The 126,453-nt window shown below is 32.2% G+C and overlaps 8 protein-coding genes and 1 pseudogene across 10 annotated transcripts; 5 read left to right on the top strand and 4 right to left on the bottom strand.

The window, feature by feature from the left end:
- Window positions 1–11,245: 11,245 nt before the first annotated feature.
- On the top strand, window positions 11,246–17,598 carry LOC118047837 (E3 ubiquitin-protein ligase MBR1-like). 2 transcript variants are annotated; one of them, XM_073410633.1, is made up of 7 exons: window positions 11,246–11,704; window positions 13,689–13,750; window positions 13,861–15,385; window positions 16,031–16,081; window positions 16,266–16,367; window positions 16,504–16,647; window positions 17,039–17,598. In XM_073410633.1, the coding sequence occupies exons 3-7, from the start codon at window positions 13,916–13,918 to the stop codon at window positions 17,168–17,170; spliced, it is 1,899 nt and encodes a 632-aa protein (XP_073266734.1). In that variant the 5' UTR covers window positions 11,246–11,704; window positions 13,689–13,750; window positions 13,861–13,915; the 3' UTR covers window positions 17,171–17,598. The 2 variants fall into 2 exon arrangements, with proteins under 2 accessions (XP_073266734.1, XP_034913132.2); XM_035057241.2 differs by lacking the exon at window positions 11,246–11,704 and having other exon boundaries at window positions 12,538–13,750.
- A 20,700-nt stretch (window positions 17,599–38,298) lies between these two features.
- On the top strand, window positions 38,299–47,312 carry LOC118047869 (nicotinate phosphoribosyltransferase 2). The gene is made up of 15 exons (XM_035057281.2): window positions 38,299–38,760; window positions 39,040–39,187; window positions 39,294–39,413; window positions 39,517–39,651; window positions 39,736–39,797; window positions 40,769–40,844; window positions 41,380–41,481; window positions 42,581–42,697; window positions 43,684–43,742; window positions 44,461–44,635; window positions 45,547–45,681; window positions 45,758–45,856; window positions 46,469–46,577; window positions 46,847–46,959; window positions 47,046–47,312. The coding sequence occupies exons 1-15, from the start codon at window positions 38,609–38,611 to the stop codon at window positions 47,121–47,123; spliced, it is 1,680 nt and encodes a 559-aa protein (XP_034913172.1). The 5' UTR covers window positions 38,299–38,608; the 3' UTR covers window positions 47,124–47,312.
- A 1,888-nt stretch (window positions 47,313–49,200) lies between these two features.
- On the bottom strand, window positions 49,201–59,851 carry LOC118047867 (DNA polymerase alpha catalytic subunit). Of its 2 annotated transcripts, none has more exons than XM_035057280.2 (30): window positions 58,592–59,851; window positions 57,890–58,060; window positions 57,667–57,750; window positions 57,475–57,549; window positions 57,233–57,297; window positions 56,542–56,632; window positions 56,255–56,443; window positions 55,463–55,626; window positions 55,245–55,359; window positions 54,984–55,163; window positions 54,782–54,895; window positions 54,128–54,247; window positions 53,697–54,020; window positions 53,511–53,603; window positions 53,179–53,297; window positions 52,984–53,056; window positions 52,838–52,894; window positions 52,622–52,714; window positions 52,119–52,241; window positions 51,934–52,031; window positions 51,765–51,810; window positions 51,378–51,491; window positions 51,188–51,271; window positions 50,874–51,083; window positions 50,724–50,791; window positions 50,277–50,496; window positions 50,002–50,055; window positions 49,796–49,915; window positions 49,631–49,705; window positions 49,201–49,535 (listed from the first exon to the last, which is right to left on the bottom strand). In XM_035057280.2, the coding sequence occupies exons 1-30, from the start codon at window positions 59,708–59,710 to the stop codon at window positions 49,389–49,391; spliced, it is 4,605 nt and encodes a 1,534-aa protein (XP_034913171.1). In that variant the 5' UTR covers window positions 59,711–59,851; the 3' UTR covers window positions 49,201–49,388. The 2 variants fall into 2 exon arrangements, with proteins under 2 accessions (XP_034913171.1, XP_034913168.1); XM_035057277.2 differs by having other exon boundaries at window positions 49,201–49,541; window positions 58,592–59,850.
- A 4,395-nt stretch (window positions 59,852–64,246) lies between these two features.
- On the bottom strand, window positions 64,247–67,179 carry LOC118047862 (PI-PLC X domain-containing protein At5g67130). The gene is made up of 9 exons (XM_035057271.2): window positions 67,063–67,179; window positions 66,863–66,949; window positions 66,620–66,742; window positions 66,381–66,518; window positions 65,802–65,900; window positions 65,387–65,690; window positions 65,060–65,283; window positions 64,837–64,923; window positions 64,247–64,596 (listed from the first exon to the last, which is right to left on the bottom strand). Exons 1-9 carry the CDS (start codon window positions 67,066–67,068, stop codon window positions 64,414–64,416), a joined length of 1,251 nt encoding a protein of 416 aa, XP_034913162.1. The 5' UTR covers window positions 67,069–67,179; the 3' UTR covers window positions 64,247–64,413.
- Window positions 67,180–67,367: 188 nt separating this feature from the next.
- Window positions 67,368–72,264, top strand: LOC118047865 (uncharacterized). The gene is made up of 3 exons (XM_035057275.2): window positions 67,368–67,513; window positions 71,152–71,486; window positions 71,588–72,264. Exons 2-3 carry the CDS (start codon window positions 71,154–71,156, stop codon window positions 72,062–72,064), a joined length of 810 nt encoding a protein of 269 aa, XP_034913166.1. The 5' UTR covers window positions 67,368–67,513; window positions 71,152–71,153; the 3' UTR covers window positions 72,065–72,264.
- A 23,960-nt stretch (window positions 72,265–96,224) lies between these two features.
- Window positions 96,225–98,606, top strand: LOC118047861 (subtilisin-like protease SBT3). Its single transcript, XM_035057269.2, has one exon. The coding sequence runs from the start codon at window positions 96,233–96,235 to the stop codon at window positions 98,504–98,506; it is 2,274 nt and encodes a 757-aa protein (XP_034913160.1). The 5' UTR covers window positions 96,225–96,232; the 3' UTR covers window positions 98,507–98,606.
- Window positions 98,607–101,091: 2,485 nt separating this feature from the next.
- On the top strand, window positions 101,092–102,818 carry LOC118047864 (uncharacterized). Its single transcript, XM_035057274.2, has 3 exons — window positions 101,092–101,826; window positions 101,936–102,121; window positions 102,267–102,818. The coding sequence occupies exons 1-3, from the start codon at window positions 101,332–101,334 to the stop codon at window positions 102,549–102,551; spliced, it is 966 nt and encodes a 321-aa protein (XP_034913165.1). The 5' UTR covers window positions 101,092–101,331; the 3' UTR covers window positions 102,552–102,818.
- A 2,741-nt stretch (window positions 102,819–105,559) lies between these two features.
- On the bottom strand, window positions 105,560–106,273 carry LOC118047835 (mitogen-activated protein kinase kinase kinase 20-like; annotated as a pseudogene).
- Window positions 106,274–106,607: 334 nt separating this feature from the next.
- LOC118047863 (mitogen-activated protein kinase kinase kinase 20) lies at window positions 106,608–108,026 on the bottom strand. Its single transcript, XM_035057273.2, has one exon. The coding sequence runs from the start codon at window positions 107,963–107,965 to the stop codon at window positions 106,901–106,903; it is 1,065 nt and encodes a 354-aa protein (XP_034913164.1). The 5' UTR covers window positions 107,966–108,026; the 3' UTR covers window positions 106,608–106,900.
- Window positions 108,027–126,453: the final 18,427 nt, after the last annotated feature.

Here is a 126,453-nt window from a genome sequence, read left to right as displayed (position 1 = left end):
GATATGTAAAAATATTTTGTCTTCATTAATGTCGCCAAAAAAGATGACTTTTCAGTCCTTATTTTATATGAAAAAGACAAGATTCAGGAGATATAAACTAGCCCTAAACCATTAAGGTAAAAAGTCAGAACTTTTTATCTCTTAAGATAAAGATATATAGATTTTAGAGCATTAACCAACTTAAAATTCAAGATTAAACATACTTGTTCCTTGAATTTTAGCTCATGTGTAAGTCATTTATTGTCTCAAGTCAATTAATACATTCTAATAAATATATTGATTTTATCATCAGAGAATTTTGAAGTCCCCATGATTGTGATTGTTTTTGCAGATATTGAAGTTTTTATCATAAGTCTGGAGTTCTTTAGATTAAGAAGAAGAAATCCAAGCACTTGAACATATTGATTAACCATTATCTCAAACATTAAATAACCTTTTATTTACATATCTTGGGTTTTAAGACATCATTAGTGGCGTCATTTATGGGAACTACTTACAAAAAGTCATATATAGCTTTAATGTTTAATTGTTTTCACTCATTATTGTTATTAATTACAGATAACCAGGATACTCCTGGAATAGGACGGGTTACTGATCTCCTTACAATAACAAATTACTCGAAACCCCTGTACAACCAACCTTCAGCAACTTATGGAACAAATACAACTCCTACCTAGACAATCGTTGGGAAATTAACAGAGAAAGAAAATCCACCTCCATGAATTTCTAGACCGTTGTCCTATGGAGTTGCCGCTATGTAACAGAAACTTAATCTAGTAAATAAATGCCAGAAACTTGAATCAATCAACGTATAGGGAACTGAAATTCCTGTAGATTTCTTTATTGATTTGCCTAACATTAGTCCTACCCTTCAAATTAAACCCCTAGAAACACTATTAAACAGTGGAAGTGCTACAATATTGCTTGTTACCGAATCTTCTCATCAGATCAGAGATTATTCTCTATCCAGACGTTTAATGGCACGAGCCAATAGTCTTTATTTCTGGAGATAAAGAATGAGTGAATTTTCCATATAAGAGCGCTCTCCTCATTTCCATTGTTATTTCTAATTATAAAGTATATTGAGTGCTAGTAGATAATGACAATGCAATTAACATTCTCTTCTAAAAAAATTATGGTTCAAATAGGAATCCTCTTTTCAAAACTAACGTTGATAAAAACTCCCCTCATTAGTATTAAAGGTTCAAGCGTGTCAGTTAAGGTGCCTTAGAATTACCTATTATAATAGGCATCCCTCCAAAATGTGTTTCACTCCAGCAAAGCTTCATGGTGATTGATATGGCATTGACTTATAATGTCATTGACTTATATCGTCATCAATACTCGATACTTGGCTTTAAAGTTCCCAACTCAGAAGGGAGTAGCCATATCTTAGAGAGATCAAACAACATGAAGACAATATGCCATTACTTGCTTGAAGGGCAAGAAAGTGCTAATATTGAACTAAAAAGGGTTCTTGAAGGAAAGAATGAGAATCAAAACTAAAGCTGTTGGGAAATTAAAGGATATTGTTTTTGGGGGGATGAACAAGCAATTACTAAAGTGGACTCATCTTAACACCAACATAATATCAATTATTGATGGAGTTCTCGTATACTCAAAAGTTAAATTTTACAATAGATACATCAAAGATGACATGCATCAGTTCAAAAATAGCTACCCATCAGGTGAGGTAGATCCCAGCTGCATATTTTAGTTTTGCCAAAAGAAGAAGAAGAAATTTTAGGGGAGAAAGATAAAAGGTTATAACTTAAGAAGTAGATAAGCTTTTGGCCACTAGCTTTATCAAGGAGATGTTGTACCTGACCTGGTTAGCAAATGTCGTTATGGTAAAGTTAATCAGATATTCAAGAATCACTAGGCAGGGATTATAGAGGGATATAATTGATGATATGTTAGTAAAGAGCATGACTTTTGAGCAATCTCCTAAGACCTTAAAACGTTTTTGCTGTATTGAGTCAAATCAAATCAAAACTTAACCCTACCAAATGTGTTTCGCCATCGAAAAAGGAAAATTTCTTAATTTTTCTAGTAAGCTCCAACGAAATCGAGCTTAATCTAGAAACTAATTTCAAGCCACACTAGACATGATGCCCCCATAGAATGTGAAGGAAGTACAACACCTTATAGGGAGATTGATCTGGCTTTTACATATTCATCTATCGTTTTGGAGGGGAGAGCGCACTTTGTTGTTCTCAAAACTATTGAGAAATATTAGCACTTTGAATAACACATAGGATTGGTTCATCATAAGGGCCATATCTTGGACAAGAGGCTTAAGTATTTTTTACTTCTTCATCCTTTAAGATTTTATAATCAACCGATAGAAAATTGCGAATGATGCTATTTTCTCTTACTCAATGGTGTTTGGCAGATTCAGTAGTGAGTTCAGTTCTAGTAAGACGAAAAAGACTAAGAATTTTATGAAGGCATAAACACCTTTGTAATTTACACACAATGTCCAAAACTCTTTAGATGACATGAAGCATAAATATAAACACTCTCTAAAAAGTGCAAGAAGTACGCTAGTCTCAAAAGCATGGTATATAAATTGGGGCTCTTAAAGTTGAAGCTTAAACCTTAATGTTCATAAATAACATTGGTAATAAGACCATCACGAATGAGGTGAAAATTCTTCACAAGCCTAAGATTATGGATGTCTAGGTGTCTCAAGTTAAATAGGTCTAAGTTGAAATGGATGGACTAGTCCTGTATAGAAATTCTTAGGGTAATAATCTACTTGTTTATCGGCTAGCGAAGGACTATTACATTAATTTACACACTTAGCACTCTTTTTACCTTAAGAATAATAGCATTTGTTAGGGTTCTAGAATGAAGGGCTTAGTGTATCCGATAGGTTTCCTTAAACGCATGCGTCCGAATAATATTAAAAGAAGATTTATACACACTCATTAATAAATTCTACACTATTTTCAAATTTATTATGAGCTCATCTACCCAAATAAATCTTTATGGAAAAAAAATCCATGTAGTGATACAAAAATCCCAATTATTTTTCCCTGAAAGAGGTTCACTTCTACTTGAAGGCGCACACAAATAGAGTTGTCCAATGAACTCGTAAATATCGTGTTGGTAAAATACCTTTCGCTAGTTGGGAAATAGTTGTATCATCAACACACTCATATGGAGAATTTTTTAATTCAAGCATGCCTGTGGTATTTAAAATAAATATGTGCACGCCTCTTGCCCACATTGAAGGTCACATTATAGTTACATATCAGAATGTCTCGCACTATAAATTCTCAAAAATATAAGGATTTTTTAGTGTTTTTCACAATATTTTGTTACGTGAGGTTTGTCTTCGAGGATGTACTCGTGAATTTGTTACTGTATCATATATAATTTAAAAATTGCTATATCTCATACTATATATATATAGATCATATATTATAATAGTTATATTAATAAGTCTTATTTTTATTTTTTTTAAGAGCTTGAAACTCTAATGGAACACACTTAAAATAAACCGGCATTATTGGTTTTTTATATATAAAAATGGTGGTGGGTTTATGAAAAATTTTATAGGAAATTTTTTGAATTCTCTGATGAAAAGTTTGATATATTTTAGTTAAAGTATCGAGGCCATCTTTACAGTATAAAGTCTACAAGCATACGATATCTCTCTAGTAGGATTGCTAGAAAAACATGTGGAAAGGATCTTATAATAATTTTAAATTGATGCTTTTGACATTTTTTTTATAGTTTATTTTGGCAAAAACCTCATTTTATTCAACAAAAATTGTCCAAAACAAGCTTAAAAGCGTGTTTTGCCAAACATGTCCCTTGAACCTAAATTCCCTTTAATAAAAACAATAGGCAAACCAACAAAGCTTTTAGTCATTGACACCGATGGATTGACTGAAAATTTTGATCGACCACAGACAAGAAAAAATCTGATACTCTCTCGACTTTGAAACGGTTAAACGACAAAATAATAATATATACAATACGAAAAAAAAGAAAGAAGATTAAAACACACATGAAAAACAAGTTAAATTAGAAAAACGATTTCGAACAAAACTATGCAAAGTTCCAAAACCGGGACAAAAAAAAATAAATAATTAATTATGGTAGACAAGAACATTACAACAAAATCTTCAGCCCACATGAACTTTCAAGATCAAACCAATATGGACAAATCTAGGGACATAACAGTTGGAAATCGGGGAGCAAAGGATCAATAACTTTGAGCATCCATCATCATTTCAGAATTATTTCATCAAATCAAAATTTTGTTAGAGATGGGGTTTAGTCTCAACCACAATACTCTATGATTAAAACCCTTAAAAACATGTTATTTGATTGTAAACAAACCCTAGATTATTAACTAATCAAGTATAAAGACAAGGTTTTGTGTGCAAAATAATTGACCAAAATTGGATTTCCAAATCCAGAGGCTGGCAAATATTCTCATAAGAAAACAAAAAACATTGGCCTCTCAAACCTATCAAAAAACCTGGCCATTGCCTAGGAATCCCTAAAATAGGCATTCTAAGCCTCTAAACACACTACTCTTAATCCTCAAAACACATATTGTTAGTACCAAGCATGGTTGAATAAAAAGAACTAACCAAAAATATCAAATCATCACAAACATGATTAAATTCCAACTTCATATTGCAACCCCAGTGACAAACCAACATAAACATTAAGTTTTGATTAAAAATAACTCTTTGAAACACTTAGAATGTAAAACACATAATACAAGAACCAAAACATACACTAACAAAACAGAAGACATCAAACACCCACCCATTACCATAACCTTTTACAGAATCCAAAACTACCCAAATTTCTATCAAACCAGTCACAAACATATTGTCTTGACACTGTATTAACATCAACGACAACTCTAAACAAGATTTAAACAATAAAAACAATATTTTCAAGTATTAATACAAAACAAACTAGAAAAACATCATAACACTACAACAGTTCAAAAAACATCAAAAAGGTTTAAACATTAAGAAAGCATGGATGAGCATGTTATAGGACTCCACCCTTGAGTTATACATGGTTATACCTTCTATAAGCTTGTTGACTTATAGACTCTTGTTTCTTTCCTTCTCTTTTCCTTTTCTTCTTTCCCTTTCACTCCTTTTCTTTTCAAAGCTTATTGAACACTCTATGTTAGGCTCTTAAACCTTCACAATAAGGTCTATTAACATAGTATTTCCTTGATGTTTTCCTTTCTTTTTTTTTATCCACTAAATTTAATAGGGTTTTTCTAGTGCTCTTTTTTTATGATATTCCCTCAAAGATTGATCAAAGCTCACCCTTGATCAAAAGTGAGGATTCTAGATTAAAGCTACAACTGGAAGCTCTTATACTATACTAGTTTTGGCGCAATGATGATTTTGGTTTTAAGGGGTGTTTTGGTGGCTTTATTAGACTTGAAGGACAATACGCTATTTTTGACCTTTTGATCTTGAAAGGGAGATTTTAAAGCCATTGATATGAACCCTTTGAGAATATGCAATTAAGTTCTTAAATGGCCTCTAAACTTTAATTATTTTCATAATTAAGCCTCAAATTTAACTATTAAACCTTTCAAGTTTAATCTCAATCCCCAACTTTAATTTTTTTTTCTAATAACTCCAAATTAACTCTAAAAATTATTTTCCTTGTAATTTAGTCCCCAATGAAATTATATTAAGCCTTTACTTAAAATTATTCATTGAGTTATTACCCCCGCATCACAAATTTGTGTTCCTTTACCTAGATAAAAGTTTTCTCAGTCAAAATTGGGTTGTCAATTTTTGCCAATCTTATATATTTTTAGTCCTCTTAATTTTTTTCAACTTGTCATTTTGGTCCTCCACCACCAATCTTGAACAATCTTTTTAGGCTTCTCTTCATGTATGTTTCTTTTTTTATTTTTTATTTGTTTTATATATATATGTGTGTTGGGGGGGTCAAAATGGGTGATAACACTCAGAAACTAGAGGTTACAAGCAACATAGAGAGTATGGGGGTAAACTAGCTCCAAAATAGGAGTCCTGTCAAAGTTATAAGAGTTATCAAAGTCAATACTTGCCATTTACAAGATATAGAAGGAAATAATCTCCTTATGCTTGACATTTAAACCATCTAAAAATGTATTATAGTGATTAGGAATATATATTTTCATATATGAGTATTTTGATTTTTTTTTTAATCACTGTGTATACCCTCCAAAGTCCTAAGAGATGGTATTTGTTCTCACTATGGGTAATCTTCAAGTGATGGATGTGGTCTCCCCATTTCTATATCCATTAATCTTCAAGGGATGAACTTGGTCTCCCTAAAGATAGTAGCCCCTATAAAGTCCTAAGGGATGACATGTGTTCTCCCTATGGGCAATTTCCAAGGGATGAATGTGGTCTCTCAAGTGCTATATGCACTACTTTTCAAAGGATGAACTTAGTCTCGTTAAGGGCAGTAGCCCCTATAAAGTCCAGGGGATGGTATGCATTCTCTCTATAGGTAATCTTTAAATGATAGATGTGGTCTCCTAAGTGCTATATGCATCACTCTTCAAAGGATGAATATGGATAATAATCTCAATTATCTTTCTAAGGATAATAATCTCAACTACCTTCCTAGGGATAATACTCCCAACTACAATGAACCCTCTGTTATTTAACGTCTTAGGTCTTAACAACATGTAAATTACCACCAAACACAGAGAACCCATCTCCACCCATACTGAACTTAGATATTTAGGTGTTAGTTATTTCAATATAGCCTTTATTAGATGTTGGTTTTTTATTTCTAAACTTTCCTTGTCAGTGTTAACATTTTCATAATGATTTTTCTAAATATTGGAGATCTATGTTAAAGATAGGCGTTAGACCTATTTAGACATTTAACACAACATGTTAACATACTTAAATACAATAATGATGTAAGTATTATATCATATGCAAGTGATATATCATATATTTCAAAATCCAAAATTTAAATAATAAGCATTACGACTAAATTCAAGGCTTGAAAAGCCCTAATATTCAATACATTGTAATAATAAAAAAAAAAACAAACAACCCCAAAAAAACCTACATCTCTAGTCCAGGTTCCTAGGATAGATAAACTCCACTCCTGGCTGAGACAACTTTAACTAAGAAGACATCATCAAAGTCTAGGACTTGGCCATTTGGAAAACTCTCATTAAAGTCAACTTGAATCCCTCTAGATAGGTGGAAGAAATCCAAGTTTGACATGGCTAAGAAGAGCATGTCCCCTAATGTCTTTGTTAGAGACATAAATTCCCCATATTCAGACCAAAAGCTTGGGAGGAATCATTTAGGTTTTCCATTATTGCACGAGAGTTCTAAACCTCCTCCCTAGTTATCTTCAGCTTTTCTCTTAGGGTGTCATTTTCCCCCTTAAGCTTAGTTACCTCTTTCTCCAAGTTAGTCATTTATTTTTCTAGGAGATTAATACAGTTGTAAGCCTCCGCCAACTGTTGTTCAGTTGACTCCAAGAAATAGGTATAAGCTTTCATTTGCCATTGTATCTTGAAATACACAGTTGTAAGAGAGTAAATTTAAATATCTTGAGCAAAAGTTTCTTCTTTAAGTCTGCATACTTTAGACTTATTAGCATGATACTAATCAATGGCCTCCGTCATGACCCTTCTCTCCTCAGCCCATTTACTCTTGAAGTGGGCACATATCATGAAGGTCTAAACAACAAAATAGATAATATAAGTTAGCTTTCAAAATAACATATAAAAATTAAATTAATTTACTATCTTACCTGAAAAACCATATATCCAATAATGGCCAAATGATGCTTAAAGCTTAGGTTGGTTAGTCCTTCCATATCAGAAGAAAAAGTGATGAGTTTTTCCAATGTCTTCATCATGTTCAAACCACCAAGTCCTATTATGGACCTTCCCTGAAGAATAGTCTCAATTATCCTCTTTTTTTTTTTTTTTTTTTTTTTTTCTCTTTCTCACTTAGAGTAGGGAAACGAAAGGGGACATGGTCCAACTTAAGAATGAAGAAGATGTTCTCCACCCTGAAGGGTAGAGGAGCTTGATTGGAAAACCCAAGAAATAAATAAATTGGACTTATAGAAGCATGAATGCTATGTGGAGAGGGAATGATCTCCACATCAAAATAAAAAAGGATAAAGACTCATTATTTTCCACTAGGAAACGGCCTCCAGAATGAATAGTGTTGGCTTTAGCACCCCAGGACGCCTGATAGGGGAGAGTAAGATCCTCTTGTTGTCTCTTGACAAACCTTATCAGCAGGAAGGTTAGTTATAAAGATGTTTTCAGGAACATCCCAAGCTTGTACTTGGACTTTGACTGTAGAAATCTCCTTAATGTTAATTTGAATGGAAGACTTAACCTTCATCTTCGCTCCAATTGTTGATTTTCTTCAAAAGATGAGTCACCATTAGGAGAAGGCGTAGACACGTGACTAGGTATATATGAGATAGCCCACTGAATTCGGATCTAGCGGTTCTAGGTAAAAACCCTACACAAAGAAACAATCAAGAAATGAAAGGTATTGAAATTAAAAAAAAAAAACATATGAAAGCGAAATTACTTGAAAAGTTGTATAGACCTTTAACAATTAATGTCATATTCAGTGTAAAGGTTGTGTAACCTAGCACAAACCCTCTCCTTCTCTAGGCCCAAGAAAGACTTTTCATTTACACCCACTAGGGGTGTCCTCTAATAGTGGCTACAACCCTAGATTGGACTACACTCATTTTGAGGTCTGGTTAAGCCAATAAACCTTATTATTACTCACTACTCCCTCCGTTTTTTTAATTGAAAGGACTTTCCCCTCATGGTATTTTTTATTAGTCCATTTCACCAATTGAAGAAAGTAAAAAAACCAAGGGATTGAAGACCTCCTTTAAGTGGTACTGGTCAAGGTATAACAGTGCCTAAATACCTTGATTGTAGGTTCCTTATTTAAAATCCTCAATAATTTTTCAAATGAAGATAAAATATTCCATCCATTAGGATGAATCTGAGAAGGACTGGGGTTGTAATTTAGAACATCCCTTACAAATCCTTGTAAAGAAAATGAGCATCCAAACTCATATAAACATACGAGGGCTGTAATGATAATATTACCCCCATCATATTTAATGGTTACCTGAAAGATACATTCATCAGCTTCAGGAACAACCACTATATAATCTCTTGGATGACTAACATTTGCTAGGAATACTTGGTCCTAAGTCATTGAACTCTTTGTGTTGTCTACAGGAGTTTGGGTAGTTTTAGTTGTCCTCTCAGGTTTGAAACCTTATGGGGAAAATCCCCACCCATTTTTCTAGTATAAGAAGGTTGGACATCATCCATATCAGATTTAGAGCTAATTTTTATGGTCAGAGATCTATGACGAGTGGTTTTAGTTTCAAGCCTGAAACTAAAATCACCTTCAGGAAATATGTTTCCTTTTCTATAAGTTATGATGGTAGAAAAAAGGAGATTGAAGAAGATTTTATGAAAGCACAAGGAAAGAAGATCTAGTCTACCTAGCTAATGACATCCTCTTTACTATCAAATTACCCTTTTCTTGTAAAATATTAGAAATTTCTAAATAATAAAATATTGGAAAAAAGGTTTAAGAAAAGTATAAAAGGGAAAGAAATGAATGTAAGACAAATGACACTTCATCTATAACCCTAGGAAGGTCAAAAGCTTATAATATTTATTGTGGGTCGTCGAGTGGTCTTTCCTAAAACCTTTTCCTTTTATGTAGAAATATTTTAAGATCAACAACGTCTTATCGTCTCTTCCTAAAGGACAATGAGATGTCTACTAACCAATTGTCTCCCTTAAAATCTCTTAAACCTCTAATGCAAGATTATACATTAAAGGTTTAGGGGAAACTGATGAGTTAAATTTTTTGTTAAGATTTTTATAAATAAAAATCTTCTTAAATAAAATAGGTCTAGCAAATATGCTAACCCAAAGAACTTAGACTTAACAATCAGTTAAGCTCAAGATAACATGGGTCTGATGAACATATCAGACCTATAGTAATTGCACAAAAATGAAAGAACTCCATATGCTTTTAAGAAGTTTTAATAAAAGAGAAAAGGAATTGAATCAAGTGATAATCCTTTTCACCAATATATTTGATAGAAAAAGCTTAAATGGTAACAAAATTGATATAATTCCACATGCTAATATATGCCTTTGGTTGTCAAGAAAACATATCTCTTTTATTCTCCCTTGCTTAAGCAAGCATATTACAAGTCTTAGTTTATAATTTTTTTTTTCAATGTCTTTGAATGTTTGAGATTTACTTTGGATTTCATTTTAGGCCACATGAGTGCAATATAGAGCTAAGATTTGGATTTTTCATACATATTAAACAATTAATTAATTTGTGGTCAAATTGCGAGTTACCTAAAACGCATAATAGTATCAGGAATACTAGTGTTATTTTTAGACCTCCATTTAGTGTGGGGTAAATATGTGATTAAGACTCTATGCACCACTACTATGTTTTCATATGAAAAATAATTGGCATGTTACTTAACGTGACAGTTGCTTAATTTTGCTTTCGCATCAAATTTACCAACCAAACACCAATCATTTTACATTTTTAATGTTCGAATGAGAGTATATTATGCTAAAATCCTTACTTTCTAAGCTATAATTTCCAGTGTATTTCACAATATAAGAAAAATATTATGATGTGAGAGTAATATTAGTTATTTTTTATTATTTCTCAAAAAGTAAAAATATCAGGCTATTAAATCAACAATATCACAAAATTTATTACCATAACTAGTAAGATTAACAAAAATAATAAAGAGCGATACAAGATCAACAAGTTAAAGTAATAAAAGTTATTAATTGGTATAAAACACGAACATTTATCACATTGAAAGATTAAAATAATTCGACTACGATGATAAATTTAAATATATCAATAAAAGGTGGAAAATACCCTAAATAAAAAACATACAAAGACTTGATTAAAATAGGTGATAAAAACTATATTCTTAGCTTAAAATTTAAAGTGACTATTATAGCTTAAAACTATATTCTTAGATAATAAAAACTATAGTCTTAGCTTTAAAAAATAATCAAAAAAGAAGAAAAGAAACCAAGAGAGCACAAAAGGTAAAAAAGCAAAGAGGTAAACAAACAGGATGGTAAGTAATAACTAAAAATTAAATGAGTTGGTCCCTCGTAAGGCAAGTTTGAAAGGAGAGCAAGAGACACGAGCATAGGAGGGAAAAACAAAAACCCACGCCAAGAAAACAACACAACCCCACAGAAGAAAAGAGAAAAATAACGGCACCCTGGAGAGTTTTGTTTCCATAAAATCTCAGATATAGAGAGAGAGAGAGAGAGAGAGAGAGAGAGAGAGAGAGAGAGAGAGAGAGAGAGAGAGAGAGAGAGAGAGAGAGAGAGGACAGACTAATGCTTGACACGGGTCCATCAGTCTTGGAGCAGAATCTCTCATTTGCCAGCAGCCAACCATGACACCTTACTATCATACTTGTCTTCGTAATTATGATCCTTATCTGTCGTTAGAAATCTTCGCTCTTGCTACATTTCTATCCTTACAAACTAGAGTGAGAGATTAAATAAGAGTTACTGTGTGTGTTCTTTTTTATACCTAGCTAGGTTTTCTTGTCTCATCGGATTCTTGAGAGACTAGCTTTTGTTTTTTTGTTTTTTTTCCAGGTATGTATATTGCTTCCTGCTATTAATTAGTTTTGTTTGTCTGAATAAGATTTGTGTGGATTGGTTAAAATCACAGTGCTTCCAAGTGATTGGTTTTTTTTACGTTGTTAGTATTTGTGCATATATGTGTGAGATTTAATTGGGAGTTTGATTTACTTCTTTTAGATGTTTGATTTTGAATTCATTTGTCATGATCACTTCCTTAATTTTTTGTTTCTTTGATTTACTTGTGTAGTACTGGTTTTTAGCTTCTTTTTTTTTTTTTTTGAATAAATCCGATGTATTATGCTGTTATTTTAGGGAAGAGTCATGTTCTAAAGATTTTTTTTTTTAATCATACTAGTTATTTTGATTGATGGTATAATTTGATTTTATTTTGAAATATATCTGAACTTTTTTTTATCTTTTATAGTACAATTAAGTGATTTTCTTTGTTTTTACTATTTGTTTGGCTTCAAAACTGTTAAACAAAAACGAGAATCAAATTAAATAATAAGTTTTAAATCAAAATTATTTCACTAATGAGGGAGTTAAACCAAATTACACGGGTATCTTATGGTTTAAGGTATGCGTTAACATTTATTTATTTTTTCAGAGATCTTTAATTTGTTTTTTTAAACCATCTTTTTACATAAATATTGTTTTTTTGGTTTTTTTTTTTTAATGTGTTTGGGAGCGTGGTTGAAACCGCATTCCCTAAAAATTTGATTTTTTTTAATATATTTTTTGATCATTTTATATATCATTGTAAAAAATAAATTTTAAAAAATAAAAAATATATATTATTTGATATATTTTTTTTAAAAAATATATTTTGAAAATTAACCGTTATCACCCTCACAAATACCCTCATAATTTTCGGTGATTCACTCTCTCTCCTCTCTCTTGGTAAAAAGAGAACATGATCATTTGGCCGGTGTGGAGGTTGAGGGTCATTCATCATCCTACAATTTGGTTCATGAATCATTAAATTGGAATGAATAGATATGTTCATGAACCAATATACATGCCTCCAAAAATAGCACATTTTTCGTAATAAGAGAAATGATTCCCTATAATTCCAGAAAAATTTATAAAAACATTACTTTTTCGTTATATTAAAAAATCTATGTATTAGTTTTCAAAGATTTGGAATGAAAAATAGAGATCTATCGTAAGATCCTGCTTGTTTATGCTGTTATACATACATACATACATACATATATGCACTGTGGTTTTACATTATAAATTGGTTTGATTGAAGTAATAAACGAAGATCTAATGATTCAAACTTAGATTTGCAGAAAATTTAAGTATGGAAATTCCTTGCAGAAACTATTAAAATCACAGAGTCAATTAATATGGAGAAGAGAACAAATGTACACAAAGTTTGGAAATACTCACTCATTATTAAAATATTAGAATTGAAAAATTTTTATTCTTAATGAAATTTAAATACTATTTGTATGGGAGTTCAAAGAAGTTTTTACTCTGCTTCAAATTCTGTATTTTAGTTTGAGATCTTTCTGCTGCGTATAAAAAGGGCAATTTGTTGAATGTTATATATCGGGAAAAATGCTTGGGTTTTCCAATTTAGAGTAGAATTCCTTGTTTGATAGGATTTCTTTTTTAATACAATTCTTTGTGCAATAAACACTAGGGTTTGGTGTTAAAGAAAATATGGCTTTGACATAAGAGTGATAGAAGACTTTTGTTCTGAGGGTTTTCTAGAAATATTTTTCCATCCTGAATTTTTTTATATAGATTTTTTATTTGTATTACCATGCTTCTTGGTGATCTATGATTTCGATACAGAAAAGCCTTTCACGTGTGTGTTAATCTGCTTTGAGTCATGATAAGAGTGAATAAGGGATGCTGATATCTTTTTCCTTGTTCCTTTTATCTGAATCTGTACTGTTTTTTCCCATGAAATTGTTTTAATCTTTAAGACTTCAACGTTTCTATCTCATAAATATCAATTTGTTTGTGTTTCTATCTCATATAGAAAAAAGTGAGATGAAGTTTGAAATAAATGCATGCGGAAAACCCTGAAAGCTTGTAGAACAGGTAATAGAAAGTTTTATATTTATCTTTGAGTAAACATTTGTAAATCAATTATGTTCTTGTTTCTGTGTATTACGTATCGATGATATATGCATGGTTTTGTGTATTCTCAGGTTTGGGGGGGAGTCTTGCTTTGGTTGCATAGTAACTTAAGAGCAGAATTTATACATGGCAGGTCAAGGTAGCAAGTCCAATGCCTTCCCAGGAAAGTTCTATTTGGGTTATGGCCCCAATGGCATCAATTTACTCTGCAATCAGAATGTAGATTCGGACAATTCTTCTTCGGAAGAAACACATTCTGAGCTGAACATTGCTCCTTCAGACAATAATTGTCAGCTCACTGATAGTGATGGACCATCAGCAACAATGGCGGCTGGTCCTAGTGTTCTCCCTCGCAACATAGACTTGAATGCTGCGTATGAAGGCAATGGCATGGGTGACAGTCAAGAACTAGGAGGAGGATCGGACACGAACAAATATTTGTTCGTTAGTGATTCATCTAATTCTAATGCAGTTATGATCTCTTCTGGAATTGCCGGGTATGTGTTGGAAGAAAACGAGGGTGGACAAGATTCTTCATCGGGTGGTAGGCGTCTGTCCTGTAAAAGAAGAGCTCCTGAAGATGCTTCTAGACAATTTTCTTTGGGTGAAAGCTCGAGATCAGTTAAGCTAGGTGATATTCCTGAAGAAAATGCTCCTAAAAGCTTCAATTTACCATCCTCCTTGAATAGTAACCCAAATTCTGCTAGACTTTCGGTTGGTGTGAGAATAGCTCCTTCCCCGTATCAACCTTCGAGTGCTGCAGCGAGTGAATTTGTAACTGGAACTGGGACAAGTTCTGAAGTGCATCAAAATCCAAGAGTGGTTGGACAAGCTGAGAACATCCAGAGATATACCCGTTTGAGAAGATCTTCAAGTCGATTAAATTCTGCACCTGGCCCTAACTCGTCTTTTTGTACCACAAGGAATCCTCGTGTGCAATCATCTGTTCAACAGCCTGTGCTTTATCAATTCAATCACCTTCCAAGTTCAAACACAGCTGCAACAACGGGAATGGTTAATGTAGCTTCTCCAACGCAGCCTTTTATGCATACTCCCAATCCTTCACAGCCTCTACAACCTTTCCAGTGGAATGGGGTCACCACGGAAAGAACCAGTGGGCCATCTACTCATGCTATGAATGGAGGAAATTCCTTGCATCAGGACCGGAGCTTAAGGAATGATCCGAGGAATGGCATGTTCTTTTCTGAATTTCAAAGGACAGATATGCCGCACTTGCCAACAAACCTTCACTTCGCCAATGGGAGATATTTTCCAGGAAGTATGTCTCCCATTTCCCAACCACATGTTCCTATTTGGTATGTCCAAGGTAACATGGAAGAGCAGTATCATGGGAGAATGCCAAACCTTGTCAATCGCACTGAGCCTGAGGGGCAAGTTTGTTATCGTCCGTTTAATCTGGTTGCCTCTTCTGATACAATAGAGAGGGGATTACAAGAGGGAAGCGGCAATACAAGGCCTTCTCAGATGCCTCTTGTACCAGGCTTGGAGATGAGGTCCGAGAGACAAACTGCCACTCGTGAAATGGCACGCCGGGCTTTGACTTCTGCTCAGAGGAGAAACAGACTAGCAACTGAGGTATTCTTAATAGATCATTTCCTTCTTAAACTTCACTACCTTTACCAGAAATTAAAGGGCAGGCAAATCATCTCTGCCACCATTATTTACCATTTGTTTTAGCCTCATTGAGAAATATAAAACAAGAAGATAGGGTAAAGCTTTTAGCTGCTGGTATTCATCCTGGCCCATATGAATTCTTGGTATATTCACCCTTTTATTTTATCAGTATATAGTTATGACCTCCTCATTAATTCCATTCTCTATTAAAAGTGTGCTCAAATATGCATGTTTTTCTATATGAATCCTTGATGAAGAATCGAGGTGCTTCTGAGCATTGAAACTTTCGTGCAGTCCTGACAGTAATTTTTCAAATTATATGTACTTACATTATCAGTCTAGAGTGAGTATTGATGGCTTAAGGGAATTAAAACAAAATCCATTTATGATATTCCCTAACCTGTTATACAGGTTAGATTATCTACACCATAATAGAAAGCTTGAAACTCATTTTTTCCTTGAACATGTCAGCAACAATTTTTGCTAATTCCTTATAACCTATATAAGTGTAATTTTCTCCATCGGTTTTATTTCTTCATAAATCAATATTAGTCAACCATTATCTTAGTCAGATGCTCTTAAGTTCACTTGTTTTTGGCTTGACAGGTCCGCAATGCTCTGACGCTTGTGCGTAGGAGGGGTTCGTTACAGTTTGGGGTACGGATTCTAGCTGAGCTTAATGCTGCATTTAGATCATATATATCACTTTGCTAAGCTGAAGTCTTTACAGTAAATTGAAGTTTTGATTCAAATGGAAAGAATAACTTTGTTCAGCTTATCCTTTTCTTTTTGACTTGATGGGGAATCTGCTCATGATTTTGATCCATTGATGGTCTGTCAGAATGTGATGCTAATTGACCGTTCGGCTTTGTTTGGTGATTCTGATGAGGAGGCTGATGAACTTGAAGATATGCGTCTTGATGTGGACAACATGTCTTATGAGGTAAGAATTTAAGAAATTAAGGCATTCATGAACGCCTTTTTGAAGTTTTTTCTTGCTTGTAGATGATAACTTTGCATTCATTCTTTATCGACCACTGTTTTTTTTTTTTTTTTTTAATAATGATTCTGTGCTTTAGCAACTGTTGGCTCTGGAGGAGCAAATGGGAAACGTTTCCACTGGATTAAGTGAGGATGCTATTGTGGCAACTCTAAAGCATTGGAAGTATCAAGCAGTTGTAGATGAGTCTGACAGTGAAGATGAACCATGCTGCATCTGTCAGGTAAGACCTGCTCAATTCTTCTACCTTCTACCACAGGAATAATTTGAAAGACAAACACATAAGCCAGTGTGATAATGAACAGTTTACAAAATCAATAATTTCACTTTTCCACTGTAATTTACTGCACTTTGGTGATTCTCAAGAGATGCTTAAGGAGAATTGGTTATCTTAAATGGAAAGTACAACTGTGTTTGTAGTTTTTCAGTAGAAATTTTTTAAAATAAAAACAAATTCAGTTTTCAGGAAAAGAGAAATAGTTTTCATTTTTACTAATGAACACATTTCTGTGGTCTTGATATTTGCTCATTTTTATTTATCAGTGCACTGTATCTTAGGTTTTTTTGGTTGGTAAAATCCTGCATGCACTATGTCTTTGCACATGATTTTGCAGGAGGCATATGCTGATGAAGATGATCTTGGGAAGCTGAAATGTGGGCATGATTTTCACTTCAACTGCATTAAGAGGTGGCTCGTAGAGAAGAACAATTGCCCCATCTGCAAAAAAGCAGCCGTGGATGTTTGAGATCACTAGTTTTGGCTCTGGACAATCGTCCTTGCCCCATGGACCATTGTTCTTAGCCATTTGCGGACATTATCTTCCTTAATTATAGAACTGTTATCAATAACTATAATAAGCAAGTTCATGAGATGCCTCGGTGTTTCATGCTTCAGTTTTGTTTTATGGCCTGGACCTCAAACAGGGTAGAACACACTTCCCTGTTACAAGATTCTGCAGTATAGCATCCAATGTTCGAGAATCTCATCTCCAATTCCATGAGCCTAATGTTAATGGATGCTGGAAGCAGCATTTTGAGACTCTTGTCGCTTATCAGGTTATAGATAGACATATGGAACACAGCCATGGAGGATTGAACATTGACTGATGTGACTCCATTTTAAACAATATTAAAGTTTACAGTTACAAATATTGGAATGAAAACATAATGAAATAAAAACCTCTTTATACTTGATTTCTTGTGTTGTTATCTTTGGTTCTTTGCTCGTATCATTTGGTGTTGCTTTACTGCATCCCTTTTTTTGGCAAATTCATCTATAAATTGCTCGGTTATATGTATACTTTGGTGCTTCTATTCTCTTTTTTCTTTGGAATACCCATGCCTGACATTAGATACTTTGACATGGGCATGGATAATTGAACGCTACGATTACATGAAATAAATTTTTTTTTTGACAAAATAGCCAAATCGGACATGCGTCCCTATATTTGATCCCAAGTTCGAGCATCATAGGTTTGTACATTAGATATATAATGCATTAGTTCTATTGAATGATATTAGAAAATTAGAAAATATTGATGAAATATTTCATTTGTGTTTGGACAAAATTCCGTTGGTAATTATATTGTTGATAGAATTATTAATGAAAAATCATAGTTGAAAAGTAACTTCTCGAAGCTTTCTATTACATTGGTATTTTTTAATGCCTATAGAATTACCAGCAAAATTTTTCATTAGAGATTGCAATTATTTTAAAATTTTTATATTTTATGATTCCCAATCTCAACAATCACACTACCCATAATTCTAAATAATAATGAAACCAATTATGTTTACATTCACAAACTGAACTGAAATATAAAAAAATTAATAATAGCATGTTAAAAACAAGATTATGCATTAATTTTATTCATTCTCAACTAAAATTCAAATAACACCTCTTAGTAGAATTCATTTACAAATTTATAATCTTCATCAAACATACATGTTCAAGATTTCAAGTACAAATACATGATTGAACAATGCTAAATAGAGGGAGATAAACATGCTTGAACAATGCTATAAATATAGCTACGCAAAAGACAAGGAAAAGTTTTGACAAAAAATAAAAGCATACCCATGCAGCAAGCTGTATTTAAGGATTAGATGTGTCTTCTTCATGAGCTCCAAATATTAACAAAGTTATTAAACCCCAAATTTTTTTTTTCATAGAAGTAATATATCAAGCAGTTGATTCCAAAAACAAAATTACAAAAAAAAAAGGTGTAAAGTGATTGATACCTTAATCATGTAGGATATATTCAGTTTTCTTATTGAGTTAATCAGTCCTGCTATATTGGTCACAATGAGAGTGGTGAGTTTTGAATTGCTTATTGGGTTTGTTAAAAAGCATGATACCTTTAGAAGAAATGAATAACCTATTATGTTTATCAACCATAAAATTCATTAGAAATAATCTAAATGCAACTTTGCACTAATTTGTCTAATAATCAAACAAAAAATAATATTTATCCTCTAAATTATTTTAAACTGGTATACACGAAATCCTTATATAACTTGGGAAATCCAAAGAACCTAATTTTTCAACTTAACCATAAAATTGACAAAAACTAATTGGTACCCATTAAATTACTTATTATTTCTTAAATCCTAACATACTTAAGTTACAAAATCACACCCAATTTTATTAAGTCACAAATTAAATTAATTTTCCTCAAATACCAAACAAATTCTAAAATACAAATCATACATTGATACAACAAAATTATTATTATAAAATAAGTAAGATGTTTGAATGTACATGTAAACTACAAATTCAACAAACAAATTTTGAATAAATTAACTTTAAACATAAATGGTTGTTACAAAAAAATAACGAGTTTACTTAATGGAGTGAAGCTTGATAAGAAATGAAATCAAGAGAAGGAGGTAGCATCGAGGCTGATGTATCTAGTTGGATTTTTAGAGGGGGGTCTATAAAAAATATAAAGAAATTAGAGTTAGGTTTTAAATTGAAGAAGAAGAAGAAGATGGGGGGGGGGGGGTATAGGTTTTAATTTTCTTTTAAGATTACTTATAAAAATCCGGTTGGTAATTTGACATATAAAAAATATTGATGGAATTGCTGAGTTTTTTTTTTTGGTTGCTATTTTTGTTGTAATTTTTATTGGTAAATAATTTTGAAATATTTTTTGCCTTTCGGAAATTCCGTTGCTTCTTTTTTTTTATTCAATTTTTTTGTTATGGCATGGAAGTCCATAATATTTATTTTCAATTATAAAATATATTTGCACTTTATATGAGTCTTACTTAATATTTTATACAAAAGAAGAAGAATAAATCCATGGTGTCATCCTTTCATTGCAGTTGAACTTTTTACTGTCATTGATGGTGTAATGCTTTTTGGGTTTATTGTAAAGCCATTAAGCAACTTGTCATGTTTGAATCGAGCTAGACTATCAAGTTTAGTTCGTTTTATTCAGGTTAGTTTGTTATAAGTTATGTTTGAGATTATAGTAGTAATGATGATTTAAAGTGATTTTTGTTTAGAAATATATCAAAATAGAGTTTTTTTATTTTTAAAAAATTATTTTTGACATCGGCACATCAAAATGATCCAAAAACATAAAAAAAAATTTAAATTTAAAGAAAACATGGTTTGCGCGTTCGCAAACACTTAGTGGTTGTTATTTGGTACTTTAAATCATGATCTTCGTCTTCATAACAAGAATTATGATGATTTTCATGATTATTAAATAGCTATTAAAAGTTAATATGTTTTATCTAATAATAAAATATAATGTGTAATTGTATTGTTTGTTAAAAACCTTTTTAATATATATATATATATATAACATCAACAAGAAATCAAAATAGGTCGGTAATCTACTATATGATTCATATTCATCCACTCGTATTTTACTATTTATAACATTATTTATTATGTACATTTTCATCTTTAGTCCCTCAACTTTTTTATTCCTTTTGATTTTGTCATTGAACTTTTTTCTTTCAATTTAATCTTCAGAAAGTATGTCATTTTTTGACTTATATTTCTTTTTTTGTTTTCTTCAGGCTATGTGTTATCATGCATTCAAGCTATCTGAAATTGTTTAGGAGTTAAATGACATGTCAAATTTGCATGCAAGATTTTTAGTTATTGTAAAAAACAAATTAAAAGAACAAGGATTAATATTGACATTAACAAAATTAACAAATTTTTTCCATGTGTATTGTTCAAAAGGTGTGTAAATTGACACTTTAATCCCTTAATTTTAAATTATTCTAACATTTGATCCTTTTGGTGTTTTATTTTTCATTTAAATCTCAAACTTTATTTTTTATATTTTAGTCCATCAATTATAAAAGAGAAGAGATAAAGTTACCAAAAAATTTAAGAGAGAAAACTCTTAATTTTTCAATCATCAAAGTCACCTTGACACATCATCCACCTTCTAAAAAAAAAAATTGATGACATGTTGTTCACCCATTAAAAAAAACCTAAGCATGTGAATTGTCCAGGAAAAAAAAACCAAATGCACATGCATGTATTTAAATATGATTCAAGCACACATGTCCATTTTTTCTAGTTCGCTTTGACTTTTAATTTTTTTTAATTTCATTATTTTTTTTTTTTTATAATTATATTCTTCTTAAATAAATTTATTTAAAAGATTTTTAAAGTCATTAAATTATGTAATTATTTTTAAATAATGTTAGCATATTTTATGGTAATATTAACTATTGCAATTTGAATAATTATATATGAACTTAGGATGCATATTTTTTAACTATGATGAAATATTTATTTTTTTATTGTACATATTTTATATATTTTTTAAGGTTGTTATTGTTATACTTTTTTTAATATATTTGTGTTAAAATTATCAATTCATTATTTTTTTTTATTAAAACTTTCTTTTAATATTATAAAAACTTTTTATTTTAAAAAATACATTTGATAAAAAATTATAAGAAAAAATATTAATAAGGAAAAGGGGGTTTTCGATTAACAAGACACCTTTTTTTATACTTACTTCAAATAGTTAATTTTTATTTTTAGATATTGATTTTTATTGTTTTCAACTTTAATGCAATATTTAATATCTTCGTATACATACATACATACATATTTTATTTTATATATATATAAGGAAAAAATATAAATAACAAAAAATAATTTATAGCAACTAAAATTTAAATTATTACTCTTCCCACAAAAATTCATTTTCGAATAGCATCTTGTGTTACAAGTTTAAATATTTTCATATACATCTATTTTTTAACTTTTCATTTTAATAATTAGTTAATATTAATAATTTTTTATTTATAATTTATATTTATATAATTTATAATTTATTTTATTAAATGTAAATATTAACTTTTTAATTTTCAATTAAATTTTTTTAACGATGCAGAAAATATATTTACAATGCCTGTACATTCTTCTCTTGCACTAAAAGTTATTTTGAATCCTACCCGTAATGTATTACGGTTACTTGACCAGTATATAGAAATATTATATTTCTAAAAAAACGATTTGCTCTTATAGTATATAATTCTTGCATCTCATATTTAGCTGTATTAATTAGTAAAAGTATGATTTTCTTTGATTTTATTGCTCTCATTATTATTTATAATATATTTTTTTTCTAATTTAGTCTTTCTTGTGAAAATAAACCAATTGTTCGAAATTGAATTTCCAGTGGTAAAATAAATCATTTTTTTTTTTTGTATTTGCAGTAGTCATATTTATTTCGACAGAATCTCACTATATTTGGGAAATTTCTCTTTACCGAATTCAGTATAATAAAAATGTGAATAATTATTTTTGAAAATCTCTTTTTTTCAAATACAGTAAATTATCGAATAAAATTTCTTACATGCTATGCCCAGCGGAGTATTGTCCAGTTGGTGAACAAATACAAAATATTTTTCCATCAATGTATTATTTATCACTATGTAAGTTAATAGGGTTTCAGAAACTATAAAGTGATTCATCGTTTCTCCATTTTCTTGGTCATTTCGTGACAAGAGCACTAGACAATTAATATGTATACCATTTTAGTTTGCTACTTAATTTACTTTACGAATATATCCTTTTCACCTAACCCTATCTGTTTTTTTTTATATATACATAAAAAAAAAGGAAAATAAATAAACAAATTTTATATTAAAATTTATATTTTCTATAAATAAAATTATAATTATTTATACGATAAGAAAATATATTTATTTATTTATTAGCACTAGCCTTCTAGTTTGGTGTGCCCTCTAGTTAAATAACTACATTTGTGGCATTTGCACTGCACGCGGGCTAGAATAATTTATCTTATCGTTAAAAAATGATGTCGGGCTAATAAAATACTTTGGGTATAGCCCAACCGAGCAAAAACATTTTGGTATAATTAATTACATAATACAAGAACATATAACAAAAGTAAAAGGGCCAACTAAAAAAAGAGCTTGGTAACTTGCCAAAAGAAAAATGGTTAAAGAAAACGAAAGAGAGTACGAAGGTAAGATTATGGTATATCAAATGTGGAAGAACAAAAAAAAAGTCAACTTTAACCAGAAAGTCATGTATACAAGTCAGATAATGAGATTGAGATAAACCAATAAAAAAAACAAACAAAGTCTAATTTCAAACAAATCCAACACAAAATAATGAAATTTTTAAAATAAAAAAAAAACAAAAAAAAACACAAAGCAACCCAACCAAACTCTGCGACCTGGATCATATAAATGAAATAACCTAAATAGAAGGAAAACCATGAAACATTATGAAACTCAATTCTTAAAGGAAAGGATGTAAAAGATATTAAATGTTTTTTTTTTAAAAAGAACAAGATTAAAGAAATAAAATTAAAAAAAAATCATGAAATTCAATTCCAAAAAACCTCAACTTTGAGGGATGGAACTAAAAAAAACTATTTCTCAACCGATATAATCAAAAAAAAATATCAATGTGTCAAAGTAAGTTTAACAAAACATGACAAATAAAAATACCCGAGATAATCCAAGTAGGTTTAAAAATTTAAAACAAAATCCTATAAAAAAATAAATAAAAAAATAACAAAGTCTAATAGCTAATAATATAAATATTGAAGGATAAAATTAAAATAAAAAAAACATGAGTTTTTTTTTTATAAAAAAACAAAAAAAATGAAGCAAACCTAAACGAACTTTTTAAACTTGGGCTAAAATCACAAACTCACAATCCATGAAATTTTTGACCCAGACTGAATCAAAAAGTTTAATTCCCAACCAATTAATATTGAAGAATGAAATTGAAAAACAAATATCAATTTAAAAGATTGGATAAAGAAAATTTAACAAAGAATAAAAATAAAAAGACTTGAGATAACTCGGATCATTTTAAAAATTAGTGAGAAATTCTACATAAAGAAAATAAATAAAAATAATGAACAACAATCTTCAAAATAAAAATTATCCAATGTTAAAGGATGAAACTAAAAAGAAAATGATCTTAAAGAAAGAAAGAAAAAGCAAATTAGGTAGAACATGATAAACTTAGGTTAATCTCTAAAACTCAAAACCCGTAAATTCTAGATCATGACTTAATCAAAAGGTTGAATTCTCAACTGATGCAATCTTGAATTTGATCAAAGTAGTGTAAAAGATTATCTTTTGAAGTTGATTGTTTATGTACTACTCTTAGCCTATGTCTTTTAATCGAATAACATAATTATTGGCATCTTAATCTTTTATATGATAGCGCATGGTTTTGGAATCCAAATGATGTGCGTTTTAAATTAGAGCTTACTTAATTAAGTTAAACTTCTTTTGCAGGCTAACTAACTCTTCACAATGCCTTTTTTTTTTTTTCCTTTGTTTCAAAACCTTTTAAATTTTCATCTAATTATGCGATCAATTATACTTGCTACTGACATTATTCTTGAATCATTTCTTTTATTTGTTTCAATCCATTCATCTCAATTTAGACATCCCTGAGCTTGATTTCTATTTGTTCCTTTTCCATAATTTTCTCCTTACACCTACCAATATTGTTTGCACCATTTCTACCACCCTATGGTCTTGCTCCTTTTTGGCTTGTGACATCATTCCAAACCTTGCTCCTTGAACATGTGTTTATGTTGCTACTATTGAGTCACCAGGGTATTTTTTTTGGTTTTACGATGACAAGCACATGCTCTCAAGTTGCAACACTGGCCTCTAATTTTATTGTTTCGCCACCCCAACTCCTTCAATTTTGAATTTAGGCTTGAATTGTAAAACTCTTGTTATGTTTAGATATTCTTATCAACATCTTTTGAGATCTAGGGTATCAATCTCTATGGTCTCTCGAAAGATGAAACTCAATATCTTTTTTTCCTCTAGTCTTCTACCACATCAACTACCTAAGAGTAATTTTCCCATCAACACTTCTAGCAGTTGTAACTATACAAAGGCACTTCCAAACTTGTTTTACTAATTCAAGTAAGTTCCCTAGGATTCTGAACTCTTTATAAAAATAAGCCAAACTTGTGGTTCTCGAAATGAATTACTCCAATCATAAATGTTGTATGACTATATTAAAGCAAAAACTAAGGCAATATTAAATTCCCATCAATAAGACTCGTGAGGAATCACCATAGTTCGCAAAATAGGATAAAAAATAGGCATATTATGTTTTTTTGATAAAGTAGAGGTTTGTTCAAACTTAAAAACATTAGCTCTCAAGTTGTCTTTGCTAACTCTTTTAGTGGATGTAAGCATTTTTTTTTCCTCTCATTTTGAGTATAATAACCATGGTGCTCCAAATAAACCCAATATCTTACCTTCTACTATATGGATTATTATCCAAAAAAAAGGACAACATCTCGAATGACCATTTTTATTTTTCTACAATGATTTAAAAATGAAAAAGTCTCAACTAATACTGCTACTTATAGATTAATCTTAAGAGCAACCACACTCTTAAACACATCGATAACCTCAAAGTCAATCATTCATTCTACTTAAAGGTAAAATAAGATTAAATTGTAAATGCTCAAATCCAAAATCCTCAAAGGAATTTTATTTTCTTCATTATGCAATCTCCTTCTGAATATGGGTTCAATGTGTTTCGCAACTAACAATTATTGAAACCTTTCTTGATCATCTTTCATCCACTATCTTATAATCTACCTTGGTTAACAAAACATAATTTGACAGACCTTCTTCTTTTGGCATATAAAAGTATACCAAGTTTCATTTATTTATTTTGGGCAACTTAAAAGAGAATCATATTCCTTGAGAGTAAGGGTCATATATACAATATTAAATGTGAACTATCTATATTCTAGGTCTTAAAAATCTATCATAGCTTGGAAACATAAGGGTTGTACTTGGATTTTTTAGTAGTTGAGTTATGTCTTTATGCTACTTTTAGAAGTCAATTTGATCTTGTAAGGATAATATCTCATAACAACCTAATAATTGGCTAAAATTAGGTATTTTGTCTTCAGGCTTTACTGCTCTGGTAATTTAGACTCAAATTTATCGATAGGTAATCTCATTTATCATATTAACCTTTCTTTGATTTGATTCTCATGTCCTTAATGATAATCTCAATATGTCTTGACATCTCACACTTTATGTAATGATTGATAGAGAAAAAGCAAGGTCATCATAGACACTAATGAATATAATTTGTCATGATATGATTCATGTCTTATCGATGGTCGACCCTAATAGATAAGATCTAAATCATGTAAAGTTTGGCCCAACTAATTTATCCCTAAATACTTTATAGGTTCCTAGATTGTCTGAATTACTAGTAGGGTAACTTGACCTCTTAATCTTATGCATTATGCGTAAGTAAGTAACTCCAAAATACAATATGTATAGGGTAAGTTCCAATTTGAGTGAAGTTCAAATGTACATAAGTGGATATAAGTCACACTCACCACTTAAATCTCCCTATCTAATTTTAAAACGATACGAGCTCTAGTCTAGAGCTTTTATTGGTTTTTATGAATGAGGGAAAAAATGAAAAATAATATGAATGCACATTTAATATAGCATACTAGAATAAAAGGCAATAAAAAATTATAAATTATAAATAAAATAAATGACAATTATCTTAGTGTGATGTTTTTAAGCTAATCATTTAGTACATATGTAAAGGAGGGAAGTGATGTATTGTTTGGTGTTTGTTGAAGGCATGAAAAACATAAAAGTGAGGCAGAAGTATGATCAATAACCATGAAAAAAAAAATAAGAAATAAGTTACACAAACTATGTATGTAAGAAAGATGACTATTTTAAATTTATGCACAAAACAATGATGTTGTGTGCTCTTTTTTTGAAAAGCAAAATGCTTCATTTCACGTAGGGCTTGTGCAAGTTCACTTAAGGCTAAAATTCATTGTTTTACTTAAATAAATTGAATTTTTTTTTTCATGAAAGAAATTTCTTTTTCCAAAGAGGTCCCTCAATTCCTCCATTTTTTTAGTTCAGTCATTGGCTTTTCATTTCTTTTTTTGGCCAATTTCAATTTTTTTTCTCAATATGTTTTTCAATTTTATCCATGATTGTATTAAGATGGTCCCTCGAGTTCTTGGCTTCTTTTAATTAAGTCCTAGGCTTTTGAATTTTCAATTATTAAGCTAATTTATCAATATTTCTTCTCAATTTCATTCCTAATTGTATTTTTTTTCAATTCTTTTTTTTTCATTTTCATCATTTTTTACTTGAAATATTGTTTTTTTCATTAATTATTGTTTGCTTTTTTTATATTTAAATACCTTTTGCATATTTTAGGGATACTTAGGAAGGGTCAAAAACTAGTTTTTGACAATATGTGTGAACTGTTATATTAAACTTAAAATTTTTAAAAATCCAATTATACTAATATAAAAAATTAAGTCATTTCAAATCTTTTAATTTTTCTTCCCTTTCTAGTTATTATTGGTAACACAAAACTAGCCCATATAAAAACTATCTTAAACTATTATCTATTTTGATTTACACCCTTTAAAAGTGTTCTTTTAATTTCAGTAACACAATAATTTCTTATTTAGATTTACACCTCTTCTACTATGGCATGTTAATAAATTTGTTAGAAAGCAAGTGAAAAATCATGTGTAAAGCATTGACAAAAAAAAGTTAAAATAATTGATAAGTGCCAGGAAAAAAAACATTAGACAATAGTAAAAGTAAAAGGTAGAAAGAAATAATAATAATTATAAAAATCCTAAAGAGGAGTAATATAAGAGGAGAAGTGATATTTCTTTGTTTGTTTTTTGTGTTTTAAAAACGTTTTTGAAAAAAAAGTAAATTTTTATTTATTTTTTTTCTTTGCTTTAAATTAAATGTTTTATGTTTTTAAATTATTTTGATGTGCTGATATCAAAAATTATTTTAAAAAATTATTTTTATACATTTATAGGTGAAAAGCATTTTGAAAAGCAATCGCTACCATACTCTCATACATCCTTTCGAGTATTTTATATATATTTTGCAGCTAAAAGCTTTGTGATGACTTGCATTTGATTTGATTCCTTCTTTTATTGTTAAGATAATTGATGGTTGTAGCGTTGTTTAAGGAATTATATATATTTTGATGCGATTTCATAAATTTTGAAGAACGTAACCAATAAGAACAGGAAATTATAATTACTTATCCAATTTCAAAACTCAGGAGAGGTGGTTCTTTTCTCCTGTTCTATACTTCTAATTAGGGTTTATATTCCGATTTTTTCTTCCTTTATTTGTCTTTAATATTGTCTAATGTTTTATTTTTTAATTACAAATTATTTTGACCTTTTCTTTTAGTATACACGTGATTTTTCATGTGCTTTTCGACGAATTCTTAGCAGAAAAGAGCTTGTTGTTTATCCTGACTTGTTATCCCATTTCTTGTGGTCTTCTTTACTGTTATCCCATTTTTTCTTCCTTTGTTTGTCTTTAATACTTGTTGAATGTCAATGGTCAAAAGGCGTTGTCTATACTTTGTGAGTGTCAAAGACTCTAGTAAGAATTCATTATTATTATTATTATTATTATTATTATTCCTTCCATTTTTTCATCTTTCAGACCATGAATGTTAATGGTTCTCTCAGTTGACTGGGAAGTTATTTTGCGTATTGGACAGTTTTATTTTCCCTTGATGACTTTGGAACGTTCATGCATGCTTGAGTCACGTGCCTTGAACATTGACTGCTCTTTAACATATTGATTCTTGGCTACTGTTTGGAATTACAGTTTAAACGGAGGTTTGTAAACTTTTATTTTTTTAATTATTATTTTATATTTTCGAATTTTTTTGACATGATTATGATATTAAAAATAAAATTTAAAAATAAAAAAATATTTTAAAAAACAAGATATTTTCCTAAACAATTATAATTAGACAACAAGCTTTTCTGGCCATAAGGTGCTGCTTCGAGGACAAAGACGAGTCAATAAATTTTGTACGCTTCCCAAGTTTCAAAAGCCACGTGGAAAATTTATAAGCCCACTTTGCTTGTTAGCTTGTAAAGATTGGGAAGTTTGAAGTTTTTATTGTTTTTTTTTTGTTATATTAAAAAAAATAAGTATAAGAAAAATTATCATTTTTTTTATTTTACACTCATCAATAATATTATTAAAAAAAGTGTATTATAATTCTTTAAATAAATAATTAATACACTATAAGAATAGAAAAAAATATAAAATAAAGTATTAAAATAATTGATGATTTTCTAATAAATCATTTACAGTGATAAATTTTAGAAATTCTTAGCAATATAGTATAAATAATTATGAAAAAAAAACTCTAAATTAATGTCACGTCAATGGTGACTACAAAACAACCATGATGAACTAATTGATGAACTATAATTATAATTTTAATTGTATTAACTTAATCCTTGATTAAAAGATTTTTCTCTAATATATAATTTAGGCTAATTTTATTTATCCAAACTAACAAGCACATGATGTATTTTAATATTAAAGAAAGTCATTTTTTCAAAATAGGATAAGTAGTTTCTTTGTCCTTAAATTTATATTTTCAAGTTTGTTTCTAATAAATCCATATATGAATAATTGTATTCACTATACTTATGATATATAGTTTAGGTATTGAAGGAACAATAATTTATTATATAAAAAAGATAAACTTATAAGTCATCACTTGCAAAATTTCAATTAATTTACATGGCATTTTACAATTTCAATTAATTTATTAAATAATTATTGAAAACATTTGCTTGTCAAATATTAAACATTGAAAAAAGAACAAATTGTACAGTACAGTCTTGCATTTTCAATATATTAAAGTTTTTAGGTTGTTTCTCTTACTTCATAAATTATTAGATGTATTCTTGAAGATCAGTATTTTTATCTTCTTTTTTAGCATCATGATCATAATTATAAAGAAAATGACAGAACTTGTTAAGATTTCTTGTGTTTGTGCTACACATTATATAAGTGTGGATATCATATGAAATCCTTTCTCTGAATAGAAGTCAACACCTCAACACATATAGTGGTAAGAGGTGTAGCCAATAATTCAAACAATGTAAGGCGATCATAAATGGATCTTTTAGTGTTGATCTTGGATGTTGTTGTAAGAGGTTGATGGCGATGGGGAGATTTTGTTCTTTGGAAATGAGAGTGTCTTTATCTAGTCATGTTTTCTTTTTCTACTTGAATATGGTTCTCTATTATCTATTTCATGTTAATGAGAGTTATGTCAAAAAGAATGTATAGTTGTTCTTATAAAGAGTAGTTATAAACTTCGTCGATCATATTTTTAGTGGCAATAAGTTTGAGTAGATTCTTCTTGTTTAGCATTTTCTTATTAAATCTATAAAGATCTATCATGGTGCTTTTATATTTTCATTAGGTGATGATGAAAAGCTTAGTTGTGATTTTTTTTTAGCTAGTATTCAAATGAGAGATGGGTTTAATGCAAAGATTGTGAAGGTCAGCAATAGAGTCAGGCTCAAAGCCGTGATACCACACCCGAGTAGATCCATGGAATATTGTTGAGAGGATTTTGCACATAGCATCACACTTTTGTGTTTCAAGCTTTATGCTATTTTTGACATTTATATGTGCTTTCTAGGATCTGTAAAATTGTCATAGTTATCCAAGTTGGTCTTCACATGCACATGATCTTTGGAGAGATGGGTATGTACTATTCGATGACAAAAGGGAGTCTTTAATTTGGTAGGGATGATGTTTATTCTTAGGAGCTCATGTAATTTATCTCGTCTCGTGTCCAAGCCTTTTTTATAGGGATCATACAATCAATAATCAGAAAAAGATTGATGGTGATAGCCTACTTTACATTATTTTGTCATGTTTCTTCAAGAAGTATATGGTATGATGGACAAAGATGGACTATACAAGACATTTTTTTATGAAATTGTTTGGTGCAACTTTATATAATATAAAAATTAATTTTTATCTTGTCCAATTATATTCTAGAGGATAAATTTATGTCCTACTAAAATAGGTAGGACAAGCTTATCCAATTCTCTACACAAGAGTTATTATTTATAAAATAAATATATTGTCCTTCATATAAAATATAACACTTCATAGAATCATATACTCTCTAACTCTATTCATGAAGACCTTTTCTTGATTTTTTTTGGCACCAATATTATCCTTTTCCTTCTCAACTTTCGTATCTTAAGCAAATGCTCATCTCTGTTATTGGAGAACCCAAATGATATTTTAACTTCACTAAATGATCTTTTTTTTCACTAGATTCATTAAGTTGGATATAATGCTCATTGCTTCATAATTTGGTTTAGTAAACCTTTATGTGATGGAAACAACACTACAGTTTCGATGGAAAATCGTAACCAGCATGTCAACAAAAAACAATCAAGTTTGTCTTTGTTGAAATATGGTAATCTTATCCTAAACGATGTTAGTCAATTCATTGTTTGGCCTTCAAACACTTTCTCATAATCTTTAGTTAAATTACAACTCTATGACAAAGAAAATCTCAACTTATTTGACTTCAAGACTAGTGTAATACTTTGGCAAAACTTTGATTTTCCCACTGATACTCTCTTTCTTGAATAACCACTCATAAAGGACAAAAACCTTATGACATCAAGAAGTCAAAGAAAAAATAGGGATGTGAATTGGGAATTAGAAGTAAATGAAGCAAAGAATTCAATAAAAAAAGGATGGAGAAAGAGAATTTGTTGGGAATGCATAATGTTTTTGGAAATTTGAATTGTGAGTCTTGATAAATGGGTCAAATTTGGTATCAAGAAATGTTGAGTTTGGTTATGGAGATAAGGTTGACGAGGAAAAAGAATATATGTTATTCATTAAATTAAAAATAAATTAAATTAATTTTCTTGGTTAAACATACATGTTATAATTTACACTTCGAACATTAAACAAGATAAGGGTATCAGTATCATTACAATATGTTGTTCTACCTTGTCCAATGCCTACCAAATATAAAATAAGACAAATTGTTCAATTTAATCCAATCCAATGCACACCAAACACAAGATATGATAGTTATTTGTCCAATCAAGTCCAACCCTTTTTAGTCTAGTCCAATCAAGTCTAATTAATATTATCCAGCATACCAAACACTACCTCAAGAAATTGAAGTTGTCTTTGTGCACCTGATGTATATAACAGAGCTATGTGTTATATTACGTATTACATGTTAATGGAATATGAGAGTGGAAAACTATTATTATATAATTATAACAATATTGTTAAGCACTTACACTTGATAGAAGAGATTAGAGATCTGGATGATATATAGTTTCTATGGTAGATTAGTTACTCTTTCATGTCCTAAAGTGTCTAAGTTGTCATCCATGGAAACTGTTTTTGGTGAAAGGTGTGAAATGGGAATGGAGTAGATTTTTCTTTGGGTCCCTACAAACGACTCCACTAATGTAATCATAAAAACTTCAGACCATATTAGGCTTTCCATGGCTACATTTTAAGCTAAAATATGATGGGCTTAAATATAGGTTTTGTCTTTGGTCTTAGTTATTCATGAAAAAGAAGGCCTTTATTAAAACATGGGCCTTTTGATGCTTAAATTAGTAAATGTAGGATGAGAAAATAGTTTGTAGGAAAGAGAATTAGAATGAATTGATTCGAAGCAATAAGTTTGAATGGCTTAAATCTCCCTAGCTTGAGTAGACTTGAATTATATGGGAGTTTCTTAGTTTGGCTTGAACTGTCTGGCTGGGAAGTAATTGCCTGACTTAGATTTAATTGCTTGAGTTAGCCTTATTTTAGCTTGAAATTTGGTTCTCTTTTCTTACTTGGTTACCAAGATATTTATAGACCATGGTCACTTCAGTTTACCTCAAGAAGCGTATCTTGATGTGTAGGGAGGAGTTGCACCATTGGTGGAGAGGTTAGGGTTGTTATTGGTTGTTATGCTTATGTATGACATTGATGAACAAGTATGAGCAGAAAATAACCATTTGCGAGAAAAGTAGTGTTTTTTTTTTTTATATATATAGAAAAATTGCATGCAAGACTCCTAAAAACTAGAAAAAATATATTTAGGTGTGCACCTGACATGTATTGTTGTAATGGTGCCTGTTATGCACTAAGGCCTGGCCTAAACGCTGGAGACAGAGGACCTCTTGTGCTTGTGTTGTACAAGCAATGCAGTATGAAGGGACCAGACATAGGGAAATTTAAAACAAAATTATGTATCATTACAATAATACTCAAATGCCTAGGCATTTTACTCCAACAATCCAAAGTAACCTTTAAAAAAAAAAAAAAACTTCATCCTCAATTTTTTTTTTTAATTCCAGCTTTCTGTGATAAATTTGTTAAAATTTACTAAAGAAAAATAAGATTCAACAAAAGAGGATCAAAGTGTAAAATAAGAACAAGTCTCATTACTAATCTCAAATTCAAACGAGAAAGTACTTTTTTGTCCATCTATTTTTCTTTGTCTTCTTTCTCAATCTCTATAGTTTTTAGAATTTTTGTTCTAGTCTAAAAGTTCAGTTTGTTAAATTTTCAGTCCTTGAGTGTAAGAAATAAAAAACAAAGTCATTGGATTACTAGGAATGAGAGGGGGGGAAAATCATCGTTTAGCCATATTTTGATGATAAAAAAGATGATATTTATGTCAACATATTCAATTCAACAAGAGAAGTTCCATTAAGGGGTTTTTAGACTTTCAACTAGCTTAGAAAAGTAAATCAAGGTCGAGGGAGAAAATTTTTTTGTTTGTTTTTGTGTTTTAGAAAAATTTAGAGATATTTTAAGTTGAAAGATTGAGTTATTTAGGTACTAAAGAAGTTCATTTTGTGTTTTTTGGTCAAAATTGATGGGGCAAAAATGGATTTTTCAAACCAAAACACCCTATCCCCACCTTTTTAGTGGCCAAAATTTGGACAAGTAAACGACATCATCCACTTCTTTAAAACAACAAATAAGGGAAAAGAAAAAATTAAATGGCCCAAGCGCACGAGCTTGGGCTAACAAACCTACACTTAAGAGCTTTGTTGTAAAGGCCTAAGTGTTAGGCCACCTAGGCCCGCATGCCTAGAATGTTTTTATTTTTTATTTTTAAAAAATTTTATTCTTTAATTTTTTTTGATTGATTTTTTTTTTAATTTCATCATTCATGTTGAATCGGTCTTCATGATTTAGTTTGGTTTTTTTTATATGGAGTTATCACGATCTCAAACAAATGTTCTAACATTGATTGATACTTGATTTTGCAAGCATCTATTTTTATTATTGTATAATTAAAAAAAATTAAAAAAATATTAAGCTTAGCAGAATCTATGACCTAGATAGCAATTTAAGTTTGTTAGGTAATGAAACCTAAGTCGATCCAGTATGTCATTGTTTCAATATATTAAAAAAAATGTTATCTTGATTTTTTAAAAAATAAAAAAGTCAAACCATGTTTTTATTGGTCATTTAGATTACCTTTGAACTTGCCAAGTCGGTTAGGTCACGTCAAGACAACTCTCGCATGATTTAATTTAAAACCCAAATTATGTAAGGATTTGGGTCGAAAGGTTACAAAGTTGACCTACTTGGCTGAGTTTGGTAATATTATCAAAGATTTTCCCATAACCTAAAATTGTTTTTACGTTTAAAATTTTTTTAGTCCGAGGATGGTCATCTAGTTAGATACTATGACTTAAGATTTATTTTTGAAAAATAATGCATGAACTTAGTCAATGTGATTCAAAATTAATCAGAGTGTTTTTCTCCTTTCCTTTTGAGTGGTTATTCGCATTGTCTAAACCTACCAATTTTAGATATAAGATCTACTATAACAATTTATCAAATTGTTGTAGTTCAAATTTTGATTATTTTGGTACCTAAAATTCAAATAACAAGCATCTTAAGATATTATTTATATTATTGTTTTCAATTCAATCAATCAAAACCCTATTTCTCTAATCAATAATTACCAACTAACATAGATACACACATATGGGTAAACCGTTACTTTAGACTCATTTTATTATCATCACAGTCTTTAGCAACAACAATTGATATTCAAATTAATATCATGTAAACATTTTTTTTTTTAAGAACTATAAGATGATAATTTGTGAAAAGAATAAAAAAAAATTAGAAAATTATCCTATTTTTTATTCAAGAACTTAACTAATTTTTGGTGGAATAAAAAGGCTTATGAATTAAAAATGATGTGCATCTCATAAACCTTTATTTCATAATGATGATATTTTAAACAAATCATAGTTTAGAAGTACGGCTTATATGTTGGATAAGTGGTCAATTCTAGCAATCTAATCCATTCTCATTGGCTAAGGTGACTAGAGATACCTAATGCCTAGTAGGTCAAAATGGTTGGTGACTGGTAATTGTTAAAGGTCCTTTTAGGTATGTTTGGATACTCTCATATGCTTAAGTAAATATGTTTTTAGAGGGAAAAGACAATAATATCTTAGAGAGCAATGCTCTGAAAATATATATGCAGTAAAGAATAAAAATTATGAACCTGGAGCTTGAAGGATTCCTAGGGTATTTTTAGCCCATAAGTCTTGTCCTTTTATTGAGAGGATGTGTTATAGCGTATTTTTACCATAATAGTATTAATAAGGAATAAATATACCTTAAACAAGCATTAATGAGAGAAAATATCCTTAACATATGCATTAATAATGGATAAATATCACTTGCACAAATATTAATGCGATGAAAATATGATAAACTCTTGGGAGATTTTTTATATGCTTAGAAGTGTAGGGAAAGTAGAATCCAAAATGTACCTGAGCTCATAGAGGCTGAACTTTTCTTCTAGGCTGAGCCCATTAGGGCTGGGCTCTTTTCCTATGCTAAGACCATGGCATTGGGCTATATTTGTCCCTATGTTGATCCCATAACATTAGGTTATTCCCCTAGGCTGAGCCTATGTATGATGGGCTTTTTCCCTTAATAAAGCCCATGATATTGGGTTTTTCCTCAAGGATAAGCCCATGAGGACTGAACTATTCATTTAGACTAAACCCATGAAGGTTTGGCCCTTCCCTAACTCTAAGTCCATGGGTGGTTTTGCTCAAGCATGTTACTTGAGACCGTGAGTTTTTAGCTTTTAGGGTTTTCTAGGCCTATTAAATTTAAGTTTATAAATAACCCCCAAAGTTTTTATGATATTTATATGCAAAGACTTCTTAAAAATACCTGGTACGATGAGTTTGTTGAATTTTTTATATGAAAAAATGGGTGGAAACCTCAGGTAATATACCAAAGAGCCCGTGTATAGGGGCATATACCATGGTTGAAAAATAATTTCTAAGCATGTAGAGGGGAACCAAGAAGAAACCTATATTGAAAAAGGTTTTTCAACTAGTGGATAAATTCATGGAGAATGAGTCTATACCTAGAAAAATTTCTAAGAAGTATAGGGAACGGATCCATGTCGATACCCATACTTAGAAAAATTGATAAAGGATAGAAGGAAACCCAATAAGGGTCAGTCTATACATAAAAAGTTTTTTAAAAGGCTGAGGGGAATTCAATGAGGGTAAGCCTTATACTTAGAATATTTTTTAAAAGGCTAAGGGGAACCCGAGTTGGGAGGGTGAGCCTTATACTTAGAAATTTTCTAAGTAGCTGAGGAGAACCCATGTCGATGCCCATACTTAAAAAAAAAAAAAAAAAAAAAGGACGAAGGGAACAGACTCATGTCCACATTCATACTTAGAAAAATTTCTAAAAGACAGGAAAAAATAATGAGGGTGGTGTTATTATATTAGAGAGACTTTCGGTACATCCCTAGGATAGTGGATATGGGGAACCCATGGTGATGCCCATATTTAGAAAAAAAATTATAAAGAGTGGAAGAGACAGACTCATGTCTACATCCATTGTTAGAAAAATTTATAAGGGGTGGAGGGTATAAACCTATGTCTACACCATACTTGGAAAACTTTTTAAAGGACGGAGGGAAACCCAAGAAGGGTGGTGTTATTGCATTAGAAAGGCTTCAGATCCATCCCTTTCAAGGAGAGTTATGTTATCGTATTAGGGAGGCTTCAAATCTATCATTTCCAAGAAAAGTTATGCAATTGCACTAGGAAGGCTTCAAATTCACCCCTTACAAGAAGAGTTGTGTTATCGTAATAGGGAAGCTTCAGATCCATCCTTTTCAATGAGAGTTTTGTTATCGTACTAGGGAGACTTCAAATCCATCATTTCTAAAAAGAGTTGTGCAATCGTACTAAGGAGGCTTCAGATTCATCATTTTCAAGAAAACTTGTACAATCACACTAGGGAGGCTTCAGATCCATACCTTTCAAAAAGAGTTGTGTTATCGCACTAGGGAGGTGTTAATGATGATGTCCCAAAAAATCTAAATAGCTTAGGAGCAAGGCATATATGTTGGATAATCAGTTAATCTCTTGATTCTAATAATTTAATTCATTCTTTCTAGACATGGTGGCTGGTAGCCAATACCTAGTACTTGATAGGCCAAAGTGACTCATGACTAGTAATTGTCAAAGATCTTTTTTGGTAGATTTTGGGACTCTTAGTAAATATTTTTTTAGAGAGAAGACAATAATATTTTAGAAAGAGATGCTCTAAAAATATATATGCAGTAGAGAATGAAGATTATGAACCTAAAGCTTGAAAGATTCATGGGGTATTCATAGCTCGTGAGTCTTTTTTTTTTTTTTTTTTATGGAGATGAGAGGTTAGAGTGTAATTTTACCATGATAGTATTAATGAGGGATAAATATTTCTTAAACAAGCATTAATGAGAGAAATTATCCCTAATATATGCATTAATAAGGGATAAACATCATTTACACAAACATTAATGTGATGAAAATATGATAAGTTATTGAAAGATTTTTTATACACCTAGTAAAACAGAGAAAGTAAGATTTAAAATATAACTGAGCTCATGAGATCTGAGCTCTTCCCTAAGTCTAAGTCCATGGGCATCATATTGCCTAAAATTATGAGTTTTGGGCCTTTAGAGATTTTTAGGCATGTTGAATTTGGGTTTCTCATATAACATTAAGGGAATTATAAGAAAAAAAAAAATTTGACCTATTATAATTGATTTGATAAAATATGAAAAAAATAAAATAAAAATAGAGAGCTCTTGATGTTTTTTATTATGATTATTATCCATCATCAATGTAGTTCTAGATTTTGGCAATAAAAGAAAATAGTTATATGATATTGTGATAGCAATTATTTTTTAAAATATTTTTTATTTGAAAATAAATTAAAATAATATATTTTATTTTTAAAATTTATTTTTAACATCAACACATTAAAATAATTTAAAAATATTAAAAAAAATTAATTTGAAGATTTTTTCTTAATTTTCAAAAACACTTTTACTTGTTTCCCGAGAATTACTAACCAATATTATTATTATTATTATTGAACAAAATGAGGACCAAGTACATAAGACTGCATGTTGGAATTACCAAGTAGTGTTTATCTTTTTCGTAGCTGCCTAGTGCCTATTTTATTTTTTGAACGATTTTCCATTTCCACAAGGCGCAACAACAAACACCACCGCTACCACCACCCTTCGTTTTTAACGGTCTCTCTCTCTCCCTTCCTGTTCACGGTCAAGTTCCCACTTGGACGCCTCTTCTTTTCCTTCACTCTCACGTCGTACCCTCTCTTTCTCTATCTCTTCCTCCCCCCCCCTCTCTCTCTCTCTATATATATATATATATCTCATATCTGTCTTCGTAACTGAATATATAAGCAGCAGAGCAGAAAGAAAGAAAGAAGGAAAGAAAGAAAAAATGGTTGAGAAGGTGAAAGCGAACTGTAATTATTCTGGTCGGGTCGTGGAGGGACCGACGAACCCGATCGTAACGCCTCTTTTAACGGATCTTTATCAGTTTACAATGGCTTATGCTTATTGGAAAGCCAATAAACATCAAGAGCGAGCTGTGTGAGTAGTTTGCCTTTTTCTTTTTTCTAAGGATTCTGTTTTTATTTATTTGGTTGTTGAGGGAACTGAAATGTTTTTGTTTTCCTGATAAAATAATAATATTGCATCTGTTAGATGATTCCATGCTCAATATTACATTATTTATAGTACTACTGAATTTGACAGGGGAATTAATACTTTGAATTACATTGCAATAGGAGTTTTGTTTTAAACATTAAAAAGCTTGTCTTAATTTCTTTCGATTTTTGATCTGAGGCTCTTTAATGTTTTTGTTATCAGGTTTGATTTATATTTTCGGAAGAATCCGTTTGGTGGGGAGTACACAGTGTTTGCTGGTTTAGAAGAATGCATCAGGTTAATTGCTAATTTCAAGTTCACCGAGGATGATATCTCTTTCATCCGGGAGAGTCTTCCTGGTTCATGCGAGGTAAATGAGGCTTAGTGGTTTATTGTTTTCTTATTTATAGTTCAGTCACTGCTTCTCATGGCTTTTAAATCTGAGGAGAACTACTACTTAATACATGATATTGCAGGATGGTTTCTTTGATTATCTTAGAGGATTGGACTGCTCAGAAGTCGAAGTGTATGCCATTGCAGAGGGTTCAGTAGTCTTCCCAAAGGTTCCTCTGCTAAGAATAGAAGGACCAATTGCTGTGAGTACACCTTCCAACTGGTTTTCCCTCTATTTTCTTGTTTACCGTTTACCATGTACATTTTGTCTCTCGAGTGGATCTTACTCGATTAATGTTTTTGCAGGTGGCTCAATTGCTGGAAACCCCATTAGTGAATCTTATCAATTTTGCATCTTTAGTGGCAACAAATGCAGCTAGGCATCGATTTGTTGCTGGAAAATCAAAAAGTCTTCTTGAGTTTGGGCTTCGACGGGCTCAGGTTGCTGACTGTATTTTGATTCTTTTTATTTCTTAATGCTGGCTTGAGTTATCTTTATGAGAAAACTCATTATTTTATGCTTAGGGGCCTGATGGTGGGATATCGGCGTCAAAATATTGCTACCTTGGAGGGTTTGATGCAACAAGGTAATTTCTAAACATTTCAGTTGCCGCATTTTATATCGTGCAACAATTCATCTCTTATAGTTGAATTCTCAGAATGGTTTGTACTTTTTCTAATATGCCTTCCAATCATTTAACAATGATTCAGTTTAAGCATCAACTTTCCATGTTAAGAGTCTCTTTAACATTAATCCAAATAAAATCTTAAAGTAGCAAGGACTAGTGAGCAGATAACTCAGACATGATTGTCTACTGCACAAGATTTTTTAGTTTATAGTTCAAATTCAGCTTTTGAATTTCTTCGAAATCAGTTGACCTGGCCATTGGCTAAGGTGATTCAAGATTGGTTTGGGTGGACATAGGTCAATGGTTCTGATCCTGCCTTCAGGAAAGGGACCTAAAACTGAGACAGGGAGCTTCTTCAAAGCTGTGGAAACTATCTTGGTTTACAAGATCAGTGTATCTAGTTGTTCTTTCAGGAAAAGGAACAAAAATTGAGACAAGGACCTTCTTCAAAGCTGAGAAAAACATCTTGGTTACTAGGTACATGAATTTGATCTGGAAAGAGAATATACACCTCCTCTCCAAAAGAAATGTTTTATTTTCACCTATGCTTACTGGCACATGGTTCCCAAACTGGCTAAAGGGAGGTCTAAACTGTGCTTGTTCCTAAATTAGGGTAGGATGGCTTTTATAGCATTCTGGTGCTGGAACAATTATGTTTCTGAATTTTGAGTGAATGAGATATGGTAGGGTATATTTTAAGTATTCATTCTTACCCCATGCCACCCCCAGCCATAACTGATTTGACAGCATCAAATTTCTAAGAATTCAGTAGACCTTTGTAATGAGCAACCAAATGAGATTTTGGTTTTCTTTTATGAAACGTGGATAAAAAAAAAAATTAATGCCAAAATCACTTTTCATTCTGTGTTACTGGCTGTTGTTCAACATATTAACTGGTATTTGCCTATTTCTGCCTTCTGTTTTGACAGCAATGTTGCAGCCGGACGGTTATTTGGGATACCTCTACGTGGGACTCATTCCCATGCATTTGTCAGCTCATATATGGTTGGTAATCTCGAAAAGCATTATATGACATTCAGGCTAGGCTTTCCCTTTTTATTTGAGAAGTTACAGATCCTTCATTTCATCTCCCTAGGCTAGTAACCTGACCCTAAAGTAACTAACCTCTCTGGAGGTCCTTTCTTCGGTAGTTATTTCCAAGTTGAGAAGTGCCTTTTGAAAGCTCTTTGTTGTTGCAATGGGAAATTTCAGAGCACAATAATGAAGATGATGCATGTTTCTTCATATATGCTTCAGAGTAGCATTTCAATTTTGCAAATTGTTTTTTAAGTGCATTATTAACTGATATAGTGGTCGTTTTTGTGTTGTTGTGAATGTTAATTCATATGATATGTTTTCTCCTTTTGGCATTGCTCTCTCTCTCAATTAAAGGCCTGTTTCTTTTTCTGTGATATTTAATAATTTTGTCATCACATGTTTGTGCCAACGTTTACACATTCATGCAATGTACGTTAAACAATAGTATTTCATTGCTTTAGGTTTAGTTAGTCCTTCATCTAAATTATCCAGTGGTTTGCAGAGCCCTGATGAGATCATAGACAAGTCGCTTCAAAGTGCTGATGGATCAAGTAGTTGCGAGGACTTTGTCAGTTCAGTTCAGACATGGATAAATAAAATTCAGGTTCTCTTCATTGGCCCTCTGCATTCATTTTGATTATTCATCAAAAGTTGTCCATCCTCTGTTCATCTTTAGCTAGAGATGACAAAATTAACCTACTGCCTATCTTGAATGTTTAATAACATAAATTAGGCGGTTAAATTTTCATATTCTTTCATCTTATTGGAGATAACTAGTTGTGAAGCTTATGGATCTATCTGTTGTCAGCATGGGTTAGAAAAACAGGGGAAGTAAATATTAAAGTTTTATTTGTTGCTGAAAATTCCATAGGTGTGGGATATGTAATCAATAATGCCTAGTTGGTGTGCTTAAGATCCTAGTTTGATTTCTCTATGAAAGCACCAGAGAACTATCGATGACAATGCACAGCATATGGAATTCCTTGAAATATAATTTAGCTGGTGGCCATGGCATGAGACTTTTATGTAGTTTTGAAGATTTTACAAAGCGGAAAATATCATGCTCTTCTTGCAAAAAAAACAAAAAGGGACAAGGCTCTAATCTTAGTTCCAAAAAATAAAAATTCCTATGGTTGCTTATTCAAGCAGTTATGTTTGTGCATTGCATGCTAGCTCTTTCATGTTAAACAATTTTGATATTATCATTAAAGTTCGATCTCTCTCTTTCTCTCCATTCCTTTCTGCTATAATTGTATCGGGGTTTTTAAATGTAAGAGTTAAAAGTAATTTTCCTGAAGTCCTAACTCTGAATCCTGGAAAGATTTTTCTTTTCTGTACACAGATTTTAGGTCCAGAAAGGGGGATGTTTGTTTGGGCCTTGTGAAATTAATAGTTTCTTTGAAAACATTGTTGATTGCTTCCAGAGAAACCATGTAGGGCCTTTTTGATATCTAATATAGAAGATTCAATATTTTAGGAACTTGATGGTTAATAACAGGTACTATCTCACAGAGAATGTCTAATTCTGCAAGCCATTTTGATATCTAATATTGATTAAGATGTTTTCATACTTCCATGACAGCTAATTGGTGTGAACAGTGTCTCGATCCTACAATTCATACTTCATTTGTTTCCTCTGCTCCCCTTTCAGTTTTTGTTTTTCTTTACTTTTTGATTTGATTAATATGGTTTATGCTATGCAGTGCTCAAATTCCTTACGTGGTATTTTTGGTGAGACCAATCAAAGTGAGCTAGCAGCTTTTACCTCCTATGCCTTGGCATTCCCTAGAAGCTTTTTAGCTCTTGTGGACACATATGACGTGAGTGTAGTTTTTGCTTCCAGGTTGATATGTTTCAATTCTTTGGAATAAAACTAATATCTGTTTCCTGGAAAAGATTTTTTTTTTTTATTATTATTTGTCAAGATATGACATTTAGCTAGTTGATATTGTGCTTTTCTTTAGATTATCACTATGAAAAGTAAGTTTTTACATACAATCTTGGGTGCTTAGGGTAATCCCTCACTGAAAACCTGTGTCTGCATGTTTAGCACCAAACATTGTAAAGAACAAGCCAAAGTCAACAATTGTTTGATCAAATTTCAGTAACCTCATAACTCTATTGTAATTTGCAAGCGCAGTTTATGAAGTTGATCTTCTCAAAATGCTTGTGTCATCCAGGCCACTCAATACCTTGAAATTTTCAAAAACCATATTCTTTTGAATGAATTGAGACATTAACTTCTCATGCAGAGATGCAACTACTGGTATCATGAAGCTCTAATCACACTAAACGTTTAGGCCAATATCTGCAAAATTTAATTGTATGCTGTCTTTACTTTCAGCTGCATGCTGCACTTTGCCTTGTTCATAAGCTAGGTGGTTATTTAAAAAAAAACATACATTCAGTAAACAGTAAATGTGACCAAGAATTTGTAGGTTAAGATAAGGGAAAACTTATTAGGGTCTATAACCTTGGAAATTTCTTCCAATTTACCACATCTTTTTAATGTATACAACTGATCTTCTCAAAATGCTGATGTTTATATCTTGCATCATCAAGCATGTGGCATTTCATACAAGTAGACATTAACTTTTCCATTATGAAATGGTGCAAGTGCTCATTAACGTTTCCATGACCATACTTTAGTATTAATGGATTATATTTGCAAAGGTTAACTATATGTTGCATCTTCTGTTTGCTGCATGCCAAACTTTGTCTTGTTAATTAAGCCAGGTGGCTACTTCAATCACTTATCACTTTAGTGCAGTTAACATTGCAATTATCTGCTCCGTCTCTTTAACAGGTAATGAGGAGTGGAATCCCGAACTTTTGTGCGGTTGCTCTAGCACTTAATGATCTTGGGTAAGCCTGAAAGATTTACCAGTGTGATGGCATTTTTACTGAGCAAAATTCCTTTTTTAATTGTCATGGGAACTGAAACATACGATATTATATTTTTTTTAACTTCTCCTTGTCCTCCTGTTTGGGTAACAGTATCTCTCTCAAAGGCTTAATGCCAACATTACACAATTCAAATTATTGGTAGGCATGCCAGCACCAAGATTGCGTATTCTGAAACTGTGACATTGCCTCTACCTTGGCCAATGCTTTCATTTTCACCTTTCCAACATTTAAATCACGTCTTTACATCTAACAGATGACTTCTGACATCCCTTTGGCTTACACCAATGGCCTGGTATCTTTCCCTGGTGGCCTATTTTTTTCTTCAACTGGGGCTTCAACCGAATATTCTTGTAGTTCAGGTTTCAACCAGATATTTGCAGCATCCAGTTGAACAATTTGCTACGATTTAGAAGCCATATGCAACATTTTCCAAAGCCTGTTGCGATGGTTTCTTACAGCCATTTGTCATGATTGGCATCCAACAGCAATGTCTTTATTTTAAATCAAAGCCATTGATATCCTTCACCTTTAACCACTGTCACATTAGTTTGTGATTCAATTGTCTGTCTTTTATTTGCATAGCTTCCTGAAGACTTGTCCTCTTTCTTATTTTTCCACATTGACTTTTTAATAGTTCTCGATTTCCATAAGTGATTTTAGATGGTTTACTTTGCAGATATAAAGCGGCAGGCATTAGATTAGATTCTGGTGATCTAGCATATTTGTCCTGTGAGGCGCGGAAGTTCTTTGGCGCCATTGAGAAAGAATTTGGAGTGCCTGGTTTTGGAAAGATGGGCATCACTGCTAGTAATGACCTCAATGAGGAAACTTTAGATGCTCTAAATAAACAGGTATTCATTCTGTAACAAAACTGCTCTTGTTCTATGTGCAAATTACTTACATTTCCCATTTTGGAGCTTTCTGAAGGCATCGGTCATCTATTAGTTATTCTATGAGAGCATGTTTTAGAATGGTTTCATATGAAAATTCTCTGGCTTTGTGTGTTTGCTCCTTGGACGATCAGATAAGTGTAACACACGCTGCTGAGAAATGAGGAAAATTTCTGACAAATATCTGGCATCTGATTTGTCTCACTTAGCTGCACGCTGTGAAAAGATGCCATCTCTGAATTTCACCAATTTTACTTCAAGCCTGCGTCTATTTATACATTTAATGGAGATAATTCAGTAAGTGGAGCAATAGAGTTAAGAAATACAGAAAGGGAAACAAAAGATCTGTGCTTCAGCTGTTAGCCCATAAATTCAGATCTTTGTTCATAATACTGTTTCTTAACTATTGAAGATAAACAAACTTTAAAAAGCTACATGATGTGTGGATAAATTTCTTCATCCTTTACCTACTTCTGCCCTGCTAAGTATTTATATGTTTTTTTCTTAATATGCCTTCCAGCATTCCTTTGGCATCCACTTCTATGCCTTTTCTCCATATGGGAAATTTTAAACACAGAAATTATGAATTGTGTATTCTGTTCTGTTTGGCAATTATTAAGTTGAAAAACATTTTGGTCAAACATTGAATGCCAAAGTTGTTGCTGATCTGCTTGTCTCAAATGGTTCCAGCAGCATGAATAACATTTCCATTGTAAAGCAACAAACAGTGGCCAAATATCATGCTCGTACTAATAATTTATGTTGCTTATCTGCCTCAATATGTTAAAGCATGTATGCCTCATTATGTAAATGCTAGACATACATTTTGTGCGAACTAAATCTAATTGATATAGCTTTTTTTGGCTGCTCAGGGTCATGAAGTAGATTCATATGGAATAGGAACCTATCTTGTAACTTGCTATGCTCAAGCTGCTTTGGGTTGTGTCTTCAAGCTTGTTGAAATAAACAATCAGCCTCGCATCAAACTTTCTGAAGATGTTTCAAAGGTTTGATCTAAGTCGAAGAAACTTTTGTTAGTTTTTATAGAATCACTGATTTTTCTCCCCCTTGTTATTTTACCAGGTTTCTATACCATGCAAAAAACGGTCTTATAGATTGTATGGAAGAGAAGGGTACCCACTGGTGGACATAATGACAGGGGAAAATGAACCATCTCCAAAGGTAGTCCATCAATTAATGATTTTATCAGTAAAGCACTCCACTTGCTCAAATCTTTGATGTTTTATGCTCTACCAAGTACCACCACCATTATCCTTTATTTTGTGCTCTTTATCAAATGTAATCTGAGAGTGCTGGCATGATCAACAAGAATGTTTTCACTAACCAAGTTGAGAGGTCAGTATTCAAAATCATGCTCAACATTTAATGGATTTATGGGTGAAGCGCTCCATGTGCTCTAATCTTTGATGTTTTACCTCTACCAAGTACCATCATAATGAAAGATTTTTTTTAACACTGAGCTGGCCGAGAGGTTGGTGTTCAAAATCTTTGATCTACTTGTTTTATATGGAGAATTAAATTTTGAGTGCAAAAAATATTCAAGATATAATGGACTTCAGAGTCTGGTGAGATCTCAGTTATTGATTTATACACTGGTTTTACGGGTTTGGTCGTAAGAGTTCACTGTCAACATCAACAGTCACTAACTTTTTATCTCATGTACATTTTTTCCCCTTTTAACCCATGATTGAGCTGCCTGCATGATGGAATCAACTCACTGTGGTGATTAGTTGAAAGGAGAAAACATAATATCTTCCTTCTCTAAACTTTCAGGTGGGAGAACGGATACTGTGTCGCCATCCTTTTAATGAATCCAAGAGAGCGTATGTGGTTCCACAGCAGGTTGAGGAGCTTCTAAAGTGTTATTGGCCTGGGAGCTCAGGTGGGGGTTTCTGTGAAGTGAAATATTTTGTATATGATATAACAGTTGAACATGATGTGTTGAGGATCTGCTTCTTCACAAATGCTTACACATGCAGGGATATAATTATTTCTACATATGGTTTCCCAAATTCTGCAATCATTTGATTTGTAGTTAAGATAAGATTTGAGGACTCAGCATTGCATCAAACCCCACATAATATTGTTTGTCCACAGGCTGAGCTTACTTCATCTATAGCAATGTCTAAAAAGTGTTTTTGTTTCTTGAAGATAAACCAAGAGAAGATTTACCTCCTCTCAAGGACATTAGAGATAGCTGTATCAAGCAGCTTGAGCGAATGCGTCCTGATCATATGAGGAAGCTTAACCCAACACCGTACAAGGTGATGTTTCCATCTGCTGTGAATATTTTCTTCTGTAATTTTAGATAGCTGCAACCATGGAAATGTGAAGCTTCAATGCTTAGCAGGTGAGTGTAAGCGCAAAACTGTATGATTTCATCCATTTCCTATGGCTCAACGAGGCACCTGTCGGGGAGTTGCAGTGAGGATGGGTCACCAAAAACGATACGTGGAGCACTGTAAAAAAATGCAGGTCAAGTAATGATTCCAATAAAGCTGGAGGAGCACTCAACATATAGATGATTCACTTTTCATGAAGATGAACCTTGGACTTGATAAACCGATTTGTTTCCCTATTTATTAATAAAGTAATTGATTGTTTTCTTTTTCTCCAAGCAGTGTGTTCACCTTACCTTTACTGAAATATTTATGCACTTGGAAGACACTTAAAATCTAGGATGGAGATTATTATTATTATTATTATTATTATTATTATTATTATTATTATTACGAGAATATTTGGTTTTAAATTGTCCTGTATACTTTCTCTATGGCATTTTAAAAAACTAGATTTTGGTTTTGATTGGGCTTCAAACCTTCACAAAAAAATAAAGAGCAAATGATATTTGAAAAGAGAAAAATTATGAAATTAATGATATGTTTTTTATTTAAGTTTTTGATATATTATATATGAGGATAGTTTGGTATTTTTTATTCAATTTAAAAAATTATGTTGACCCATAATGTTAATTATAGCTTTTCAAAACTTAGTAAATAAATGTAATTTTGATCAAAAAAATGATAAGAATAATTTTTTTTTGATATAAATAGAATATGACCTCTCATATTTTTATAAGGAGTTAAAAAGAAAAAACAAAAACAAAAAAATTTATTACTCGAGATATAGTAATCATTCTTTTTAAAAGATTTCTGATTTGTAATTGTTGCGAATTTTTATTAGAGTTCAAATAATCTTGTAGCTTATAATAATTCAGCCTTAAAAAATTTATCAAACCTAAAAATAAAAAAGTAATCTAGAGGTAATCTTATAAACATCCCCATGTTTTCTAATGGGATCCATGGAACTTTTAAACATTAACCTATCAGCGCATATTACAGTAATCACTTCTTGCGATCATAGAAAGGTCCAAAAAGCTGGCTAAGTACAATGTCCTATCAAGGCATCATGTGGCCATCATTTCTTATAAGTACCACTACCAGTGGGCACGCCATAGCTGGTTTGTGTCCCTACTAGCTATAGCCCCATGAATAGTTTGCACCATTGTAGTTGCGTGCCACCGCAAGCATGGAGTCACGAACAAAAAGTATTTTTAAGCATATGTAGGGAATATAGGAAAGGCAGTGTCATATTATGTCATAAAAGTATTTTAATAAAAAATATTTTGTTTTTAAATTAATATTTTTATATTATTTTGATGTATTGATATTAAAAATAATTTTTAAAAAATAAAAAAATATTATTTTAATATATTTTTAAACAAAAATTATTTAAAAAAATAATTGTTCTAAACAAAAATTCTTCAAACACAAGAAGCATATCTATATGGAATTTAAGCATGGAAATAATGATAATCTCATTAGACAAAATTCTCAATATCAATGTTATATGTGGGTTAGTCTCAAAGTTGTTAGCGTCTTGTTTGGACGTCCGTTTTGAAATGTACAAATCAATAGTGCATGAGCACTCCCTGATTTTTTGAGCTTGTACTATCTAACACAGTTATGCCATAGCAGCTTGGCCAAATGAGAAAGATACGCGGAAAAGAGACCAACCCCTCAAGAAAAGAATGACTGGGCATGAAAAGTCATTTCAATTAAAATAGATGACATCAATATAATGTGAATGTTTTAAAAAATATTTGCACTCCTAAAATATTAAAGACGTGTTAAAACTAAAAAAATCGACATCCATGGATTTGGAAGGGCCTAACCCAATAAATTTATGATAAATAATTTAAAGATTATTTCTTCCATAAAATACATGAGTAATTAAAAAAGTTCATCACTAACAATCTATCAAATAGAGTGCACAATTTAGCAGAATATTTTTGTACCTGTGAAAAAAAAAAAAAAAAAAAAAAAAGCTATGGAAAAGCTCTAAAATATTTACTTTCAACATGGCCTTTGGCACAAATGAACTAGCCCCATCAAAATTGAAGTATTTTAATTACTTTTTAAGAACACAATCAATTTGATGGAAAAAATCTATATGGGTCTGTTTGCTTAGTGCTGGTTCTAAGCCCAAAACTTCTTTTGGTCAAATTGTAACCTCAAAACTAATACCTATAAAACTAGATATAAAAAATAACTAAATTTATACATAATACAAGGAATCGACAAATAAGATGGTTCGCCATTGAAGAATTGGCACATATTTCCATTTTCATACAGCAGAAAGTTAGAATGCTCTGACCAGACTTGTACCTGATATTTACATATTGCTTGGCAAATTATACTGTGACTGCAAGGCCATTCAACTGCACCCACCCATAAGCACATCTGTCCCTTATCTTTTTAACTGTTGAAAGAGCCATATCAACCACTGGCCGGATTTTCATCAGCTCCTTTTCTACCTTTATTCTAGTGCCTGCGTCCGCCTGCAACTAGATCAACCATGAAACGTCAAGCTAAAATCAGCACCAGAGCATGGCAACTTATCATGACAAATCAACAACTAAATAAAGAAACCAACCTTTTCAATGCAGCGAGCAGTGTCGAGCAAGTGACAGAAATACGACAGTTGCTTGTACAAATCTGCTTCCGTATACTGGCGAAAACACATTTAGAACCAAATTTCTCAGTAACCAAATACAATCAATGGAATAAATTTCTTTAAAGTTCAGTATGCGATGTAAACCTTTCTCACTAGACGCCCATTGCAGCGTGGATAGCTTGGACAAACTGTTCCTCTCTCGGAATCACCAACCAGCCTCAGGTTGAGACTCCTCGTGGTATGCTTACAAGTTTCATCATCACACTGAGAGCAGACTAGATTTAATTATTATCATGGTTCATGTATGTTGATCTTGTATTCCTTGTAATAATGTGCAACAAGTAGATTACCATCATGACGCCTTTATAGTAGGTGGAAACAAACCCCTCTGCTTGCCTTTTGACCTGAAATAGAAAGGATCACACTCACCGCTTTTAACTCGGAACTCAAAAGAGTTAAGTGTTTAATAAATAATTCATTCGTCGACCCAGTCCGTCTCAATAAAACACTCCAGGAAACATCTTTCAATGTCTTGACAGCGAACCATGTAATATTTCTTTCTCCAAGTGCACAACATAGAAGAAGATTAAGACGTTTAATGATATGAATGCAATTCGATAAAAACCTGATTGGCCATCATTGCAGGAGATATTCTGCCTAAGTCACCTTCCTCTGGGCATTTAGGGCAACACAATCGATGCCAGAAATTGGATATAGATTCTTCGATTTGTGGGTTTTTTGATTTCTCAAGAATTGACGTACAAATGGAACTGAAGACAGGAGGACAGTGAAAAGTACCAGAGCAGCTGGGACATGACAAGATTAGCGGCTCACAACTCTGATATCTGCAATTCAATTCAAGGAAAACAAAATGGTGTGAAAAGGATTTCACATGACAGTTTCAAATACAATTTCTTTTATACCCCACAATGTATTCCAAATTTTATTAATTAATTCTGGAAATGATGCCTTAGACACAAATAACAAAAGCTAAGCTATTGAAATTAAATTTAGGCACAGAAGATATTTGAAAGCATTGGACCATAATGGCATTGCTAGGCATAATAATTACCTTTCCTCATCATCAGCAGCAAACAGGAGTGAGCTAGAAGGGACAGATTCACTTGATTTACTTTGGAACTGTAAAAACAATTAATCATGGGTTAAGTGCTGCATACAAAATGGAAAATATCATAACTCTGAGTCTGGCTAGGAAGAATACCTTGGATGAGTCAAGCCCCAAGCAGTCAGCCAAACGCTCTGGGCTTGTACCCTGGATTGAAGCACATAAACGTGATACCACAGGATGAATTTGCTGTGACAAGTAGTACTCAATGTCAATAATCCATTTCCCATCATCACATTTCAATTCATCGGGATGTCTTGCACGCTGGGCTATCCCTGTTAAACTTACTGCAGAAGCACCCACACCCTGCTCGATTGAAAAACAAGGGCAGAAAATAAAAGAGCATTGAACAAGGTTACATTTTATATACAAGGCTTGGAATGCTATACCCAAATTACATCAATCAATACCTGCTCACAGCAAATTATATACGGTACTGTATCACCAGCAGAGCAACCAGCTGTATAACCACTTTGCTTCAACCTTAGTGCTACCTGGAAAATGGTGCACAAAAGTAAGAATGGATTTGTCAAATGGTACAAACCATGAAAATATGGTTAAAGACCCGCTAAAGAACAATTCAAAAATGTTCAGACTCACCAGAGCATGGGGTTGATTTTTGGCATCAGGATAGGCTTCAGGTGGTTTAGTCAATGTCTTTGTGATGACATATTTCTCAAGGGCTACTTGTCCACTCCTCATATCTTCCTGGACCTGTTAAATTCACAAAACTGAACAATAAGACTCCAAATGGAAAGGCAAGTTTAAAGCACGGCCATCATTCAATAGCAACTCTAGTTTTCCAAAGAAGTTGAGATGGTAACACCTTTCTCTACCAGGATCCATAACCCCTTCAACTGCCTTTTATTTGTTCAACAATAACCATATTGAAATGGCCATATCTCTTTTACCATTTTCCTGACAATTTGCCTTTTCTTTTAAAATAGAAAGGAAAGGAAAGGAATATTGACAATAATTCAACATTACCTTCATGAGGGAGTTATGTATCGATTCAATTACGTCCTCACATGACCTGTGAGCACAAGAGCCAAAGGTGTGACAAGGTAAATGGGGACTCCAATCACTTTCGCTGAATTCCAGCCAAGTTCAAAGTCAAAATTACTGTAAAAACAAAAAAAGGGACAGTATAGCATACCCTCCAGACAAAATTTGAGTCAGGCAGAAATCTCCCAATTCCTTTGATAGCAAGCTCCAGTCACGACGAACCATGTCAAGACCTTTACGTTCAATAACCTGCAGCAAAAAAGTTGTCATACTGATCTTATTCAAGACAACAGTAACTGAAATGACAAAAAAATATTTATTTTTACAAAAATTTACCTCATATGGTATCCCATCCTTGAATTGCACCTTAACAGCTGCATATTTCTTCTTCTTTAGAAGAAGCATTCTTTTGTACAATCCATCAAGATCAATTTCTAGACACCTGTACTTCTTGTTAACCTAGATACAGCTAAACGAAGTTACATCCAATGTAGAGCATGAAAGGAGAAGAGGAATCTAATAGTAGCAACATTACAAGGAAAAAACAAAGACTTCATTTGGTTTAGGTAAAGTGCATGCTGGCAAGTTGGAGTTAAAACATTAAATTTGAAACTTTATAGATGCCCAAGTCTTAAGGATTTTGGATTTGTCAAAAAGTGCAGTAACTGTATCCCACTGTTATCTATTCACTAGGAATATGACAAGGTCAGTTCATTTAGACACTTCATTGCATTTTGCATTTTTTAGAATTGGATGCTGATAGGTCTCCATAGAATTTTTGCAACACAAGGTACATAGAATTTTTCCAACAAGCACAAAGTACATGACCATAATTTTACCTCCTGGATGACTTTCCCTGCAATAGCTTTTGCTTTTGGAATATCATCTAGTCCACTATAAATCATAATTGAATCTGTATCACCATAGATCACCTGCAATTCAAAGTAAAAAGCACTCTTCAAGAGCTAACCACAGTGCTAGTCATGTGAATTTATGAACGTAAATACTAGAAGAATTTGACAACAATTTCTATACATCAATGCAGAAGGTCTTACCTCCAAGTTCAAATTATTCTGAACAAGATCAACAGTACTTTGTAAAATCTCCCTTCCCTAAATATCAGTCACTTGACTTGGTCAATACATCAGTTTTCGCTTGAGAGCAAGACATTCAGTTTCAGCAAAAGCAATGTTTATCTTACTTGTAGAGTTATTAGTTCTGCAAGTGGCTTTGCATAGAATCTTGAATTGGAAAACCCAAGGCATCCATACATACTGCATGACCAGCCATGTCAGAATGTATAAGAAAAAAAAAAGTAGGAATTATGCAATGAACAGCAGTGACATTGATTGAGAAAAAAAACCAAAATCTAGATGCCAAGAAAATAAATATAAACCTATTTGCAGTGAGCTTTAGTGCTTGTTGCTGAATGTCAAGCTGCTGGACTTTGAGACCAGATGCATTCTTCATCCATGACTTAACCATTCTTCTTCTCTCAACTAAATTTTTCAGCAACTGTCAAAGAACATGTAAAATAAATTCCTGGAAACCACTTTAGCTCAAAACAATGGAAAAATAATGGTACACATAATTCCATATTTGAAAACAGGAATCTCAGATGCAATGCATTGAAGAGATGAGGATAGATAGCATGGACTACAATTTTTAACAAGCGGTCTAACAATTATTTTTTAATGATTAAGCTAACAAGCAATGAGGTGATCATACCTCAGGCAGAACTCCAGTTGTTTTACTGGAAGGTAAACGAGGAACCAATCCATCCATAGACCTTTCAACTGTTGTGAAGCAGATATTGTATTCCTGTAAAATGAATTAAGTATTAGTGCCTTGAAAGTGGTAGATCAATGAGGTAATCAAGCAAGAGAGAGGGTGAGGAGGGAAAAAGATATTAACCTGAATAATTGAGGGGTAAAGACTATTGAAATCCAGAAGCAATACATATTTGTCATATAAACCTTTTTTAGGCTCCAAAACCAATCCACCTGCATAGGCAGGACCTTTTTTTCTTTTCCCATGATCACTCTGTTGATTGTCATTTTCGAAATTGGCAGCATCAGTGTCCAACTCATCAGCATTTCTATCCTCAATGCCATTATTAATTCTCCTCTTTGTCATTTTTGCTTCCTTTACACGAGAAGACATCTTGTCTGGGACAATATATTTCTTTGCATGGAATGCATGCAATAGAAGATACTCTACTCTTTGTGCCCTGGCACCCTGGAAAAACATATATTAGAAGTGTTTATACATTTTTAATGATGTTTTGGACACAACTTGCAGAAATAAATCATAAAAAAGGGAAAACCAATTCTGCGAGAACTCACTTGAAGAGTTTTCCCCCAGAGATTCCCACTGATATTGGTCAGCTGGCGTGTGAGAGGAAGAATGCTCAAATGAAACATGAGTTCCATAGATAACCATGCATCTGTCTCACCATATTCAACCTGAACGCATTACTGACACCATGAGAACCATAATAGGCAAGAAAAGAGGGGACCACTCATAATTTTCTTGTAGCAAGTAAAGCTGACCACAAGCATCATCAAATTACCTTTATGGGCTTAAAAGATGCCCTGATTGACAAGCGAAGACAATTTACCTAACTAAGCTAGTTTAGGCTGTCAGTTGGCTACTAAAATCACCGTAGCCCAGGTATATATGAAATACAAGGTTAAAATTATTTGTAAAATTTATTACAATGTTGCAAATTATATGCCTGAACCATCCGAGTTGTTAATGTTAGAACAAATTAGTCAAGCCACAATTTTCACAACCACAAATTGTCTGTTATCACATAGAACACTCTGAATTATCAAGAAAGATGTGCACTTGTATAGAAATACAGAAAACATACTAATTTAACCACAATAAAAATTGTTTACCAGGACAAGAAAAGTTCAAACTCTAATTTCTACAAGGAATATATTACCTAGCATGATAATTCTGGTCAGGTAACTGAAGTTAGAATCAGAACTTACTAGTTCAATAAGGGACTTTGACGTCTGGAACATTGTGGGAATATCATGTGGTGCAATCTCCTTGCGGTCTTTGTTCAGCCGAGTCTTAGCAAGTTGCGTCAAGGAATAACTAACCTGGATGAATTGAAGTTAAACTGTGAGAAACTGAATTTTTTGTCTAGCGTTAACTGCATGATGTGATGCCATCAAGTGTGCACAATACCTCTTTTAATAAATCACGGGAAGCCAAAAATGTATCGCATAAGAGCCGGCCAGCAATGCAAGACATGATCCCTGGACTTGCTCCGGAGCCAAAAATGGCATTTCCTTTTGTAAGTTTAGGCATCATAGATCGCTTCAGACGTCCTATTTTGGACCATGTGCTACTTGGCACCCGGCAAGCCTACATAAATGATCACAAATTTAACAAGAAATTGACCTTACATAATCTTTCTGTTAGAAAGCATCACAAAAACAACCCCACCTGTGTCCTATGGAGGAGAACATCCAGGTCAAAACCAGATATATTATGTCCAACAAGAAAATCACTGTCTAATTTGTGTAATGCAATCATCAGACGATTTAACAAAGCTCTTTCGCTGCAAAAAGATGAAAAAAATACTTTAACTACATGTGCCACAAATATGATTAGAAAGAACAAAGAAACAAGAAATTGAAAACAAGATAGAAAAGAAAACTCACCTGCTTTCAATAGCTAAGACATTTGATCCAGCCATTGTGTTTCTGTCTGTAACCTCTTTGGAAAATCCCATTGGGAATATTCCTCCATCAAGCTTGCGAACAACAGTAAAATGGCTCAGCATGCCAGGTTTCTTCCACTCGGAGGCCAACATGGGAGTGTCAATCTGAAAAATGAAACAGTAGAAGTAGTAGCTTATCTTAGAGATACACATAAACTTGTATGACATAAAATGGGAAAGCACTTGTGAAATCAACTTTATCCCGGATTAGAGCTAGAAGCCTACATGGTAACAATGCCAAAACTTCAATTAGAGGTCACAAAACGTAAGCCATAAAGTGGAGCATATTTATGAAAAATAATGGGCGTCAAGCTGATGTAAATATTTCCCTCCTGACCAAGTTCACATTAAAAATGAACTTCAACCCTTTTATGAATTACTTCGTAGTGCCATACCAACAAATTCAGGAAGAAAATTGTGGATAACATCCAACAAAACATAGTAACTTAAAAAGTTAGGACTCCAAGGCACAAAGTGAACAATTTTTATTTGTGTTGTATCATTACAAGAACATAACCTACATCTAACTCTACCAGTAAATAATGTGATGCCTTTTCCAAGTGCCTTTTTACTCAAATTGACATAACGGAAGCCATAAAGTGGACAGATGACATTGTCATTGCATATATGTATTCGAACCAACAACTTCAAAGGCAAAATGGATGACATCCAAATGAAAAATGCTTGAAATCAAAATGAAAGCAGAATGGCCCGTGGGAACTCTTAATCAAACCTTGGCCTTGTGACAGCAAATGACCGAAGCAGAGACTATTTCATTCACATTCTGCTTTTCATTTATGACAGTTTTCAGATTTATTGCAGCAACAACCACTGGAGGAATCTCTATTTTGCTATTTGAAGAAGATGAAACTTGTATGTCCTTTGGAGATTCGACAATGACCTCAAACTTGCACCAGCTCACCTGACCAAGATTGGTACAGAGGAAACAGAGAAGATATTATAAAGGAGTTCATGAGGGATAAGTGAACTGATAAAAGATGTGTTGATTGAAAACCTTACCTTTTGAGAAGCTGGGCAAGTTGCAAATTTTGAAACTGAAAGCCACGAAGGTCCCTTTACCTTCCTTTTAACAAGAAAAAGCTCTAAAGCACTGTAAATGATAACAATAATTATTTTCCACTTCCATAAAAGAATTTATTGTTCATTATGTATAACTGTCCACCCCTCAAAGCTGAATTGGAACTTGCCAGAACTAAAATTGCATAAAAGATAATCAAGTTGACTTCACTGGCCTCAATTCAATATTTATATCAGATTCAAACATGACTCTAAGTTAATACATTAAAGCTGTATCAGTGGACATTGAGACTTGTATAGGTGATCAATAAGTGTATTGACTAATCAACTAACTAGCTATAGCCATCTGATCCCTTTTTTACCTTAGTTATTGAGTTCTGAGAAGGCTAGGCTGTTTAGCTCATTGAGATTTGGCAAGTCTAGGACAAATCAATCAAGCAGTAGAAGAGTTATGATGACAACTTCTGAATACATGCCAAAATATTGACAGCAGTTGTAATAAAAAGAAAGAGATGGTCTGTAAGCTCATTAAAGCAAGTTTTCACATTGAATTTCTATCACACTCTTATGTAACTCGTACACATGGATTTATTTAAGAGGAAGTAATGTCTGGTTGGAATTTAAAAGTGCACCCTTTAAGCCCGGATGTTAGCAAAACCCCCAGATCTATTACCTGCAATGAGTTCCAAGCAAAGCACAGAAAGTTTCGCCTTTGAGATCTGCTGGGAGCGGAGGTTCCTGCACTCAGAGAATCCAAAATATATAATTCAAAATAGAAAGGAGTTTAACAGAGCTTGATAGTATCAAAACAGTAACTTAAGAAACTCCAAGATGTACAAATATGACATCTGAGTGTCTCAAATATAGCTCAATGATTTAAACTGCGTTACTATGTTGAACAAATTTGGTGGAAACCTTAAATGGATAGTTGATCTTGAGTGCATAATTCTCTCCGGCTGGTATATCAGAGCGCTCAAATGCATATCTCCTCTGTTAGTTGGTCAACAAAATAAATAAAAAGAATATCAGGAAATATGAACAGCACAGCAGAATATAAGTAGCTCAAAATGCACTGTTTTTGACATTAGAATGAATGAATCTGCAAACCTTAACCGGAGCCATGCTGAAACTTGAGACATTGAGACTTAACAATTGGCTTGCAACTTCATTCTTTAGTTCATATGCCATGTCCTGCAGAAGAAAATTGCATAAAAGCATTAAAAGCAGCCAGAAAATAAAACACAAAGATATTTGTCCCATAATATAAGACACTTGTTCCATAATTTAAGCACGTATATGTAGATACATTTGTATATGAGAATGTACTTACTTGCAGCTTTTTATGGAAATCTGTGGAAGAAATCCGTGACTCTTCAACCTCTTTCTCTAGCATGCTCATCTCATCAGTATGAAATATAGAACTATTTGGAATTGCATAAACACATCTGTGCATATTCTTTACAACCACACAGCAACTATGATATGTATTTCCGGCTTTCACCTAAATACCAAAGTCAGATGTCAACATCACTACTAACACCAGGATTTATACCAATAATACATAAGAAATAGATAAGTTTCGTTGCATGCCACTGCGCAAACTTGATTGTTGGACGAATTGGCTATCTATGAAATGAATGCCACCACCAGCTCAATAATGTACTAAATTTGTCAGGTTTCATGACAAAAATGGAGAAACATCCAAACTGGATAAATATAATCCTGAATGTTTTTCAATAAGTAAAGCATCATCTTTGTTCATCACTAACCTCAACTTAAAGCCTTATAGAGTTTAATTATCACAAATAACTAGCTAATTAAAAATTACCACTGGGAAATTAGTTATCTGATAGTGTCAATTAAGTGCAATAAGTCACCCTAATGCCACCTATTCTAATTTGTTAGTACAGCCCATTTTAATCACCCTTGAAGGAAAATTAATGGATCGTCCAAGTTCTTGTAACAAGCATTGTTAACATTCTACAAAAAGTGTTACAGGATCACCAAAAAATATCAAACAAGTATACATTACCTTCCCAAACAAATAGATCGTGCCCATGTTAGAACCAAAAATCTCTTCATAAGCATCAAGAATGTAAAAGGGTAATGACCCATCACCATCCAGCTCAAACTCAGATTGCTCCTCACAATTTGCTCCACTTTTAACCCCCTCCACTACCCCAGCGCCACCAACAGCCTCACCCCCATTCTTACCATTCATCACTTCTTTCCACCCGGCTGTCGCACTCAAAGCTGGATCCCTCTCCTCATCACTAATCTTCGCATTAAGTGAACGTCCATCATCCTTCTTCACAACTGCCTCGTCTGCTTTCACTTCCAAAACACTTACAACCTCCTCTTTAACCGGATTAGACAATTTATCCTCTCCCTTCTCTTTCACTTCCACAATTCCCTCCTTTTTCTCATCAACACCACTCTTATAATTAATAAAATCCCTATCCAATTCTGCTTTAACCATAAAATTAACATCATTACCGTTATCAAAAAATCGATTTTCACTCTTAATTGGTGTAGCATTCTTCACAATCAACTGTCCTCTTCTACGCCTTTCTCTATCAGCTTCATCAGGAGCAAACTCCGCGATAACATCATCAACAATATTGTCACAATCAAAACTCTTTACCTTACCAACAGAATCCCTATTTTTAAAAACATTTGATGTAAACATAGCCGATATCTTCGTTTTCCCCATAATCGCCGCCGCAGCAGCCGTCAACGAAGCATTACCTTTCTTCACTTCTTTCTCTTTTTCTTTCTCTTTCTTTTCACTTTTCTTCTTTCTAGATCTACTCTTATTCAAACCCTCGCGGTCCGATTCATCCGAAGACGGAGGTAATCCGGCCTGAGACCAGTCCTCTTCTTCACCTTCGTCGCCGTAACCCAGGCCGTTATCGTCAACGATGAAACCCTGAGCTTCCTCGCGGCGGCGAGCGACGAGACTGTTGTACTCGTCCTCGGGGACGGAATCATAGATTGGATCTTCCATTTTGATGGCGTACCCGCCGCCATTTTCAGATCTCCTGCCACCACGACGGAGCGCTTTGAGTCGCTCAAGGGCTTCGGATCTGGCCGTGGCTTCTGCTCCTCTTCTTCGCTTACCATTTAACACTGCTGGCTGCTCGTCCTCCATTGATGGATCTCTCTGTGTGTGTGGATTGGGTTGTTAGGGTTCTAGAGAGTGAGGAAGAAGGGAAATGGATGTTTTTGGAGGTTTTTTTTTATGGCGGGAAAATTTATGGCTTTTGGCGCCAAAATAGATATATAAATAAGAACGAGGGATTATTTAAATTGTGCATTGCTATTTAATGAATTAAATATTTTTGCCGCCACATCTTCACTGGATGTTTTGTCAATGCCTAATGAATGGAAGATTTTTCCTTTCCCTTTGTAACGTCTAGAAAATTTATCAAATAGTGCATAATAATAGCATTTTCCAAACATATCCTTATTGAATCGATTTGTTAATCAAATATTAAATTTCTAAAACATTTCATAAAAACAAACAAACTTACCAGAGAAAAGTGTTTAAAGAAGATTTAGAGTCTATTTGGTATTATGGTTGTAATTTAAAAAAATAGTTTAATAAAAAATGTTTTTTGTGAGATTTGTTGTTAATTTTAAAGTGTTTGGTTTAAACTACGGTTGAAAAAAAAATTATTATATTTGATTAATATGTTTTTTATACGAGATTTGATTGTAAAACTATTAAAAGGAATATATGTATATATATTCCTATCTATTTTCTCGTTCGTTCTTCCTTCAAAAACCTTATCTCATTTCAAAACTAAACCAAGACACACAAGAGAGAAACCATGTTTGCAGCTTCTACCTCTTTATTATTCCTCCCATCACTTAATCACCCAAATATCATAGACTCTTTCTACAACAAACCTAATTCACTCGATTTCTAAACAGCAGCCACAACAAAAGCAAGGCAACTTGTTTTTGCTGCTCCTATGTTTGGAACGTATATTTGTGTGAGATCCATATATCAAAAATTATGGTAAGTTGTTAACCAAACACATTGCAAATTTTTAACGCACTAAACTTGGACGTAACCACGTAACCAAATAAGGTCTTAGCCTTTAATCACCATAAGGTCTCCATGGCAGTCATGCATAAAATCTTTGAAACTCCTAGACTTTTATTGTATACTCTCTCTAATTTTATATATAGATTAGTAAAATAAAATTATTTTTTTACTTTTCATAACACAAAACTTATAACTTGCTTTTAGCGGTAAAATAATTTTTTCCACGGGATTAAATTTTCGATTCAAAATTCATAGAGATATTGAGGGCTTTTCACTTTTTAGATATATAATAGAATTATTAAACTTACCTTGAAAGCTAAATTAATTAAAATAAAAGGTGAAGGGTTTTTCAGAAATTTTAAACATTAAAATACAAAAATTATCCTTTGAATTAAATTTTTTAAAGTTAAAGTTTTTAGCGTCTTCATCATTTCATATAGGTTTATATATATATATATATATATATATATATATATATATATATATATAATTGGCAAGTTGACTTAGAAGCATTTAAATCTTTTAATTAAAATATAATTTTATTTTAAATAAAATATTGAAGGAGTATGCACGAGAGGTGTCAACACCTTTTAAGCAACACATGTGGCATCTCTTGTTGGGCTATACACCACATTTTAGGGCAGCATTTAATGTGTCTTGCCAGGAGATACAAGTAGTCATTCATTATGAAGGTTCACCAATGTTTTCCCCTTCCCTTTTTTCTCTCTAATCAACCTTGAAAAATGTGTTGCCTTTGTAAAAAATTAGAAGAGTATGTAATTTATTAATTTTATTACATTTGATCCTCATTTATTAATTTTATCAAATTTGATTTATTTATTTTTTTAATTTTATCATTTGATTTTTGACTTTTATATTAAACTTGTCCTCTTATTTTATGATGTTTCAGGTATGACATTAAATTTATTGATTTTTAATTTTGATTCTTAGCTCTTTTATTAACTTTTAATTTGTTTTTAATTTTGTTCTTGGATCCATGATCTTATTTTTAATTTTTTAAAAAATTTGATCCTCATTATCTTGATTTTTATTTTTGTTTTGAATTCTTTTGTTAAATTGATTTTTCTTTTCAAAATTTGATAATATTTTAGGCTTGACCTTCAATGTTTTGATTTCTAATTTTGATTGTTAACTCTTTTATTAAATTATAATTTGTTTTCAATTTCAACCTTAGATCCATAATCTTGATTTTTTTATTTCTATTTTTTTTTATATTTGGCCCTCGTTATCTTTATTTTAATTTTTTAATTTGGAATCTTTTGTTAATTTGATTTGTATTTATAATGCTAGGTTTCTAGTTTTTATGCTTGCTTCTAAATCCTCCCCTTTAATTTTTTCCCTTTCAAATTCCCTCCTTTATTTTGCTCATTATAAAATAAAATGATTAAATCGAATCCCAATGCTGCTAAGGGAAATATTTTACCATCTAATACTAATAAACCTATTGCTAAAGTAATTTCTTCTAAGTCTTGGAAACATCTTTTTCTGCAATGAAGGTTTGGTTATAACTAGATTAATCATTTAAGAAGTGAAGTACTTCATTTTCCGATGCTACATTAATCAATATATCATCCATTGAAATAATATATTCATCTTTTATAGTTGTAAGACTTGTATTTTTAAAATTTATGCATATCTTTAATCTGCTTTTTTTTTTCAATACTAGTACTTTCTTAAATATCCACTTAATATATCTTATTAACTTTATAAATCTAGCTCTTAAAAGCCATTTGACTTCTTCCTTCACACAATCAAAATCATATCTAGAGATATTATTCATAGAGGTTGTCTTTGTAGCATAAACCCAAGCGTGATTGGTAAATAATGTTCAACCAAAACTCTATGTAAACCAAACATTTCATCATAATTCCATGCAAAACAATATTTATAAGTGTGTTGCAATGCTATCAGTTCCTTACAAAGCTTTTCTAGTCTGCTAGCTCTTATAAAGGTTGGTCTACACTCATATTTAATTCCCAAGTTAAATTCAATTAACATGTCCTAAATCTCAGCTTATCTCCATCATCCATTTTTGGTGGTGCTGAAGAAAGATTTGTTAGATCAATTCACAACCTTCATCTATTTCAAGTGAACAATTTGCTTTTTGATATCCAATATGTCTATGAGATTCATCATGTGGTTGTTTGTATGTTAGAAGAGCGATTGGTGTGTTAGAATCTATCATATCTAGGTTGAGTTGTGTTTGTTGTTATGTATGACATATAGGAAATACACTATTGTATAAGGTATACTTATTCCCCCAAGTATGTAGGCCTATGCATTACTAAATATATTTTGTATTTGATGAAACTGATCAAATATATCCTGTATGGTTTGATTGACCACATCTATGTAATTATGATATGTCATGTTGGTTGTGTTCTCCATCTCCAGCTTTTATATTTGTAAGAAAGGTTTATAAATTGATAATAAAATACTCATTCAAGAGAAACTGTGAATGTTTAGTTAGAATTTCTTATAACTAGTTGTTACCATTGTACAATGCCAACTAACCCATAAAATGGATATGTTTATGGTTGTGTATAGGGTACTCATGCACTAATACACACATATGTTGTTTATGGTGATGGCTCCATTATAATTAATGGACATATGAGAAACTATCCGTATACAATTCTATGTTGTAATATAGAGTTAGATGATGAACATTTTTAGGCATATTTAATACCAGTTGATCCTTTAAAATTTGATGGTAGATTATTAGGCTTTGACAATAAGCTAGCCTCTTTCTATTACTTATGCTAACTGTTAATCTAGTGCAACAATGATGAATATACCTGTGTTTTTTAGGCATGTTTTAATGGCTTCTAGAATAAATGATGATTCTCGTCCTACTAAGCACACTAATCTATGTGTTTCCAATTTAATCTTATTTAGGATTGAACCTATGACGAGGCAATAACTACCTTTATCAAATGGGAAGTAGGGACTCTAGATTTTGAACCATCATAAAAGGACTAATATGTTATAAGAAGCACCATCGTGCATAAAAAGATAAGAGTTTTAAGGAGAAAAGGTTATAGAAAAGTAAAGTGTAGAAAAATAAATAAAAAAAGTTGTATATAAAATTGACAATAAAACAATAAAAACCCTTTAAAGAAAAAAAAAAAGATAGGTAAAATTATATGAATTGAATATATAGAGCTGACTATCATTTACAATATTATCGACCCAATTTATTTTGTTACATAGCTTGAATCTTTCTTACATTGGCATTTCTAATGGTATACAAAAATTAGTATAAAATAAAGAAGTTTATTAAGTCTTGATACAAGATAAACTTATCTTTTATCGATATACATGTGAATCTCAAATTAATCTCTAACTTTTGATCTATTATCTTATTGATTATTTTATTTTTGAATATGGTTGTATCTTCTAGTTATCTACTCGATAATGAACTCTTCAAGTATGATCAATTTTTTTTATTCATAATTGATTTTTGATTTTTTTTTTCTCTAATTTATGTTGAACAATCATTGTTTTTTTTTTTTTTTTAATGATTAACCTATGTATATTTATTTTAGGTATAAACTCAACTCTCTTGAAACCTGTAACTTCTCCCGAAAGGATTTGTCATGCGCTTACAAATGAAAGCACATAAATCATCAAATAATAATGTGTACGATGTATACCATTATCTTATAGACAGCAACCATCGATACGAGGACACGAGTATGGCAAAACTCATCCATAAAACAATATTTCTGAAAGGTTTTAAAAGTTACGCGTAAACGAGCAAATCAGCATAATTACGATCATAATAGAAGTGTCATCATTAAGATTGTCCCGATCAACCACCATAGTTGAACAGGTTTGCTATCCAAAGAAGCAGCGTTGGAGGGAGTGACGCTAGGAACTCGTGAGTTTCCTCCTTCAGCAGCAGCAGGTGGAGGGGGTGCAGCTGGTGGAACATCACATGTACCAAATGTAGCATTTGCCTGCACATGAATGACTCATTATTGGAGATATTGGAAGTTAATCGTGGATGCTTGAAAAATTATAAACCATGTCGTTTGTGTGTCACTACCAAACTTGTGCACCCCTGCTTGATTTGGTGAAGAACCTATTCTTAAAAATCTACATGCAAAAGCATAACACGCAGATGGGCAATTGATAAGAAATATGATGGACAAGCTAACCCTAAGTGATAATTGAAGCAAATAGGAGTGGTAACATACCCTGCAAAAAGCAATATTGTCACATCCACAAGTAAGGTGTCCATTTGCTTCATCCACAGCTTCTATAGCTCCCCCACCATCACTCCTCTGGAACAACAAATCAAACACATCAATAGGAAAACTACTTTGCAATTCTGTTTCTTATGATTAAGAATTGTTGCAAGTTCGATTAAGTATATCTGTTCTGTTGTGATAATCTATTGAATGCAAATCAACAAAATACCTGATAAAAATCTACAGCGATGAAGTTTGGCCACCGTTTGCCAGATGCTTCATAGCAAGTGTTGGTCATGCTAATTAATGGAGCTGAATTGTCCAAGCAAACTCCTGTTACGTTTGGATTAGTTGGAAAGTAATTCTGAAGAACCAAGGATGCCGTTTTTGTGTTCATTGGAGATGATTCAGCTCGATTTGGACATAGACCTGCTTTCATCCCATCATCTCCATCTGCGTTAAAGTCGCCATCAAATGATTTAACGATCTCTTACCTATCCTAACTGAATAGTTAATGATGATACATTTTGATCACAGGTAATGAACACGAGCTTACATTGATTTTCTACAACATATTTCCAATTGTAGGCAATTCCTTCAGTAGCCTCTTTATTTGATTTGGAAGTGAAGACCACTAAACGCTGATTCTGCTTGACCATATCATCAACTGTTGGCCAATCTTCACCCTTTTTAGGCATCTTAGATACAGGAAACCAATATTTTCTTAGGCCAGAAGCATTAAAAAGCTTTGTCAAGCCTTGTCGGGATGTCACATAATCCTCAATAAAAATAGTGACAACCTCTAATGGATTTGCTGCCAAAAAGGTTTCTATCTCTTTCAACACCTTGATTGCAGGTTGCTGGAGATAATCATAGTTGGTGCACAGTCAATTTAAAAATAGTGACAAACTCTTTTTAAAGCATTAAATGGATGCCAGTGAAAGTTAAGCAACATGGAAGGATTAACTTACAAATGCTGTGTAGTTGTAACATGTACCACCAATGGAGTGACATAACCAGATATCATTCATGAAATCATACATGTCTAGCATGAGTCCCCGAACCCCATTCTACAAGAAAGTACCATTCTTAGCCGAAAAATAATGCCAATTATATGAGATTTAAAAGGGGAAAAAAGAAAGAAAAAAAGAAGTGTTAAGATCACATTTAGCTTAGTTAAGCATTGGCTTGTTACTTTAGTTAGCTGGAACGCTTATTATTTTAGTCCAAGACGCCAAAACAACACCACAGCCTCGACGCTTAATTTACAAGCAAAGGACAATAATCATAGACAGGCCAACTAGGCAATGCAATGCAGCAATTGTCAATAATGCCTTCCTTTATTTTGATTCTCAGAGACCAAACCACTTTCCCTACAGACCTAACACATGCACTCTTTGCACCTAAATATGACACATATATCAATATGCGACCTCATACCCGAGTAAGAAAAAAGCAAACTGACCTAAAAAGTCAAAAGAGAAGTGTTTTTTTTCCTTTTCAGTGAATTAAAAATGTTAAAACCCAAATGCAGAGACCGAGTCTCTTACCTTAAGCTGTCTAGTAACCGTGTCTTCTTGATTTCTAGGAGATAACAGAGGTGAACCAGTATCTGATTGAGCATCCATAAGAGCATAAGAGTTGTGTGTTGTTAACCATGAATACTTATTGAATGCCAGACCCTTGACCTAACCAAATGCAATTCTTTTCTAATCAAAACATTGAAAAATCCCAAAACTATATAGTGTAGCAATCAAACACCAAAGAAAGAAAGAAAGAAAGAACCAACTTTTGATGTTGGAATCAATGGCTGGATCTTGGTGCATCTCTGTCGGGTATTTCCATTAGCAGAACAACTTTGACAACTTAATCCGGCATCACAGCTGCTGTTAGATGAACATGTCTCTCCCATCTGTTTCATTGATCATGGAATTTGAAATAAAATTAAAACATGAAGGAAACACGAGTTTCTTTTCTTGTTCAATGAAAGATGCTAATAATTGTAACTTGGGTTTGCTAAAGAAATCAAGACCTTGAGACTGGAAGAACTGGCAATGAATAGACAAAGTGCAATGAAGAGAAGCTGGATAGAGAGAACACTACAGAAACCATTTGATCCCTGCAAAAAATAAAAGTAAAGTTTTATGGGGTTTGTGGTTTAAACAAAAGAAATCTATCTTTCCACACACACACAGAGGATTTGGAATTGTGATGAAGAAGATTTGAGCTTGCCTTCATTTCCGGATTTCCCTATACTGACAGAGGCGGAGAGAGAGAGAGAGAGAGAGAGAGAGAGAGAGAGAGAGAGATGGGGGGGCTGTGATTGTTTACAAAGATTCAAAAACTTGGGGCATAGAAATAGGGCCGTTAACTTGGAAATGTACAAGAGAAAAGGAAAACATATGAGGGCCGTTTGTTTACAGGAATTCACTTTTCTAGAAATCATTTTCCTCACTTTTCAATGTTTGGCAAATACATGAAAAGTGAGTCAAAGGAAAATGAATTCTGGTCAAAGAAAAATATTAACTTTAATATGCGGAAAGTGTTTTTCCCTTTTCATTCTTGGAAAACACTTTTCTTTTTCACTTGAAACAAATCTGACGAAGCTCTTACAACTGATCTCTTCAAAAAATTTGTGTGGCTGGTGGCTGTAAATTTGCTTTTCTCATATCTTCATCTTCAGGTATTTATATTTTTCAAATATTTTTATATTATCTGTCTTTTTTTTTTCCTGTTCTTTATAATTGTGATTGTGAATCTTGTGAGCTTGTTTAATTCTCGAAAAAAAATCAGAACAATTACATGCTCTGTTTTGTATAGAATCGATCTTGCTTGGTTTTAATATGGGTGTTTGATAATCTCAGATCTTGATAATCACTTTTCATCCCATCGCCACATTTCTACTCCACACTTTTTCAATCTTTCTGTCCATAGAATTAAGGCCATTTAGGACATCATTTTTTTAGTTGAATCTGTCTGAGAAGAGAGAGCTTTCTCTCAACCGGCCTCCTAGAGTTTAGGTGTTGAATGGCCCCTTGAGTTTGTAATCCTCAAAAATATGGTTAGCTGTTCATGGGAGACCGCAGCATTCAACCGATTCTCGTCAGCTCATAAATATGGTCATAAATGGATGCAAGGTAGGGTGAGATGGTAGATATGATGCCATAAATGAAAGTGAGCGCCCCTGATTCCTGATTTTCAAGGTGCCGACAAGAGATTAAGATCTCAGCCAATTGAAACCGTGGAGCTGTTTGCTTCTCTTTCATGTGGGTCACGATTTACCTTTATGCAGGGCTAAAATCATGGAATGGATCTTAGGTGTTTCTCCTTTCTTCTTCTCCAGTGACTCTCAAAGCTTCTTTCTTGTCAAAAACTGGGTCGTGTTTTGGCTGGGTAGGGGGGAAATGATAAAGATGGTGGTAAAAACTGGGCGGCGGGGATGGGTTATTTGGTTGTTGCTCCCAAGTAAATAGTGTCAATTGGCTGTGTTGGTATCTTAAGAGAGGAAAATGAAGGGGCGGCGGGGATGGGTTTTGATAAAAGCCGAGACAACCCATTTTGCTTTCTTTTCTGTTTATTTTTCGTTTCCTGTCTGTGTTTAGCCCAAATCAAAGTGCAACTTCCATGATTTTCCTCTTTGTTCAGCTCTTTCATTCTTTATTCTTGAATAAATTAGTTATTCTACGGGTTCATTTGCCTCAAGATGATGGATGAGAAGTGATCTTTCCTATATTAATGCTTGTGCTTCCTGAATTTGAAATTATTTAAGCAGAAGATATTGGGTTCTATATTGCTAAAAGTGGAACAACAAGCTTTAGGAAATGCACATTAGAGAGCTGCCAGTGTTCCCCCCTGCTTCTGATATTTTGTTGAGTATTTTAGGAAGAATAAATAACTTGTTCTCAAATGAAGTTAGGTAAAGAAATAGAATCACTAGCACGAGGATATAGTAGAGTTTTTGAAAATCATAGGAAAGCAGCCCAAGCAATTCTTGGAAAATAATATTGCATGATGTAACATTCTGATATTCAGGTTCAAATTAATGCCCAGATAGCTATTTTTTTTCTTAGCGCTTTCTATTTTGCTGAATAATGCCCAGATAGCTACGAGATTTCATCATCACTGCATTGTATTTGAAAACTTGAGTTACCTTACAAAATAAATAAAAACATTAGGTGGCCTTCGTGATTTATTAATAATAAATGGACAATGCTGCTACTCCCCCCCCTCCATCCAACAGTGTTAAATATATAGTTAATCATTATCAGCGAAGCAGTAAGGCATTTAATTAAAAATATTATGAAGCCATTACCCACCCGAATTGCTTTATTTTGCTTTGACTTTCTCGAGCAAGGGTTAATCTTCCCTTCCCTGTTTACGGCATGACCCCAATGCACATCCACGTGATGTATGGGCTGGTGGAATGGCAAAATATTTCTTTAATTATTTCAATCAGGAATTGTTGTAGAGGCAGAATACACTTCTTTCCTCGAAATGTAATTTGTTTCTAGTGTTTCTTGTGCTTCTGGATTTTAATTTAAAAAGTTAAACAAATGATTCAAGAATTGTGGTTGTGAATTATTGTCATGCGCTCTGACTTCATGTGCTTATATTTGAGAAGCAGTTCATATGTACGAATGCATGTTTTGATGATAATTTCTTATATTGATTGTGTAAGTATTTGATATGCTTTTGAATGTTTATTTCTCTATACTTTTTAGGTTTCATTATAAGAAAACTTCACTTTCTTATCATGGATAGTAAGATTAATCATGCAACATGTATGGGAGCAGCTGTAACTGTCATAGCTGCAGGAGTAGCTATTATTAAACGAGAAAGAAGTAGAATTTATATACCAAGAGAACCACGTATAAATGCAATTGCTCAACGAGAATTCTATATTGATAGCATTTTGAATCGAGGTGATAGACATTGCGTCGAACAAATTCGTATGAAACCAATTGTGTTTTATAATTTGTGTGATGTTCTCACAAGTCGTAACCTATTACGATCAACTCAAAATGTGTCTATTAGGGAGCAAGTAATTGTGTTCTTACAAATTATAGGTCGAAACCAAAGATTTCGTTTTATTAGTGGTATATACTATAGGTCTGTTGAAACTATCCATCGTTACTTTAGAATTGTATTAAAAGCAGTTCTTAAGTTATACAAACACCTTATCAAAGACCCAGGGGATACAGTTCCCGCGGAGATAATGAATAATCGCAGATTCTATCCTTATTTTAAGGTATGATAACAATATCAATATTTTTATACATTAATTAATTACATCTAGAAGAAATGGTTATAAATTATTTTTTTCATGTTTATATAGGATTGTGTGGGAGCAATTGATGGTACCCATGTTCCTGCAAATGTTCCTGTTGACATTCAAGGAAAGTTTCGAGGTCGAAAAGAGGGAACAACACAAAATGTTTTAGCAGCTATAACTTTTGATTTGAAGTTTATATATGTTTTAGCTGGATGGGAAGGAAGTGCACATGATTCCCGAGTTTTAAGTGATGCACTATTAAGACCTAGTGTACTAAAAATTCCAGAAGGTATAAATTAAATATTTACAATATGCAATAAACATGTAAATTGTCTAATAAGATAAATATAATAATAGGTTTTATTTTTTATTTGTAGGGAAATATTATCTTGGTGATGCTGGTTATGGTATTCGAAAAGGAATCATCACTCCTTTTCATGGAGTTCGATACCACTTGAATGAGTTTACAGACCGTTCACCAGAAAATGAAAAGGAGTTATTTAATCTTCGACACTCTTCATTACGAACTGCTATTGAGCGAGGGTTTGGTATGTTGAAGAGTCGGTTTAGATCAATTGATGGAAAACCTTTTTGGTCTTATGAAACACAATTGAATGTTGTGCTTGCATGCTGTATTATTCATAATCACATAATGGGAGTTGATCCCAATGACTTTCTTATGGAAGAAATATATTCGGAAAGTCAACCAATTAGAAGAACAATCAGCTTAAACCAACGGGAGGAGAGGGAAGAGAATAGGGAGTGGATAAAAAAAAGAGAAATGATTGCATCAACCATGTGGAATGATTATAACACTCAAAGAAACTAGTAATTGAGTGTTAATTATATGTGTTTATTTTTATTATGTCTTTCTTGAGTTTGTATTGTCTTTGTTATATATTTGTATTGTTTGTTGACTTCATTATAATTTATTATGTATTTCATGTGTTCTTCTTTAAATAGTAGTTGTATTTTTTTTTGTATAAAATTAGTTCAATCTAAATATTATATAATTTTATTTTGTATAAATTTGTGAATTTTTTTTGTAGAAATGAATACGGCGAAGAATGAAAAATGCAAAGGTAAGCACTTCACATGGTCTAAGCCTATGTCTCACATGCTACTTGAGATATTAGTCGAGGAGGCACTTAAAGGAAACAAGCCTTCTTCCACCTTCAAAGCGGAATCTTTTGCAAAGGTAGCTACAGAAATTAGTCAAAAGTTCAACGTGCCATGCGAGCAGAAGCATGTGGAGAATCATCTCAAAACTGTGAAAAAAGAATGGGGAATAATAACCCAACTTAAAAATAAAAGTGGTTTTGGTTGGGATGATTGTTTGAAGATGATTACGGTTTCGAAAGATGTATATGATGAAGAAGTAAAGGTATGATAAATAGTGTATTTTATGTAATTTTTACATTTACTTTTGTTTGCAAAACTTTATACAAGGAACTGAAAATTATATATTCTAATTTTTATGAACAGGCACATCCGAATCATGACAAGTATCTCAACAAAAAACTTGATATGTATGAAGCAATGACAATTGTTGTTGGGAAAGACATGGCAACTGGAAATTATGCCAAATCATATGCTGATATCAACCTGGAAGAGAACATTGAAGTGCAATCTATTTCAATTGAAAATGAAGGAGAATATGAAGAAACTTCAAAAGGTAAAGAGACATCTTCATCTAATACCCAAAAGAGGCAACATAAGAAGAGATATCGAACGGATGAAGATGATAGTGTTGAAAAGTTGTCTAAAAAGATTGGAGATGTAGCGCTTGCAATTCAAAGCCTAAGCAAAAATCAACTTGATGTTAATGAGCTATATACAGAAGTGATGAAAGTTGAAGGCTTTGAGGAGATCGCTCTTGGTGATGCTTTTGATCACTTGGTCCAAAATGAAATGTTGGCAAAAGCATTTTTGGCAAAAAATGCTAATTTGAGGAAAATTTAGGTTCATAATTTTGTGAATCGACACTGCTACAGGCCTGATTGCTAGATGATTTCACTATGATAAGAAAGTTTATATTTGTTTTTTGGCAAGTATGTTTACTTGTTTAATTCGGTCTAGTATGTTTATGTTTGTGAATTTGAACTAATATGTATGAATTTGAACCAAAACTTAATATTTATACATGCTTTTGTTTTATGTAAGATATTTATTTTTATTTATAATTGCTTATTTGATATATATTAAGGGGATATTAAAGGGATAATTGCCTATACCTGTAAAAAAAAAAACAAAAAAAATCTTTATCCAAACAACCCATCAAAATATTTTTGTTTTTATTTATCTTTTTAAAAAATCTTCATGCCAAAAAAACCCAAATATCTAACTCTTACTTTAATACCATAAATTAATTTGGCTTTCTTCATATGAAAAAAAAAACTTATTTTAAGCTTTTAAAATTGAAAAAAATATATTAATAGGTTTTACTTAAAAAATATTTCATAAGCTTATTTCTATATAATATGATATGACATATATAGTTATATTTTATAAAATAAACTATGTATGAATATAACATATAATAATAATAACAAATTCATTATTATACTTTTTAGATTTTATTTTTTTATTGTAAGTGATTAAATATTTATATTAAATATTTTATATATATTAGATAAACCTGAAAAAAATTAATTCATTAATAAATTATTTTCCAGTTCATTTTCCTTAACACAAACAAACACTGGAAAGTGTTTTCCAGTTCATTTTTCATAACACTGCCAAACATCGAAAAATACTTTCCCGGAATTCACTTTTCAGGAATTCACTTTCCCCGGAATTCACTTTCCAAAAGGAAACAACTTTCCTGCAAACAAACGGGGCCTGGGTTTGATGACGAGAGAGGGAAACAAAACCTGCTTCGTTAGGTTCGTACTTTTTTGTCGTGTAGCGTTTTGGATGTTGTGTACATATACGATGTTTTACTAGATTATTAGAAATGCTCTTAAATAGTAATATTAATCAAAACATTCCTGGATACAATAGCATATATATATTAGGACGGAACAATCCTAGGATATTGAATCTATTGTTATTATTGTTTTATTTATTTATTTATTATTCTTTAATAGAGAATACTAAAATAGATGTGGCAGTGGAACACCAAAGTTATAAAATGGAGATGGCATACAGCTTATTTATGTGTAAATGGATCTAAATATTAACTAATAATATTTTATCGTTTATTTAAAAAATAAAATAAAAATAAAAATGGATCCCTCTTACACATGTGCATATAAAAAAAGAAAGAAATCTAAAAAAAAAAAAAATGGCTCAATGATGGTTACATTGATAACAAGGTGATTGTGGTAGTGGAGTGTATAAAGTTGGGAATGGATAATAATAAAATAATAATGTCAATGGTTGTTAAGAAATGTCTGTAATTTATTTCCTGTAATGCTGCCAAGGATGATCATAGGATAGCAGTACTATATATATATATAAACAATTTATAAATTATCTTCTTTTTTTTTAATATTCCGATTCTTTAATATATGAAAATAAAAAATTATAGGGACAACCACGAGGATAAAAAAAAGAAAATTCAAAGCAACAAATTTTAATTAAAGAAAAGTACTTGAAAATCTAATTGTTAAATTACTAAAATGTGTGAATAATTAAGTGTTTTAATTATGATTAATTTAACATTCATTGAACCTGACCCTCCACAATGCAGCCACACCTAAAAGCACCATCCTAAGGTACAGAACTTCATGCATTAGGTGCTGAGTTTATTTATAGAAATCATTGGAGAATTACAAATATATAATTAAAGGTTTATATAATTATTAATTTTAAAATTTTAAAAAATTAATTTAAATATACATAAATTATCCCAAATATCGATGATTAATAAAATAAATAATAATAAAAAAGCTACACTAGCCTCCGATTTCAAACCATATTATAGGAAATTATATCGCTTGTTATGAAGCGGGTTAAATTAATTTTTTATAAGCACAAAAAAAAAATTTAAGATTATAATAGATTTTTTATTATTGTTATTAAATTTAATTTAGCATATTAAACTTAACAAATCTTGAAGTGTTTTTTTGTTTTTTCAAATTATCTTTTATTTAATAATATAATAAAACATATATTTATAAAACTGATAATTAATTCAATGCCTGCATGTTGTGTAAATAGTTTTGTAAATAAAAACCTATTATGGTTTTAAACATAAATTTAAATAAAATATTAAAACATTAATTATTGATATATTTTGGTTTTAAACATAAAATTCCTTCTTACCTTTATATCGTTTTGTCTTTATATAATATGTTTTCATTATGAAATAATCATTAAGTTAGCGAAAGATTTTCTTATTTAGTTTTTTATGTAAATTTAGAGAAGAGATATCCTATGAAATAGAAACAAGTTACTATGGTTAATTAATTTTTTTCAATTGATTTAAATTTCAAAAAAGTATATAAAATAAACTATAATCTATTTTTATTAATTGATTTTCTTCAATATTCATATATAAAGAAGATTTCTAATAAAGTATATATGTAAAATATATTTTTAAAAAAACTATATATTTTTTTTAAAAATAGAAAGGAATAAAAAAAATGGATGGGGAGATCAGACCTCGGCCTGGAACAAATAGGGTTGATGCGTCGTTTAAATGGATAATGATTGTGCAGCTCCTTCTATAATGGGCTAGTCAATTTATGGAAAATGATTTGAACTCCAACCAAAGTTGTCAATAACCATACAAAATTATGTTTTGAGCTTGTTTTTCACTTAAAAAATAGATGAAAACACCTTCAACAATAAGTCAAAACAAAAATTCAAGATTTAAGTTTATAAATCTAAAATTTTAAATTCATAGATCTCTCAAATTTTGTGATAAAATTATATAATTATTATGACAATAGCTTTGTTTTAAAGAGTGTTTCAAAACGCGGTGCAAACTGCGTTTCACCAAAATTCATTTGTTTTTGATAAAAAATATATTTTATATGTTTTAAATCGTTTTGATATGCTAATCTCAAAAATAATTTTTTAAAATTAAAAAAATATCATTTTAATATATTTCAGTATAAAAAATATTTTAAAAAACAACCGCAACCACACTTTTAAACATACTAATAATATAATGAAATAAGATAAGATAAGATTAAAAAATTGGTGCCTGCCACATTGCTCTCACCCTTGGAATGCCGTCATCTCTATACACCCTTGATGTTCTCACTATTTTTTATCATTTCTGAAATTACATATTTGCCTAGATAATATTAATAAAATTACAAATAAATATATTTATTCAAGTTTAAATCTTTATTTTGAGAGTTTATCACGACTAACAGAAGCTTCTTTTTTTAGTTAAGTATTGTTTTCAGCCTTTGAATTAGTGCTTTCTAAAATTTATTGGGTAATTAATACTTTCACGTGATTAAATGTTACAAGAATTATAATTTCATTAGGGTGCCATAATTATCTTTATTATAAAAAATTTATTATTGATTTTCTTCTATAATAAACTTTAATACCTAATATTATTAACATGCTATAACTGATAAACATAAATCTTAAGGTTGTTTTGGTCTCCTTCCACTATTTGTTAATCTCACTCCTTATTTTGATATATAGCGAAATCCGCCCTCTTTTCATTCTTTTTATAGAAATCTTAATACCTTTATATTTCTTTGAATATCAAATAATAAAAAGAACTCTAAATTAAATATAAAACAATTGAAAAGTAAATTAAAATTTAAAAAGTTATCTTAATATTTTTCTTAAGTTATTACAGAGCAATGAATATCACAAATGAATATTGATTTTAGATTATCACATTATATTAAGGTATATTTACTGCTAATTATGTTTGTTTTATGATATATAAAATTCTACTATGTAATTATTAGTTTTTACTTGCCATGTGGCCATGCTTCATCATGCCCGCTGGATAATTTTTTTTTTCAACATTAAAAAAAAAAGCATGTGCAACTATCGACAATGCTTTTTTTGCCACAAAAGAAAACTATAATCGCAAATTGAAAATTTTATGCATGAATTTAATAAAACATTTCAAGCATAGTCTTTAACGATTTCTATATCAATGGGCCTTGGTATGCTGCAGGATGGATTAATTTTTCTTTTTTTAACTCAAAAAAATATCTAGGTATTACTAATATGTTTTCTAAAAATAAAAAAAAATATAATCATAAATTCAAAATGTAACATATATTAGATGATAGTTGTTTAAAAAATATTGGGCACAATAGCATATTAAATCAACATTGATAAACTTGAGTTAATGAACTAAATTTGTAACCTGGATCATAAGATAATCTAATAAAAAACGAACTAAGAAAAATCACAATTTCTAATTATTCAATTAACTAAATATTGAAGAATGAAATTAGAAAAAAAATAAACTCGGGTTAACTTGTCAAATCCATGATTTAGATCATGTACCCAAGGTTGTCAAAAACGTATTTTTGACACGGCACGGAAAATACAAAATAAACTCTAATTGTAAAAATAGATCATGAAATCGTAAAATCATAAGGAATTTTTTCAAGAGAAGCCTATTGTCCCTCTTGTGGGAGACTTGTTTTTCAAGAAAAAAATGATCATCTAATACTCTTAATAACCCTTTGTATGCATCTTTGAAGTGTGTTTTAATTGAGAAAAACTGGGTTTGGTTTTTTATTTAGCCTTTTTGTATTAAAAGTTTCAAAAAAACATAGACAATGTAGAAAAGTTTGTACATGAAGTGTTGCAAGGTGAGTTGAATTTTTGTATGGTGATGCAATGTAATATGTTGTTTTGTGTCTATGCTATTTAAATCATGTTCAATCACCAAATAGTTAAAAAAACATGCAAAGGAAAACAAATCGCATCAAAACCCACAAACCACACTTCTCAAGAAAATCCAAATTCACCTCAAACTCGTCTATATACTGATTTTACAGAAGAAATTACCATAAGCAAAATTGGTCTCATTTCATAAGTTTGATTTTAGTGTAATGACACCTAACCTAGCAATGATAATCTACTACAATTTGCTCCAACAAGAGCTCAAACATTCTGATAGCCTAACCGCCTAACCAATTATATAGACCGACCTCTAGTTATGAGAATATTCAAGAAATTGGTAAAAGCTAAACAAACAACTGAAATATTCTTTAGATTTGGGGTTTCAATCTATAATTAATGTTGTCTTTAGGGTTTTTGCTTTTGCTAGCAAGCTAAAGCTAAGCTTAACATACATGAGGACAAATTGATAATATTTTTGTACGGTTTCACTATTATCTTCCACAAACAAATGCACTGACAAGATAAAAAAGGAAAAAAAAAATCAAAACTTGAAAAGTGACACGACTAAAATATTGATGTCTTCTCCCAAGTGCAGGAGTGTCGAAGTAATAAATAACCCAACAAGACCGGGGTCGAACTACAGAGAGGTTAATTGTATAAATTATAAATAACAAGACAACAACAACAACAATACTAACAACAATAATAGTAATAGTAATAGTAATAATAATAATAATAATAATACTCAGTACGTGGCGTTGTTATACCTGAGAATGATCTAAAAGATCGGGTCACAGGTTTCCAGCCTATATACTAAGTTTATGAAAAGATCAAAGAGAGATATTATATAATATAAACAGAATGTAAATAGTAGTAGTAGTAGTAGTAGGAGGAGTAGTAGTAGTAGTAGTAGTAGTAATAAAAATAATAATAATAGCAGCAGTAGTAGTAGTAGTAGTAGTAGTAGTAGTAAAAATAATAATAATAGCAGCAGCAACAGCAGTAGTAGTAATAATAAAAATAATAAAAGAAGAAGATGAAGAAATTAATGAGAACTTTGAGATGAAAGATTAATGTAAGGATTAAACAATGATAAAAATAAATGTCAAGGTTAGAGGATCCACCAATGGTATTTCAAACAAGTATAGTATAAACTCTTATTACTCAATTTGGAAACCACACACGGAGGAGGTTCCAATCAGATGATTTGTCATTAATAGCTCATTATAAATTATTAACATGATCATATTAATTATTTTATTTTCATAACACCAAACTTTTAAATATTGTTAGGAATTCATGATGTTAACTGATGTTAATAACAAATCAAGTTCCTTTCATAGCCCAAGTATAGGTAATACCATACGGTTGGGTTATGAGAGTGTCAAGCATTTGTTGTACCAAGTGTTATACAACACAAATCTAGATTAATCATTTAACAAGCAAGGTATTAAGAATTAGTAATATAAAAAGATAAGACATGTTAATATTAAACATTAAGGTCCATGTTAAGTTTACACTATATTTATTCTTACACCATTAGTGTAACCTTTTCACCTTGACATAATAAACTTAGCTAAACATAATGAAAAAGAGAAACATAAATAAACAAAACAAGAACATAAAGAAAATACAAGTAAACTAAGGAAAGGAAAAGCATAAACAAGATATTAATGAAAGCAAAACTTAAAAATTACAAAAAAAAATATAAGGAGAGAAATAAAGAGCATGAACTTGATCTGAACAACCAAGCCCCCAAATGCATGGCAAATGCCTCCTTTTATAGGCCAAAATTCAAAATTATTGATTTGATAAATAATTGTTGAGTGGATAGCCAACTTTGGACTTGATGAAAATCCTTATCTTCTTGTTTGAATAAAACAAAAATGCTACCATCCGAACTGGGTCCACTGGAAAATATGAAAGTTGTAGGAAATTGACTCAGCTTTCCAAGAAAAAACAATGGAGGTCATTTGGACTTTTAGAACTCCGGATATGGGCCAAACACTGAACAGTGTTCTGGCTGCAGGACAGATTTAGACTTCTCCGTTGTTGCTATAATTTGGACTTGAAAATGGCCTTCTTAGATCTTGATGAAAACATGAAAGTTGTAGAACTATGTCTTACTGAATCTGTGTAAACATTTGAGGTCATTTGGACATCTAGAACTCGAGATATGACCCAATTACCGAACAATGTTACAGTTTGGACTACACCAACATCTTTTTATCTTCACAAATTTCAGTAGTTGAATTCATCAATCAATCCTTTGATTTATGTGATAGGCCTGAATTTAAGATGAATATTTACCATATATTAGGGCATTTTATAGTATTAGACTTGTTATTATAAAACATGCTTTAGTTAAGGAGTTATTGATACTTTAAGTGCAAAATAATGATATAAAACCTTGATAAATATGCACTTTTAAGTAGTAATAAAAAAGAACCCATCATTTTTTCAAGCATGTTAAAAAAAGGTATATACACACCTCTTTTGCCTATGCAGAGACAAGACTCGATGAGTTGTGAAGGGAGAGCATCCTTGAAGAACCCTTGACTACTACAAACAACATCAATCAATTTCAGAGAAAGAGAAAGTTGTGGAACCAGGCAACCAACTATTGGTGTTAGTCCGCTAGCCCTAGGATTGAGAACTTGAGATTTGAGAAAGGGGAAAGGTGAAAAGGGAGAGTGACGGGGTGATGGGGAGGGGAGAGTGGAGACATTTAATTATTATTTTTGCTTTTGTCAAACTTGTTAACTTGATCCATTTTTACCGAGTTGACTGCGTTTGACCGAGTTTGGTTGAGTTTGACCAAGTTTGATTTTTTTTTCTAGTTGACTAGTAAAATCATGTGATTTTATGAGTCAACTCGTGAGTTTGACGACATTGCATGTACCTAACTGAATCTAAAAACTTTTTATTTCCAAAACTAGTTTCAATTATACACCAACCAAGCACATATGATTTTTTTGAACATATAACAACAAAAAACAATATTTTTTAAAGAAGAAGAAATAAAGGTAACTTGTGGGACTACAATAAAAACAAGGCTAATTTAAAAGTTTGATAAAAAAAAGGTCTTTTTTTACACAAAATAGACTTTAAAATATTGAAAAAAAAGATGAAATGATTTTTAAAAAAAAAAAAGTTTTAGGGGTTGAAAATTCTATTGATATAAAACTCGGACCAACTCAACAGGTTGACCCGTAACCCAAGACTTAGACTATGTCAAGTTTAAACAAATAAACAGAGTAATTGATTTGGCATGACTCGCTTAAAAAGCTAGGTTAGATCTTTAATTTGGTCAAAACCTAGTTTGAAACCCATTATTTTTTTTCTTAAAAAAACACAAAATATTATCATTTTAATCTTTTATAAAAAAAATAAAGAAATTAATTTATTTTCTTGGTTAACCTAATTTAACCCGCCTGGTCTATTCATGGTCCTGTTAGGGTTAGGTTTAATAACTATAAAGAGTACACACACACATACACACACACACACACACACACACACACACACACAAAAGGTCATATGTGTGTGCCAATCCGTGAGCCTAGGCAACACAAATGATTTAACTAGCATGTAGCACATATAACATGTTGTCGATGTCAGTGGAAGACACACCTTTTACATAAACAAATGATGTGTCATTTACGTGTTCAAAATCCGATGACCATTTTGATCACCAGAAAATTGGGGTGGTGGATTTTCAATCAAAAATATTATTTTTAAAACCATTTTATTTTACTAAAAACACATAGTAAACAATCTAAAAACCTAAATAAAATTGTTTATGTCTTCAAATGATCCAAAAATCAATCTACAAATAAATAATCAGCTTGAAACCCAAAAACTTCAAGAGATTAGATATACTTTTTTCAACAATGTTAGGGTGAAATAACACCCAAGTTAAACTCCCTTTATAGAATGGAACTTGTTGATATTAAGATCAAGTTTTTTCATTGTTGGAATTGATGTTAACAATGATTTTATTTTTCTACCACTGAAATCCAACAATCTCATCCCTAATTAGGGACTAAAAAAAAGAAGTAAGTTTTGGGTCATAATTGACTTTTTGGAAAATATAGTGATTGGCAAGGTTGAAAAATGAAAGTAAAGGGATGAAAATGAATATTTTACTCCAATTCTAGATTAACCATATGTTTTCTATGTTTTTTACTTTTTGGTCTCCTATCATTTAATTTTTATTTTCTTAATAAATTATTATCAATTGGTCATCAAAATGGGGATGGAATGATGCAATTGAAAAAAAAACTCAATATACTGATACCTTTTAGTTTTAATGAAAGAATTCTTTTTCAGTTTATAAGAATATGGAGTGGGATTAACAAGTTGTTAAGTGAAAATAACACTATTAAAATTATAATTACTAATTTAATTTTTTTAAATCTAACTTGCATGATAGCAAGTGAATTTAGCACTTAATAACTTAAATGCCATCTGCATTATATTGCATCAATAGAAATCAATGTTCTCTTATATTTTTCAATCAGTAAACGTACACGGAACAAACTAGTTTCGTACATACTTGCAAATTTAATTAAATGATCCATTATTTGATTGCATATTAGTTTATTAGAACAGAGGTGTAGATTATCAACATAGTTGGAAGGAATTTCGATGAACCTAGTATCAAGGAACCTGATGAAGTTAAACTCTTGCCAAGTCAATCGCAGCTGTTACCAAGATAAATGCCAGATTGTGTGCTCTCCGTAATCATAGGATTAGTTTGAATTATTGTTATCAATTCTGATTGTAATTATCCTTCAGTTACAAATATTTGAATCCTGCAATTAAGACTCCTAGACTGTATAAATGTTAATACAAATGAATAAGAAAAGTCAAGTTGCATTACGTTAAGATTGCAGTGTAGAGTTTCTTTATGGTATCAGAGATGAAAAATCTCTAACGAGTATCTCTTCCACTGTTCTTCCACTGCTTCCTGCAAATTCTTTCACTGCTTCTGCAAATGGCAACTTCCACTACACCTTCCACTGATTCAACATTTTCACCCATTATCACCATCAATGCTGCCACAACCATCAATGAAAAACTCACTCTTTCTACCTTTCCTCAGTGGCGTGCTCAATTTGAAGCACTGCTCATTGGCTATGATATTATTGATTTTGTAACAGGTATAAACAAATGCCCTGTTATTGATGCCCAAAACCTCACTGCATCTAAAGCCGCGAATTCCCACTAGATTCGCCAAGATAAACTTATTTTACATGCTATTCTCGCCTCCACCTCTACCACTATAACCCCCCTTCTCTCTGCCTACAAAACATCAAATGAGGCCTGGACAGCACTTACCTGGTTGTATGCTGGCAAATCCAAAACGCGTGTGATGCAGCTTAAGGAAAATTTGACCCTGAGCACACGTGGGTCTCGTCCAGTTACCGAATTTCTTCAGAGTATTAAAGTAATTGCTAATGAGCTCGCCGTCATCGATCATCCTGTTGCAGACGATGACCTAACCCTCTACATACTCAATGGATTGGGTATTGAATTCAGAGAAATTGCAGCACCCATTCGTGCTCGAGAAACGTCTCTGAAGTTTGAAGAACTTCATGATCTTCTTGTTAGCCATGAAAATTATCTTCAGCGGCTGGAGCAACAATCTACGAATTCATTTGTTCCCACTGCCAATTATTCTAATCGTTGGAGCCCTCAGTCTTCTTCAAATTCCAGACAGTTTAAATGGCGTCCTTCGGTCTCTTCTGCCACTCCACGTGGGCATAATGGGGCTCACCGAAATGGGGGTTTTAATTCGGGACACAGACGGTTTAAACCAAAGTGTCAATTATGTGATCAACTGGGTCATACTACTAAACAATGCCCCCAAATGTCTGGTCCTGATTTTTCCGCAAATTGTGCAGCTTCTTCTCAATCAAAAAATCCAAAGTGGCTAGTTGACTCTGCAGCATCTCACAATATGACCACTAATCTCTCCAATTTGATGATTAATTCTAAATATAATGGTATTGATGAAGTTGTAATTGGGGATGGATCAGGTTTGCCTGTTTCTCATATTGGGTCGTTATCTCTAAAATCGTCCAATCATGTTTTTCAATTGCGTGACACTCTTTGCGTTCCAACCATTCATAAAAATCTTATATCTGTCCATCATTTTACCAAACATAACAATGTTTACATTGAATTTCATCCTACTTATTTTTTGGTGAAGGATTGGATCACGGGGGCGCTCCTACTCAAAAGCGAATGTAAAGATGGAGTGTACCCATTTCCAAAGCATCTACCGCCCAGCAAGACAAATATCATTGCCTATGTTCATGAACGTACCACATCTGATGGATGGCACAAACGTCTTGGTCATCCATCTCCTAAATTGGTTAATCATCTCATTCATGCTTTTTCATTACCCACCAATAAAATTGGCAGTTCCTCTTTGTGTACTTCATGCTCTCAAAACAAAGCTCATCGTCAATCATTTAATACTCATGGTCTTACCAGCACTACTCCTATTGAACTGATTTACACAGATGTTTGGGGCCCATCCCATGATCTTGGCATTAATGGATTTAAATATTATGTTATTTTTGTTGACCATTATACTAAATATATTTGGATTTATCCCATGACTCAGAAATCAAATGTTCAAACTATTTTTCCCCAATTTCGCAATCTTGTGGAAAATCGTTTTAACACAAAAATCAAAAGCCTTTATTCTGATAATGGCGGGGAATATATTGGTCTAAAAAATTATCTTTCCGTTCATGGCATTAGTCACTATACTACTGCCCCTCATACCCCTCAACAAAATGGTTTGTCTGAAAGGCGACATCGTCATCTCGTTGAAACTGGTCTTACCTTGCTCACTGATGCTCACATGCCCCTTAATTATTGGCCCTACGCATTTCAAACTGCTGCCTACCTTATAAATCGCATGTCAACAGCCACCTTGAATAATCAGTCTCCATTTGAAAAATTATTCAACCAAAAACCCAATTATCTAAAACTAAAACATTTTGGTTGCCTCTGTTATCCTTTAACCCGTCCATACAATAAACACAAGCTTGAACCGAAAGCCAAATCATGCGTCTTCGTGGGTTACAGCTTATCTAAAAATGCTTATTTGTGCCTTGAGCAGTCTACCAACAGAATTTACACTTCACGCCACGTCATTTTCCATGAAAGCACTTTCCCCTTTCATCAGTCTGGTCAACACAACACTTCTTCTTCTCAATCGATTGAGCAAAGCTCTTCTGTGCCCATCACCTTAACCACACTCCAGTTTAATTCACCTCGTCCCAGCACTTCTCTGGATGTGGGTACCACCGTCTTGCAATCATTTGAGCGTGGGTCATCCTATGTGCCGTCTCTTCTCCAGGTAAGTAATTCAAATTCTCCTCTGCCTTCAAATTCCAGTCCTTCCCTTGAATTATGTCATTCAATTGTTCCTGAACATCCTGCTGAGAGAATGCATAATATGACCACTAGATCCATGAATGACATTTATAGACCTAAGAAATCATTTATTGTTACCAAACACCCCATTCCATCCTTCTTAGAACCCTTGAATGTTGTTGTTGCCCTTACTGATTCTAAATGGCGTGAGGCTATGTCCTCCGAATTGACTGCATTGATGTGTCATAATACCTGGCAATTGGTGCCTCCTCCAACTGGGTGCAATATTATTGGGTGTAAATGGGTATTTCGGGTGAAGAGGCATGCTAATGGGTCTGTCGATCGGTTTAAAGCTAGACTGATAGCTAAAGGGTTCAATCAACGACCCAGACTTGATTACAAAGAAACATTTAGTCATGTTGTTAAGTCGGTCACCATACGCACTGTCTTGACCATTGTTGTTATGCAGGGCTGGAATTTGCGCCGGTTGGATGTTAATAATGCATTCCTTCATTGCCATCTCACAGAAACAGTTTATATGAAACAGCCCCCTGGCTTCAGGAATTCTGATCATCCTGATTATGTTTGCAGCCTCACCAAGGCTATCTATGGCCTAAAACAGGCCCCTCGTGCCTGGTTTGCTGCCCTTACGCAAGTATTAATAGATTTTGGTTTTCTCAATTCTAAATCAGACTCCTCTCTATTTGTGTTTCATGATGGTTCTACTCTTGCCTATTGCCTAATATATGTTGATGATCTAATTATCACAGGCAATAACACAAATTTTGTTGCAAGCATTGTTGATCATCTTGGCAGGAAATTTTCCATCAAAGACTTGGGGTCCTTACATTTCTTTCTTGGTGTCGAGGTTATCCCTACTGCAGCTGGTTTATTTCTGTCTCAACACAAGTATATCCGAGATTTGCTTGCCAAAACCAGTATGGATGGTGCTCGCGATGTTTCCACGCCTCTCTTATCCTCGGTTTCTTTACAACTGGATGATGGTTCTACATCTGTTGACTCTATAGAATATTGCAAAGTTATTGGCTCTTTGCAATACCTGTCCCTCACTCGACCTGACATCAGTTTTGCTATCAATAAACTCTCACAGTTTATGCATCATCCTAAGCAGACTCATTGGACAGCAACAAAGAGACTGTTGCGTTATCTGAAGAACACAATATTCCATGGAGTTAACATCATCAAAGCTTTTAGCAGCACACTAACTTGTTTCTCGGATGCTGATTGGGCTGGGAATCTAGATGACAGAAAATCAACTTCAGCTTATATGCTATTCCTTGGTCAAACACCAATTTCCTGGAGTTCTAAAAAGCAACGTGCTATCGCCCGATCGTCAACTGAAGCTGAATATAGGGCCTTGGCAACGACTGCTGCTGAGAGTGTGTGGGTACTCTCTCTACTTCAAGAACTTAAGTTCTCTCTATCACAATCACCTTTGCTCCTATGTGATAATCTAGGGGCAACACACTTAAGTTTCAACCCTGTCCAGCACTCTAGGATGAAACACATACAGATTGATATTCACTTTGTAAGGGATTTGGTTGCGAAAAATATTATTAATGTTCAACATGTTCACACCACTGATCAGCTAGCAGATCTGCTCACCAAGCCTCTCTCTCGGCAAAGAACATAATACTTATGTGACAAGATCGGCCTCTCCGATGGTAGCCCGTTCTTGCGGGGGCGTATTAAGGAACCTGATGAAGTTAAACTCTTGCCAAGTCAATCGCAGCTGTTACCAAGATAAATGCCAGATTGTGTGCTCTCCGTAATCATAGGATTAGTTTGAATTATTGTTATCAATTCTGATTGTAATTATCCTTCAGTTACAAATATTTGAATCCTGCAATTAAGACTCCTAGACTGTATAAATGTTAATACAAATGAATAAGAAAAGTCAAGTTGCATTACGTTAAGATTGCAGTGTAGAGTTTCTTTACCTAGTAGGTTTCGAGGGTAACATGGTAAATCACAACATATTGTTGTTCTTGTTATTATTATTATTATTATTATTAACTAACATGTCTTCATTTTCTTTTATTGTATTTATATATGTAACCAACAATTTATAGAAGAAATCAACAATTATATAAACTGGCTTCCATTCATGTTTTGCTAGATTCTTTCTCTGCAAGGATGATTTGGGACCAACTAATTTAAGCTTGAGTATATGGACATGTTTATGGCATCGGACTCCGTCATTTACAGGGCCAGAATCTTCGACGCAAAGAGGAAGTTGCTGGTGTGGAATTTGATTTCTTGAACAGCTTGTTTGCTGCTGTGGCGCTGGTGGAAGAGGGCATTACTCCATATTTCTCATCCTTCGGCAGCGGTTATTGCTTATGCTAAAGAAATCATGAGACCGCGCTCTGTTATTTCTAGCTAGCTAACTTTGAGCAACCTGCGGCTAAGAAGACATAGTTGCTTCTTGACTGGTATCCTCCATGGCGTCAAGTTAGATCTTCATGTAACAGAGCGAGCAGTAGCAAGGGGTGTTCTGTGTTCATTCGTGGTTTTTTCCGGGGCTTGGTTAGGCGGCTTTGCTTATTATACGCGGAGCTGTCGGGGGCCGGCCCTCACCGGACATAAAATGGCAAGGACGAAGGCACTGATCCTTCATTTGAGCAGACCCTGACTTGAAGCAGTATTTGGATTAACGTATGTTGCGTGTTAAACATGAGTTTATATAAAAACACCACTAAACTTCATCTTCTAATGATGTAAAAGAAGCTATTAATCTCCGAAAGGGATTTTCTCGTCAATTATTAGTCTTAATAGATAGTGATTTTTTCCGGGGCTTGGTTAGGCGGCTTTGGCTTGTGTTGTGGTGGACCTGTTTCAGACCATTGGAGTATTCTCTTGGATCCACTTCTTGCTGTCAGGACAGCACTACAGCTAGCTGAGATGTTATCCAGCTCTGATATAATTTGAAGTACTTTAGAGAATCTACAGCTGGTAGGTGAGATGGTCGTCCTTTTGTTTTCTTAAATTAAAAAAAAAAGAAAAGAAGAGGAGTTTTGTGAACTGGGAATGTTTGAAATGAAAATAAAGTTGATGAAGATAAAATAGTTAAAATATTGAAAACTAATTGCAGATACCGAAGCAAAGCTGTAAAGGTTCTGCAACTTGAGCATGAGCGCATTAAGCTTTTTGGTTATGGTGTGCAGTATTCAATAAAAATTAAAAGAAAATTGAGGGCCACGCACCGTAATAAACAGTACATAAATAAATAAATAACCATAAATAAAGTGCTCCCTTGACCAGAATACGACCATAAAATCGTGTAATTTGCGTTGCATGTTGATCATGATGAGCTGAAAAGCAAATCCAGCATAATCTTGCTCTTTGCGAGTATCATCCGGATAGGTAACTATGTAAGTGGAAGCTAAAAACAGTAATAAATAAATAAAATACATGAATTTTAATAATCAAAAGTTGCTGTTGATGGGAAATTTAAGTTTGTAGATTTTATTTTCTTTTAATAATATTTCTTAAGAGATTTATAAGGCTTTAAATATATAAATGATATCTCAACTAGAAAATAAAATAAAAATATAAAATTACAAAAAAAAAAATAACAAGTAAAATCATAAAAATTATAAAAACCAAGATCAGGAGTGAGATTTTAAAATTTTAAAGATCCGAAAGTTGAAGTAGCGATTTCATATAATTAAGTTTGACCAAGCTGTCAAATTAAAAATTATAATCATTTTGAATTACTATTTTGATTTGATTTGGCACTATCAAATCTTTTAGGTTTAGATATGTTTTACTTATTTATAAATATATCTATTAAGTTATTGATATAATTTGTTTATAATAAATTTTTATTTATTTATAACAGAATCATACATAGCTATTCAAAATCATCCATTATCACCATCACAATAAATACACCATTGATGCAAAAGATGAAGGTAGTGTTTTGCATTTGCCCCACTTCCTTTGATCAATGGAATCTAACGAACACGACAATGATTGCCATTCTTAGAACATGCAGAGAAAATAAAACGTTTTTGAAGTCCTGGATGAACAAGCATCGCGGGCCTCACACCACAAACAGATAAAAAGAGTGGCCAATCATTTCGCAACTTGTAAATATTATCTACTGATGTAAACAAAACTGAAAGGGAAAGATGGCCACGTTAAACATCAGAAACACAATGTTCCATGTACTCTCCAATAATGCAAATACAAGAAAAAAGTGGAGAGTCTATCCTAATTCAGGCGGCCACCATGTTTTGAATGTAATCAAATATTAAAAAAATAATATAAATTATATTTTAAAATTTTACTTAATAGCTTAAGCTATTAGGTTGAGATGGTTATTTAACATGATATCAGAATCTTGATAACCAAAGTGGTCACGAGTTCAAATCTCACCATTCATATTTATTTGATAAAAAAATTAAGCACGAGGTAATATGAATTTGTACAAGTTTCAAGTCCAAAATTTTTTTATTTGAGAGGATGTTTTAAAAAATAATATAAATCATATCTTGAAATCTCACCTAGCAGCTTAAGCTATTAAATTAAAAAAAATGCTTCTTTGACAACAACAAAACAAAAAAAAAAGAAAAAAAAGGGAAAGGTGGCCTCGTTCTTTCAATGTAATAAAAGTATTGAAATAGAATTAGAATTGTGAATATATACACATTTAAACATGAGATCCAAAAGATTATAAACACAATATTCCATGTACTCTCCAATAATGCAAATATAAGAGAAAAGTGGAGAGTCTATCCTTCAGTCGGCCACCATGTTTTGGAACTTTAGGAGATTATGCTGTCTGAAGATTTCTCTAATGGTAAGCATCAACAATTGAATATGAAATATAATATTCATTATCTTATTTTATATTTAAATACTTATGTAAAAAAGAAAATTCTTTTGAAAAAAAGAAATTTTGAATGTAAATTGATGAAGAAAATTGTGTTTCTCTTGTAGCCTTTGATTATTTTCACATGTGTTTGTAATGGAATCAAACTTACAGTTATTGGGTAAATAAATGATTAATTGTGTTTTAATAGACTTTTTATATATCACACATTCATCAAGTACAGTTATTACATAGAAAATTAATTCTCAAAATTGATCAATAGGATTTTAATATTAATATTTATTAAATTATTTAAAAACTTATTATTTTATTCATATGGATCAAATCTTTTCTTTCACTCGACTCACATGCATGACGTTATCTTTCTCCATGGTTTAATAAATATATAAACATAACGCTAAAACATTATATATATTAACTACATCATATATCATAATTAAAAGAACTAAAAAGAGCCATGAACATCATTAATGCGACATAGTTTTTTCCATGTCTTTATTTTTGAGACCTTTTAATAATATTTCTTGTGGTTAATTAATTCTAGGTTCTATAATAATATCTTTATTTTAGGGTGTATAATCTTTTTTTTTATTGGTAATTATTAAATTGTTCAACAATTTTAAAAGGCATGGAGAACAAATGAGCTTGTACCCTAACTTCTTCAATTTCCACATTGTTGGTGTTTTTCTCCCACTAACTTCATAATTTTCAATGAACATAGCATTTTAGTTTCAACAATTCTTGTGTTAAATTTATACCCTTTAGATTTTTATCAATAACCAATGATAACATTACTAAGTTTAGTTTCTTTTCATGTAGATTATAAATTATTAATTCTATTAGGCAACCCCAAATATATAGATTATAAACTAGATTTCTTACTAGTCTACAATTCATAAGGTGTTTTCAAAACTACCTTACTAGAAACCTTGTTTAAGAAATACATGGTAGTATGTAATAAAAACATATATAGTCATATTGGTAAAGATAAATGACTTAACATATTATAAATTGTATCTAATAAAATACGATTATGCATTTCTTCTACTCATTTTATTATGTTATACCTAACATTGCACATTGAGCACATATACCATGTTTTCCAAGAAATTTAGAAAATAAACCTGGACATTGTCTAGTTTCATAACATCTTTACCACATTTATCTAACATAACAACTTTAATTTTTTTTTTATCTATTTGTCTTTGAACTTAATTAATAAACACCTTTAAGACATATATTGCTTGAAATTTTTATACAACTATAGTCATTAATAAAGGTGATAAAATATTTTTCTATACCGAAAGAAGTAATATCAAAAGGTTTACTTATATTAGTGTGTATGATTTTAAGAAGTTGTGTACTTCTTGTAGCTTTTTACTTTGTGTGTTTAATTTGTTTTTGTTAATACAATTCACACAAATATTAAGATTAGTAAAATGCAAATCTAGAAGGATATAATTCCTTACCAATCTTTCTTTCCAATCTTTTAATACTTATAAAATAAATGGAATGAGTTCAGTGATTCTAGGCCTCAATTCCTTTTGAGTAACCATATTGTGTAGTTCATGCACATTTTGTTTATCCTTTGTAGTATTATAATTCATTTAATAAAGATCATACTCATGAGATAATGAGTTGATAAATAGTATAAGGAAATTCTCATCTATATTTATCCAAAGAACTGAAGTCTTGCCGTAATATTTGTCATTTTAATGAGGCACTCATGCATGGTATGAGAACTATCAAGCTTCATGATAGTTAAAGTATTCATTAATGCTCTAACTAGTGATTTATCAATAGTTTGGGAACACTCTTCCACAATTATTGTAAATTTGTTAGCATTCTCAGTTTTGCAAAGAGATGACACAATGTTATTAATTATACTTATTTTTATAAATATTAGACTGAGATTGTTTGATCTTTCCAAAGATTTATAGAGATTTTTTTGTTCAACACAGTTAATGTTAGTAATAAGAAGTTTCTCAACTTAAAGTGTCATATCAAGATCTCAAACACCTAGGTTAAATTGGACTTGTTCACACCAATCAAAGAAACTTATCCCATTAAATATTGGAACAAATAAAACATGTGGATGAAAAGAAACATGAAGAGATACTTCAAGAATAATAAAAGTGCTCAAATATTAATGCTTTAAGTAAAAACTTAATACATCATGTTTTACTTTGAGCAATGCAATGATATACAAAAATAACAATAATTATACTAATAAGATTTGACTTGATATGGTAAATATGTATACATTGATTAGATATATTTAATATCTTTGGATATATAATAAAAAAAATCTTGTTTAGTTATTTAAATATATAAACAAATCTAATTAAAAAAATCTTGTTTAGCAACAATTATGCTCATTAGTTATAAGATCTATTAATCAACCTTGTGATCCTAAAATGTCTTGTAACAATGAATTTTGATTTACCCATAAATAAAAAATAATCATAAAAATTTATAAGCATCAAAGTTCATGGGTAATTAAAAAAAATACTATATAATTTGGACTTATTTAACTTTTGGTAATTAACAAATCATTCATAATATAAGTTGTAAATTGTAAATAAAACACTCAAGCATAAATTCCTAGCCTATAATTATATTTTATCATGCTCTTAACTTTAAAAACATATAAACAATAATTATTCTTATGTAAGAAATAGAATAAAATACTAATTGCGAAGACTCTTTTTAGATCTAAGACAATAATTATCTTAAAACTGAAGACTTAAAATGATAAAATAAATATCACATGAGAAAAAAACAAATCATGAAGGACACTAAATTTTGTTGAATAGATTGTGAATTTGTTGGTTACGTTTAAGCCAAAATATACGTATGCTTGTTGTTGGGTTCTAGCTAGTGTGCCCATCCTTGTACAAGCCAGCTAGCTTTATATACATGTCCCTTACGCTAAAGCACAAATTATTAGCAAAACACAAAACAGTATACTTTTTGTAATATTAAAAAGTGTTTTGTTTTGTTCCTTTAAAAAAGTGAGGCTGTATGCTATCCATTAAAATAGTATTTTTTGTTTTTTTATTGTTTTAAATTTCATCATTTAACAACTTAATATTTTTTTTTTTCAGTTTTGTTATTTAACATTTGATTATTTTAAAAATTGTACTTCATAATTTTTTGTATTTTTTTGTTGGGTTATATACTAATTTTATAGATTTAATTTTTTTTTTCTTGATTTCAAATTTCAATATTAGATCGGCTAGAATTAGTACTTTAGATTTTTGTATTTTTTTTTTTCTATGACACAACACAAAACAATATATTTTTTTATAATATTAAAAAGTGTTTTGTTTTTTTTTTTGTTTTTTTTTTTTTTTTTGTTTTTTTTTTTTTTTAAATTTAATCATTTAACAACTTAATCTTTTTTTTTTTTCCAGTAAAGTGTTTTGTTTTGTTCCTTTAAAAAAGTGAGGCTAAATTACTGTATGCTATCCTTTAAAATAGTGTTTTTTGTTTTTTTTATTGTTTTGTTTTATTGTTTTAAATTTAATCATTTAACAACTTAATCTTTTTATTTTTATTTTTATTATTTAACATTTGATTATTTTAGAAATTGAGCTTCATAGTTTTTTTGTATTTTTTTTGTTGGGTTATACACTGATCTTATAGATTTAGTTTTTTTTTTTTTCTTGATTTCAAATTTTAACATTAGATCTGCTAGAAGTGGGACTTCAGATTTTTATTTTATTTTTTTGTATGAAGTTATTTTAATTTTATAATTAAGGTGATAGGTTTAACATGTTAACATTGGTTGAATTAAGCCTTTTTTTTGTTGCTTTATCTAATTGATTTATATTTTTGATTTCTCATTTCAACATTGGATTAATTAAAAACTAGGTTTTATAATATTTTTTGAATTTGCTTTCCACAAGATTATTCTAATCTCATGACTCAGGTTGCATGTTGCGAGTTCGTTAAGTTAACTAGGGTTGATTTTGTTTATTTTGTGATCTTTTTTTAATTTGAATATTTTTTTAATTAGGTTTCACATTTTTTAAAAAAAATTGCTTACATATGGTTATCATAACCTCATGATCATGATCACAAATTTAGGAGGTTGACTCAAGTTGATTCGATTCTTTATTTTTCCTTTTTTTTGTTTTTGAAATATTATGTTATTTAAGAATTGAACTTTGTAGTTTTGTTTTGGGCCTTCTATGGATTTATCTTAATCTCATGAATTTTTTTTTCTCGATTTCAGCCTTTAACATTGTATTTGTTAGAAATGAACCTTTGTAATTTTTTTTATTTCAATCTTCAACTTTTATAATTAACAAAATAGTAAAAAGTGTGGTTAAATTATTGTAGACACATCCATGAAGTAATATTAATTATAATAATTTTTTTAGTTTTCTTTCTCAATTTAACCCTTCAACAACATAATCTATGTTTTTTTTTTTCTCAATTTTATCTTTTAATATTATGTTGTTTTGAGAATTGTGCTTCATAATGTTTTTTGATTTTTTTTCTACGGAGTTATGTATCGGTCTCATAGATTTAACTTTTTTTCTCGATTTTAACCTTCAATATTAGGTCTGTTGGAAGTGTTACTCCATAAGTTATTTATTTTATTTATCATGATTTTGTGACTTAAATTGTGGGTTTAAGAGGTTAATTAGGGTTGACTCGTGTTGTTGTTTTTTTTATTTTTTTTAATTGATTTTCTTTTTTGATTTCATCATTTAATAATGGGCTGGTTAGGAACTGATCTTTGTAAAATATTTTCAATCAACCTTCTATGGTATTATTTAGAACTCATAACTCAAGTAGCTGGTCATTTTCTGGTAGTTAACTATGTTTTTTTTTTTTTCTTATTTTATTGATTTTTTTTATTTCACCCTCCAACAATTCAATCTTTCTTTTCTTTTTATCTATTTACTTTTTTCAATTTCATTTTTTAATATTAACTTGATAGGAAATTGAGGTTCGTAATTGTTTTCAAATTGCTTTCTATGTAGTTATTATAGTCTCATAGATTTTTTTTCTCAATTTTAACCTTCAACATTAGATTTATTGGAAAGGGAGATTTATAATTTTTTTTATTTGTTTTTTATGAATTTATCTTAGTCTCATGATCTGGGTAGCAAGTTTAACAATTTAACCTGGTTGGCTTAGGTTTTTTTTATTAATTTTTTAATTTCATCATTTAATATTGGATTTGTTGGAAATTGAACTTCATAATTTTTTTTTAATTTTTATTTTATAGGATTATCCCAATTTTATGACTCGAGTTGCAAGTTTGGTAGGTTAACTCGAAGTTGATTTAATATGTCATTATCTCAATATCTTTTTTAAAAAATATTATTTAGTATATCTTAATATTAATATTTTAAAAATATATTATCTAATATGCCTCATATTTTAAATTTATAATTAAAAAAATATTTTATTAGAAAACATGTTAGTAGCGTTTTATATGTTAAAAAAAAAAAAATGGATTCAGTCCACAGTACTGCAGGACAATGATCGAGTAAAAACTCTATGTTGTGTGTGATCAAAATGTTCAACAAGCTCATGATCTAAGCTGCAACATGATTTCTACTTGATTAGCCCACTTTTTCAAGTTGTACGGTGAAATTCCACTTGATTAATTAACTAAGGTCTAAACCCTTCTAAACTAATCATATTAGGCAGCAGAAGAATAAACAATAATCTTTGAATGAAAATATATAAATTCTTAAATCTAATGTTTTGATACCACACATAAGCAATTTTCTAACTATAAATATAAATATTCAAATATAAAATAAAATATACATGATCTTTAAATTTCATGATTTTTATATTTAAATAAATATTTTAAAAAAGGGTACCTTTATCCTCAATAAGTCCTTTTAAAAACAAATCTTGAATGTAAATTGATAAAGAGAACTGGGTATCTCTTATAATACTTAATTATTTTATATATATATTTTTATAGACTAAAATGTACAGTTATATGGTAGAGAGATGACTAGTTTTTCTTAAAAGAAACCTTATGTATCACTAATAATCTATTATGTGTGCAATTATTAAATTGAAAACTACTTTTCAAAATTAACCAATATGATTTTAGTATTAACTAAGTAAAAAAAAATGCTAGGCATTTTACTATTTCTCTACTATTCATTTATTGTTTTATCTTTTTTTTTTTTTCATCCTTTCACTTGTTTTGCTTTTGATTTTTTTTTTCATTTCATCCTCTATTTTTTTTCTTTTAGTTTGTTTTTTTCATTACCATAGTTTTTTATTGTTATTCGATACAATCATTACAAGATGTGTTTAATTCAAATTGGGCTCAATAGTTTGATTTCATTAGCTTGATATGAGGTTCTCGTTATATCAAAAGAACATTTCAATGTTAAGCTCACGGTTGATTTTGCAGAAAAAAATTTAGAATCTTATTTTACAAATAAGTAAAAATGGAGGGATTAGAATTGAAATTAAGGGGAAAATGCATTCATGTTCATAGACATAGAAGAAACAAAACATGAAAATCAAAGGGAGGAGATAGAGAGCTAAAGAAGAAAAACCATACCGGATCTCAACTGCCACCACATGAATGAGGGCCCCACTAAGATAATTTAACAACACTAAAAAATATTAATATCAAAGGTAGAAGGAAGTTGCATGTGTCTCCCCAACATGGTGGCTTCTCTCACATGTCCGTATGCGAAAGGAAAAAAAGAGAAATAGATGGGTAACCGGGTTAGTTCATTGTGGTTACGTCTACGAACCAAATAATGAATTTGACGGATTAGCTTGGATTGACTGAAATTAATTTAATATGTTGTTATTTTAATATTAAAATTAAATAAAAATAAAAAGGGAGAAAGAGTGAGATGTTATCATGATATTTTTTTTTTTTAAGGATAAACTCATTTTTACCATTCGATTGAGTTTTATTTTTTTGGACCCGTGAGAGAGAGAGAGAGAGAGATGTCATCATGTGTCAAGGCATCTTCCAAAATGATTTAATCGTGAGTCACATCATACAGTAGAAAAAATTGTGCGCGTTGTCACTATATAAGGCAAAGATTAAGCCCATAGAATGGCATATTTCACCAATGGCTACTCCAATTCTCAAGGTGGGATTTTCACTTGTTTTCACAATCTCCCTTCTTGCTTCTACTTTGGCACAATCTGATACATATATCATCCACATGGACGGGTCAGCCATGCCCAAAGCATTCTCCGACCACCATAACTGGTATTTGGCCACTATTTCTTCTGTATCAGATACTGCTACGTCAACCTTCACCAGAACCTCTAAGCATATCTACACTTATACTAGTTCTGTCCAAGGATTTAGTGCCAGCCTCACTAAATCTGAACTGGAAGCCCTCAAAAAATCCCCTGGCTACATTTCTTCGACTCGAGACCGTAAAATAGAAGTTCACACAACTCATACTTCAGAGTTTCTTGGTCTGAGTTCCAGTTCTGGTGCATGGCCAACCGCAAATTATGGTGAAGATATGATCATTGGATTGGTGGACACTGGAATATGGCCAGAGAGCGAGAGCTTCAGCGACGAAGGAATGACAGAAGTTCCATCGAGATGGAAAGGGAAATGCGAGCCAGGTACCCAGTTCAATTCTTCCACGTGTAACAAGAAGCTCATCGGTGCTCGATATTACAACAAAGGCCTGCTTGCAAATGATCCAAAGATAAAAATCTCAATGAACTCTACAAGAGATACAGATGGACATGGAACACATACTGCATCCACTGCTGCAGGAAACTACGTGAAAGGAGCATCTTATTTTGGTTTTGCCAATGGTACTTCCAGTGGTATGGCGCCACGGGCTAGAATAGCCATGTATAAAGCAATTTGGAGACACGGGGTCTATGAATCGGATGTTCTTGCTGCAATGGACCAGGCAATTCAAGATGGCGTGGATATATTGTCCTTGTCTTTGACTGTAGCCATTGAAGATGACTTCTTTTTGGAAGATGATACAATCGCAATAGCTTCTTTTGCAGCAATGGAAAAGGGTGTATTTGTAGCAGCATCAGCTGGAAATGCGGGGCCTCTTTACTATACATTAGTCAATGGAGCACCATGGATGCTAACTATTGGTGCGGGTACTATAGACCGTGAATTGGAGGGAGTTTTGACTCTGGGTAATGGCAATCAAATTTCTTTCCCAACACTGTATCCCGGGAATTATTCCCTAAGCCACAAGCCTCTTGTTTTCATGGATGGGTGTGAAAGTGTGAGTGAATTGAAGAAAGTTAAGAACAAGATTATTGTGTGCAAAGACAACCTAACTTTCAGTGATCAAATCGAGAACGCCGCATCTGCCAGAGTTTCAGGAGCTGTTTTCATCAGTAATCATACCTCCCCGTCAGAATTTTACACTCGAAGTTCATTTCCAGCAGTGTATATTGGTCTCCAAGATGGTGAGAGGGTAATAGACTACATAAAGGAGAGCAAAGATCCGAGAGGAACTGTGGTATTTCGAAAGACAGTTACCGGCACCAAGCCAGCACCAAGAGTAGATGACTACAGTGGTAGAGGGCCATTTGCAAGCTGCCGCAATGTCCTGAAGCCAGACCTTCTGGCTCCTGGCACATTGGTTCTTGCATCATGGTCTCCAATAAGCTCAGTGGCTGAGGTTCGGTCACATTCGTTGTTTAGCAAATTCAATCTCTTATCTGGCACCTCCATGGCTACTCCTCATGTTGCTGGCGTAGCTGCGCTTATAAAGAAAGCACATCCAGACTGGAGCCCTGCAGCCATCAGGTCTGCCCTTATGACCACCGCAGATTCACTAGACAACACTCTGAGCCCCATTAAAGATGCTTCAAACAATGACTCGCCGGCCACCCCTATTGACATAGGATCCGGCCACATAAATCCCAACAAGTCACTTGATCCCGGGCTTATCTATGACGCGACAGCAGAGGACTACATAAAGCTTCTTTGTGCAATGAACTACACAAACAAACAAATCCAAATCATCACAAGATCATCCCATCACGACTGCAAAAACAGGTCCTTGGATCTTAATTATCCATCTTTTATTGCTTTTTTTGACAGCTATGACTCGGGTTCGAAGGAAAAGGCTGTGCACAAATTCCAAAGGACTCTAACCAATGTTGGAGAGCGAATGTCAAGTTATACTGCAAAGCTGCTAGGCATGGACGGTATAAAGATGAGTGTGGAGCCACAGAAGTTGGTATTCAAGAAGGAACATGAGAAGCTGAGCTATACACTTACTCTGGAGGGCCCCAAATCACTGAAAGAGGACGTTGTCCATGGCTCTCTGAGCTGGGTGCATGATGGGGGCAAACATGTGGTTAGGAGTCCTATAGTAGCCACAAGCATCACCCCATGAATCTCCCCCTTTTAAGTGAATAAAACTGCCAGTGCTTCTTGCCTGGCTCCCATGATCATTTTTACATGTATGGAAGAATAATGGAACATTTGAGTCCCTACATCTATCCCTCTTTTCCATTTTTTTTCTTTTTTTACTTGCTTTATTCTTGTCTCTCTACTTTTGCCTTTTCTGTTTCTTGTGTTTAGCTTTTCCATTTTCACTTTTTTTTTTTTTCCGGTTCATCGAGAAAATCTACGGGCAAAGCCAACGTGTCTGGAATGGATTTTACTTTCCATCCTCGTTGTAAATCATCATTGCTTTTTACCTCTCTGTCGGATTGAATAACCTTTGACACGCTAAGGTTTCACCTCAACATTTGCAATCATGGACTCTAGCTAAAGGATCACATAATAAATACAAAGGTGGTTTATTATAATTCAAAACTTTCATAAGTCAGGAATATATAGAACATCCTGGAGTGTGTTTTTACAGTAAGATAAAAATTATTTTTAATATTAACATATAAAAACGATTCAAAAATATAAAAAAAATTAAATTTTTGACTCATCTCTGTTTAGGCGGGAATCTCAAACATAGACTTAATCTTCTTTTTATAAAACCATTACAAATTGGCATTCAAAGAACAAATGATTCCTACTTTCATCCGCTTGCTTGCAAACAATACAAGTAAAATCAACGGATGTGCCTCTTCTGATTTGCCAATCTTTGAAAGACAATCTATTCGATGTAATCAGCCACACTGCTGAACTGTGCCTGGGGGTGTAGAGGGAGCTCCACAGGATTTTAAAACCATCGAACTCTTCTAAGATTTAGATTCAAAGCCTGACCTTGTGGTTTCTACCTTTTTGGATCTTAAGAAATTGTTTAGTATCATATCCGCAACATCTATGGCTATGATATTCTTTCTGCACCCTAAATTAGCGAATCCAACATCATATCTGGAACATCAACACAGCTGATTCATGCATTTGATGATGAACATTTCAACCCATCAAGATATGGGTGAACCCATTAGCCATTGGACCTTGGACTCAAAGGTTCATTATGCTGCAAATGTAGGCCCAATATGATTTCCATGCATGCAAGGATAACAAGAGAGTCCATTAGATGGTCTAAAAGTGACGTTTGTGTGTGTATTCATGGTTCTCTGTGTTGGTTAGTGAGAGGCTTTTGTGGTCACTGGACTAATAATTAAGCCCACCATTCCATCAGTCCTTTTCGTTTTTTAAAAAATCGTGATTTCAACTCTAGTCCTCTTTGTTTTTTTTTTTTCTTCCGTCATAGAATTTTTTTTTTATTTTTAAATGGCAGAAAATAAAAATTAAAGACAAAATAAAATAAAATCATATCATGTTTCTTTAGACTTATTAAATCAACGTAATCATATTAGATCAATTATCATACAATTTAATTTAAAATCATAAAATTATAAGTTAACGATTAAAATTCTTTTACCACTAAAAACATGTAAGAAACGCATAATAATAGTAGTAGTAGATGTCGGTGTCGGTCACACGAGAACCATATTGAGTCAAATAATAACTTGAATGGTCGGCTTTCTCCTCTTTAGCAAGGCCTGAGACCCGCAATCCTCGTATCCTTGTCCAGGGCTGATCATGTCAAGCCCGCCATAGAACCTGGGAATTTTGACAAGGAGAGGAGAATCAGTTCACTGGTCACACCATAACGTATAATAATAATAATAATAATAATAATAATAAAAACCATATATCATGTGACAGTGAGGTAAGAAAAGTATACAAGCAATCAATGCCCATCTGGGTCAACCCGATATTTTTATGGCAGCCTGGCCCTGGCATGTGAGGACTCATAGTTAGATCCTGCAGATCATGATATGGATTTTGTGCTTCAAATAGGGATTTAGATTCGTTCCAAAATGCTTGTATTTTGTGGGCTAGATGGTATCATCCAATTATACGAAGAAGATGAACACAGACAACAAAAGAGAGACGGATGTTGCTGTCTTACTGAGATAGCATTTGTTCGAATCAATTATATTGCAAAAGCGACGTTTGCAATATAAATAATGATTAAAAGGTTTGGAAGTTTTTAATTTATCCAAAAATTTTAATAGATTGTTGTATCATATAAAAAAAAAAAAACACACACACACGTATTATATTTAAAATTATCTTTAAAATAGCGTTGCCACGTGATACAATCTTATTCTTCTTTTAAACCCTATCTTTTCTTATATTTACTTTTAAATTTAATTATGGCTTTTAATTACTAATTTAGAATATGTTTAAGATTATAGTAATGATGGTGATTTAAAGTGTTTTTTTATTTAAAAATATATTAAAATAAAAAAATTATTTTTAACATTAAACAATCTGAAATATATAAAAATATTATTTTAAAAAACACACCTTCCCAAACAGTTAATAATAATAATAAAGAAAGAAGTATATGGTTTGCCCAAGTCTTTCTATTTAATTTCCTAACATGTATGACCAGAAGCTGCATGATTTCAGCATGGAAATTACCACCAACAGCAGTCGTCGTATCATGGTGAAAAATTGAATATGCAATAAAACAAGAACATCAAGTAGACACTTCCAGCTATTTTTACTGTCAACTCCACCTTCCCCCATTAATAACCTTCATCTACAAGACTTTGATAACCTAAAACAAATCTCAACACAACGTGCGCCACCACAAGGTACGTTCTTGAGATCCTGCACTGCACAAAAACAAATAATCGAACAAACCAATTGTCATCTTCTTCACGCATCTTCTGCAAAATCAGTGCTACTCCACCTCTGTTAGCATAACTTGCTCGATCAACAATAAAAACAACAATGTCAGCTCAGCTATCAAAGACAGACTCAGAGGTGAGCAGCCTAACTCCATCATCACCGGCAAGATCATCTCCTCCCCGCCGCCCTGTATACTATGTGCAGAGTCCGTCAAGAGACTCCCATGATGGAGAAAAAACCACCAACTCATTCCACTCTACGCCTGTACTTAGCCCCATGGGTTCACCCCCTCACTCTCATTCCAACTCTTCCTTGGGCCCTCATTCGCGCGAGTCCTCCTCCACGCGCTACTCAGCCTCCCTAAAGCCTCACAAACAACATAAAACCGATGGATCGGGTCGCAAAGGCCGAAAGCCCTGGAAGGAATTTGATGCCATTGAAGAAGAAGGACTTCTCGATGGTGATAATGGCTCACATGGCTTGTCTCGTCGCTGTTATTTTCTTGCCTTCATCGTTGGGTTCTGGATTCTTTTTTCTCTGTTTTCCTTGATTCTTTGGGGCGCAAGCCGGCCTCAAAAACCCACCATCACCATGAAGGTACAAACTGAATACCATTGTCCTTTGTTTTAATACCATTGTTAATTATTACATCATATTTGATCAAAGAAAGGAATGATAAATGGGGCCTTGATTTTTCTGCTTGTAGAACATAATTTTCGATCAATTTATAGTACAAGCTGGAATGGACTTCTCTGGAGTGGCAACAGAAATGGTGTCAATGAACTGCACAGTGAAGCTCACATTTCGCAACACCGCTACGTTTTTCGGTGTCCATGTTACCTCAACACCTCTGGACCTCTCCTTCTCTGAACTCACCGTGGCTACTGGCACTGTAGGCTCTCAGCCCTCCGAATCATCTCTCTCTCTCTCTCTCTCTCTCTCTCTCTCTATATATATATAATATATATATTATATATATATATATATATGCTGTAATTGTTTCCATTAATATTTGACTGCAAAACTGGGTTTTGCAGATATCTAAGTTCTATCAATCAAGAAAGAGTCAAAGAACAGTAACAGTTATGGTGACAGGAAGTAAAATTCCATTGTATGGAGGGGGAGCTAGCTTGAGCAGTTTGAATGGTGCACCAACTCAACCAGTGCCATTGATACTGAACTTCATGGTTAGATCAAGAGCTTCTGTGTTAGGCAAGCTGGTCAAATCAAAATTCTACAAGAGGATCGAGTGCTCTGTGGTCATGGATCCTAAGAAAATGAATGTGCCAATTTCTCTCAAGAATAAATGCACTTATCAATAAATAGACATAAAATAAGAGTGAGTTGTTCTACTTGAAAACTAAAGGGAGAAGGGAAATATGTACACTGTTCCATTTTTCATTTTCGTTGCAGCTCTCCATGTAACGTTTTCGTTTACATCACAGAAATATGGGCATGTACGCTTCAAATTTTTTAGTCTTTGGCTTCGTTACTGTTCTGCTACTATTTTTCTTGGACAATTTGAGCTTTTTTTCTTTTAAATAAGAAAGCAAATACTGACAACTGTCTAGGTACCAGTAGCTGATGATTCTGGACCCATTAGAACAAGGAATTAAAAGAATCCGCAGGATTCGTCGGTGGATTTTTATGATATTATTATTATTTATTTAATAGCCCAAAATAGTTAAGTATTTCTTGTTTTCTAAAATATTTTTATTTAAAAATATATTAAAATAATAATATTTTATTTTTTAACATTAACACATTAAAATATATATATATATAAAGTTGAAATAAGCAGGCTCTAACCATGATACTAGATTGATCCTTATATTCAATGTTCCCCCTCGTTTTCTTTTAATAAAGCATGGAATTTTATTTTTTTCTTAAGAGAAAAAATAAAAATTTCCTGAAATAACTGACCCAAAAAAAACTATGCAACCGCGCAAGAATCTGACAAGTTAATGAAACAAATCGAGGAAGTGGGCAACAAAATCGCTAGGTTGAGATGTTTGTCTTAAATCCAGACTGCATTTTTGTTTTGTTTTGTTAAGCAACTTGACACGACCTGACAAAAATGCATGTTTGAAAATAGTTTTGGCAGTACAAAAATAATCCACGGAAAATAAAACTAAAAATATTCTTGAGAAATATCAAGATTCTCGAAATACATGGACAAGAAGAACAAATTCCCATATGAAGAAAATTATTCCCGACTGCTCAAATAATAAAGCAAAACAATTAACTTATTTGTCATCAAAAATATAAATTCACATGATGTGGATACAATTTTATCCATGAGTTAAATTTTTTTAAAATATTTTATATAAATTAAATTAAATTATTTATTTTTTATATTTCTATATTTTTTTAAAAAAATTGGAAAATGAAATGGCAGTCTATTTTGAAAAAAAAAAAAAACTAAAAAATATATAAACCATATATTGTTGTGCTTCGGCCATAAATTGTTAGGCCCAAGCCTGGTTAAATTGCTTCGAACTTCTGTCACCCATATGATATCCAGGCCATTTTTTTAGTTTAGGCCTAAAAGAGAAGAAGAAATCCATTCTTCAAAAGAGAATCACTTTAATTTTAAAGAAAATTGTATTATTTTTTTTTAAAAAAAATTATTTCTTAAGTTTTTTATTATTATTTTTATGCCCTTATTTTTAAATACATTTCTAAAACGAAAAACATTGAAAAAACAAACTATTACCGGTAACTTCAAACACCATCAAAAATCCTTTTTTCATTTTAAACCCTAATTGAAATGAAATGTATACCCATTTCTTCCATGTTTTGCAAGATCCAAATAAGCAGCTACAATATTCCAGTTGTACTTCCCAAAAACTAAGTAGAAATGGCATAGCAATTACTGTATGTTCTTGCATCCTTCTTAGCGCTGTTCACATCAATGGCGATGGGTACATTCTCCCTCGTGTAAAATTTGGAATATTTTTGGGACCAAACTCGTGATAGACTAACGACAAGAAGAGAATTGTTGCATCAAATCTTAAACGTGAAATTTGCTTAAAAAGCTTGGATTATGGACAGCCTGCATTATAAACGTGCATGCCATTTAAGATTAATTTAACACTCTTTTCTTAATCATCACTCATTAACCACGTGATTAATAATTAAATGGTGATTTTAAGGATAGTATTATATATCCCATGATGATGTTGATTCTGACGGTGCCCTAAATAAATAATTATTTATATAAAGCAAATGCTCTCAAGTTTCAAATTTCAAGGGAGAGATATGATCTATCATTCAGCTAGACGATCCCCATCATATCGTCTTTCTTAATCATCTGTTAGGATGAGTCTAACGTGGTAGCGGTTAATACCAGGTGGCCATTCTTTTCTTTCTTCTGAAATGGTTAAGAACTTCAAATTCTTGAACTAAAATGGTGGTTGTTGTGACAAAAGTCTTCAACAGAAGCTGTCGGTTATGGACTGACTGTCGTGATTTAGATGGTGTTTGGTTTTTAAATATGATATATGTATTGAAATTAAATAAAATAAAATTATTTAGAATTTTCTAGAATTAATTATATTAAATAGATTTAGAGTTGTTTAAGAATTTATAGGTTTTGAATGATTTTTTAAAAGTTGGGTTGTCACATACCACAAATTGTTTAATTGTTCAATCTCCAATAATAATTTACATAAATTACCTATAAAAATTCTTTTAAATTTTTATTTAGCAAAGAAAAATTGTTATGTTTAGAGTGGTAACTCTAATATTATATTTATGTAACTTTTTTATCTAACAACCACTCATATTTAAAATAAAAAGCATAGCTGGGAAAATCTAAAAAAACTTATAAATATCAGTTAGTCATTCTTTTCTTTCTGAAAAGGTTAAATGGGTTAAAGAACTTAAAATTCTTGAACTCCAATGTTGGTTGTTGTGACAGAAGTCTTCAACAAACGCTGTCAAATGCAGGATGGCGGATGCTCCCCTGATCATGTGCAGTGATTTATGCCACCGCCTGTAAAAACAAATAAGAAATTGTTTAGAATTCTAAGAGTTTTACATATCTTGAATTGATTTTTTACAGATCAGTTGTTAAAGTTTTATAAACATCAGAATTATTAAAAAATTATATAATTATTAATTTTAAAATTTATATAATTAATTAAAATACGTATAAATTAACCGAACACCTACATATATCTTAATTGGTTAGATTTGGAAATTTATTTTTAAAAAAATTATCAGTTTAAATTTTATAAATTTCAGGGTTATTAAAAACTTATATAATTATTAACTTCAGGACTTATGGAATTATTCAAGATAACGTACACCCATGTTGATAAGAAAATTAATAATAAGAGAATGGACCTTCTTCTTCTCTCAATGGAGCAGTGTCTTTCCGTTGATCAGCAACAAAAGGATGTTCCAAAAACATCTCAGCAGTCCATCTTTGTGTCGGATCCTTGACAAAAAATCTTTGCCTTCTTGGGACAATTCTTCAGGTATGATTGGCATCTCATCTCCTTCTCCAATTCTGATCAGCAACACAAACATGGAGGTTCCTGGCTTACAATTGCACGCAGGCTTCCCAGTCACCATCTCACTAAAAAGCACATCCGAGAGCCCAAGTATCAACCCCTGACTTGTATTCAATGTTTTCGACTGATTCAGGTGCCATATAAAGAGGAGTCCTCCTAATTTCAACTCCTTCCTGTTTCTCCCCTGCTTTCTTTGCCAGCCCAAGATCTGCAATCTTCACTTCACCATTCTCGAACAACACCATGTTATCAAGCTTCATGTCACAGACCAACCACCAAACTTCTTAGTTTGTGTGACAAACTGCCTCCTTGAGCGTACTTCAACAGCAAATTGTATAGACGCTCGTTGTTTTCTTCAACAGTGACTGTCACCGAAGCATTGGATGATATGTGGAGAATAACCAAGTTCCTTGAGAACTTCCTTCTCGTTCTCGAGAGTAAAGAATCAATGAAGTAGACAATCAAGATTAATTGAAGAAATAATAAACGTGGTCCGATCATTATAAAATTGTTACACAGGACATGTTTATACAGAGAATTCATTACAGGGGAAAAATCAAAATAAGTTTCAACATGTGCTATGTTCTTAAAAATATGCTATATTTTTGTATTAAGTTTCAACATCTTCTCTTATGTTTAATTTTTTAAGTTTTTTACTTGTAGACTTGATTCTTATACATCATTTTAAGATTAATTTTGTATATATACCTGATATTTTATTGTATTTTCTTATTGTGTATTACAATATACAGGTATAATACTTGATTTAATAATGAAATCAAATCCATCATGTGCTGCACTGTTTTGTGCCACAAATTCTAGAAACAGATTAAAAAATGGATATATAACAGTGACAGATTGAAAAGATCAACTTTCATGGAAAAGAAATGTAATTGACCTGTATTTCAAATACAAAAATGATGCTCTGTACTAAGCCACCAATCATGACTGTTTCATAAGCTAAAAATCAGTCTGCTAAAAACAAATCTCTGCTCAATGTTCTACTCATGTACATAATTTTTTTTTTTTTTGGGGGTGGGGTATATACATAAAAAATCAATGGAATCTCAATGGCTGGATATAACTTAAGAAGGTAAAGAGAATATATCTCCCCAGTTGATTGAATCTTTGGTCTCTGTTCCAGCTCTGCCTCATCTAATCGTGATCCAGCACCCAGAATCACACCAATTGCAACTCCGATCACCAGTTAGCTGCCGGATTCTATCCGGAGGTGAAGCCAAACAAGAGGAATGTAATGAAGGAAATATTGATTCCAGTTTCCCATCAGACCAAACCTCTGATATTGGCGAGAATGATTGAATAGAAACCCACTCTGAGAAATCAAAATGGCATCTTGGTGACGTTGATAATAATTCCTCGCTTTCTTCTTTGAATGGAACAGTTTCTTTAACTTGGTCAGCAACGAAAGGATGTTCCAAGAGCATGTCAGCCGTCCATCTTTGTGAAGGATCTTTAACAAAACACTTTGACAAAAAATCTTTGCCTTCTTGGGACAGTTCTTCAGGAATGATTGGCAATTCATCTCCTTCTCCAATTCTGATCAGCAACACAAACATATTGGCTCCTGGCTTACTATTCCACGCAGGCTTCCCGGTCACCATCTCAACAATAGCACAGCCAAGAGCCCAAATATCAACCCCCGACTCGTATTCATTGTTGTTGACTGATTCAGGTGCCATATAAAGAGGAGTCCCTCTAATTTCAACTCTTCCCTGTTTCTCCCCTGCTTTCTTTGCCAGCCCAAAATCTGCAATCTTCACTTCACCATTCTCGAACAACAACATATTATCAAGCTTCATGTCACAGTGAACAAACCCTTTTGAGTGAATATGGCGCAGACCTTTCAGTATCGATCTTGTGTAGTCTTTGACATCACTTTCTTGCAGGCAACCACCAGATTTCTTGAGCTGGTAAGCCAAGCTGCCTCCTTTAGCATACTCCAACAGCAAATTGTATAAATGTTCGTTGTCTTCTTCTACAGTTTGACAGTCGCCGAAACATTGGATGATTTCTGGACAGAAGCCAATTTCATTAAAAATCTCCCTCTCGTTCTTGAGCAAGGTGGTGTCTGATTGGTTGCAGGACTTCACTGCCATCACTGCAGGATATGAAGAAGAAGACGACTTTTTGGTGGTTGCAAGGTGGACCGTGGATGAGCTGCCATAGCCAAGGCAGCCTCCTCTTACCCACTCCATGCTCGTTTAGCGTTTGGAGAAGAGAAAAAAATTGAAAACCATGTAGTGTGAGAAAAGGAAAAGGAGAAACGGTGGTTTATATAGGGAGTTTTCTAAAGTGGAAACGGATTGCTAGGTCATAATTTTTGGACCCAATATAATAATTTTCTTTTTGAACACGATCCAATATAATAATATTCACAAATTGGGTTCTCGAAAAAAGAAAAGCTACAGATAACAAAAGTTTGGACACAGGATGTGCTAGGCTCGCCACTATGTCTATGTCTCAATTACATGCCATATGTAAAACCTCAATTTTTAACTTATATAATTTATAGGTTGATTTCCTATTAATCTAACATGAAAAAATTCAACACCTATTTTTTAAAACTATATAAAAAATACTTGAATTAATAACTTTTCTTAAAAATATAAGTTCGCATATTCCAATTTATTTTTTTCATTATAAAAAAAAAAATTATAAAATTTTAATAGATATAATAAAAAAACAAATATTATTAATAAATTACAGTGATATTTACTGATAAAAAATAATATAAATCAATCGGTAATAATATAAAATCCAATCGGTAATTATATTGCTGATAAAATACAAATCACTAATAATATTTTTTTTTTAATTACTAGTTATTGTCTATGATTTCATATATACTTTCTTTTCAATAATATTTTACTCTACTCGCATATGCTAGTCAAACAATACGATATTAATTGTATTAGTGTAATTAATTTTTTCATAAGAACTAATAAAGAGACTAGATCCTTCTGTTAGATTTTTTTTTTGGGAGTTTTTAAATACGAGGAGAGAATATATATTTTGCAACAATTACCTATTTATTAAGAAAAGAAACCTCTACTGACACAGAACAAATTCAATTCGTTCAAAATTATTAACAGGTCATTTATGTTGTTCGTAACATGTGGAGGAAGTAAGAATATTGTTTCCTGGCGTTCAATCAAAGATAATATTGCATGTTACACTGGCAAAATATTAATTGTCCCATATGCTTGGGAAAGATTTTAAGTTTACAAACTGTTATGTCATGTGTTTGTCTGTTTTGAAATGGGGTTATGGTTGTTTTTTAAAGTGTTTTTTTTATTAAAATGTATTAAATAACATTATTTTTAAAAATTATTTTTGATATTAATATATCAAAACGATCCAAAACAAAAAAAAAATTGAATTTTTTGGTGCCTGTAATGAGTTAAAAAGCATTGTTTTTTATTTTAAATAAAAAAAAAAATCAGATTCTTCCAATGATTAAAACGCCAAAAAGAATTGTTTTCATAATAGGCTATATAATAATATTTTTCTTTAACTCAAAACCAATGGAATACATGTATGAAATCGGATTCAAATCTTATTAATTACTTGGGATTAGTAATGAAGAAGTAAATCCTCTTTAATTTCTGTAGTTCCAACTCGAATTAATGGCTTTTATACTAGAAGGTTGGTTATGTTCTTGTGCTAGAAAGATAAATAAAGTATACATGGCATCTTATTATTTTCAAAAATATATTTTAGATAATATTGTATTATTGTTTCAAGATATATATATATATATATATATATATATATATATATATATATGAAGTATAAAAGGATATATCTCATCTATCTCCCATGTTTTTATTTAATTTAAAAATTTAGTAGATGTTATTGTAGGATCTTAATTGCACAACATGGGATTGGGACGGACGGTATTATTTATATTTGTCAGTTGGGAATATGATGATGATAATATCTAGCTAGTCGTGGACCATGGCTGCCTTTCCTTGAAAGTAAAAGGGATAAAAAAATCAGAAAAATTCCCAAGAGAGAGAGGACTGCGGTATCATGTGAAGGCATAAATGTCAAGAAAAGAAAGAGAAGGTTGCAGCCACACCTCAATTCCAGCTGCGTGATAGAAATAGGAAGCTAATTCTGAATTATAAAAAAGGGCAAGTGGTCGTCAATCTGGAAGAATCAGTACAAAACATGTAGTGGAGAGAGATACCACGTTTGAATTGTATGGTCGATCTGCTGCCGCACCGCAACCAGCCCTAGCTACGCATCACATGTTGTCACGCTTTACGCAATTATAAGAATTAGACAACGCTGCCTGCCACCGCGTTTCCATGACTTGGGGACCCAATCCATATTTATTTTAATTTTAATCTATTTACACACGCCAATAAAATCTTGTTTCGGAGAAGCAGTGGACGACGTTTTGGGTATCTAGATCCCGAGTACCTAAACTTGACTCACGTGCTTCAAATATATATCACCTGCTTCACACACACACACACACACAAAAACATTTCTAGATTCATTAGTTGATGAATGACGGTGGCAGCCAAGGGAGTATATTGAATATATTGTATCGTGGTTATTTTTTAAAATATTTTTTATTTAAAAATATATTAAAATAATATATATTTTTTTATATTTTTAAATTTATTTTTAATATTAGTATATTAAAATGATTTAAAAATAAAAAAAAAATATTAATTTAAAGTTAAAAAAAGTTTATTTTTTAAAATATTTTTAAAAATACTTTTTAAAAAACTAAACATAATAAAAAATGATAGTCTAGAATCACTTCAAGTTTCGAAATAAACCTACGTAATGAATACGTGTGCAACACAATTTGTCAATATATCTATGCGATGAGATGAAGTGATGGGGAATATTGGTGGAATTGGCTTTCACAATTGTTGGGAATTCCTTTATGTTGGAGTGTTAGGTTTGATGAGTGAGGTGAGCTTAACTTATTAGGTGTGTGGTTGCTCGACCTAATGGCAGTCCTTTGCACAACCATACGATTTATTTGTCACCGTCTATTCTCAAGGGATGTCTTTGCTTTGCTTTGCTTTATACGACACAGTTTCCCTCACAAATCTTCCAACGTTTCGTTTTATACTTCTTTGTGAACAGATTCAAGATCTTTTTTCATGACTCGATACTTCTTGTGCTGACTCACAACCATAAATATCTTGGCTTGTTGTCTTGAATATAATTGTCGATTCTAATAAAAAAAATTGAAATGAATTTATTTGTTTGAATTATACGAATAACTGCAGCACTCTCTGATCACTTCCATTTCATTTGCAAATCAATTTTTTTAATTATTCTTTTTTAGAGTTTGTTTTAAATTGTGTGCTCAAGTTAAATAACAATAAAAAAAAAACTTATGTAGCTAGTTCATGTAAAAATTTAAAATTTTATATTTTAGAATAAAATTTATTTGCGAGTGCTTCCATGCTCTATATTTTAATGGCTAGAGAGAGAAAAAAGAGAGATAAAACAAATTATTAATTATTTCAAAATTTTTTATGGGAGTAAATATGACACCCTAGAATCTTCTATTTTCTTATAATAAATTTTCTTTATCATACTACACGGAACTTGTTTAAGAGCTTTATAACTAGTATTAAAGTCAGGCTATCCATTGTTGAGGGAACTAGAGTTTCTCAAATAATCAAGGTGGTAGCAACCATGCAAGCGAATATTGGAGGGATTGGTTCAATAACTACAATTCATGTAAACCAAGGTCGATCAAATTGAAAAAGGCAAGAGGAGAAGACCAGTAGAATCATCTCCTAATAACCATATGATCTGGATCAATAAGCATCATAGACAGGAAGTTGATCCACCAGAAGATGACCAGATGTAATTAAAAATAATCAAACTGGATTTTCAAAACTCAATAGATGTTCTAGTTGGATGGGTATACAAAGCAAATAAGTCTTTTTTAACTACCATAAAATCAATCTCCAACATTAATTGTTCATGGTTAGTTTCCATACGAAGAGGCAGGATATTACATGGTTTCGGTAAATGAAGGAGACCGAGGTCATAAATTGATGGTTATATGTAGGAGTTGAAAACCTAATGTGTTGGGGTCCTAGAGAAAATATTTTCTTATAGTCCAAGTAATTGAAGATCTAAGATTGAATATACCAATCTAGAAAATAGCCTTAACCTTAATGATAGAAAAGTGAGATAAGAGTTTATATTTCAAATTCAATGAGAAGTGGAATTTGGGCCACAAGAGTGGATGCCTAAAATGATTTTTAATCAAAGAATTAGAGGATTATAAAGGAGGAGACTCAATTATAATGGGAAAATTAATTGAATTAGAAGAATTATGGCATCTAATGAAGAAGATATAGTTTTTTTTATATGCTATGATCGGTAGTCCTAATCCTAATCCTAAGACTATATAATTAAAGTTATGATCAATGATTAGTTGATTATAGCTTTGGTTGATAGCAACAAAACCCATAATTTCATTCATTAAAGAATATCTAGAAAGGTAGGGTTGTATTCTAAAAAACACAAGCTTATTGAGATTAAGATAGTAGATGAGACTAAAATCCAGAGTGAAGAAAATTGCTTTAGTTTTAGTTTCAGCATCTAAGGAATTAATTTTTATACACTTACTTTGGTGATACATTTGGCAGGTTGTAACATGGTTTTAGGAGTCTATAGTTAAATGCCTTAGGGATTTTTTATGGGACTTTTCTGAACTAATCATGGAATTCCAATATAATAAGCTTAAGGTTTAACTTAAAGGTTTTGGAATGCAAGAGTTGATAATCAACTGCGGGCTAGAGTTTTTAAAAGAGGTTAGGAGAAGTGCAAGATGGTAGTATTGTAAATATAAGCCTTAGATGTCAAGACTCAATCTAGTAAGGAATTACCGGTATCAATTCAGGTGTTAATAAGGTAGTTTGGGGAGGTATTTGCAAGACCTAAAGACTATATCTAAAAAGAAATCATAATTATTCTATAGTTCCAAAAGAAGGCTCATCTCTTGTTATTTTAAGACTTTATCACTTCCTCTACTACTAAAAGTATAAAATTAAAAGAATTATTAGAATTGAAAATCATTTGGCCTAATCAAAGCCTGTTTTGTTCCCTAGTTGTACTAGTACAGAAATAAGATTGTTTATAGAGAATATTTATAAATTACCAGACACTACATAAGAAAATTGTCAAGGATAAGTTTCTCATAACCATAGTGGAGGAATTGTTAGATGAACTACAAGGGTCGTAGTTCTTCTCTAAACTAGACTTAAGGTTTGATTAACATTAGATTTGGATGCGGTCTAAGGGTATTTCCAAGTTTGTCTTCAAACTTATTAGGGGCATTATGAGTTTTTAGTAGTGTTTTTTGGACTGACTAATGCTCCTTCCACTTTTCAGATGACAAAGGTATTTAAACCCTTCCTAAAAAGAAATACGTTAATGTTTCTCATTGATATTTTAGTTCATAGTAAAAATAAGGAAGAGCATATAAAACATTTAAAGGTTGTTCTAAGAACATTAGCCCAACAAAATCTTTATTTTAAAATTTTCAAGTGTCGGTTCACTAGTCTGGAGGTTGAATATTGAGGCCAAATAGTAATAAAAAAGGGGTTAGGGCTAATCAAAATAAGGTAGAGGTCATGATTAAGTAGCCCAAACCCAAAACTATTAAGGCATTAAAAAGATGTTTTTATCTTTATCTTTGTTTCTATCTTTTATTTTTGTATGTCAGAATATGTCTATGTGTCTCCTTTATTTATATTGTCTGGGCTCCTCTCTTTTTTTGTTGGTCTTGCAAGTTTTTCTTCTTTTTTTTATTATCTTTGTCTTTGTCTTATATTATTTGTCTATTAGAATGTGTCTATGTGTCTCCTCTGTATATATTGTATGGGCTTTTCTTCTTTTTTGTTAGTCTTGTAAGAGTGTTTATATATATATCTTTGTCTCTGTATTTTATTCTTTTTATGTCAAAATATGCCTAAGTGTCTCCTTTATTTCTATTGTCTAGGTTCCTCTCCTTTTTTTGGTTGATCTTGTAAGAGTTTTTCCTCATTTTTTTTATTGTCTTTGTCTTTTATTCTTTTATTGTTAGAATATGTTTGGGTGTCTTCTCTATTTATATTGGTTGGGCTCCTCTCCTTTTTTGTTGGTCTTGCAAGTTTTTTTTATTGTCTGTCTTTTATTCTTTGCCTGTCAAAATGTGTTTCGGTGTCATTTATATTTATGTTATATAGGCTTCTCTTTTTTTTTTGTTGGTCTTGCAAGAGTTTTTTCTTTTTTTTCTTTTTTTTTTTTATCTTTGTCTCTATATTTTATTATTTTTAAGTCAGAATATGACTAGATGTCTCCTTTATTTCTATTGCTTGGGCTCTCTCTTTTTTTCTTTTTGTCTTGCAAGAGTTTTTCTTCGTTTTTATCTTTTATTCTTTTACTATCAGAATATATTTGGGTGTCTCTTCTATTTATATTGGTTGGTTGGGCTCCTCTCCTCTCCTTTTTTGTTGGTCTTTTAAGAGTTTTTTTTGTTTTGTTTTTATCTTTGTCTTCATCTTTTATTATTTATCTGTCAGAATATGTCTGGGTGTCTCCTCTATTTATATTGTATGGGCTACTCTACAAAATACAAAAAAGTAAAATGAAAAAAATAATGTTTGGTAATTTATATTGTTTTTTTTTTTAATTATGGATTTTTAATTAATTAAATTTTATCTTCTTAATATGTAGCATCTCTTTCAATTTTTTCTAATTTTTTTATTCTACTATTTATTTTTCCTTTTCTCTTATGCACAATTTTTTCATTATGTTTTTAGTCCCTACTCATTTAGTCCCTTTTCTTTCTAGCCTCTATTTATTTTCTCCCTAAATTCTTGTTATTCTCTTTTATTTATCCATCTTCTCACACAAAACAAAACAAAACAAAACAAAACAAACAAAAATAACAAAAATTGATTGAACTTCATTACAAACAAATGTTTTTTGAAGAATTTTTGTTTTTGAAATACATTGAAAAATGAGGTATGACAACATCAATTTTGTTTTTTTTTTTCTAAAAAAAAAAACAAAGCAATATTTATGTTTCATAAAAGTCTTATTAAATTATTAATACATGGTCTCATCAGTTTGGATTGTTATAAATGTGCATGGTACGAGAAACATTAAAGGATTTTTGCAGCCTTCTTTCATGAAAATCGAGTTAACATTCGGCAATTTGAAAGAGAATCTGAATCGCCGCCAAATTGTCAAATTTGAGCACGTGGAAAGTGAGGAGAAAAGATGGGAATTTGGTTGTCGGTTTCGTGGACTAGTCCACGGTAGCTCAGATACGTAGAACCGTTAGCTGAGCCGACGGGGTAACACCGTTTTGCAAGTCAAATTCATGAACGAAGGGGTCCAAGCCCACCAAACATCGCAAATTCTAAGGCCACCACATAAGGACTGTGTGCCATATCAATCAATTTCCAACTATATTCTCTCTTTTTTTGTGTTTTCTAATATTCTTTCGTGCATCTTTTTCAAGTGGTGTGTTGTGTGACGGTGACCCACTAGCCAGCCGTCTCCGATTTGACTCGCCAACATTGCCCCTCCTGTGCTTTTGCCCTCCCTTGCGCCTTACCAAAGGTTATTTCTGTGTGTTTTTGCTTTTTAGTCTTCGATTCGATGCATCTTCAAGAGGGCCCAGGCGGTGATTATTTAATGGCGTGGAGGCGACTCTTGCTCGCCGTCATGGATTCACGGGGTCTTCCTTTAGAGATGTTTGTTTTCACTTTGAGCATTGACTGTTATAAACGCAGCCACTCGTGGGTTTAACTTAAATGGAAAAGTAAGAAAAAGTCTACTGAAAAACAGAAGAAGAAGAAGAAGAGCGTGAAGGAAGACCTTTCGCAGGAGGAGAGGATCAAGTCAGAGTCCATAATATTCAAATAGTAAGAAAGAGTCAGCGTTCACATTTATCACCATTAATAACAAGTAAAAGATGTTCACATTGGTGAAGCTCAAAGGTCTTTCCTTTCATGGAATTTCCAGGAAGCGAGGCTTTGTTATACAGCCCTTCTGGATAATTTAGGTTCATGCTTCATGGTCATTTATTTATTTTATTTTTTACTATTCTTCTCCTTGGTTGTTTCTTGACATTTATTTTAAGGGATTATCTTAATATAGTTGTGCCTATACGAAGGGTTGATTTTCTGTCCTCTGACTTGGTGGCCTCAGGTTCTGGGTGTGAAACCCAATCTTACAGCATTGACTTGTAGCTTCCACACCAATGTTTTTGCTTTTCAACGATCAACAGAGAAAAAACACTAAACAATTTATTGGAGACAAGATCCTTGTTTTTTAATAGTTACGTGTCTTTGGTAGGTTTTTTCTTATCATGGTTTTAAAATATTTTTTTAGTTATGATTTTAAAAAATATATGTTTAGTTAAAACTGTTTTAAAATAAATTTTTATTTGTAAAATAAATAAAATATAAATTTTCTTTAAAGAAAAAATAATAAACAGAAGGAATTGGATAAAAAAAGTTACCTATAGTTTTTTTTAGAGTACCGTACCATAAAAGAAAACGATAAAGGTGAGCATAAATTGTGGGCTTCCTTTGTCCAAAGTTATGAGAAGCAGAGAGATCCAAACAAGGCCTAATTTCCAGGCTAACTGGCAACTAGAGCTTCAATCAAGTTTATCTGTAACTGGGCTCCTTAGCCCCCACATATATCCACTCCCTCCGCCATACAAGGAATGGCTAGAATTTAAATACTTTTAAGCTGTTAAAAATAGTTTGTTTTTATATTTTAAAAGTATTTTTAAAAAAAAATATTAAATTTTTTTAATTTTTTTACTTCAAATTAATTTTTTTTTATTTTTTTAAATCATTTTGATGCACTAATTTTAAAAAATAAAAAAGCATATTTTGATACAATTCTAAATACAAATCATTTTGAAAAGCAACCGTATTTATACTCCTAAAAATTTAATAGTGTTTTTGAAAAAAAAAAAATAATGTTTTTATTTTAAAATTAATGTGTTAATGTTAAAAATAAACTTTAAAAAATAAAAAATATATATTATTTTTATATATTTTCAAAAAAAAAAACACTTGTTAATTAAATATTCTATTATAATCATAATACAACTAGTCCCAGAAGGTTATAAAATTCATTGATTCAACATTTAATAAAATTCATTAAAAACAATTGAATGCATCTTTCTGTGTATCATTGAAATATATAAAGAGGAATTTAATTTTGGTTGACGTAAATACCAAGTCAAATATATCTTTACCATCAAGTAAAAAAAATAATATATCATAACTTATATGTTGTAAAATTTAATTATATGTACTTCTTAATTGCTTTATGGTTTTTTTTTTTAGAATAACTTTTTTATTTAATTTAAATGTACTTATATGCGTATGTCAGCTTATATAATTCAATTAAATAATAAATTATTATTAAAATTCATATAATTAATATAATATATATATTATAGTAATAAATTATTTCCTTAATTGGATGTGGTTCTTCTTAGAAAATTTGTATTTTCAATTATCACTTCCTCTAAATTAAATACTCAAAAAAGGGATGCCTGTTTTTGTAATATTATTGATAACACTCCGCCCATCATATTTTCAATCAAAAGCTTCGACAACACTTTTTGGGACAGTTATTAACATTTTACCAATTACTTTTATCTCTGCACATCTTTTAGTTGTTGTTTTAAATATTTTTAATGTTAAAATATATTAAAATAATATTTTTTATTTTTTAAAAATCACCATATCAAGTTATCAACTGTTCAAAATATATAAAAAAATAATTTTAATAAAAATAAATACAAAATTTATTTTTTAAAAAAATTCACATTTACCCTCATTTTCAAACGATCTTTAATGCCAAACAATCGCTACATACATGTCTAAAAATCAACGCAACGGTTTGGTGTTTGTTTTCGTTCTGTTTTTTTTTTTTTTTTTATGCCCCTTTTTGAGTAAGACTACTGTGAATTTTTTTTTTTCCATCTATTATTTTTTTTCCTTTGTATTTTGATGCGTTTATCCAAATATTCTTTTTTTTTTTTTTGAAAAAAACTTGATATTTTGATGTTTCTATTCAAATATTTTTAATTTGTTTGAAAAAACTTGGAAAAAAAAATCAACTTGATGAGAAAAAAATCAATAATTTTAAAATATGAAAATGCTTTCATAATCTCCATGTAATAAATTAAAGCAGCACGTCCACTGCCATTAATGATCTTCTCTGTTACATATGGCCGTGGAGAGGGGAAGGTTTATGCAGCTTGGGCCACCATTTTCTCTCCCGTTTTTACCCCTCTCTAAATAAATCTTGGTCAAACAAAATCAGTGACAAATGAATCCACAAATGTAGATGCCACAATTTAGTAATAGTAATTTAACTGCTATATTACTATATAAACACTACTCGGGCACATACAAAAACACCATTAATGCATTCTTAAGCATAATGCCGCAAAATGGTCCGAACCCATAAAACAATCCCACCTTAACAAATACACAGGCACATGCATATATCATCACACAATCTACAGTAGCGTTTGATAATTCAGGCACAAACCCAGCAAAACCCGCCACTCATCTCCGGCAACGAGTGATACTAGAACACCCTCTTGAGTAGGGATTGACAGGAATCCTAGACTTGAAGCAGTTGTGGCTATAGTAAGATCTACCGGACCTTGCAGGACAAGGAATTCTATTGGCAGACAAAGCTCCATATGAGATGTAGTAATGCATTCTCCTCCAAAGCAACGATCTACGACTAGTTCCTTCACCGCCATCAAGATCCACCAATCCACCATCAAGCTCGCTACTTTCATCGAAATACATGGACATCGGCCATTCTAGCGCATCGCCCATTCCCTTCAAGCTTGTTTCATCGACCTGAGCCTGGATTCTCGGACTGAAAGCAAGAAAGATAGTGAAGAGGAATATCAAGAAGGTGAAATAGTGTTGCAATGTATAATTTCCCATGAGTAGAAAACACAAGCGGTGGGAGTGGAAGTAGCTACAATGGGCTAAGCTAGCTATAATGGCCAGGTTTCTTGTTATTGAGGGCTTGAGTGGTGGTGGAGAAGGTACATGGTGGGGCTGTGGGGACGTACAGTCACATGCAGGTGCAGGTCCTGGAGGTCAGAATTGATTGGGTTACAGCTGTGACTCATCAATGCATCAGTGAACGCGTGTCTCGATTGCTGTGTTGCTTTCTTCGTCCTTGTTGTGGGCAATTATTTGGTGAGTTGGGACTTATTGTTAGATTGTGTGATGGAGTTTATGATGGGGTTTTCAGTGGGTACGTGACAAGTGTTGGCCTCGCAACGGCTGTGATGTCGGCATAAAGTTTGCTGGGACGCAGAAGAAAATTGGGTGGACTACTTGGATTGCTACTTTGAGCGGGGGTGACGGATAAGACACTCGTCACTGAACCTGGGAGCAAAGCCAGGATATTAGGTGTGGAAGGATTAAATTAAAAAACAAAACTTTTAGAGAGTAAAAATTAAAATTTAATAATTCTACGAATAAAATTTTTAATTATTCAAGGGAAGATAAGGGAAAAACAATATTTGCAGAGGCCGGGCCACTACCTCCGTCCTTACGGCTAGCCGGACATTTTATGGCCTAGCTTGTGTTATGCCAACATTTTTTTTTAGCGCTGGTGATTTCATTTAATATTTAAGAACTTCCTTTTTCATGTTGTTTTAAAACTAATTTTATAGTGTAACTGAAATTAATTATAATATTAATAGATAAATTAAATTTATATATTTTAAAAAATAAATTTTATTTTATTTTATTTTTTATATTACTCTCACTACCTTCAATTTATTTCTTCAAAGATCTTTTAAAAAAACTAGATGAGTATTTTAAAAAATTTTAATTTTAATATTGATTTTTTTCTTTTTAGAATTATAAATAAAAAAGATTGATCTCTGATTTATTTTTATAGTATTTTTAGAAATTAAATTCTATTTCAAATTTAATTTTTAATACTAAAAAGATTACAAACATAAGATCTCGTTAAATTTTTTAAATTAAATTAAATTTTAAAAAATCCAAATATAATGTTAATTTAAAGGAAAAAAGGTTGAAGTTCATTTGAGTATGATAAGGACGAAAAGATGAAGGATCTTTTCCTTGCGTATTGATAAATGGGTTTTCTTTTGAAGTAATATTTTTTTTAGGTAATATTACACTTCATCTCAATTTATTTGTACTATTTCATCTTTTACGGAAACACAATAAATATAATATTACATTATCTAAAATTGCTACAATATTCCAATAATATCCTTTTACTCGTTCCTTTTTAGCTTTTTATAAAAAAAAAATTAAAAAAAAAGAATAAATATGATTTTAATGAGAGATGTTGTTGTAACCCATTTTTGGGTCCACACAAAATAATAATAATAATAATAATAAACATAATAATAAAAATAATAAATAGCCAAAAGAGGTTAGAAAAATAACAGGAGGCATGAAGCGCCCAGAAAATGGTCAGAAAAATTAGTCAAGGAGGTTAAAAATACAAAGATGGATTTTGACAATATATTCTAGAACGATGAGAGCCCTGGTGGATAAGAAAATTTGATTTTTTTTAGGAGAAAATTCCAAATTTGGATGTTTATGGACTTAATTGGATTTTTAATTGAATTTATAGGGGATTTGATTGCAAGAAAATTGATTTTTAAGTCAATTTGGGCTTTAATTAGAAGAAATTTAAGTTCTGGGGCTAAAATATATTTTTTAGGAATTTATTAGGTCAAATCAGGGGCTTAATTGCATAAATATTGAAGTTTAAGGGCCAATTAGGGGCTTAATTGTGAAAATCCAAAACCAGGGACCAATTTGAAAAAGGCGCGAAGATAAAGGGGGCTGTATTGAATTGATTCAGGGGCCTAATTGAAGAAATTCGAAGTTTATTGATCAATTAAGGGCACAATTGCATAAATCAGAGGCCAAGGATCGAAGTGAAAAAGGCGGACAACTATGGGGGCGGGGACCGAAATTGGCAGGGACGCAATTGAAATAAACAAAAGATAATTGAGGGTTGATTTAAAATTTGGCGCATTCTAGCGCCATTTTTAAATGAAACGGCGCGTTGTCTCCAAAACGACGCCGTTTCATATATAAAAAAAAATAAATAAATAAGGACCGAACGGTGCCGTTTTGAACGGCACTGTTCCCCTTTCTTCTTCCCTCCCCCGAACGTGCAGCATGGGAAGAAATTTTGTTTAATCGTCTGGTGCCCCTCTCTCCTCGCGTGCGCTAACAAAACCCGAAGCCCATACACCTCGGACGACGCGAAGCCAGGAGAGTCACACTCTGATCAGCCACGCTCGTCGACCAGCCGACCGGCGCTGTCCCGCTCCCCACGCTGCTCTGCTCAACCCATGTTGTCCCGCTCCCCACGCTGCCCTGCTCAACCCATGCAGTCCCGCGCCCTTGGCACCCCTATAAAAGAGGGGGGGGAGAAGGAAAAACGGACGAGAGAAAAAGGGAACCGAAACCGAAGGGAAGTTGAACGAGAGAAGAGAGAATGGAGAGAAAGGAAGGAAAGAATACCGGGGGGAGTTTTTGAACAAAGAGAGAAAACGAAATAGAGAGAGGAGGGAAGAAGACAGGGAAGCTTGAAACAGAAAGGGGAGCACAAACACACCAGTATTGCCAAGGATCGTCATTTTTAGCTCATCATTCTTCACACACGCTGCAACACCATAGAAGAAAAAGAAGAAGCTGGCCTGCACCTCGGTACAAACAGAGAAAACAACGGCAAAACACCGCCCGCCACCGCCGAGAAGACCCACCGTCGCACTGCCACTGTCTTCCCATCTGACAACAGCACCGTGAGGAACAGAATGAGGAAACAAAAGCAGAGGAGAACATAGCTGAAGAAAAAAAAACAAAGAGAAGAAGAAGAAGAAAAGCCGACCACCATCCAAGCCACTCATTAGGTCGCCGCCACCAGCACCTCCACGAAGCAGCTGCAGAGAAGGAAGAACATTGTTGACAGAGGGAGCAAAGGAAATAAAGAGAAGAACAGCGCCAAAACAGTAAGGAAGAGGAAGAGGAGTCGCAGCAACGCCACCGCCAAACCAGCCACTGCCACTGTCAGAACCACCGTGAGCCCTCATTGGCTTCCTCTCCACCGCCACCAGCATCACTGTGAGTGTTCGACATCATCTTCGCTCCTTTCAGTTCCACGTCCAGGTAAGCGTTTTGCGTCTCTGTGCAGGTGATTTCCTTTAGCATTTTCACTATGCAAGTGAATTATAATTCACTTGAACAGTGAAATGCAAATGTTACTGTTCAAGTGAATTATAATTCACTTGAACAGAACCATATGTTACTATGTGTGTCTCCTTTTGCATGTTATTGTGCATGGTTTCGTTTTGCATTTTTATGAACTATAATTCACTTGAACAGTACCATTTGTATATGGTATTAAGGATGCACGCGTGAGCTTCCACCCAGGACACTGGCTCGGGCCAGTGACTTGGTTAGGCCTGCTGGGTCCAGCCCAGTCATATGGACCGAACGAGGCCCAACCTAAAAAAATCTACAAAAAATTTATTTTGAAAAATCAGTGATTTTACACAATTTTGTTACTACATTTTGATCAATATCGGTTTGTATTTTTATACTGTAAAGATACAGATCCGGTATTAAAATACTCGGTTTTCGTCAAGTCATCAAAAAAATAAAAAATAAAAAAATATTTTGTTTTCATGCATACGGCCTAGTCTCTCCAATATATATATATATATATTACAACATTGTATTTTCACACAACAAAGGAAATTTCAAAACAATATATGTATTAGCATGCATTTTGGCTTTAATAACCAGTTTATTCAAGCCATGAGAACTAGGCCAATATTTCAAAAATTCCAAAAAAAATTATTGTGCTTTCTTTTAGTATTTGGGGTTACGATCTTATACGTAAGATGTATTCTGAATATTCTTTTGTTAACGTCAAAATTACCCTTTAAGATAAGAGTCTCCTTACCGAGGAGGACTTTTCTTGAACTATACCAACAACTAGGAAAACACGAAAAGACCTTAGATTTTATCAGATAATAAAACAATGCAGCTTACCTTAGGTAGGGCGTATTTGGGGTGCTAATACCTTCCCTTTACGCAACCAGTCCCCGTACCCGATCTTTGAGACCAATTAGGGTTCCTAGTGACCAAAATACTAGGTGACGACTCTTATTTCATTTTCCACCCACAAAAGACAATATTTTCTTGTATCCCCATAGATATAGATAGATTTACATTGTAGATAAAGAAAATGGAACAACTATATAATTTCCCCGCGACGCTGCACACGTGCGACAGATATAATGAGAAAACTAAACATTTCATAGTGTATTTCTACAACCATCTTAGGACATTAAAAATAGAAACATAGACAAATAAAATATACGGAGGAAGTAATTAAATAGGGTTGTCACATTTTAGAGGCTAGTTGGTAATGCTTGCAATGTTTTAATGCCAGCTTATACCCGTATCTTGCTACTAGAAAGTGTAAAACGTGAGGTTGGCACAGTGAGAGATGCTTTTTATGAGTAATGATGCATATAGATTTTGAATTTTAAAATTTCCAAACAATTTATGAACTTTTGTATTATTTATGAGAGGTTACAGCAACTCACCTTTTTTTTTTAATGTGTTTTTGGATTCAATCATAATAAAAACTTGACAGATGCTTCTTTTACAGCAATCAGTTGGACTCAGAAATCTTGCCAAGAAACTATGGAAGTCATGAATCAGTTTAAAAAGGCTTATCCATATCTAATATATATTGGTATATGCATCATCATCGTGCATTAATCATGTATTTGTTTATAAATCATCACATGTATGTATAACTTGAAATATAGGTTCTTAATAAACTTAAATTTGCAGAGTTTACAATACCCAAATTCGAGAAAGAAATATGAAAGATCAAGAACATGCTCATCGTGATTCCCACTTCTAAAAAAAGTTGGATTCCCTAAAAGTTTGCATGGCCTGCATCGTTAGCTTACTTGAGCAAACACTCATAAATACCTTTGGTAAAAGCCCGTCCAATCATGCTGTCACTTTTGCTCAAACTCAAGCAATAATTCAGCCAGAGAAAAGGATAGTGAACATGGTTAGGAACCCTAGTATAATACAATATTTTTGCATCAATGATACCAACACTAGCTCTTAAGTTATAGATGTATTTGCCAATAAATCTCATAAAATGAAATCATTTAATGATATTGATTAGCATAAAATGACAACGTTAGAAGCCAGAATAAGGGCTATCAAAGGGGTGGATTTGTATGATCTGGTGCAAGCCATATAAATATGTTTAGTCCCGAACATGGTTGTAAAAAAAACATTTTGTGTTCCCGAGTTCTTCAAATACACTAGAACCCAATACTTTGTCACCTATCTCAAGTCTTATTGCAACAAAATGGCAGAAGTAGTGCATAATGAAAAACTATCGATGCACTTCTTTCAGGATAATTTAAGTAGGGCAGCGTTGAGCTGGTATATAAGATTAGATAGCATGAACATCTGAAGTTGGAAAGATCTAATGGACGCTTTCATTAAGAAGTATAAGTACAATATGGATATTACCCCTGATACAATCAGTCTATCTCATCTAGAGAAGGGGAATAAAGAAAGCATGAGAGAATATGCTCAAAGATTGAAGGATCTGGCTGTAAAAGTACATCCTCCACTCTTAGATAAAGAAATGATTACCTTATTTGCAAATACACTCAAGGCTTCGTACTACAAGCAAGTGATAGATAATTAAATATAATAATTCACTAACTATGTAGTCGTGGTTGAGTGTATAGAGCAAGGGATAAGGAGTGGCAAAATCTCTGTGCCCACTAAGAAAAAGAGATTTGAAGGGAAGAAGAAGGATGTCGATTATATTAAGAGTGGCTATAAAGACAAGAAAAACCACAACACCCTATCACCTTCATCTCAAATTGCTAACAAAAAAACTTGAAGCACAAAGTAACCAGATCAACAACCAAGCTAAAAACATACCAAAGAAAAATTCAACGAACCATCACAAATATGCCATCATCACATTACATCTGCTTATTGATTTCCTCACTCCAAATAAAGTCGCACCACCTCTATCTCCAGATGACATTGGAGCACAGTACCCCCGTTACCATTATTCTTAAACAAGATGTACCAAAGCTATTGAGCATCAGACATGTAACTCTGATACCGCTTACACCATTGCAGCCACCCTACCCTAACTAATATAAGCCGTACCTCACATATGAGCACCATGTTGGCATCACAGGACATAATTTTCATACTTGCAATGCCTTCGAGAAAAACCTCCTGCGATTAATTCAATCTGAGTTTAAGGGGCAAAAACCGGTTCAACTGGGTTTTGCTCGGTTTTTCTGGTTTTGACTCGTTTTTCTGGTTTGACTCGGTTTTTTTCGGTTTTTTGCTTATAAAACCGAACCGAACCGGCTGTTTTTTTTTTAATTTTAATTGGGTTTTTTTATTCGATTCGGTTTTTTCAGTTATTTTTTTTTTCCAGTTTTCTCGGTTTATTGGTTTTTCAGTTTTTTTGCTCACTCCTACAAAGTGCAATTTATTATAAAAGGGTTACTCATATTGCTCTTGTATAAACCTGTAGTGACAAATAAAGAAAACTAAAATGCCTTACTGCATAACTACGAGTACTTTTTCGGAACACGCAACCAGGGCCTGATTTCCAAGCATAATTCGGGGGTTTAACCCAAAACAGAAGATGCTTAACCTCATAAAAACTCAAGAATTAAGGGAAGGCTACAGGGACAAGGTAATTGACCTGACAAGGAAGGTGAACAAACTAATCAGCAAAGAAAAGACCAATGAGTTTCTAAAGTTAATGAAACACAATGAATATAATGTTATTGAGTAGCTTAAAAAGACTCCTGCTAGAATATCATTATTGTCATTGATTTTGAGTTTCAAACCAAATAGGAAAGCTTTGTAAAAGGCATTGAATGAGGCATACGTGCCTTAATATATCAATTAGAAAACTAGAGAGCACATGGTGGGGAGAATCAAGGCTTCGAATTATATATACTTCACTGAAGATGAGTTAAATCATGATGGTATTGGGCATAACAAGTCATTATACATTATAATGTGATGTGAAGATATGCTAAAAGGAAAGATATTGATAGACAATGGTTCAACATTGAACGCGCTGCTAAGGCACATGCTAAGAGAAATTCCCATTGATGAGTCCCACATGAGACCATATACCATGACAATGAGAGCATATAATGACTTGCCAAGGCAAATAATTGAAACCATAGAAATGGAGTTACATGTGAGCCCATGGGTGTTCTTAGTGGCATTACAGGTGATGAATATCAATCCTTATTATAATATATTATTAGGAAGACCATAGATCCATGCAGTTGGAGCAATAACCTCCTCAATACACCAATGCCTGAAATATATTATAAATGAGATGCTGAAAGCCGTTAAGGCAGAGAAGAGAATATTTATGTTTTTAAAATCAGAATCATACTAAAGACATGGCGCTGAGAAGGTCAAAAATCTTAAACGTGGTAAGAATGGCTGCTAATTGCTTTCAAAAACATAAAATGCCTTTCTAGTATGATTCTGATATTGGGATGTTTGAGGGAGTCAATTTGATG

The sequence above is a fragment of the Populus alba genome, chromosome 7 (genome assembly GCF_005239225.2).
Source record: "Populus alba chromosome 7, ASM523922v2, whole genome shotgun sequence".
In the NCBI taxonomy this organism is placed as follows: domain Eukaryota; kingdom Viridiplantae; phylum Streptophyta; class Magnoliopsida; order Malpighiales; family Salicaceae; genus Populus; species Populus alba.
Note: the sequence above shows the minus strand (reverse complement) of the source record. Positions and strands in the feature narration are given on the sequence as shown.

Bases quoted from the DNA above. Each gene is read 5' to 3' on its own strand.
- LOC118047837 (XM_073410633.1), top strand. From the start codon at position 13,916: ATGGCAGGTCAAGGTAGCAAGTCCAATGCCTTCCCAGGAAAGTTCTAT. The intron at 15,386-16,030 runs GTATTCTTAATA...TTGGCTTGACAG, and splicing joins GAAACAGACTAGCAACTGAG to GTCCGCAATGCTCTGACGCT. The intron at 16,368-16,503 runs GTAAGAATTTAA...TCTGTGCTTTAG, and splicing joins TGGACAACATGTCTTATGAG to CAACTGTTGGCTCTGGAGGA.
- LOC118047869 (XM_035057281.2), top strand. From the start codon at position 38,609: ATGGTTGAGAAGGTGAAAGCGAACTGTAATTATTCTGGTCGGGTCGTG. The intron at 39,798-40,768 runs GTAATTTCTAAA...CTGTTTTGACAG, and splicing joins GGAGGGTTTGATGCAACAAG to CAATGTTGCAGCCGGACGGT. The intron at 46,578-46,846 runs GTGGGGGTTTCT...TGTTTCTTGAAG, and splicing joins TTATTGGCCTGGGAGCTCAG to ATAAACCAAGAGAAGATTTA.
- LOC118047867 (XM_035057277.2), bottom strand. From the start codon at position 59,710: ATGGAGGACGAGCAGCCAGCAGTGTTAAATGGTAAGCGAAGAAGAGGA. The intron at 53,057-53,178 runs GTTTATATTTAT...CTGGTCATGCAG, and splicing joins CTAAAGCTCACTGCAAATAG to TATGTATGGATGCCTTGGGT. The intron at 51,492-51,764 runs GTAATGTTGAAT...TGAATTTAACAG, and splicing joins TACATAACTCCCTCATGAAG to GTCCAGGAAGATATGAGGAG.
- LOC118047862 (XM_035057271.2), bottom strand. The intron at 66,743-66,862 runs GTCTTGATTTCT...TCAATGAAACAG, and splicing joins CCAGTTCTTCCAGTCTCAAG to ATGGGAGAGACATGTTCATC. The intron at 65,901-66,380 runs GTAAGAGACTCG...ACTTTCTTGTAG, and splicing joins CGGTTACTAGACAGCTTAAG to AATGGGGTTCGGGGACTCAT.
- LOC118047865 (XM_035057275.2), top strand. From the start codon at position 71,154: ATGAATACGGCGAAGAATGAAAAATGCAAAGGTAAGCACTTCACATGG. The intron at 71,487-71,587 runs GTATGATAAATA...TTTTATGAACAG, and splicing joins TATATGATGAAGAAGTAAAG to GCACATCCGAATCATGACAA.
- LOC118047861 (XM_035057269.2), top strand. From the start codon at position 96,233: ATGGCTACTCCAATTCTCAAGGTGGGATTTTCACTTGTTTTCACAATC.
- LOC118047864 (XM_035057274.2), top strand. From the start codon at position 101,332: ATGTCAGCTCAGCTATCAAAGACAGACTCAGAGGTGAGCAGCCTAACT. The intron at 101,827-101,935 runs GTACAAACTGAA...TTCTGCTTGTAG, and splicing joins AACCCACCATCACCATGAAG to AACATAATTTTCGATCAATT. The intron at 102,122-102,266 runs GTAGGCTCTCAG...TGGGTTTTGCAG, and splicing joins TCACCGTGGCTACTGGCACT to ATATCTAAGTTCTATCAATC.
- LOC118047863 (XM_035057273.2), bottom strand. From the start codon at position 107,965: ATGGAGTGGGTAAGAGGAGGCTGCCTTGGCTATGGCAGCTCATCCACG.